At 47.0% G+C, this 143199-nt stretch overlaps 3 protein-coding genes across 24 annotated transcripts; 1 reads left to right on the top strand and 2 right to left on the bottom strand.

Moving 5' to 3' along the window:
* Nucleotides 1-14607: 14607 nt before the first annotated feature.
* STK32C (serine/threonine kinase 32C) lies at nucleotides 14608-26935 on the top strand. Its single transcript, XM_059821219.1, has 10 exons — nucleotides 14608-14741; nucleotides 17989-18162; nucleotides 18708-18745; nucleotides 20177-20266; nucleotides 20761-20864; nucleotides 20965-21081; nucleotides 23570-23695; nucleotides 23869-24000; nucleotides 25907-25974; nucleotides 26797-26935. The coding sequence occupies exons 1-10, from the start codon at nucleotides 14623-14625 to the stop codon at nucleotides 26933-26935; spliced, it is 1107 nt and encodes a 368-aa protein (XP_059677202.1). The 5' UTR covers nucleotides 14608-14622.
* Nucleotides 26936-36297: 9362 nt separating this feature from the next.
* DPYSL4 (dihydropyrimidinase like 4) lies at nucleotides 36298-56107 on the bottom strand. 2 transcript variants are annotated; one of them, XM_059820845.1, is made up of 14 exons: nucleotides 55841-56107; nucleotides 51598-51686; nucleotides 50771-50955; nucleotides 49738-49902; nucleotides 48112-48173; nucleotides 47933-48013; nucleotides 44385-44453; nucleotides 44156-44276; nucleotides 43282-43438; nucleotides 41108-41249; nucleotides 40041-40211; nucleotides 38603-38782; nucleotides 37047-37218; nucleotides 36298-36389 (listed from the first exon to the last, which is right to left on the bottom strand). In XM_059820845.1, the coding sequence occupies exons 1-14, from the start codon at nucleotides 56105-56107 to the stop codon at nucleotides 36298-36300; spliced, it is 1953 nt and encodes a 650-aa protein (XP_059676828.1). The 2 variants fall into 2 exon arrangements, with proteins under 2 accessions (XP_059676828.1, XP_059676829.1); XM_059820846.1 differs by lacking the exon at nucleotides 55841-56107 and adding an exon at nucleotides 54786-54824.
* A 20308-nt stretch (nucleotides 56108-76415) lies between these two features.
* On the bottom strand, nucleotides 76416-115893 carry JAKMIP3 (Janus kinase and microtubule interacting protein 3). 21 transcript variants are annotated; one of them, XM_059820871.1, is made up of 22 exons: nucleotides 115762-115893; nucleotides 111959-112456; nucleotides 100428-100643; nucleotides 98692-98811; nucleotides 98087-98233; nucleotides 97054-97185; nucleotides 96537-96572; nucleotides 95082-95141; nucleotides 93476-93604; nucleotides 91832-91960; nucleotides 89711-89794; nucleotides 87284-87346; nucleotides 86796-86894; nucleotides 85681-85779; nucleotides 85532-85591; nucleotides 82734-82799; nucleotides 82206-82274; nucleotides 82024-82101; nucleotides 78692-78895; nucleotides 78274-78339; nucleotides 77144-77185; nucleotides 76416-76541 (listed from the first exon to the last, which is right to left on the bottom strand). In XM_059820871.1, exons 1-22 carry the CDS (start codon nucleotides 115891-115893, stop codon nucleotides 76416-76418), a joined length of 2655 nt encoding a protein of 884 aa, XP_059676854.1. The 21 variants fall into 21 exon arrangements, with proteins under 21 accessions (XP_059676854.1, XP_059676858.1, XP_059676875.1 ...); XM_059820875.1 differs by lacking the exon at nucleotides 76416-76541 and having other exon boundaries at nucleotides 77166-77216; XM_059820892.1 differs by lacking the exon at nucleotides 76416-76541 and having other exon boundaries at nucleotides 77166-77216; nucleotides 78692-78853.
* Nucleotides 115894-143199: the final 27306 nt, after the last annotated feature.

Here is a 143199-nt window from a genome sequence, read left to right as displayed (position 1 = left end):
ATTCCTCTAAATAAAGGGCAATGCCATATAAAACATGTATCTGTTGGTATTCAGCAAATGGTGCAGTTAAACCAAACCATACTGCAGATTAAATGACAACCATCCCGTTCTTCCCAGCTGCCGTTTTGACAAGCGCCATTTAGCAGGGATGCAGGAGCTTTGTTTGGCCGCCACTCATCTTGTTATGAAATAGTGCCCTACATGTGCTCGTTGCAGAGGGCTGCGTGTCGTGCTGCATCCCGCGGCTCTCAGCTCTGCCCTGCTCTGCCTGATTTCCTCAGTAAGGAAATACATTCAAATGCAAACTTAAAGGAGAACGCTTGCCTAAGATGAGAAAACTAGATTTTAGCCCCCTGCTATTATCTTTTGGCTTACCAGAGAGAATAAGATACCCAGTGTTGTTCCTGGACAGAGTACTCCAATTGGAGACCTTTCTCGGCAGCAGCTCCTCTTCTGGGCGATGCCTCCAGGATCGAGGCGGAATTTAAGCCATGGTCAAGCACTGCTGCTTGGTGGCAGCGATGAGCCCAGGTATTGATGTGCCCCTTCCCGATGCTCCGTGCCATTTATCCAGCGACCACAGTTTGTTATGAATTCCATCTGCTTGCCGTTGGGCACGCAGGGCTGGGTTGGGTAGCTGCTGGCTCCTCTGGGCGGCCAGGCTGAAGTCACGGCGGTGACTCGGCTGGGTCAGTGCTGTCTGATCTTCGGGAGACAGGCATGCCGATGGGCCGCTTGAGGGATGGCGAATAACTCAGCAGCATTAATAAGTGGAAGTGTAAAAGCTCCGTAGATGCCTAATAGGAAAGCTGCAGTAGGAAGATCCTCTTCTCTGCTGTTGAATGCTTGAAGCGTATTTCTTCATTTTGGTAGTACTGCTTGGTAGGTTTGACAGAAAGGCTCATAAAGCAGTGCTGTGGCTCCTTGGGAACAGGGTGGAGGCAGCTCTTTGTCTGCTGGTGACCCGTCTGCTCAGGCTTAGCCAGTGGGGTGGCCGCAGTGACGGAGGAAGGAGACCAGCCAGGAGGAGCGGGGGGTTTGTCCATGTCCAGGCTTGCGCACAGCCCCTGTGCCCCACATCTGGAAGCGACCTCCATCTCCCCAGCCTCTGCAGCTGCCTCTTCCAGGAGACATGGCCCTCTCCAGCCAGCCATGGCAGAAATCGATCGTTGGAAGAATTGCAAGAGATTCCTCGTGGAGAAGGGACGCAGTATATTTTATATATTGAGTTCCTGCATGTGTGGAGGTCGATGCTGGAGTTGGAGGAGAAATCTCCATGAGGAGCTGCTGTAGCATTCACTTTCTTGCTTTTTCTAAAGGAAGGGTCAACAATGGTCACAATGAAATTCATCAGTAGTTAATAGAGTTATGCCAAGCAAGCTAAGTTGGTCTTAACCACAAATTATCATTAATACTCTCCCTTCCAAGATGATATTTTCTCACTGACACTTTTGCTATTTGTATACTGTGATAGTTCCTTAGTGTGGTCTCTGCTGGTGTCCCTCCAAATGCTTTGTGATGAGTATTGGGCATGTAGGACAAAGGGAAAATAAAGTGATGTTTGGTCAGGTCCTACAAGGTCTGGGTTTGAACTACCCTTTTTCCCAAGGGAAGGATACTAGGACTTTTACTGCAATATTAAAAGCAAATGGGAACAGATGGGACTATAATCTGGCCAAACTTCCACCCAGCCAAGTTACTGACTTTCAACCTGGAGAGTGGTGCTGCGGTTGATGGAGAAATTAATGTATGCATCATGCACAGTATGTGCGCAGAGGTATTTGCTGTCAAGTAACAATTGTTTGTAGTTAGTCTGATTTCTGACTGCCAGCTGGCAGACCCAACAGCTGATGTTAAAGTTTGGGAGGTTTTCATAGCTCTGGCATATTAGCTGTTTTTAATGAACTGAAGTGGGCTTTGCTCACCTTTATGCTGGGAGTCACTGCGCAATTTGCTGGCATCTTAGATACAAGCATCTGCGGTGTGATAGCACTTACGGTTACTTTGCAGTGCCTTGGGCCTGGTGCTGAAAAACAAGGTCTTTCAGTCCAGAGGACCTTCACTAGAGGAGATGTCTACCAGGGCAGATCCCTTTGTAGCAACTTGGCGGTAAACACTTCAGCACAATGAAGCAAACTTCTGCCAATGAAAAATGAAGCATTTGGCTGCAAATGGCATTAAATTCTTCCTGAGGGTTTTGCACTGTGAAACACGAGTATCCCCTTCTTTCTTAGTTGAAAAGTTATACCTATATTTATTTACTTCAGCACAGAATGGAAACTTTGGTGCCTGGGAGGCACGTTGCGGCAGCAGCACAAACAAAGCCGTTAGGCCACATCGCTCTCAATGCCATTGCCCGGCAGCGCTGTTTCAAGATGAGTGATGAGGTTTTCAAAATAGCACAGTGAGTGTTCTTGCCTTGGGATCAGGAAAAGCTTCAACATTAAATTACGTCCAGAGATTAAATAAAGCCCTCCATTCTTCATTGGAAATAATTAGATTTCTCTCTGTTCCCAAGTTTTATCAAATTCATAACTAAAAAAATAATTTTGTCTGCCTCTTTGACCAGTGTATAAAACATCACAGAATGTAACCATGGCCATAATAAAAGATGACTCCAAATACAAGACTTAACTCGAAATGTATGTCAACCATAAGAAGACATGCTTTCCACATTTTATTCAGAAAAGACTTGTTAACTGTAGCTTTATACAGGGGTCCAGATGCTCGTGTGAATTTGTGGAGTGCTGCTGAGCTGGAATAAATGGTGGATCCAGGTTTGGATCCATCCAAAAGGCAGAAAGAAGATGGGTCATGGTGTCTTCAGGAATTTCTGCAGGTTGGTCATTTTTCATCATTCTTCTTTAAATAATATTAAAGCCAGAAAAGCCCAGCAGAAATATAAGCATGTGATTAAAGCTACACAAAAAAAAATTTAGATGCCTAACAGCCTTTCTGTAGGAAGCATGACAGCTCCAGAACACATCTCCCTGTTTGTCCTCCTTCCCGCCCTCGGCAGAGCCGTCCGTACAGTGGGAAACACAGTTCTTATCCACTTTGAAACCTCCCCAGTGAGACTGCTTCTCTGTGTCCTTAAGGTCAGCAAATCCAGTCCATGCCACATCGAAGACACGTGCTTGAGACTATGACCAAAGGATGGTCCAAAATGCCTAATTGTTTTAAAATTTAGTAAAGACATCATATTTTGAGATATCTGACTGACTATAATTTCTGTCAAACGATGAAACTATATAGCTGGAGTGCAAGAGGGGAGAGGGTGGAGACCGAGGATAAAGCAGAGAAAAACGTTCCTTTTTCTTCGTTTCTTAGGTTTATATGCTGTCACTTCTTTAGTTTTTCCTTGTTTATTTGGATAAATGTCTCTCAGGAGGTAAAGAAGTCTACACATTTTTTGGAGCTGCAAGTCAAATAATCACCCATATCCAAAACTCGATTATAGAAACATCTGCTTAATGTCTGACGAGACATTATTTTCTCAGCGTGATGTTAAAAGGAAGTGCTTAGTCTGAACCACCTAAAATTGCTTTAAATCATAGGATTCAGAGCATGTAGATAACGTTCTGCATCCCCCTCTCTTGAATTCTTGCAGGAAAACTGGGAAATATTCCAAGATAGGCACCAACTAGAAGAACTGGGCTCCCTGCTTGCTGTGTGCAGGTGCCAATAAGGAGAGCTTTTCCTGACATAGCTTCAGTGTGCTAGTTGTGTGCCATTTTTGTGAACAGCAAGACAGAAATAAGGTTCATTCTGGGGAAAAAAAAATATGGGCAAGCCTAGTTTTGCATGTGTTTTCAGCACACTCCGAGCTCTACCTATGCGATGTGTTTTACTTTGCTGGTACACGGAGCGCTGGCCACCTTCGTGGATGATTGATAGAAATCCGTACGGGTCTGTTGAGCTTCAAGGAGGTCTGCAGATTTGCACGAGATGAGAACATGAACACATTCTTAAGACCACAGAGTTGAAGTTATTGATATATGGCACACTGAGGTGCGATCTTGAACAGCAGGTTTTATTTTGGGTCAGAAGAGGTTTTCGTCTCTAGCATAAGCAACTGAGAAAGGGATTTTTAATGGAAGTGTTGACACAACCTGAAAACACCAACAGGCTTGCTATGAATAACTTGTTACAACTTGGCTGTAGCAAACAGCAGTACTGAATTAAAGAGATTTTAATGATTTATGGTGTTCTCACAAACCAGTCCTTCATCAGTCTTGTGATAAAGCATAACTTTTCAGCAGGGAAAAAGTCAAGTCCTAAGACTCCATGAAAAATATTTTAAGGAGTGAAACGTGGTGATGTGTTTGGAATAGAGAACAAAATCAGCTCTTGTAGATGGGAAGGCAGATTTGTTGAGCTGGTAACCTCAGCATGGCTCCTGAGGATTGCAGTCATTTTCCACTCACTGCAACTTTACACCTTTTAATTTGCTTTATACCTGAGTTCTGGGTTTGACCTTTGCATCTGAAGGGGAGACTGTGTTGTTAAAATACTTGTTATTCTTAAGAGATGTAGCTACGAAGTGGTCCCAACTGGCTGAAACCGTTAATTGCAGGAAAGCTGCTGCAGTACCAGGTGTCTCTGGGGGCCAGGTGCCCGTGCCTGGGTGCAGCCCTGCGGATGTGCACAGCACGGGCTCCTCCATGAAGGCTGGAGATCGGCTGTGCCTGCTGCTGTGCCCATCAGGAGCCCAAAGATGTGTGGGGATTTGCAGAAGACAGCAGAGTAGCAGCAGTAGGTACCTGTTTGGGCCGTGTGTCCCCCAGTCTGTAACCGTCAGCATCTCACCTCGGCCGGTTGTGGAAGCAGGTAAGAGCAGCGATGTGAGCGTTACACCTGGAAGTGCCTGTTGTTTTGAGGACCACAACTGCATAGGTGAGCATCCAAATGCAGGGAGGCTCCGCCGCGCCGGCCTGGCCCCGAGCAGTGCCTTCGGCCCGATCCAATCCAGAGGCACGGCCGAAAGCTCGGGAGACATGGAAAGGCGGATAGCGCTGTCGTCACGGCCAGCAGCCGCCCGCCTGTTCATGTCACTGAGCCTGGTTCATCAACATGGCATAATACGGAAGATTGCTGTGCAGATTGGCGCTGGGACCAGAGCTGCAGATGTCCCATTCTTTTAAATGGGTCTTTGTGTGCTGGAGATAATAGTTGGGAAAAACACTGCCAGAGACACTGCTGTCAAAACTGTTCCCAGAACAAAGTTCTGGTTAAATAAGCTGCATAATCAAGCAATGAAGGTTTTTGATTGTTTCAAAGTATGTTTTTATTCAGGATCAGACAGTATTATAGTAACGTGTCCCTGCTGAGCGTGGGGTTAGCGTCACGGGTAAGTTGTGTGTAACTCTGCAGTCCTGCTCCCAGGACTTTGCCTCCGGCCGCGGTGGCGCAGCCTCCCCGGGGCATCTCTGCTGCTGGGGCTGCGGGGCTCTCACTGCCACCGCGGGCTCACAGCAGCGTGCGCGAGGTCCCTCTGAACTGCCCCAGACTCACTGCCCCCTGGGCCACCAGCATCATCAGGGGAGCTCTTCTAGGGACAGGTCTGAAATTTTCTGTCTTGCCCTGAACGCCCTCCACCAGGACCAGCCCTGAAGGGACGGTGAGGGGCTGCACAGGCTCCTGCGGTGCCGGCTGCCTTTAGCATTTCCAGCCTCTTGCGCTCATTGAGCCAAGCTCTGGGTCAGCAGCTGCGGAGGGGGAACACCTTCAAGGGAACAGCGTCCTTGAGATGTTGGGTGCCTCCTCTGGGCCCGTTCTTGTAGGGGAGCTGCTCCTGGGTGGGGGTACCTGTGGTCTTCAGCCCCAGCCCTTTCCCCTTTAATCAGCTGATGTTACTGTCCTGTGTATCAGGTAATTATCAATTTACTTTTGTTCATCCTGCCCAAGGCACACAGCTTTGTGCTGCCCATAACTCCACTTCCAGCCGTGCTCGAGAGAGCACATCTGTCTGTCTGTCTGTCTGTCCTTCCTCGTTTGCTCATTTCTGGGTGTTGGGAGAGGAGAACGTCTGCAGAGCCGGGCAGTGTTAGATGCCCAGGAGCCAGCTGCCAGGCCATTGCTTTTGCCAGAGTCAACACGGCTGTTGCCTTCTTGAGAACGCTTTTGATTAGATAAAGCTGATTGGATAAATTTGAGGTGATTTTCAATGGAGGTTGTCAGCGTTTCACACCTGATACTACCCGTAACTCACCTGCTTTTGTGGCTTTGTTTTCTGTGGGTTGTTGCAAGGCAGTAGCTGGGAAGCAGCACAGTAATTACGGGGATCAAGGGAGATTCTGACCAAGGGAGTGTCCCCAAGGGAAGACAGGGAATGGTTTTGGCATAGGCCACTTCCAGTGTCTGGTGGCCCTCAGGGGACCATGCCGACTTGGGAGTGGGCCCTTCCTGGTTCCAGGTGGAGCCCATCGTTTGCAGACCGAGCCTGGCCCCCTTCACCGCGCTGACGGCTGGCAGCCGGTACCCGGCAGCAACGGATGAGCAGCTGGGGCAGCCCGAAGCAGGGAGTGCCGGTGGATCGCGGCCACGGCCCTGGGACAGTCGCCATCCCCTACGTGTCCACCCCGAACTGGGCTTGTGTGGAGTGCTGCAGGAGATGATCTCGGTCCTGGGGTCCTTCCCGGTCGGACACAAAAATAATGGGCAGGACCGTGGAAAGCAGGTAGATGCTTCCAGCAGAGCTTCATCCAGCTGCTCACCATGGTTCATGTGCTTAATGAATCCCTGATATTTTAGTTATATCGCTGCAAATACACCTAGGAGGCAGCTTTAAGCTTTGCTATCTTGGCTATGCCTAAAAAAAAATAATAAAAAAAAAATTCGATTAGCTGGTTTTATCCTTAGTGTTTATGAGAACTGTAGAACAAGTTAATATTATCTTTTTAATGACAAGTGTTACACAGATGTTAATTACCAGGCAAAGATTGTATTTCAATTACCATCACTGCCATCATAATGCAAAATAGATACGAAGAATGCTTTTTAAATCACAGGGTAACTGATACTGCGCCCTGTGCAACTGTGATACCGTGGCCGTGTCAAATGCCTTCGGTTTCTCTTTGGAATAGCACAATCCCTGTTTGTTACTTTCCTCATAGCAGCTGAGAATCGATTTTAATTTTTTTTATGTAATTGGCGAGTTTCTGTCTGCAGCTCTCAGTACAGACCCACTCTCAACGGCGGCACCGGCCCCGAGATGCCCGGGGCAGCACTGGGGGGGCCGGGGGGGCGCAGCCTGCCAGCCCCGTCCCTCCCACTACGGGCGCCGCGGCTGTCCCGCTCTCCTCCCGCGCAGGCATCACTCTGCCCATTGCGGTGTTAATTACCTCGTGAAGTCCTCTCCAACTCCAAATGCATAATTTACAGTAAACCCTTTCTTACCTGCTTTACTGTCTCTGTTTGCTCAGCAAACTCACTCTACCTTGCAAGAAACCAGTAATCACAGTCGTCTTGCTCTTCTTTGCAAGAACTGACTGTCGCAGGTTTTGCACTCTGTCCTTGAAGTCTCAAACCCTCACTGAGCGCCTGAGGGTGGTTTCCCGCCGTACTGGAGTGACTGGTATTTAACCTGGACGTTCCCCGTGAGCCCAGCGGTCGGGGTGGTCTCAGTGGAGGTGCAGTAAGCACGTGCTTATGTGGCTCTATCACAAATTACCAGTTCTTTCTCTTTTCTCCCCACTTCTGCTGTAACATTTAGTGATCAAAACTGAACTAAGTTCTCCAAAAAAGCTCATCATGGTAAGTGCCTCCTTATTGCCTCTGGTCCTTCAGAACGAAGAACTTAGCTGTTCCTGCTGCAGAGGCTGCGAATCTCCCATTTCCTCGACAATCTGCATCCTTCCTGAGGCTACTGCCATGCTGTCACCTGTAGCAGAGGCTCTTCTCCCCAGGCAGCCCCAAAGCCTACTGATGCTTTTGAGTTTCATCTTTATGCTTCACATGTCAAGTTTCAACCTTGCAAGTAAAATGGCATCTATATAGATACTGGGGAAAATGGGGAGGGATTTGGCCCCGGCAGCCCGAGAGGGGAGAATGAGCTCTGCCGGTGGTCCAGCCAGGGTCCTCCCCTGCTCCAGCCTGTGTCTCGGTGGGACCCGGCACTGGGACGTCGTGCTGGTGGCCCCGGCAGGCCTGGCGGCTGCGAGGTCTCGCTGAGATTGCACAGCAGAAGCGCTGCAGGCTGGGCCGGGTTTTTGCCCAATGCTTCATGTCTTCTGCGCTGCCGTTCTCGGGCAGAGGCAGTGCCTGGTCCTAGGCCACCGGCGCAGGAGGTGGTTGGTGTCGGAGGTGACTGATATTTCCTTTGCTGGGTAAAAGCTTAGGGCCAAATTCTGGTTGTGCTTTTGCTCATGATAATTCCTCATGACTTCATTGGGGTTGGCTCATTTTTGAGAGCTGAAAACTGCTGCTCCAGGTGATCAATGGTTGGAGAGTGCTGCTGGGATCAAATAAGCTCTGCCAGAAGGATCGGTGCATCATCCCAGAGTCACAGCGTTTCCAGAATGACCACTTACAACTGCAGTGCTTTTCATCTCTGGAGAATGGGAAATAGGGAGACTTTTTTAACCAATTCCATATCTATCTGGAGTTTTGTAGGTTTTCCACATTGGGAGTCCAGGCATAAATACCCAAGGGAAGTCAGCAGAAGCTGGAGGAGAAATCAATATATGTGGGCAAGGTGCAACCAGTCCAAATAAGCATTTTTAGAAGCTAGAGCAGTGTCTGGCTGTGGTTCGCTGTTGTGTGGGATTCAGGTGTTTGATGTTGGTCTGTACTGCTTGCTAATGCTAAGCCTTGATTCTACTCTAAAAACAAAGTAAGTGAAATCCAGCTTTGTACGCTGGAACTTCCTGATGGCTCTCAGCCGAAGTCCATAAAGTGTCTATGTAAGTGTATGTAAGGATTACAGCGCGTTTGTCCCGTCTTTCAAAGGCAGAAGCCACTGAGAGGTTCAAGAAGAAAATCTACCGCTGACAGTTCGGAAGCAAAAGGACGATCTCGTGAACCCAGCTGAGGGTGTTTGCATCCGATGTGACGGTAACATCCTGCAGAGGACAGGATCCCGGGGGCCTTCCTTTAAGATGACATCTGCATTTGCAGAAGGAAAAAAATAATCTTTGTGCAGCTGACATCAAGCAATCTGAAGTATTTATCAGCTCTGCAGATCCTGCCCAGAATGCAAACTACTTGCTTTTGTTTGAGCCCAGACAAATTGTGCTGCACCTTTATAATTAGTTTGAGATAAGTCAGGACATGCTATTAAATGATTAGATGACCTTTCATCTGAGTGGGGATTTCAGCCTGTTGGATTCCTTCAGAATCAGCAGGAAAAAGGTTACTGGATTTCTAAAGGAGAAAAGGCAAAGCCTGCCTGAGAGAGAGCAAGTTGGACTGAAAAATGTACAGAGCAGCAAAAATTTAGATGATTCGGGAAAGTATCCTAAATTAACAAGAACAAAAAAAGCTTCCAAAAGGAGATATTGTCTGAGTCCCCTGGTCACCAGAAAACACCCAAACCCCAGCTCTCTATTTCCATGCCAGCTTACACCACGGCTGGGTGGAGAACAGAAATAACTCCTGTAGGCAACAGCTCAGTGAGTGATGCAAGGGAATAAGAAGCCAAATAATTCCTGACAGGTTATGGACTTTGTTTCTGCTTTTGGTGCTTAGTCCATGGTGTGATGGGGAGTGTTTGAACCTACCGAATAAGGTTTATCCTGAGGCTTTATCCAAAAGTCAGGGTTGTGTGAGAGTGTAAATGGTGCGTATGCTTCCTACCAAAGGTTCATCCCTGCAAATTACAGTGGTGGTCTGGGTGGTAGTAGAAGACGAACTGGTCAAAAGTGTAAGTACCTCAGATATGTCCCACTTACTTAGTCCCAATAATAATTTTTTTTTTGTTGGTTTTGGTTTCTAAACCTTAAATCGTGGTCTGATACTTGAAAATCTTACTGTTTTCCCTGGATCAGTTGGAAGCTGGTGAAAACAGCCGCCACCAAACTGACTCCAGGACAGCGGTTCAGAGCCGTGCCAACTGTTCCCGCTCCGAAGGCTGCTCTTCGTTCATTCTTCTCAAATTAAAGCTGGTCCCTTTGTCCCCCTCTTTGATTTTCAGAAGCTATGGGAAAATCAGTTGAGCTTTGGGTACTGTGCCGTGTTTCCACGCATCCCGTGGGAGCATTGCCGGAGCTCGGCACAGCACGGCATGGCACAGCCTGGAGTCCTCCAGGCGCCTGGCGCTGCGGCGGTGGAGGGATGCAGCTCCGCGGGATGCACAGCTCCTGCTGCAGGCGTTCCTCTTGGCTTCCCATCTCTTGTCTTTTCGGCTGTTCTCGTGCCTCTCTTTCTCGTCGATTATCAGGACAGTTTGAACAGACGGATTTACTGTCAGCTCAACAGAGGGTGAGATGTTTTGGCAATGGGAAGCCGGAGGGACGGCTTTGCAGCAAAGGAGTTTGGGGACATTCTCCGGGCGGTGCTGCGTGACAGCCGGGGTGGCAGGGAGCAGCGCTGCGCGTCTGCCCTCGGGAAAGGCAGCGACAAAAATCTCCTGGGTGCTGCACGGAAGTCAAACGAAGTCAGGCTAACTTTGTGACTGCTTTTGCTGATAAAAACAAACTTTGTGCACAAAGCGGAGAGGCAGCTCTGAACACTTCCGTTCACGTACTGCGTTTTTTAATGATGACTCTTACCTTAAAGAAAGGTATTTCAAAGCCAAGAGTCAGTTTCCCCCACCCGTTACTTTTTTAATATCACCTAGGTCAATGGTCCTCGTTAGTTCCCTCTAAATCAATGAGATAGCTGGGACTGTTGAGTGACGACCGAGATTGTCCCAGATTCAGATGAGAAGGAGCTGCCAGCTATGGTGACAATACAGGCGTTGTCATTGTCTGGGGCCCCGTAAAGTGAGATCGAACTGGGAGATGTTAAATGCACATCTCATGTCCTGAATCGCAAATGCGAGCTCCAAACCCTTTATGCCTTTAATGCAATAAAAGCAAAGGCAGCTGTATATAAACCATTTGGCAGCAGCTGAATGTTCAGGGTATCTGGGACTCTATTAAATCTTTCATGTGCCATGTCTTGAGCAATATACTACCAGCTGATGCCTGCCTTCTGCTTCACAAATCTGGCAGCATTACATACAATTTTTTCTAATGGCTGTATTTAACCACTGAAAATTTCCTTTGTGCGGCGAGGGACCGCATTATGCGGAATGAGGACAGAGTAGCCTCCTCTTTCTGCTTTCTTGCCTTGCTTCACATTGTAGATCTGCTTGAAAATGGATTGAGATTAATTGAAAAAACCACTCTGACTTGTTACCAAGTAGATGTTTATTCCTTCCCCAGGAACAGATGCACAAATGGAGAAGCACAAAAAAGAAAAGATACGTGTTGGGGCACTGATTTGGGGGGGGGGGGGGGGGGGGGAGAGGGCATTTCTGTAACCAGGGGCATGTTAGGAAGGATTCCTGCCTGTGCCAGGGGACCTAAGCAGCCGAGCCTGGCCGGGCAGCACCGACACCAGCCCTGACACTGGTTCGACTTGCGTTAGATCCCTGCCAATAGCTGTATTAACGTGATCATTAACAATTAATGGCTGTAGCAATTATAGCGGTACAGACAGAGCATACCTGGGGCACCGGAGGAGTGACCTCTCGCCCTGGTTGTCTGTCGGTTGCCGGCTGTGCCGCCCCGGGAGCTGTGCCGTCGGGCAGCACCGCAGTGGGAACCGCGCTCCACCTGCGGGCACACACCCCAGGCCACCCGCGCGCTGCCTGCGGGCGCGGGTCAGCCACCTCCCGCTCATCCCACGCGGCCGCCCCTGCCACCCTGGCGTTTTGGGAGGCTTGGCTGGAAGGAGGACATTTCCATCGACGCCCACATTGGTGTTCTTTTCCAGAAAACAGAGAACAAACATTTCCAGAGCGCCTGAAGCTGGCATTGCTTTGTATGTAGGTGATGCTGTTCCATTTCAGAAAACTATTTATTATGATTACAGAGTACAAGAAGTTTCCAACATTTTCTCATTTATTATACTAGGTTTCCATTTTCCCTGCAGAGAAACAAGAAGCAAATGACATAAATATAAAATGCAATACCTGTTATGGTATTGCAAGCCACAGTCTCAAAAAAAAAAAAAAAATTAGAAATTCATGAGCTTCTAGCCATAATGTGAAATAAACTGGAATCAGGAAAGAATGTTGTTCAGCGCCTGGATGGCTGTTATTCAAAGGTTTGTTTTTAGAGAAGTTACACAGCAATGACGATGTTTTAAAGGGATATTGTTAGGTCTTTTCTGCTCGAAGAATTTATAAAATATGAAGTTATTTTTGCCTGGTTTATTAAATGTACGACCAGTTTAGTCCGCTATAGGCAGGGGTTGGATCCTGCTGGTGCTTTGCATTGCGGTAGGTAGTTCATTATTATTAAGTTTGCACAAAGCAGGGGTTTTACCTTACGGTTTTGTGTTATGTACAGTCCCTGGCAGCTGTAGCCGATGGGCTTTTGCACGCCCACAGGCGCCGGAGGGGACCATGCCAGCCAGGGGACGGGGCTGGGGACACCCCTTCTCACCCGATAGCTCAGAGGCGCGCGGGGGCACAGGCTCTCCTGCCTTGGCGTAGCTGCCAGCGCAGGGCACGGCTCTCAGGAGCGAGCACCGTGTGCAGGCGTTGGGCTGGCCGGTGCCATCACATTCAAGGGACGGGCAGCCGGCAGCGGCGGTTCGGTCAGGGACTGAGCTGGGGTCCCGCGACCCAGCGTCCGAGATGCGCCTTGCCGCGGCCGCAGGGCTGGGCTGCCTGCCCACCGCACCGGCCAAGCCTGCTCCCGCGCCAGCTGCAGCTGGGCTCTGCCAGCGGTGCCCGCCTCTGGGCAAAGCGTGAGCTCGACCCAGAGACCATTGCTCAGGTCAAGCTGCCCGAGAATTGAGCCTTAAACGTGAGGTCTGAGGTATGCCTGGAGTTACGTCAAGACACAATTTTCTGTCCTTAATTCCGTAATTCTAATCATGACTGCAAAATAGTCCCCGTAATTTCAGTGTGCATCACTGATTGGGATGTTTTTATCAGGCTAACGATAACCACCTATTATTTTGTCACCTTCTTGCTGTAATGTGTCCTCGGTGATATTATATTGTGTGCCATTAGCACTTGCAAATGGTTATTAATGGCAGTATTCTAGAAGAGTTCGGCGGCTCCTGTCTGCCTGCGATGTTTTCTGCCCTCCACAGAAACCCCCTTTACTGGCTCCCGGGCTGCGTAAATGGGACCTGCTCCCTAACGAGCTGCCTGAAGCCACCCCCGGGTCAGCCTCCCTGTGCTGCGCCAGATGAAGGCTGTACGACCAAAACGCCGAATTACTTACTTTTCAAAGAAAACATATCCAGTGCATTGTAATCATGAGCATGTCTGATAATTAAAAGAGGACAGACATAATTATACCAGATGTAGAAATTTCATTAGTTCATTTAAAAATAGTTACCTTGATAACAAACGAGCTCTTTCAAATATAGTTACCCTGGTAATTAAGGTGTCGTTAGTATCAGAAGAATGGAGGGAGGCAGGCCAAAGGCAATACTGGTTGGAAACCCGTGCCAGCCCAGCGGGCTTCGTGCCGGTCGGCAGAGCGGGCTGCCGGGGCTAGGTGCCGGGTTCTCCCGCCGGTGCCAGGGCCTGACGGCTGCCGGGCGGCCGGGCTCCGCGTGCCGGGAGGGGGACGGCTGCGGTGGGAAGCTGACGTTTCGCCTGAGGACCCACCCTGGCCCCCTGCGTGCCCGGCGTGAGAACAGGCTGGCCGAGCCCGGGCGGTGGGGAGCAGCCGGGGCAGGGGTGGGAGGCGGGAGGGATGCGGCCAGCGGCAGGCAGCTTGGTCCGCAGCGTGGCCAGCACCCGGGGAAGGACACGTCCCGTTCGCCGTGGCGGGGTGGCCCTGGAGGCTGGGGGCCTGGGCTGGGCGCGCAGGGGGGCCTCTGCGGTTACAAAACCCCGTGCGGGGAGGGTCTGTGCCTTGCAAGGACAGAACACTGCTGCGTTCCTGGGGGCACGGTGTTTGTTGTCGTTTTTAACGAATTTACATTTTAATCGCTTTCTGCTAAAACAAATTAGATTATTTTGACCTTTCAGAGCGCAGCTACGTACGCAATAGATTAAAACCAATCTGCTGGAGGTTGGCAGCCAGCGGATGTGAGCAGAATGGAGTCAAGGCTGGGAGAGAACCCCCGCGACTGCCCGAAGCCGGTCTCCGTTCGGAGGCAGTGAGCACAAAGCTCTCTCCCACAGCTCCCAGACACCATTCCCTGCTGGAAAGCTCTCCCGGGGCTAGGCGTCACATCCTAGAGGAAGCTCTAGGGTGGGGTGGTGCAGGGCCCAAAACGGGAGTACCTGGGCACTGCACTTCGAGCAGGGATGCTTGTACCTGTAGATCTCAAGTCACAGCCCAGGGATCAGGAACATTTGATAGCGGGGTAGAAGTGCCGAGCGGCATGGGTCTTAGTCCAGTAAAGCAGCAAATGAGGGTATGGAACATTTTACTAAATCTCTTTTTTCCTTCCCCTTCCACGGTACTTTAGGTGTGTATCGTACAGAAGAGAGACACTGAGAAGATGTATGCCATGAAGTACATGAACAAACAGCAGTGCATCGAAAGAGATGAGGTTCGCAACGTGTTCAGAGAGCTGGAGATCCTGCAGGAGATCGAGCACGTGTTCCTGGTGAATCTCTGGTAAGCGTCTCCTCCCCTCTGCCTTCCGGGCCACCCGCCCTCAGGTGCTCGCCGAGCCACGTTCTCCCCATCCTCCTGGGGTCACGGCCGGCCGTGGGAGAAACCCAGTGAGCTGCTACAGCCGAGAGCCGTGGTAAGGTGAAATGCGTTCAGGAAACATAGCTTGCTTGGCACAGAAGACACCCAAATGTTACGGCATCAAACATTTTGAAACAGCTTACCTTCTCTTTTTCCATCAAAAACCTTTGTGTGTCTGTTGCGTGTTTTTCACAGCCTTCTTGCAAATACCACTCTATCAAGTCCCTCGTAAGGGACCCCCTGCCAATTTAGCTGTAAAATATTTTAGTACCATGGTGTGTTGGTGGGCAGTTTGACTAAGGTGTCTTGGGGCAGTATGATGCTCCCGGTGATTGCCGTTAAAGAAATAGTCCACCTCACATGCATGGAAATACTGAGAACTGTGACAGTCTGTGGTGAATCAGATACTGCGTGGGGCCCATTTTGGTAGCAAATAACAAACAGCTTGACAAATCAAAGAAACTAGCATTTTTAGAGATGATGATTTATAACTTTTATTAATAGAAAAATTGTACAAACTATATAGTAAGTATTTGGTCCCTCTAAAGGACTCGATCTCGCAGAGCTTGTCTAATAGTTTAAATGAAGAGAACTGCTCTCAGCCACAGCCAGTGCGTTCAGCAGAGAGTTGCTGAGAGAGGCCCTAACTCGGGAGGTTTTAGTGGGTGGTTTAAAGCTGTCCTGGCCGCGGTTGGGTCTGCGCAGGCACTGCAGAGGCGGCTCCGTAGATGTACACTGAGGGATGCGGGAGGGGTGGGGGGATTAATATGGTGGTAGGGAAGCCAAGGAGATTCACTGCGTATCATTTCTTACTGTATCTGGACAGGATACGTTTCAAAAGCATTACAGACTGAAGCTATTTGTTAGATTTCAGCCTGATTTGAGGACATTTTTTTTAATTAGACACTAAAACATACCCAGTAGTGAGTCCAATTTTTGCCAGTGCACACACAATCAAGGTAGTATTGAGCAACCTGAAATGTAACTGGCTTTAGCAATCTGTTGCTTAATAAAAATTAGGAGATCTCTTCAAATTATCAGGTGTGTGGCCTTTTCCTGGAGAATGACTAAGGGCAAAAAAGTGCTTTGCAACAGGTTCACTGGCCAAATAAAATATATTCCTTTAGAGCTCAGATATATCATGACGAAATTTTGCACGGCATAAATTCATTTACAAATTTTAGAAAGTGGTGCATTTTATCCTAAGATCATCGGTCAGTTTGGGATGAGTCCTTAGCAGTCAGCCTCGTGACCCTCTCCCGGTTCCTGCTGCTGGGCGGTCCTGGTGATCCGTCCTCTCTCTGCCTTCCCCGCATGGTGAAGGAGCGCCCGACGTGGGGCAGGGATCAGAAAATCCATCACCTTCACCCACGGTTGACCAGCACGCCACGAACTGACCCTGTGCCAGCAAGTATCTCTGATGACTGCTAGAGGGAGCTGGGGCTAGAGCACAAATACAGGAGACATTGCAGGATGATAGAAGTAAGGAGTTCATGGCTTATATTCCCAGACCGCAAGAACAGTGATCTCATTTATGAGAGATGATGGAAAACCTTTGATAATCCCATTGAGTGCCAGATGACAGACTGAGAAGGGAAAAGAAGAGCGGTCCCTTCTCTTACCGTACATGTGACCTGGGTTGCTCAAAATTTTGCCTAGCGTTTATTCCCCAAGTGTGTTGCACACCCTTGGCGTGGTTTAAATGCATCCTTTCAAATGATAGTGTGCTTTTTGTCAAGGCAGGCTTCTGCAGCTGTGGCTTAGAGACTGTCATCGAGGCAGGTAGGCAGTATTTCCAACCCAGCGGTTTTTCAGATTGCCTAAAAGTTTGTGCAGCCACAACCACAGGGAGAAAATAGTACATGTAAAATAAAGGCCATGCTTACTTGGAAAATAACGGGTGAGCAAAAATGATATGTTACGTAAAATATGCAAGGGAGCGCATCTGCAATGCACAGTGCACAGTGATCTCCTCCAGAGAGCGCAGGGGTTACGTTACTGTGGAAATGTGGTTTTAAGGCTAGGCTCGGTGCCTGCTGACGCGCTCCCTGATCCCACAGAGACAGAAGAGGGGCAGAGCGGCAGTTTTTCCCGGGGAAGCTGCAGGCCTCGGGTGGCCGGACAGGCTGAGCCTCGGGCAGCCGGCTGGCGCGGGCCTCCCCCCTCTCCGGCCGCGTCGGGTGCGCGGCAGGCTGGGGGCGGGAGGATTTTCAAAAACTCAGAAGGCTTTATACCCAAAGTGATGAAAGCTGCTAATACTTTACTTTTTTTTTGTTGATCTGTTACTCCAGAATAGCCAAATAAGTTAATAATTATTTTTTCAGCATTTTAGCATTTGCAAATTTTTTTTTCCAACAAGTAATGAAATGCTTAAGAAACCTTGCTCTTAGCAAATTTTTCCCTTTCAGCTCGTACTTTTAGAATAAGCCTACATTTAAGATGCGAGCAGAAGCGTGTGATTCATAAGAATTATACAATCCCACATACTCTTGCCTCAGAAATACCGTCGCCAAATATAACAATTGAACGTTGTTTTGTAGTGTATCCTCGCTGCTGTCAGTCTCCTGCGGGATCCACTGCAGATTTAGAGAGGCGTTTTACTCTACAGTAAATATAAATCTCTTTTTCTGGTTTTCTGGTTAAATTAGCACTGGTGTTTTCCAATTCTTTTTCAGGATAGGCAGAGATATTTTAAGTATAGGTTTATCAGATAGTTCACAATTGAAAAGGCGAAGTTTCTCTGAAGTGACTGGCTAGGAAAGCCCCAAGCTCTGCCTGCAGCTCTACCTGCAGCTCTGCCTGCAGCTCTACCTGCAGCTCTGCCTGCAACTCTGCCCGCAAGTCTGCCCGCAGCTCTGCCTGCTGGTGGGGTTACTGGCCAGCGCTGGGGAGGTGATGGTGGCAGGGCAAGCGGGGGAAGTTAATTGGGATACTTACCTCTTCAAAGGAAGCGTTGCTTAGTGTAGCAATAGGTTAAAAACCAAGACAGCATCTTGAATTGCGCTCGCTCAGTTAGAAAGGTGTAAACACCCAAGCGGGCGTATGTTCGTAGTGGGGACGTTTGCAGTTTTCACAGGAGCTGTGTAATTAGGAGAGGGAAAAAGCCTGACTTGGCTTTGTGACTCCTGTGAGACTCAGCCTGCTCGCTCACGCACCACCGGTCCCGCAGGTACTCCTTCCAGGACGAGGAAGACATGTTCATGGTGGTGGACTTGCTTCTCGGCGGCGACCTGCGCTATCATCTGCAGCAAAACGTTCAGTTTACGGAAGAAACGGTCAAACTCTACATCTGTGAGATGGCGCTGGCTCTCGACTACCTGCGGAGTCAGCATATTATCCACAGGTAACCACGCAATCTCTTCCTTGCCGTCAGCAGCCGGCGGGAGCTGCCCCTGCACCATGCTGCCCATGGCTGGTTTGGGGCGGGTGACGCTGTCTCTGCTGTGGGGAGGCCCTTGTCCCCATTGGTACCCCCAAGTTGGGGAACTGCCGGCATTAAACCGCACCAGCAGTGCCGGTCCTGGGCACCCTCCGGCTGCCGGACCTGCTCCCTGTCGCTCGGAGAAGGCCTCACGCTTCGCCGGGGGCTGAGAGCGCCTTGCAGGGCGGGTTTCAAAGCAATCTCGCAGAAACAGGCCCAGTCTTGTGTTACTCATTTTCCGTAGAAATGATGCCGGAACAAGTCAGATGCTCCCACTTTTTTGAGCAGTTGCCCAGGAAAAGCATATTTCTAGTCCATCGTAAAGGGACTTGTCTCAGATTAGGGTGGTTTTGTTTTATTTGTTTCTAGTTTTTGATAGATAAAAAAGTTGCAGTTTTTTTGTTGTTGAGTTGCATCCTTGATCTGACTGAGATTTCATCGTGCTGTAACCCTGCTTCTTTTCCCAGAGATGTAAAACCAGACAACATCCTCCTCGATGAGCAAGGTAGGCTCTCTCTGCCTTGCTTCGTCTGCCTCCTTCATTCCAGGGCCAGATTCTTTGCAGTCTTGAATACTCTGCATCTTTTTATCTGGGAAAAGTGTGGGAAAGGCGCCACCCCTTCTAACTGGTCGGTGTTTGGTCGGACATACCTGTGCATTGCAATGCCAGGGAAGGTCCACCAAGGGCAGCCCCTCTCCTCGTTGCCCCCGCCGCGCTTCGCCCACACTCTGCCTCCTTCCTCGCTAGCGCCCCAGTGCACAGGTCTCCCACGCCGGGGATGCGGTACCTGGCATCGTGGGAGGGCACGAAGCACAAGAACTGTCTTTGTTGGGTTTTAGAGCGAGTGATCTGCACATACGCTTTTAGGATGGTTTCCATGTCTTCCTGGGGGGATGGACCTGGGCTGAGCCAGGCGGAGTGAGCTCAGGAACCTTTGTGAGAGCATCTATTGGTAGTATTGCCTCAGTGACCTACACGGGAGAAATACCGTGGGAGATCCTCTAATGGCCTCTATCCAGTAGTAGACCATCTAAAATGAAGACATGATCTCTCAGGCTCCAAACCATCTGAGATTTATTGTAAAGCCTCATAAAAACCAAAGCTTGCACTTGCATGGAAGTTCATTAGAAAATAGTGCAGGGTATAAAGCCCTAACACAAATGGGAAAAAGGAGATGTAAGGGAAGGCTTCACAGGACAAGGCAGGCTGTGATTTCCACACCATTTTCATTGCTGCCTTGTAGATAGAGAGCAGAAAGTAGCCTCCAGAAGGGGAGGTGGGTGGGTTTTCTGTATACCAGGCTGGCTTGAAAATAATGACATTTTCTGAATTTTAACTTTCAGTCCTGATGACAGAGAAAGTAGAAACAGAGAGAAGGTGTTCCAGCGCTTTTTGTAATAGCTTAATGATTTCTTCATACAGACTTAGGGTTTGGGAAGTATTGCTATGATTTCATTCAGCTGGCATGTCCAAATTTGCTGTGGTCTCTACGGGGTGGCAGTGGAGTGTTTTAGCTCTGGGACTTTGGGGTAGTCCTGGTTCAGTGGCTTTTATCAAAAACAGTTCTTGGGTTTTAATCAATGCAACCAGGGCAGTATCTTAGTATAGTGTTTCCCTGTTGTCTTCTCGCTGACTGTAGGCTCTGCATAGAGCAATTTGACCAAGCACTGGAGCTGGTGTAGGTTACTAGTTCACTCCAAGTGCGATTGAAAATCAAGACCCAAAGCTAGCCACCACTGAATCACCTAGCCAGACTGAGATCCGGGGAAAGCTGCAGGATCTGCAGTGGCCGTTCGGTGGGGTCTAACCTGACCTGCTTGTGCCCGTGCTATGCTGTCTGAGCGCAGAAGCTTATGAAACAAATGTATTCTGACTCTACATTGCTACTGTTCTGTGCCGCGATTAATTCCTTCTTAAAATGTGTCTTTATTTAAGGTCATGCACATTTAACAGATTTTAATATTGCAACAATAATTAGGGACGGTGAAAGAGCAACTGCACTAGCTGGAACAAAGCCATACATGGGTAAGAAATAATAGCTGTTCCTTACGTCTGTATTTTACGTTTCAAGAGCCCTCACCGCATGCCGCCTGACAGTCCCTGTCTGTGACAAAGGCACTGAATTAATTTAGCACATTAATGCATGTGCCCAAGTCATTCAGCGGAGCCTGATCATTTGAAAAGTGAGACTCCGGAGTGAATGAATTGCTGTCAGCACACCCTCCCCATCCCGCCCTGCCCTCCCCGCTGGCCCCGGGCTGGGACTCGGTGCATCCCGGCGGGCGCCGGGTTTCTGCTGTCCCTCACTCGCTCGGCCGGGAGAGCTCTCCCCGCGTGCGCCCGGTAGCCCAGCTGCCCAGCTGCGGCTGCTGCTGCTCACCCTGACTTCCAAAGCCTCCCCTCGGGCAGTAGTGCATAGACATAACCATAAGGTTTACGTACTAACTTACGTGAAATACTGAAATAGAAACAGACTGAAGTCAGCGAATAACCTGTTGCATTTTGCCCTTTCTGTTCAGCCCCGGAGATTTTCCATTCCTTCCTGAACGGCGGGACGGGCTACTCCTTTGAGGTTGATTGGTGGTCGCTGGGAATCATGGCTTACGAACTGCTGCGGGGCTGGGTAGGGCTCCCGGACGGTCCGAGGACTAAGAACACGCTTTCTGATTGACTGCAGAGAGGAGAGGGAATTTCTTCTCATCTTTCTGCCTTTTTTCCCCCAGAGACCCTATGACATCCACTCCAACAACCCTGTGGAGTCTTTAATTCAGCTCTTCAGTACTGTCAGCGTTCAGTACTCATCTGCGTGGTCAAAAGAAATGGTTGCTCTATTAAGAAAGGTAAATAGTCTTGCTGGCGTGGTTTACGTTGGACCTTAGCTGCAGTGCACGTGGGACTAGCTGGAAATTTTTCAGCATATTAATAAATAATGTAAAATTGAAATAGGACTAATTTTTATGAATTTGTTCAGGCTTAAGCACAGATTAATCTTGTGTTTTGCTTGTTTATTATCTCTGTAATAAGGTGCATTATGTTTGACAGCAAAGGAAGGAAAAAGGCTGATTTTGGTGTGGCAATCAAATTCCTACCTGGGCTAGAACTGTACCCTTCCAGCATCCCCCTCTGTGATTGTCGTAACCTAAAAAGGCAGCGATGGTGGCTGAGACGGCCGCGTGAGATGGAGGAGCGTGTGCCGCCCCGCTGCGTTAGCTGCTCTCCCTCGCCAGTTCTGCTGGGCCGAAGGGTCTGGTGCGGAGTATTGGGTTGTGAGAAGTATCTGGGGGGGTCCATATCTATGGGACGGTCTGCGCTTTCCCTGTGCTGCTACACAAGAAAGGTCGTGATTTGGTGTGGAGGCTGTGGTTTTAGCTTCTGCTTGCTTGAGAACTCAGAAAAGTAGCTGATGGTGTGCTATAAAAAGATATACACGGTGCTGACAGCAAATAAGTGACTCCGATGTAAGTTAATGTTGGGTGGACAATTTACATAATCAGATTTTGTTTTAATGAGAAGCAGCATTGTTAGTGATGACTGCAGCGGCGCATTCGGCAAGTTCGCATTGCCATCTGCTGGGCTGCCGACAGTTGGGCTTCTAGAGACCGGCCGGGAATTAAATGTCTCACCAGGAAAATGCCAGCAGCCCCCTCAGCCGGGAAGGACCCCCGTGTCCCCCCAAGGCGCTGGGGATCCTGTGCTCGGGGCGCCCCAGCCGTAGTCCTGCCCGCTGGGGCAGGCCGGGGGGCTGTGCTGGTGCCCAGGGGCGATGGGCGCTGCGTTGCCCCCTCGCCCGCCGGGACCAGCGCCCACACCCCGCTCCCCGCACCCCGCTCCGGCACTGCAGCTGTCCCGGCATCGACACCCCGCGTCTCCTTCCCGCTGGGCTGGTGCCGTCGCAGCGGCCTGGAATTCAGGAATTGGGAATTTCCGCCTTTGCGTTTTGAAGATGAAGATAATTTTATGCCGTAGGAAAGTGCCTGAAACATTCCCCCAGGCGGCAGTTGCTGGTCGAGGTGGTCTTTTACCCCGCGCCCTTCACAGGCGTCCCATGCTGAGGCGCTTGGCAGGCTGTAAGTACAGCCACTGCCTGGGTCACGGGGACACACGTTACCTGCTTCTTGCACAGTTACCTTTGGCATTGGGAGAATGCTCAATGCTGATTTTATTGCTTGCAAAAAGACTGTAGCCACCTATAATTAGTGTGCCTAGAATTACGCTGCAGTTTTTTGAAGGAAACAGTCCTAGATGGGCATTGTGTAGAGGTCCTACCATAGGTGTCCATCAGTCGGGAGACTGTACGTGCTCAGTTTGCAGATGCCCAAAACCGAGCTGGGGCGGCTGGAGGTCAGGACTCAGAATAAGTGCTCTGGAAAAATGGCAAGAACTGGTTGAGAGGTGGGGTGCGGTTCCGGCATCGGTGGCAGTGGTACAGGCGGGCAGGGGGGCCAGCTCCTGGAGAGGGGCGAGGGTAGGCGCAACTTGCCCACCATGAGCATCCCGCACTTGGGAGAGGAGGGACGCGCACAGGGCTCTGAGGGTGCACTGCAAAGGTGCCATCAACTGAGCTTTGGTGAAGATTTTCACAGGGGGAGACCAGGCACAGAATTTTCTGGAAGCCCTACCGAGATCCCATGTTAGACATACCTCCCCGTTAGACGTAGCTCCCTGTTAGACATCTCTCCATGTTAGACATACCTCCACGTTAGACATATCTCCATGTTAGACATACCTCCCCGTTAGACGTACCTCCAGCAGTCCTGGAAGCTGTAACTCAAGTCAGCTGTGTACAGCGTGGTACACAGTGCTGAATTCTTTGAAAAATCAGGTCTGTCCTCAGACTGGTGTCTCAGTGGATAAAGCGGTCATTTTTTTTTCTCTGTGCTTAGTAATCCATGCGTGTGATAAACGGAGTAGTATCCCCTGGTGTCACAGAAGTGGTGTGAAGATAGGACATGTGGAGGTTGAAACTGAAACAATGAGCCTCTGGGGGAAGCAACGTCTTCACAAGGGAGCAAGGTCTGTCCCTGGCATGGGGAGGAGTGCGCCGGGGCGGCAGCGCCCAGGGGCTGTGATGAAGGGTCGTGCATCGTAGGTAGGCATGGGAGGAGCAAACCTGTGCTGGTCCGAGTGCTCATAGTGCCAAATTTTTGGCCATCTGGTTTCACAGCCTCCAGAACATTTTTCTAATGTGTTTTGTTTCTATAGTCTGTTAGGTATTTCCCATGACAGAAAGGTGGCTGCGTGGCTGAACCATCTGAGTGCATCCGAAAGGCAGAATGATGCTGGGCTCCTTTTCTTTCTCCTCTGACGGGAATGCTTTTCTCTTCCCAGCTGCTGACGGTGAACCCTGAGCATCGCTTTTCCTGCCTGGCTGATGTTCAGGCCTCGGCGTACTTGTCTGGCGTGGTCTGGAGCGATGTCTGCGAGAAGCACGTGGAGCCGGGCTTCGTCCCCAATGTGAGTAGGAGTGATCTGTGTCCCAGCCCCGAGCAGGGTCGGTTCTCGTCCTTAGAGGAACCACTGCGTTCAGCAGAGGCTTTCTGATGGAGAAGTAGTTTCTGAGTGTATTTGTTGCGAGAGGGTCTCTGCTGTGCCTAACATGCGGGGTGTCATGTCATGTGTCCCGGCAGAAGGGCCGCCTGCACTGCGACCCCACCTTCGAGCTGGAGGAGATGATTCTGGAGTCGAGGCCCTTGCACAAGAAGAAGAAGAGGCTTGCAAAGAACAAGTCGAGAGATAACAGCAAAGACAGCTCACAGTCCGTAAGTGCTTTCTGGGGTAACAGCCAGCTGGGAAAAAAGGCTGAGCTGCTGAATTTGGGGATGTATAGCTGCAGTTGCTGAGACAAAGCAGTGACTGCAGATGTATTTTGATAAAAACATTTGCCCAATGGAGTCTTCCCGACAGCCAGATGTTCCCCTTACGTAAGTTTGATAAAACTCTTTCACAGTAATCTGTACTTAGGAAAATGAAATGAGAAGCAGAGGTCTGGGCACACCAGTCAAGAGAAAAACTAAAACAACCCACACGTCCATACGATCTTCACCTTCCGAGAGGTGCTGCCCAGTGTCTGCGACAGCTGTCGGTGGGGTTACACAGTAGTAGTTTATCCAAGCGCTGCCGATGGCCACACAGAAACATCTGGCCAGTCAGTCCCGGTTTTGGGTAACTATCCCGTGTTTTCCCTCGCCGCGTGAGCCATGCAGCTGGGTAAGCCCTGCGGCCCTGCCGGGCTCCTGCGCCGGGGCAAGCTCTGGCTGTGCCGGCGGGGGAGGCCAGTACATGTGCGTGGGAGAAGTGTGCCCACAAGTGCTTTCTGCAGAGAAGGGTCCATTAGCTGGGAAATTAAGCTGGAGATGAGATGCATTTGTTTCTTTTTTTCACTGTGGGAGTTACGGTGCTTTTACATCACTGGGGAGGTAAATACAAGAATCTTGGGTTTACAGAGCAGACACGTCCCAGGACTAAAACCATCTCCTTACGCAGCAGAGCGGGTACTTGGTCCTGCAGAAAACAGATTTCGTAAGGGGTGTTTGCCGGTACGGTGGTGTGTCGGGGGAGGCCTGCGAGAGCAAACGCGCGTCACCCACTGACGCTGCTTCCCCTGTGCAGTGCCTCTGAGCTGTGCAAGTCCCAGACTAAGGGAACAAACCCTGCTCCCCCCAGCGAGGACGGGACCATCCCCTGTCTGAGAGCAGCAGGGAGTGCCAGGTGGGATTTTGCCTGTCTCATTGTCTGCACCAATTAACTGCAATGGATCCCTTCCTCTTCAGCAGGAGTTAATGCTGCGATCAATGAGACTTACCGTAAATGCTGAAGAATAATGGGGAAGCGAGGGAGGAAGAAACAGAATAAGCGAATTTGCAAATACCTCTCCAAGGTTTTGCTGCCAAGAGAGTTAAGGGCACTTTGCTGCCAGGACCCACGGCTGATCACCAGCCGTCCACGCAGGCATCAGGCAGGAGCCCGACCCTCGCCATGGCCACGGCCCGTGGCTGGGGGTACACGGGCGGGCGGCACGAGGGCTGGGTGGGATTTTGCCTGGGCAGGAGACGGGCGTCCCTGCTTCGGTGGGAGGTGGAGTGGAGCGGCAGCGTCTGGCTTCAGAGGAGGTCTCTGCATCTAGACAGAGGTGATGCAGGAGGTAAAATAAAGGCAGAAATCGGGAAGTGTGGGCTGTCTGCACACCCGCATTTCCCTCCTGCCCCGCGGGTGCTGCCAGCTTCCCGGCATGCATGCAGCCAGCGTACCCGCTCAGCCCCTGAGCCGGGCCGACCACGGGGGAGCAGCCGGCTGTGGGACAAGACAGCAGGTTTGTGCCTTGTTCTTGCAAGGACTCACAGGCCCAGGCTTTGTGCTGATCTCTCCCGGGCGCTGGCTTTCCTTCCGATGGGCAGATAGCACTCCCAAAACCAGAATACACAGATAATCGTGTTTATCTGGCAAACTCTGTGCTGTCTGTCTTTTATGGAAAACCGCGTGCTGCGGATGAAACAGGCCACCGGTGAGAGCCATGAAGGCAGTCGGCTGTGCTGTTTCCGTCCTCTGTTTTGGTTGAAGTTTCTGGTGGCTGGGAGGCTGTGCCTACGGCTGGAAGCGCTGTGATGCGGTAGGCAGCAGTGAGATGCAAATGGGACTGCTTATGCATGTATTGTTTTTCTTCAACAGGAAAATGACTATCTCCAAGAATGCCTTGAAGCTATCCAGCAAGACTTTGTCATCTTTAACAGAGAGAAGTGAGTGTGTGGGGGTAATATTTTTGAAAGAAAAAATACCCTTTTTCCTGACTTCCCTTAGGAATCAGAGTGCCAGTGCCTGACGGCCGGGAGCATCTGACTGCAGGCTTAGCCCTGGGTGACTGACGTCAGCCGAGGAGCTCAGGTGCTGCCTCTGTGTGAAAAGCAGTTCTCACCAAAAAGGGAGACAAGGTCAGGGATTATTAATCACTGCCATTAAATAAAATATGCTGCAGAGAGACTGCTGGGATTTAACATATGTATGTGGCACTGTTTCAGTTCCCCCGTAGCATCTTCTCATCCATCCTGCTTTTAGAGGATGATAGTTTGGAAAATGAAGGCAAGGAATGTGCTAAAATCTCTGCAGGGCATGAGCGGGCAGTGAAAGCGCTGGAAGTTAAAAGCAGCTGCTTTCCCCTGTGTTTGAGCATGCTGACATGGGAATGTTTGGTTCGACAGTAAAACAGGAGACAGCCTCCGTGGAGGAGGTGGTGCGTGGCCATGGCTCAGGGCACTTGTGGCCAAGGTCTGGGTGGGCAGCGCTCCTGAAAGCTGAAGCCTTGCAAGTCACTGCGGAGTGTTTCAGAGTGTTTCGGTGTGTTTTGCTGGTATGTCGATCCCTGTCATGACCTTTTTATGTGCTCTGTGTGTGCTCTGGAAGGACTCCTCTCGTTTGCCGTGGGTCTGCTGTAGACACCTCACGAGTGGTGCGTGGGCAGCCCGGGGCGCGCTGGCTGCTGCAGGCCACCTTCACACCACTCCTCTGCGGGGCGTTTGGGCTGGGGATGACTGTGTAACGCCTGGTTCCTCTGCTCCCCACAGGCTAAAGAAGAGCCAAGAGCAGACGAGCGAGTCCGTGTGTGTTCCCGAGACCACTGACGAAGCCGAGACGGAGGCCGAGTCTGAGACCTCCAACTTGAACATGTGCAGCTCCGTCTGCTCCTCCGCAGGCAGCAGCTAGGCTGCAGCCACCGGGCGAGGGTCGCCGGCCCGCGCCGCGCCAATAACCCATTCTCAGGTTGCGCTGAGCACCACAGGCTGTCCTCCGATACCACCGGAGAGCACCGACAACTAGTCTTGCAAAGCTGTAGCAAAAGAGATAGTTCTTACAGAACTGCATTCCTGGATTTAACGGAGCGCCAGATCAGCACACTGGTTGCCTGTCATGGGTAAAGGTACTTGCTATGCAACTTGTCGAAGGAGGTAGATCAACTTCTTTACTTGTTCTTTTTTAATGTCAGATTGCTGTTCTGCACATGTTTTAAATACGGTAAGATGACAAGAAAAGAAGTTACGTCCTCGGGCACAACAAGGGATGACACCGAGCAGGTGTGGCGAGGGAGGAAGGCTGAAGAGGTGGTTTGAATTTTACTTTGGCGTTCCCTGTTCGTAAAGGCTGCTGTAGGGACAAGCAAGCCCCCTGTAAATCGGAGCAGCGCTGGGGCCTCTCCGGGCTGTGCAGGCGGCACCAGCCTCCTGGGAGCCTCGAGCTGTGTGGCTCCTGCAGCGTAAGAACATCCCAGGCACGTCCTTGTCCTCTCGTCACTTGTAAGAGTTCCTTTCCCAACTCGGGGCAAATAATAAATGGTTTTTGTGCACTCCATGAATTCTTCTGGGGCTGGGTAATGATTAAACATGTAATTGAGATGCAGAATGTATTTTAAATATTTGCTTTCTTCACATAGCTGCTGCGAGTGGCGAGGAGCCGTGCGAACGGACCGGAGGGTTTGGTTCTGTTGGTCCGGGTCCGGAGGACGCAGTTTATCACAGGTTCAGATTTTACTGGCGACAAAGTGGGTGGCCTTGCAATGCTGCTCAGTTATGAAAGAGGGGAGTATCTTATTTCACCCTTCGATTTACTTTATTTTCAGTGTAAAGTAAAAGTACTGTATATAATTTACCAATACCTGTTCTAACTTCTTAGTAAGACGGGAGATCTCCTTAACTTGTTGCAGCTGTGGATATTGCCTTTCTTCTTGTTTCAGAAACCTTCACTATATTAGTTGCTTAATCTGCTGTAGAGTGGCTTTTGGTTACTATTGCTAAAAATGAGCCATGGGTTCTGCTGCAACATATGGCTCTTGTGATACACAGGGGGTTCGTTAGGACTGCGTTCACGTTCAAACTATCAACATCTGTTCGCTGCCAGACGTTAGGAGGTTGCAGGGTTTGCATCCTTACTCTATATTCGTAACACAAAAGTGGATAGGAAATATTTTTAACAGATGCAGACTCTTTCAGGACAAATTTTGTTGTGTTTTTTGTTTCTGTGAATAAAATAGAAAGGCGTAACTGGCACGAAACCATTTTATATGAAAAACGACATGAGGTGTTTATTTTCCACAGTTTTATGTGGAAATTAGTACGTGTCTAAAATTGTGCAGAACCAAATTTTCATAGAAGTCTTTAATAGAAGTGTTCAGGTGCGCAGGCACAGCTTGTACGGGGCAGGGGAGGGAAGCCAAAGCTTTGTGCCGGTTGCACAGTTACTTTCAGGACAGAGCCAGGTAAACGCTGTCAGACGCGGCAGCTCTCGCCGGGGTGGTGAGCATCCAGCCCCTTGGCCGTGCCCGGTGAGGGACCAGGGCTGCACCGCGGGGCCCCGGCGTCGGCCACGGGTCCTCGCGCAGGCATGCCCTGTGCCTCCTTAGGAGCTGCGTTAATGACGGGCTGGAGGGGAGCTGCTGCCGTTCAGTGAGCGAGGTCTGAAATAAACGCTTTCCCCTGCGACTTTTCCCCGGCTACAGGAGGGCACCTGCCCCCCCAGCTCTGATCCCGGGCTGCACTGGGGGGACCGGCCCTCTCTGCCCCCAGTAATTTCCAGTCTGATTACAGGGTACCAGGGTAACCTCATTACCCTAATCACCTAATTACATTCTCCCGCACACCAGAGCGTAGCTGTGTGCGTCTGGATGGGCCGCGTGCTCTGGCCCCATTTGCTGCCGGTGAGCAGCCCCTGCTCTCCGGGTGGGCAGCCTGGTCCTTGCCCCCGGGCTCTGCGCACGCCTCCTGTCCCACCCCCCAGCCCGAGCCCCCGGGTCTGTCCCGGCGCGGTGCGGTGCGCCTTGGCTGCCGGCTGCGTGCCTCGGTGGGCTCGGCTCCCACCGCGCGGGAACAGCGCCTGTCGGCACCGGCCATTAGCGATGACCAGGGTACTTTGCAACGTAGTAGTAACGCTTTAATCTCAAGTCACAAAACCACATCAAGATGGGCTCTGATTTGCTTCTGATCGGAGCAGTCTGATAACCCTGCTGCTGCGAGGGGCCAGAAACCCACCGCTTGGCCTGCCAGGACTCGGGTGGGGCAAATGAGGGTCAAAACCAAGTCTTTATTCAGGAATTACAAACTACAGATTATTTGCTCCACCAGTATGGATAGGGTTTTTTTCAGAAAACCCCATTGCACTATTTATCATCTTTCTGTAAATAATGACAAAAGCTTGGACTATCAGAACGACAAGGAGCGTAACTTATTTTTGGACCAAACTGTCCCGTATACGAGAGATGCAGATACATCCAATTCAACCAGAAGCTCTCGGGTCAGGAGAGATGTTGGCAGTTTGGTTGGACATGTCTAATCAGACGTTTTCACCACTTACTTTAGGACAAGTGACAAACGGCCCTTGAGGTCGAGGTTGGTGTGTGTAGGGAGGAGCTGGCTCACTTCTGAAGCAGATGTTCCTCACCCCAAACCCTCTCCATGTCAGTCATGTATGTTCCCTTTTCAGCACTGCTCTTCCTGGGTAAACTGTGCACAATATCCTCAGCAGCACTCGGCAGAAAGTGGGAAGGCTTCTGGAGAGACACCAGGTAATTGCTCCTCCCCAGGTGAAATAATTCGGGGCAGATTCTGGCTGCCCGGGAAGCACCGCTGAAATCCAGCAGCGCATTTCCCAGGGACGTGCCAGGGGAAACTGCTCTCTGCCTCAGCCTATTTCTAAACTTTAATCACTGGGAGAAGTGACAGGACACAGACCTCTAGGATCATTGTGCTGAGTAGTAGAGACGCTGTGAGTACAATATAACTGAAGTACTCATTGTCGATCTTAAATAATGCATGGGTGTAACTTCACTAGTGCCCATTGGGGACCAGGTTTTATTGATGCCTGTTTATGCCTAGTCCCCAAAGAAGAAATTACAAGAAAAGAGTAACTGGAAAACGGAAAAATTACAGGAAACAGGTACATGTTTGCTTCATTGTCAAAATCCCCATGATGGGTTTCAGTACACCGGGCCCTTCCGGCCCTGCTCTGCCGCTGCTCTCTGGGCCCCTTTTGTGTCGTGTACCCGTCTCTGTGTCCCGTAACGAGCCTGCGCTGAGTTAGCCGGCCAAGCCCGGCTCCGTCAGCACCGCACATCCCCGTGGCTCCTTCCAGGGATGTCCCGTGTAAAGCTGACCCCATCCGCGCTGAACTCCTGCGGGGCGATTTCCTCCCCACGCCGTTCCATCAGTGATGGCTGGCACAGAGCGGGGTGGGGATGGGGAGTTCACGTCTGGGGGTGCGCAGGGTTACCCACCGATGCCGCCCCCCAGAGCCGGTGTCATTTGTAGCCGTCGGTTGGTATTGAATGGTCCCGTGCCGCTGCCGTCCGTCTGACCGCGTGGAGGGTCATCGGCCCGCGTCCTTGCGCGGCGGCGTACGCAGTGCTGGGCGGGCAGCTCGCCGGGGCTGGCAGATGAACCGGCGGCTGCCAGTCCTGCCGCCTGCCTCCTGCAACGAGAGCGGAGCTGGCAGCGCTCGACACGATGCGTGCACTGAGGACACGGGGCTGGCGCGAAGGGTTATTCCCTGTGAAAGGGCTGGTTCCTGTGAAAAACGTGTGGCTGCTTTGAAATTCGCTGAACCGCCCCTCTCCTGTTACTCTCTGTGTTGTGTTAGAGCCTGATGCAGCTCCAGGTGTGAGCAAAACTCACGGTGAAGTCGTGAAATACTCCTGGTACCAAACCCCATCATGCAGAGCTTGAAAGGAGTCAATAGCAGCTCTGGTTTACATCTCCACTACAGCCAGAATACAATAATTTTCTGTAGATAAATATTTAAATACATGTATTTTTTGTATGACAGATTTATACAGGGTGTGCCATTATTTGCTGTGAAAAGTCTACATCGCCTATAAATTATCCTCCTTAAATTCCATACCATAAGATTGTTTTCTTACCTCTGTTGTATTATGAAGTTTTGCAAAGTTGCATATATTTAAGTGTTTCCATTGAATTCCACAGACTTCACTGGGAATTTTGCGTAGACAGCAAATGCCAGGACAGGTCCTGATGTTTCTTCTGTTGCCAATTCTTTATTACTCTATACCTTGCCAAAAAGAGAATAAGAGTAATAAAATAATAGCAAAAAGGCCAATAATATAAACTTGACATTGGACAGTGCTGAAATCCTGATGCCTTGGTAGGGTATTTTTTTAAATTATTTTAGTGGAAACATATGTAAAGTATATCTTTGTATTTTATGTTAATACCTTTCTGTAATTTTATTGCATGAAAATTCTACCATGTCACAGAATATTTAAGTTATGACAAGTTTGTGTTTTTGCAGATACTGCGAGAAGCCATTGCATATATGTAGTAATAAATGTGTATTTTTAACATTGCCAAGTATTTGCTGTCATTTCTAGGTTATTGATCTGTAGAAAAAAAACATCGAATCTTGCAAAAAGTGGATGTTACAATTACATTTCTGGTTTACACACGGCAGCCTGGAGCTGCTCAGCATCTCCATTACGCCAGTTGGTGTAACAGCCGGATCATCCCACCCGCCCGCTGCCTGTGCACGGCCGGCTGCCGACGGCAGCGCCCTGGCCCGCAGCAGCAGGACCGTACGGCCGCGTAGCGAGCGGGTCAATACGCCGACTATTTTCTGATCTGCTGCAAATGGCGTGGCATGGCGTGGCACGGCGTGGCACGGCGCAGTGCCCGGCAAAGCCGGGCAGTTCCAGCTGATGGTTTTGAGGCTGAGTGAAGGCGTGAACTGGGAAAATGGCAAAGTGCCGAAAGGTTTCTGAAGGCCAGCCGGACCCGCAGAGCCGGTGGGACGCTCCCCGCTAGCGCAGAGCCAGGGGTGGGACGAGAGCTGCAGGAACATGGCCGCGAGACTCCCTAAAAACTGCAAAACAGGCCTTAAAAGGGGAAGAGCTGAATCCAGGCGTTTTACAGCATCCCACTTCCCAGCGTCAGTTAGAAGGGATTTGTAATTCCCTAGGGAGGGTTTATCTTTACAGTGGTGGGGCTGAGGGCCCTTTTGGTGGTGGGTCTGGGGTCTCGGCGAGGAGGAGCAGTGCCCTGGGCACGGCCGCCGGCCTGGGTCCCCTCTGCCCACACCGGCCCCTGCCCGGGGGACATGCACTGCGCGGCTCCAAGTCATGCCGGACTGGTGCCGGGCTGGTGCCTGGGGATGAGGCGGGAGAGCGGGGAGGTGTGTGCCGGCTTGCGCCCGCGCAGGGGCCAGGGCACGGTCCCGGTGCCCAGTGCCCACCATTGAGCCACCGACAGCTATGGCTCGCTGCGTTTTAGTGTTTCACTGCACAGCCCTGGATTTTGTATCTTAAACTCGATAAAAACAGCCCCGGAGAACTTCGGGAGCTCTCTGGTTTTTCTCTTTCATCTCTGATCAGTACTGGGAATTATTTATTACGGTTCTCGGCGCAGTGTGCTGGCTTACTTAGTGTAGAAAGCATCTACAAAGGCTCTTCCTCACTTCAAAAGAAGTGGTAAAGGAACGAGACCAATCAGTATCTGAGCTTTATCTTGGCTCTCTGCAGAGCCCTTCGCCGGCGGCTGGCAGCCCTGTGCCCTGGCCTCGGCAGGGCTGTGCCCGGCCGCTGATCTGAGGCCGCTGGCGTGACCCCTCGCAGCATCCCCGGGGGTCCCCGAAGGGCCGGGGGGCACACGGGGCACCCGACGAGCTGGGTCGCTTCCCCCTTGTATAAGGGGGAGAAGGCGAAGGTAACGGGGGGAGGACAGTTCTCCATGCGCTGCCCTTAAATTGCGGGGGGTGAAAAAGCTGATGGACTTAAACCACCGCAGCAGCCACAAATGCAGGCAGCTCTGTAGCTCTGCGCGCCATCGCCGTGCCTAAACCGCTGCCAACAGCCTTTGCGGGGCTCGGCCTCGGGGCGGGACGAGCAGGGAACGGCCATCCCCGAGCTCATCGCCAGACTTTGCTTTTCTTCCCTGCTGAGCTCCGCTGTGCCGCTGTTTCGGCGGCGGGACCTGAAGGACAGGCGGGTGCAGCTGCTGGGGGTGGGCCGGGGAGCAGCCCGGTTACCCTGCGGAGCCGGTCAAGGCAAGGTTTGCCACAAGCTGGGAAAAAAGCAGCAAAGAGCACGGGACCGCAGTGCTAGATTTGTGTCTGTCTGCCAGCTGATGTGCACGCTTCGGGAAGTGTCAGGGCTGTCTCCACACAGCACGCGTGAGCCCTGCGGCATCCCTCTCCCCGCTTTCCTCCGCTGCGGCTGGTGAGACGACGGTGCCGGGGCAGCCGTGTCCCCGCGGCCCTCGGGCACCTTTGCCCGGGCACCTCCCGGCAGCCCTCGGCCGGGCTGCTCTCGATTTTAGCACCACGCCATTTTCTGCTGCCTGTAAACGTGCATGTGTTTAGGACCAATATGCTGCATTCGTACTCTGTTTTCGACTGGGCAATTGTTGCCTTTGAATTTTACTGTTTTTTAAATAGTACTGCCATTCTGCTGGGAAGTGAGAGGTTCATCCCCACGCCAAACACGGGGCGTGGGGGCTCCGGGCTCCTCCAGCGCGGCTGCGGTGCCTCACTGCCGCCACCGCCGAGCCAGGCACGGGCCCTGGGTCACGGCACGACGCATCTCCCCGCTCCCCTCCGCCTGTGCCTGCCTGACCTAGAGCCTGCAGGGAAGCTGTCCGAAGAAATTAGGGCCAAACAGAGATGGTGTTTGTGCCGCGGGTGGTTTTGTTTCCCGGAGGCTCTGTCCGCGTTCGCAGGCGGCTGGCTCTGCCGGGACTCTGCTCAGCATCTCCTGGCACCGGGAGAGCTGCAGAAAGGGTCTCAGCCCCGTTCCCTGCCTTAGGAGGCTGGGGTGGCTGCACGGCAGTGCCAGCTCCGCGCCTCCCGGGGCCCCACCTTTGGGAATCGGCTCCCTGACAGAGGAGACGAATGTAAACCCTCCCCTCCAAGGGGAAGGGGCAGCGGATTTCAGCCCTCAGCTGGGGAGGGGAAGGGGGGGACCAGCCCAAACCACTTCTGCAGGGCGATGCTGGGAGGGGGGACAGTGTCTCCAGCTCCTGCTGGGGTCCCCGCTGTCCCAAGGTGCCTTTCACGAACGAGCCTGCCTGTTGGAAAAGGGATATTTCCAGGGCAGAGATCACAGAACTTCCCTTGCTAAGTGCTACCGAGCTGGGGGTATCCCTGTCACCCCACGGATGTCTGGGCAGCTGGGAGAGGGCACTGCCAGCAGACTCACTTCTACCTTCCCCATTCCTTACGCAGTTTCCACTGCCATCACTTTAAAACTCTAAAACTCAAGAAAGAAAATAAATAGGTGTTCAATAGTCTTGGTGCAATTGCAGGAAAAAACAGAAAACCAACAAATGAAATTAAATAATTTGTTTAAAATTAAATATAAAATACATGAAAAAATGCATTTCCATGTATGTTTGATGCAGGAATTACTACAGGTCATTGCATTAAGCTACGAGATGTAGGTCAGATCAGATCATCAAAAAAGCCCCACCAAAAAAAAAAAAATCCCTTCCTGGTTTAAATTTGTGAATTCAGGTAATAATACATTCATACATATTTAACCTGTGGGTTAGTGTATCCAGAGCTGGCAAACGCTATGTTTTCAGCTTCCACCCATGGAGCAGATGCTTGCTCACGTTTCCACAACTCTTTTGTTCCCTGTCTTGCTCTCTGCTTTCAGGCAGCGCTGGAAACCCCAGTGTGACACATTGCCCGAGGAGAACCTGCATCTCACAGACACGTTACAGCATCTCGTACTGCAGCTGCGTCTCGCAGGCATCGGAAGCGTTGCTGACCTAGTGGGAAAAATCACCCACCCTCACGGCATTCCAGCTTTGTTTGCAAACCGGCCACATGACACCGAATCTGGTCCAGCAGCCCTTGGCAGGCGTGCCAGGTCTAAGCAGAAGGGTGGGATTCTCCATTACTCCTACACAGCTAATAATAAGCCTCTTTTCATTGTCAAAGGGGAGTACAGTAACCTGCAAGTTATGAACGGATGTTACAAACCTTCGTATGTAAAATCCCAAAGGAAGAAAACACAAAAATGGAATAAGCTGGATGAACCGCTTTTATCATTTTATGATTTCCAACAAACTTTATTCAAAGCAAGGAACAGAAAACGAATGGCGGGCCATTCTATTAGAGGTACATGCATAGCTTTGTGGCATAGAGGTTCACCTTTACTTTACATACCTTTAAATATAATAAACGGGCTATAATAACCTTTATAAAAGAGTTTGTCATATGCAACTGGCCTTCAAATGAGCCTTGTTACTGGGTATAAGACTTACACTTGGTTCTTGAAAAACTGTATAAATAATCTTTAAAAAACAAGCCTAACAGAAAGACTACAGCCCACCGCTGCATCCACCACGGCTCGGGGTCCCAGGAGCAGCCAGCACCCGCCCTGGCCCGGGACACGGGGCGCCTGCACCCACCCCGCTGAGGCTGTGAGCACTGCAGGGACAGACGGACGCGCTGCCGTCCCGCACAGCCACGCTGGCTCACGGGCACAGTGATGGTGACTGCTGGAGCACGGCCAGGGCTGTGCAGGGAGATGGTGTAGCGATCGGCTCGGCAATGCTGCAGATGAGATGCAATTCACTGTATTAAAACCATACAGGGTGGGAAGTACTTATCGGTTAAAAGTCCTTCGACTAGAAAGGGCAGTCATTGCTACTAGAAAGGAGCGTATTCCAGACAAAATGCACCTTCATTTTCATCCTGGCCACAAGCCAGCCAGCAGCATGGCTGAGCGTGCTTCCAAGAGTACGTCTAGGTGCCCACATGCACGAGGTAAGGGCTTTCTGAGTAGCTAGTGAAGAAATACAGACTGGGAGAAATCGAGATGGGAGCGCTACCTCTCGGGGGGGTTACTCTATTTTCTACCTATGAGAAGAAGGGGCTGGGGCAGCTGCGAATGCTCGCTTTCCATCCTGAGCTTGAGGGCAACCCACCGTCCCCTTCCCGGCTGGACCCGGCCCCGGCAGGACCCGAGCACGCCCCGCCGGTGGCTGCGGTGGGGATAGCCACGCCGGCACGCCGGTGGCGCGGGGGGAGAGCGCAGCCCCCGGGCTGCCCCGCCGGCACGGGGGCCGTCAGGACAGCGAGGTGATGTTGGACCGTCCACCCGGCGGGGCGATGATTTTCTGAGCCGTGCGTCTGGCGACGTGGTCGTCTGCCTGCGACCCTAGGGAAGAGGACAGGCATGGGGTGTGCTGTTGGCACGGTGTGGGAATCCCGCTGCTTTAAATGCACAAAGCATAAAACATTTCCTTTGTGGGAAATACTCATAGTTTCGTTATATATCATTTTGGACACTATATTATCATAGTATAGTTTGGAACGGCTTTATTTGCCTGAACATCTTTATTTTTTATTGCTTCTTTCTGGAAAACATTATAAATGTCTTTCCTGTAATAAACAGTTTCTATATAATAAAAGGCGGGACCTTGTACACTTATTAAACAATCTGCGATCTGTCTGATTTCAACCAGCTAGGAAACAACATTACAAAAGTCATTTATGGCAGAGCATTGGCTTTCCACGGTCCCTAAAGCTGCTGGGCAGATTTCTGCAGAACGCTGAGCTGAGCGATGCCGAATCGCTGCCTGCTTACCCAGAAAGACCAAAGGAATTGTCTTTCTCTTCCTGAAAATGGAATCATTCGGCGAGTCTCTACAAACCCAACCCCTCCCAGCAGAATTAAGTTCCTGTGAGCAAAAATTAAGTTTCTATTCCTCAGCTTTGCCCTGCCGCTCACACAAGCCCGTGACTTCGTGATACCCACGCAAACCAGCCCCCCGCCGCCTGCAGCCCCCCCAACTTTCGGGGCCCCCCGCCCTACCGGACAAGCTGAACCCCGACTGGTGGAGGTTGCGCACGGGAGGAGCCTGGGCTTTGCCGGCGCAGGGCGCGATCCTGGACGCCGGGGTGGGGGCCACGGCTTTGGCGCTCGCGAGGACGTCGTGGACTGGTCCGTCGTACAGCCCTCTGGGGACGCCGTGGACTTCGGCCAGCTAGGAGGTGGGGAGCAAGCAGAGGTGTAGGGCACGTATTTCAGCTAAGGTGAAGGAGAACCAGACCAACATACAGGTAATGACTTGTTGTCCTTCTGTCTGTGCTTAACCTCCTACTGAGGGATTCTGGGGAGACCGCACCCCCAGACAGACCCGACCAGACGCCTCCCCGGGGAGAGGGCAGCCCGGGCAGGACGGGGCAGCCCGCGGCTCTTCCCACCCTCAAAGCCAAGCGGAGGATGCTGCCTGGCCCCACAGGAACATAGCATTGCACCCCCCGCAAAGGCCGTGTCCCCCTGGGAAAAGGGGCTCTGAGAGGTGGCCGGGGGGGTGCCGGCCACGCTCCCCTGAGGGCAATGTCCCACGGACGCGTGCCCCAGCCGGTGTCACCTGCTGTGACCGTCACGTCCTCCCGCAGGGAGGGTGAGCTCAGCCCTGGGCGCTCACGGCTGCCAGGGGAGCCAAAGCCGTAGCGACTTCGTTACCAGCGTTTCATCAGGGATTTGCTTAAGGCTGTTTCTCCTCCCAGGCGAAGCAGGGACAGCCCTTTGACCAGCACAGGGTCAGAAGGGACTTGTTTTGAAGATGAAACTGCTGGGTTTCAAATTAAGAAGACAGGGACTGATAGGTTATCAAGGCGTATGTAACATTTTCTGTAGAAATTTTTGTCTTACATGACCTTTGTCTTCATCGTGCTGCATATCTCGTGAAGAAAATACCCTGCTCAATGTTTTCCAATGCTCTTTCTGAGCGTAGCTTTTGTCAAAAGCTACGGTTAAATCAAGGATGGAGAGCTGGCACGGGCAGGCTGCCGGCTTGCTTGCAAAGTCCCGAACACGCCTGCCCGAACGCATTAACTGAACAAACCAACCCCTCACTGCCTGGGCTGACGCCCGGTTATCACCCCGCCAGAGCAGGGACCTCAGCTCGCTGCGCGTCAAGGCTTGTGTTTAGCAAACTCCAGCCTTTATGATAAAAACACGGCACGGGCTGTCTGCTTCCGCAACAGACAGAACATAACACAAACTTTCCTAATACAGGTAGAGAGGAATTCCTCCCTTCTACCTCAATACAAACCAAACAAAACCAGATTTGGTAGAACTCATGTTTTTGCTTTATAACTTTATAACAGGCAAATAATACTAATAAACTAGTATTATTAGTTGTAATACTAAAATAGGCATTATTGATTAATGTGCCAAGCCACACGCCAAAGCAGTGTCATGACAACATTACAAATTTCCAAGGCCTAATAATATTAATAATATTCTTGTTTCTGTTGCCTACGCCATCAGGAAGCTTACTATAACAGCAACTGCCAATACAATAACACAGAGAGATCGCAACAAAAATACGTGATTACTGCAAACAGAATTCTCCTTACCCTGTTTCTTGCCTTTATCCTTTTATAAACAAAATCAGGGAACGTCTTTCTAGGAATGAAGCGACCTGACCCCTGGGTGACAAACAGGTTTCCATCTTCAAGAACAATTCTTCCTTGACTTATGACCACGGTCGGAACACCGTGGCACTCGGTGCCTTCAAATATGTTGTACTCCACGTTCTGGAAAGAACAAACCAAGTTATTCAATATATTGAAGAAGAGAAGGTGACAGTCTAGCCAACTATACACGCCCCCATTTCTGTACCTTGGTCCTCGTGCACAATCAGTTGTACTTAACTAACCCTTCACATTTCAAATAATAAGGTTCTTCTAACTGGATGAACTAAAGCAAACTGGAATGGAGAAAGGAAATCCTCAGAACACTCAGCACTTGCCCAGAAGAACGCAGCAACGCAGCACTCCTGGCGCAAACTAGGCTGTTACTGCACCCGAACAATTCATTCTCTCTAAGCCCCAGAGGAGCTCTGCTTAAGTTCTCCGCTTGGGGACAGAAGTTCTTGTCATTTCTTCCAAGTCACTGCAAGTCTGCTACCAAAACAGGTACGGAAATGTTTTGCGGGAAATGCAAAATCCTGTCACTTTCATCAAATGCTCCCATTACTACCACTAGCAAACTATCAAAAAAATAAACCTTACAGTGAAAAAATGTGGCATTATAAAAAAGCGGAAGATAATTTTCTGGACCAAAAAAACCCGTTTCTCTTTTTTAAAGGCAAGACCTGAATATTTCAGTCATAATGGTAATTTTCTACAATAAAAAGCATTTTGGTGAAAAAAACAACACGAGACAAAATGTTTCTACATTAACTAATGCTCTGCCGCCAGCACTCCTCACAACACCTCACCCCCCTCTCTCTTTCAGCTGCAGCTTTCTGTCTGAGGCTCACGTTGGAAATGAGTTTGAGGACGTCCATGGCCTGGAAAACCACGGCTAAAACGCCATTAAGGTGCACCCGAATCTCTCCCGAATGAGTCACCCCTACGGACAGGCAGCGCCCGCGGAGGACGGGCGCCCGCACAGGAACGGGTCTGGCTCTTCGGGAGGGATGCCGAAATATTGAACTATATTAGCAGTTTAATACTTAAAACACGTTCGGCACTTACATTTCTCTAGTCCACTGCGAGTACACCGATGGTAAAATTTGTGTCCCAGAGACAGACTGCCTCAGAGCAGTCACTCTGCGACTCAGTTACAGTCCTACCCCCTCCCCATTCCCCAGCTTTACAGCAAGCAAAGGGCATTTTCATTTGCTGGTATTTTAAAAAGGAAATGCAAGGTCCTTCATCACTTTATCCACATAAACAGCTCCTCCCTTGCTGAATGATCTGATCTTTCTCATCTGAAGACATAATTGCTTTACTGCTCTCTTCTGCCTCTGAAACCAGTTCAAGAAAATAATTTAAAAAAATATTTTACCAGATTGTGGGTTTTTGCTGAGATGATTTTAGTAGCCTTGGGGTTCCACAAAACCAAGTCTGCGTCAGCGCCCACAGCGACGCGCCCCTTCCTGGGGTAGCAGTTGAAGATCTTGGCAGCATTGGTACTGGTCACCGCTACAAAATCGTTCTCATCCATCTTCCCGGAGACCTGGGAAAGAGAAGGGAAGAAGGACCATCACCGGAGACGTGCCCCACTCCCAGCAGCGGGCAGCAGCCCCGTCCCCGTGGCCGGGGGAAAACAAGACCTTCACTGGTAGCTCCAACTCCCTGTACAGTCGTCTCCCATTCACCAAAGACGGTTAAGGGTATTTCAATGAAGAAAGACTGGAAGTGAACCTAAACAGCGCTATTTATCATCTTTATTTATTATCTTAAGATAAATTCTATTCATCTGTGAAGAAAGCCTACCTAAGACGGAGACTTCAGGGTGGCTTGGTTCCCAAGCTCCTGGAAGTCTGCCCAGAGATGTCTGCTCCGTGGGATGCAGGCTAGAGCCTCCCAGGGATGCTCCTCGGGAGGGCAGGGTGCACCGCCGTGCAGGGACACGGGACTCGCTCCCACCGGCCAGACGCGTGTGTAGCGCAGCTCTCCCTCAGCAGCAGAGCAACCCTGCCCGGCAGGCTCGGAGGTGCTGCGGGAACGCGTCCCCACCGGTGGGGCCTGGGGCGACCGGGCAGCTGGCAGGCATGGCCACGGCCACGGCCACCGAGGGAGAGATGCTCTGTCCCCGTCCGCCTCCCCAGGCCTCCTGCAAGCACCGGGGAAGAGGAACGTCGTGTCTTACCCGTAGGAAAATTTGCTGGAGGGACTTTCTCTTGTGACTGCAAGTGGGGATGATCCCCATACCAAAGCCTCTGAAGGCACTTTGAAGGCATTCGGGTGTCACATTTTCTCTCGTTAGCAAGCGCCTCCGAAGCAGCAGTCTAGACAATGTCACACCTCCTCGCTCGTCTGAATTAACAAGGACGCTGACATCACCTCGCACTAGCACTGCTCACGTGCACTCGCAGCGTCGCAAAGAATCAGCGTTATTTGAGTACCTACCACACACTTTTCCCAAATTATCGACATCCGCTCTTCGATGCCGTTGGTTCCCTCGGGGATGAGGGTGAAGTTGTCCTTCCCCACTGCCTTCTGCGCGGTGGTGAAGGTGCAGTGAGCGCTGCCCGCAACCTGCAGGTCCCCGCTAGGCAAAGCACAGCAGAGGCGGTCAGAGGAGGCACCCGACGGCGCAGACGGCCTTCTCGGCACCACGACCACCTCCCCTCCCTGTGACACCGCTCCTCTCGGCGGGCGACAGCCACCCTCGCCTGGAAGACCGCCCGGGGCACTCACGGCTCGTGGGGGTCGTGCTCGGTCTGTTTGGTACGGATGGGTTTCACCAACGCCGGCTGGAAAGGCAGGCGACTTACGATCCGCAGAGCCCAGGGGAAGTCAAGTTAAAAGGCAACTTTTACAGATACACAGAGGCATCTCACCCTACTAATTTATACAGGAATTAAGCACAGGAATCATCTAAAAGATGTGAACAGCAGCCTCATAAGCACTATTTATATTCTTTCCAAAACCAGCTATTATTTTTACTACTGCAGCCAACATTTTAATCTTTGTACCTCCCCTTTGAACCTCAGATTATTTTAGGAAATGGTTGTCCAAGCAAGGTTCTTTTAAAGCAAGGATATGGTTAAATGAAACAAGATCCTGGATAAACCCAAATGTTATGTACTGTCACACACTACAGTGGGAGGAACTGGGTCGATGCTGGCAGGCAGGGCAAGAAGAGAACCGAGCATGTGTGGCTTGATGAGCCGGGGAGCATGCCTCCGCATTTATGTCAAAGCTCTGCTAGATTGAACTAAGCTTGTACTCTATTGCCTCTTTTAAGAGCACATTAAAGGTTTTGAGGTATCTTCATAGACTTTGTTAAGATGTACTAAAGTGAAACACTTTTCTCTTGTTAACAACTGTTTATCCTTCTGGGAAAAAAAAAATCCCATTTCAGGGAATTCTAAGAAATGTTCGTTTCTCCTTTAGAATATATATTGAATGCAATTCTTTTACAATTACATCCCTCATCCCATCTGGAAAATCCTTCACACATACTTCTGGACCTGATTTTTCCGACTCCGCCCCCACCGAACCGCAGTGAAGGCAGGGAGCTTTGCTGCCTGCTGCCGCTCAGCCCGCTGAGAAGGTGTAGGGCCGAGCTGCAGGCGCCGGAATGCAACCCCTCCGCTGCGAACTGCTTTCTGCAAGGCAGCAGTGACAAATTTGGTGTGTATTTGCTGCGAAATGTGAAACCCTGGCCCGTGGCAAAGCTCCAACCGTGATTAACAGCTTGGCGGCTGCGTCCCTGGATACAGCCCCAGCACACGGGGGTTGGCATTTCCCTGCCTGTTTTTATTTCCCTGCCCATTTTTATTTCCCTGCCCAGTCTGGGCTGCCAGCACCGCTTGGTCCCTGCACGGCTCCAGGGATGCTCCTGCCGGCCCCCGGGGCTTTGCTGCCTAACTTAACACACCGAAACAACCCTGCACGGTGATGTGCCCTAAAAGCTTATGTTTCACACATTTTAAAATCTTGCAAATGCCCGACACCGCTTCCGATAAAATCCTTTTTGCTTTAATGCCAAAGCAGCGCAGGAGGCTTTCCCTGGGACACAGCGAGGCAGAGCGGCAGTGACTGCTGTCCCTCCTGTGCTGGGATGTCCTGCCCATCCCACGGGATGCTGCGCATTCCTCCGCTCCAGTTCTGGAGGATGAAAAGGGCAGCGTGAGCCTGATTTTTACAGGAAAAACCTGGCAACTATTACCTGGCTTCATCAAAGCATAATTTAGACTCTTTTTGAAAGAGCCGCCTGGCTCCTTGCCCGAAGATTTATTCTTTTGATATGGAAAAGTGCAACAATTGATAGATGATTCTTCCCACGCTGATTATAACATCAAGGGGAAGGCTGAATTGCGTGCTAGCCTTCGCTGTGCTGCTGCACCCCACAGTGCCCCGGTACGGGAGAAGACTGGGGGTGCCCCCAGGAACAGGGAGGCTGTTACCCACCGGCGAAAGGCGGGGGGGCCAAGCCAGGGAGGTCAGGGGCTGCGACCCCCGGCCAGCCCCTGCTCTGCAGGCGATGCTGTTACGGTAAACGGCGTTCCAACAAATGCAGGTGGGATGCAAACACGACAGATGCGCTCAGGCATCCGTGCCGAGACGGAACTCACCAGGACAAGAGGGAGGTGAGATGATCCGGCGTGGTGGGGTCCGGGCTGATGGGGGGAGACGTGACGAAGGCTGCGGCTTTGGCCCAGTTTTTACTCCAGTAGTGCGACCCGTCGGTGCCCAGGCTGGCGGTAATGGGCTCTCCATACACGACCGTGCCTACGGAGCAATCAATTAATGAGTGCAAACGTGCCACGTGTCCTGCAGCCTCTTTTCACACGGCGCAGACAAATACCGCCGTTAACGATACAAGATGGTTTCACTTATCTTCAGTGTTCTCAGTATTTCAGCTTTTTACATTCACGTTAATCCCTCAGATTATCTCATGCGACTGGGAAATGCTGCCAAAACAAGTTTTGAACCCATTTATTTTCTCCTTAGACCGAACACACATTCGTATCTACAAGCCATCACGCCTTCCTCTAAATCAAAGGAGAGTCTCTGGCAGAGGCTCCTGGTTGGGGGCAGAGGTGGCCATGGACCCCCGTCTGTCCCTGGGCATGGCCTTCTGTCTCGCTCCCAGCAGGACTGCTTCCAGCTCTTCCCACTCTACACCCAGTTTGAATTCGGACCTTGCTCCAGATGCATTTTCCATTTAGTTCAAGACAAATGATTGCAAGTGAATTACTCCCTTTTTTTTCAGCTGCGTCTACTGAGATTCAGGTGTCAAAGTTTCAAGCACATCTCAAATGGTTCCAGCTCAGAGCAATTAGCTCTGGCACACTCTGCGAAGAAAAGCCAACACCAAGTTTTAGCACCCTTCAAAGGTGAGAGAACTTGGGTGGTAACGAGTTCTTAAACCTTGCAGCTAGAATGATATTCCTGGACATACTTAAACAGGCTCAATTAGTGTGCAAACATGAAACAACGCTTTACCTTTTCTCTTTGCTTGAGCTAAGACATCTGCTGCACCTCTGCTCATTATTTTGGTGATGTACAAGGGGCAGTTGGCTTGTTTCGCGATGGTAATTGCACGGTACACTGCCTCCGCTTCCACCTGCGGACACCAGAACACAGGCAGAAAATGTCTCAGGGCGCCGCTGCTACAGCCGCAGCGGCTGTTCTAAACCCCTGGGTAGCTCCGCTGAAGGACTGGAGACGTTACCTCCTCGGGGCGGCTGAGGACGTGCCCTTCCGGCCCGCTAATGCCGAGTTCCAGCAGCCTCTTTTGCTCCTAGGTGGACAGAGATGAACGGAAGAGCAGTCAGTGACATGAGCAACCTGTCCGAAGCAACGTGGGACACGGAACACCTTTTCAGAAGTACCTGAAGGGTGATGGAAATTCATGAACACGACTCAGCAATACCATTTATAGCTGTGACACTCCACAAAACTACTTCCTAGTAGACCCACCTCATGCTGTGGAAGCATTTCTGGACTGGGAACTGCTGTGTCCCTTGGACCTTCCCCACTCTTCAAACCCAGCCACATTTCTGGAGGACGTGGGATTTTAAGGCCGTCACTGCTTACTCTACTGTTGGAGTGGGAGACGGACCCGGAGTAACGATGGAATCTCAATATGAGTATAGTCGTTCTCCCCTTTATTCAAGCTTACAGAGTACATATAGACAGATGCCAAGAACACGCGTCCGCAACAGTTGTATAATTGGCTTACAGCCTCTGTTCACGCACCAAGGCGGCGAGTGAGAATGGTACAGTGCTCTTGTGCACGCACAAGAGCACTTCTCCTCTTCGCGAATGTAGCTCCTTCTTCTTGTTTACCATTCCACTGTCTCTTATCACATCAGGCTTTCAAGGACAGTTAGCGGTTTCCTCTGAGCCTTCCCCCTCATCAGAGACGGGGTTGCTCATGGGAATCAGATCGTCTCCCTTGTTACTAAGCCATTCCTCCACACTCTACGGCAGCACTAGGTGTGGCGCGCGGCTACCGGGAAGGAACAGATGTTTCCCCCGGACCCGAGGCTGCCTGAGGCTGCTCCGAGAATCCCTCGGAGGAAGCGGAGATGGGTGCGAGGCACTTGAGGCTGGCAGCGGGCACAGCAGGTGCCAGAGCTTCGCCCAGTAAGTCACACAGCCACGGCCACACGCAGTCCCTGTCCCTGGTGCACTTCGCCACGCAGCAGCGGGGATGTGGCTCAGACAAAAGGCTGCTGCTGCTGCTTGCCCTCCCGCAGTCTGGGGGGGAGGCGGCGGCGGGAGGGGAGGTTTAGCAGAGCCACCGCACGGCCACGTGCCCCAGCACCTGGGCTGGAGCCCAGCATCCCCGCCTGGCTGTGCCCACGTCCTCTCCCACCCAGCCCCGCTGCTCCGGCAGCACCAGCTCCCCCAGAGCAACACACTCAGTCCCCGCTGCCACAGCCTCACCTCACGCCGGGCACGAACCAAGTCCCTGCAGGGACCCCAGGGTGACAGAAGCTGGAACGAACACCGGGTTGCACCCAGGTTACTCACAGTGCCTTTGAAAGCAGATGTCTAGCACACACCTCCTCCCGTTTCCCTTCTGTGATGTTCTGTATCATGTAGTGCTCCCACTTAGCTGGCATTAGATGCAAGGACATTATTCAACACTACGGACTGCTCTTAGAGAATGGTTATTTCTCCGTTTTCCTGTTGCAGATATCCTCTGAGTTTGTCCCCAGGGCTCGAGTGTCATTGCGCTGGCAGCTTAAAGAAATACTTCTAAAGATACTGAACTGCTTGGGATCACATGATGTTTCACAGCCCGCCGAAGAAAAGGCTTCCCAGATAAAACCCCGGGGAGGTGGGAATTAGCTTTTATCCTGTTTGTTCAAATAAGCCCATCTGAAGGATTGGGATCCTGCTTTCATTTTAAACTCTCCTCCCACACCAGACTGAACACTTGTGTGACCTTAAGCCACAAGGAAGTACAAGTCTAGTTCTACCTTGTGTCATCTCATTGCAGTATGTATCTAAGATGTTCTTTTCTAAAGGTAAAAAGGAAAAATAACCAACATGAGCCAAGTCGGCAATACCAAGGAAGTTCCTGAGTACCGTTTTTGCAGATAAAATACTGCCAAGTGTAATGTACGTTACTTCAAAAGATCCAAATCTCTTTATTTTCTCAAGTACTCAGGACTTCTTAGCAAGGTAGATAATGTGACAAAGTGTCACTTAAGGCAGTCAGACATCCTTTAAGAAGCTCCAAAACATACTTGCTGGGAAGCACTAACAGTCTTTGTAAAGATTTCTGTGACAACACCCAAGCGGGTGCAAGGAATTGGGAGGATGCTGCTGATTTTAGCAGGCGCCCCCGATCCTCCTGCAGGTTCTTCTGCCCGCAGACGCTGCTACCGCAGGGTCTCCTGTCAGCCCTTCCCCTCCAAGCCTGGGTATTCAGCTTATACCAGGGACCAGATCCCCTGCGCAGGGGCAGGACGCAGGAGCACGGTTTCTCCGTTCCCCTGGCTGCTGCAAGGCTCGGTGCCCACACGCACGGGCACACCGAGCCTGCTCTGCTGCAAGACCACGAGCTCAACTCGGCTTGCCTTTTGCCAGAGATCTCGGAGGTGAGCGACCAGGGTGACGCCCTGCCGACAGCAGACACTGAGAAATGCTCACTGGTCCTCCTCCCCAGGGGGCTGCTCCTCCTTCTCTCATCTGGACCGATCCCTACTGAATCTGCAGCACCAACAGAAGGCTAAAAGCGTGCTGGCACTGCTCCACCTTCCACTAGACACTACAGCCCATCTCTTAAAGTCAGCAGAATCACAGAATCACTAAGGTTGGAAAAGACCCATAAGATCATCAAGTCCAACCACCAACCCAACCCCACCATGCCCACTAAACCATGTCCCGCAGTGCCACATCCACACGTTCCTTGAACACCTCCAGGGATGGTGACTCCACCACCTCCCCGGGCAGCCTCTTCCAATGCTTCACCACTCTCTCAGGAAAGAGATTTTTCCTAATATCCAGCCTAAACCTCCCCTGGCGCAACTTGAGGCCATTTCCTCTTGTCCTGTCACTTGTCACTTGGGAGAAGGGACCAACACCCACCTCCCCACAACCCCCTTTCAGGTAGTTGTAGAGAGTGATGAGGTCTCCCCTCAGCCTCCTCTTCTCCAGACTGAACACCCCCAGCTCCCTCAGCCGCTCCTCATCAGACTTGTGCTCCATACCCCTCACCAGCTCCGTCGCCCTTCTCTGGACACACTCCAGCACCTCAATGTCCTTCTTGGAGTGAGGGGCCCAAAACTGAACACAGCATTCGAGGTGCGGCCTCACCAGCGCCGAGTACAGGGGCACGATCCCCTCCCTACTCCCGCTGCCCACACCATTTCTGATACAGGCCAGGATGCCGTTGGCCTTCTTGGCCACCTGGGCACACTGCCGGCTCACATTCAGCCGGCTGTCGACCAACACCCCCAGGTCCTTTTCCGCCGGGCAGCTTTCCAGCCACTCGTCCCCACGCCTGGAGCGTTGCACGGGGTTGTTGTGACCCAAGTGCAGGACCCGGCACTTGGCCTTGTTGAACCTCACACAATTGGCCTGGGCCCATGGATCCAGCCTGTCCAGATCCCTCTGCAGAGCCCTCCTGCCCTCCAGCAGATCAACACTCCCACCCAACTTGGTGTTGTCTGCAAACTTACTGAGGGTGCACTCAATAAGCACTTCACCTTAAATCGAAACACTCTGGTCAACCTTTAATTTAAATGAATATAAAAACTGTACCTCATCGATGATGTCTCCGTTTTCAGCATGCACTTGGGCAATGGCCCCCAGGTCTCGAATAATGCAGAATATTTCGTACATCTGCCAAGAGACAGCGGGTTGCCCAACGTCAGACAAATCACAGTCCACACTGAAAGCGCGGGTGCTGACGCGCCCTGGACGCTGGCTGGCTCTGTTACCTGGGCATCGGTGCACTGAAGTTTGTCTTTGTAGGCCATAAAAACCAGGAAGGAGTTCACACCTTGAGAAAAGAAGATGACACGTGTATTTGTTGTCATGGTTGAGAACTCAGTGACCTGCTACAGGCTGAGCAAGGGGCGTTGGAACCGGGGGGGTTGTGCCGGCTGGGGTTAGACTGAAAGCAAAGCAAGGTGAAGGGCTGAAACGGGAACTGTCCCCAGAAGAACGGAACCCTGGAGCTCGGGAGCTGCAAAAGACCCCTGTCTTTGGATGCACCTGAACCCAAAAAAACCCCAGCCCATAGCCCACTGCTGATTTTAGGTTCTTTGTAACCTGGGCCGAATGGAGAGAATCAAACGCATTGCTCCCAGTCTGAGTTTTCCCTCCAGTGGCGGTTTCAATGTATGGTTTATCCCCAACTTCCTTCAGTTAGTGTATTAGCGCCAAGACTAAATTACAGCGAAAGATGAGACTCTCTAAAATTAGAGCACCGTCATTTAGAGCAGTGCACTGCTCTTTAGCTAGACAAATAGATGGGCAGTACTTTGCACACAGCATTGCACGCAATCCTAATGGCTATCGTTTCTATTGAACGTAAAGGACGATTCACGAAGCACTGAGTCAAAGCCGGAGAATTGCCACTGCATTTTATATGGTAGAGGCAACAACTAATCCCAAACTACGATCAAATTACAAATAAACTGTCTTTCATGTGAACATACATATGAAAAATACCCGGTATAAGCTTGGAACAGCCACATTACTTCGGTCGCTCTGCATTTTAATAGGAAATTCACTGCAAATTTCTATGTTAATTGACCAATTAAGGCCTTGCTTGCAAGACTGCAAATTACACTGAAGTCATTTAGCTCTACATTAGCATATCTGAAAGCAAAATGTAGTTCCAACATGGAAATAAGTATTAATGAAATGCATGAATTCCTGCCCCATGGCCCACTTTCCAGTAAGGCATGTCCAGCAGATACTTCAGGATGTGCAGGAATTACAGGCATAAACAAAATCTCTGTGGAAAGCCTAAAGCTTTGTTTTATTCCATAAGCCCCGTCTTGAACGTTTTTATTTAAATACTTTCCTGCACATCAGGCAGCCTGACTCAGGGTGCCCGATACCGTTCCTTTAGTTTCCAAAATGGATTTTCATGACTGGGCTGTACATTGCCCAAGGTGAGGGCGCATGAACCAGCTGTTACGGTACGAATCCGGTGTCAACACCCCTGTCCCCACCTCTCTCCCCGACGGCAAAGGATGGGTAGCTCAGACCTCCACAGCGAAGGAGCACGGTCACAGAATGACAGAGTCACAGAAGGACAGGGGTTGGAAGGGACCTCTGGAGATCGGCTGGTCCGACCCCCCCCAGAGCAGGGTCACTAGCGCAGGTTGCACAGGAATGCGTCCAGGAGAGTTTGGAATATCTCCGGAGGAGAAGACTCCGCAGCCTCTCTGGGCAGCTCCACGTACCCCATCTGTCACTGGTAAGAGGAGCGCGGCAGAGCAGCCGTAACTATCATAGCTTATGGTGACTTGCTTGCGTGCCTGGACCGCAAGGACTACGATGCGGGGTTTTTTTGCAGGGTTATTGCCAGAATACCCCCTTTCTGTCCTTACCCTTGTCCTTCACCAGGGCTTCCAGCTCCTCCTTCAGGCTTTCGTGCCAGCGAGGGATGTCGACGTGCAGCGAGTAATCGCAGCAGGCCTGGCTGTCGGCGCTCCCGCGCCACTGCTCGTAGGCAGCCAGGAGGCTGGTCCCAGCGTCCGGGCAGACGTGGTCAACTGAGGAAACACTGCACAGCGTTAGCACACGTGCCAGGGAAAGGGCTAGAGAAATACCTGGGGAGGGCAGCAGCCACCAGTATTCCTGGCAAGACTTTACTGCTGTGAAAAGGAGACGTTTTAATACTAACTCATTTTTATAGCATTGATTAAAGATGAAGGATAATAAATTTCCCGGATAAAGTGAAACAAATGGAACAAACGAACTCGAAGTTACAGCTACTATTATCCCTTCTTTTCAGGCAGCCCACCTAGCACAGCATCTGAGAGAGGCCGGTGAGCAAAGTGTGTCCTTGCACACTTTTGCACAGCCCCCTTGGGCAGCTTCCGCGGGCAGTCCCCCACAGCCCATCAGTTCTGCACTTCTCTGATCTTTGTTCCTATTCCCCACAGTACCGGCTATGAGATCGGTAAGGAGCTACGCCAGCATTTGTTGGGACTGGTCCTTCCGTCACATACTGCCGTGGGCCTTGGGACCAGAACAAGAACCAAACAGAAATCAAAATTATTTTACATTAACACAAAAATGGAACCCATGCTCACAGAGCTGAAAAACTCTTATAAAAATGCACTTGCAAAGCTATTAAAAACGTATTAAAAAGTGTTTAAAGGTCGCTTCTATTTTATTCTCTTATGAGGTGAAGCAGAAGCAACTACATATTTTTAATATAAGTGTGTAGCAACAGAAGGAGGTTCTGAAAGGCACGTAATGCCTTTCAATTAGTTTTGTAACGCTTTGATTTCTACAGCAAAAATTGACATTTCTCTGCTATGAGGGTAAATAATCCCTGCAATGATAAAAGGGCCCAATGTATTTTGCTAAACAATGTTCTAGTTAGCAGGCCGTTGGAATGCTGCTCCATCTTACTGATCATTGTGGTGCCTCCTGCCAGGGCTGCTTTGGTGCCTTGGTAGAAGTCATCGGCAGAGGTCATCCCCATGACGGGCATCTGCAGTCTGGTATGGACGTCGATCCCCCCTGGCATCACGATCTGGCCGTAGGCATCGACTGTCTTCACACCCCCAGGAACAACCAGGTTTTCTCCAATTTGTCTGAAAACAATATTAAGACCTCCTGTTAACCGGCAACGACTTTTAAGTGAAGATGCAAAACCAACTTCTCAGTGCTGCTCGTGGCACGCACGCCTGCACTGCCCAGGCCCCCGCACACCGCGGGGCCGCGTTCTCCCCCGGCAGGAGAAGCTGCACGTAGGGAGCGCCTCGTGCTCGGCCGGCACCGGGAGCGGAGCCGGGGTCCGCTGGAGAACCCCGCGGGTCCCACCCTGCCGGCCCAGCGGCACCCATCCCACCGCTCCGGCACTTGTTAGCAGCGCTGGGACATGCCAGGCCACCCACCACCTGAGGGACCCTGCTCAGAGAGAGGAGCTGCTGAGGTCTCGGTGCCGGACTCCGTACGCTGCTTCTGACGCGCCCCTTGGCAGAGCTTAACCCGGCGCAACTCCGTCCCCTGCACAACTTAAACAGAGCACGAACTGCCAGCACTCTATACGGCGTCCCAGCCACAAAAGTACACTAACGTCATTATTTCTTGACACTATTCTGAAAAGCTGTCCTCGTTTTTCAAAAAGGGAACGTATTACCAAGAGAAAAATGACAGAAAGGAACCTTGTTCAAATTCCACGGCACCGAGTCATGCTTGGAAATTACATTATAAAATATAAATTTTTAACTTACTTTACTAAACCATCTTCCACATAAATGTCCGCATAGAATGACTGATCATCGTTGACAATTTTTCCTCCTTTGATTAGAAGCCGGTCGCTCTAATGGAAAAAAACCACACTTTTTTTAGGGATTACTGTATTTAGATGTTACTTTACTCATTCTGAGCTTTCATCAAGTCTAGGACTTAATATTTTGCCCTTCAATCATAGAAGTTTAGTTGAGTATCCAAACTATTCGACACCGAAGCCCAACTGCATTTTGCAAAGGAAACCACGTAAAGTTGTCACGTGAGAGGAACACAGACCGCCTATGAAGCGCGGTACCAGCCTGGGGTGTACCGGCAGCACAGCCGAGCCCGACAGCTCCGGGTACCAGAACACCCCCATTTCGGATCGGAGCTGCCCGTCTCCGAGCGGAGCCGGCCGAAGGGAGCGTGCTCCAGCCTTCGCTGCTCCTGACCCGCCTGGCAGAAGGCACCCCACCAGCCGAAGGCCCCCCGAGAGCTGCTTCAGAGCAGGTTCAGAGGCTGACCGAAGTTCTCAGCAGTTTTAAAACATTCGCTAGATAACATCCCCCAGCTCAGCCATGCGCCTGCCCCCTCCGTCACCTCTGGTTACAGAGGCTTTTAAGTGCATCTTATTAACCTGGTAATTTACTGACATTCATTAGTTTTCACAGTCTTGTTGGAGGCAGATAATGCCTCAAGGACTTTCCTCGCTTCAAAGCAAGACAGTGGCACAGTTGTCAGATTTGCAGACTCTTTAATCAGAAAAATTAGAAAGCAGAGGCATTTATGTAAATGTGGAACTGCAGCCGAATTTAAGAGGATCCCTTTCCTGCTCTCTGGTGTTGCTGAAAAATTATTACCAAGGCTAAAATGCGCAACACAAAGAGAGCATGGCCCGAGCACAGAAACAACGGAGGGACGCAAGAGCACGTGGCTATGACTTACAACACAGCAATGTGCGCTGATGCTACACATTCTGGAAAACATTCTGGGGTTTTAATGAGCATCACTGGCATACGAAAAAACCTACTAAAGAATTGCATTGTGTTTTTAAAAGGAGCGAGGCTTTTGTTGCATCTTTGTTGTTTTCCCTTGTCCCATAAAATCAATGAAAAGAAGCCTCAGTGTTGGCTGCCCCACGGGAGAGCCGTACAGCCCCTCCCCTTGCAGGGCCCATCCTCACCCCATCCCCATCCCCATCCCCATCCCCATCCTCATCCTCAACCCATCCTCATCCTCATCCCATCCCTATCCTCATTCTCATCCCATCCCCATCCTCATCCTCACCCCATCCCCATCCTCATCCTCACCCCATCCCCATCCTCATCCCATCCCCATCCTCATCCTCATCCCATCCCCATCCTCATCCTCACCCCATCCCCATCCTCATCCTCACCCTCACCCCATCCCCATCCTCATCCTCACCCTCATCCCATCCCCATCCTCATCCTTGCCCCATCCCCAACCTCACCCCATCCCTGTCCTCACCCCAACCCCATCTTCATCCTCACTCCATCCTCATGCCATCCCCAGCCTCATCCCATCCTCACCCCATCCCCATCCCCATCCTCATCCTCATTCCATCCCCATCCTCATCCTCAACCCATCCTCATCCTCACCCCCACCCCATCCCCATCCTCATCCTTGCCCCATCCCCATCCTCACCCCATCCCTGTCCTCACCCCAACCCCATCTTCATCCTCACTCCATCCTCACCCCATCCCCATCCTCATCCTCACCCTCACCCCATCCCCATCCTCATCCCATCCCCATCCTCATCCTCATCCCATCCCCATCCTCATCCTCACCCCATCCCCATCCTCATCCTTACCCTCACCCCATCCCCATCCTCACCCCATCCCCATCCTCATCCTCACCCTCATCCCATCCCCATCCTCATCCTTGCCCCATCCCCAACCTCACCCCATCCCTGTCCTCACCCCAACCCCATCTTCATCCTCACTCCATCCTCATGCCATCCCCAGCCTCATCCCATCCTCACCCCATCCCCATCCCCATCCTCATCCTCATTCCATCCCCATCCTCATCCTCAACCCATCCTCATCCTCACCCCCACCCCATCCTCATCCTCACCCCCACCCCCATCCTCACCCCATCCCTGTCCTCACCCCAACCCCATCTTCATCCTCACTCCATCCTCACCCCATCCCCATCCTCATCCTCACCCTCACCCCATCCCCATCCTCATCCCATCCTCATCCTCATCCTCACCCCATCCCGACCCCACCGCCCCCCCCCCAGCTGTGCCCCCCCCAGCTCCAGCCCCGCACGCCCAGAGATCTGCTCCCGCAGCGGAGTCCCGCAGCCCGTCGCCGGCTCCCGCAGCGCCCCGCAGCCACCGGGGGGTTTCCAGGGAGCTCCGCCGCGGGGAGCGGAGCGGGGGAAGACCCGGCCCCGCCACCTGGAGAGTCTCCCCGCCGCTGCCGGCAGCCGCGGCGCCGGGAGGAGGGACTCCCCTCCCGCGCAGCCCGGCGCGGCAGCGCACGCTGCCCCCGCCACCGGCCGGGCCGGGGCCCGGGAGCCGCCGCCGCCCGCTCCGCCGGCGACACCCGGCGCGGAGGCGGCCCCGGGCGGGCGCTCTGCCGCGGCCGGCGCCCGGCGGCGGGCCGGGGGCGAGGCGGCAGCCGCCCCCCCGCCCGGCCCAGTCCGCGGAGAGAGCGTTTCCCACACACGCTGCCGGCCCGGCGCCCCGCGGGCAGCTGGGGAGGCGGCGGGGCGGCCCCGCGGCCGCGGTGAGGGTCGCGCCTGCCTTTGTCCGCCGCAGCCGGGCGGGCTTTGCCGGCGGGACCCCGGCTGCGGCCCAGACAAAGCGCCGGGGCCGCCGGGCTCAGGCCGGGCCGCGGCCGACAAAGGGAGCGGCGGAGCCGGCGGGGCGGGGAGGGGGCGAGGGGGGGCGCCGCGCCCGCACCCCGTGGCTCGGGGGGGGGGGGAACGGCCGCTCCGGCAGCGCCGGGCCCGGGCCCCCTTAGCGGGGGAAGCCCCAGCAGCGCGCCCCGGGTGTCCGGCCCCACGGGCGGCGGGGACCGCCCCGCCCCACCCCCGCCGGCTGGGAGGGACCCACGGGTCCCGGCACCACCGGCCCGGCAGCGGGTCGGGTCGGGTCGGGTCGGGCCGGTCCCGCAGCCCCCGGGGGTCCCGCCCGCCCGCGCCGCGCAGGGGAGCCCCTCACCGTGATGCGGGGGATGCTCTTCTTGCCCTGGTGCGACATCCTCCCGCCGCGCTCCGCCTGTGCGCGCGTGTGCGCGTTTGTCTGTGCGTGTGTTGTGTGTGCGTGTGTTGTGTGTGCGTGTGTTGTTTGTGTGTGCGCGTGTTGTGTGTGTGTGCGTGTGTTGTGTGTGTGTGCGTGTGTTGTGTGTGCGTGTGTTGTTTGTGTGTGCGCGTGTTGTGTGTGTGTGCGTGTGTTGTGTGTGCGTGTGTTTGTGTATGCGTGTGTTGTGTGTGCCTGTGTTGTGTGTGCCTGTGTCGTTCCCCTGTGCCTGTGTTGTCTGTGCCTCTGCCCGTGTGTGCACGTCCCTGCGTGCGTGCGCGCGCGCCCCCCGCCGCTGCCCCCGGCTCCCCCCGCCCGCCGCCGGCCCGGGGCCGCGCTCCCGGCGCTGCAGACAAAGCCGGCCCGGCGGGGAGAGCAGCGGAGCGGAGCGGGTCGGTCCCGCAGCCACAACCGCCCCGCGGGCCCGGCGGCGGGACGGGGCGCGCAGCCCCCGCCCGGTCCCGCCGCCGCGCGGAGCGGCCCCGCAGCCGCGGACCAGGGGCCGGGGGTCGTGGGGGCCGGTGAAAGTCGCGTCCCCCGAAGGAGGAGTGGCCGCTCACCGCCCACTCGGCCCGTCCCTGCAAGCAGCCGGTCCGCCCGACTGTTCTCGGCCCCGGGCCCCCTTACCGGGCGCCGGGCTCTGCCCGACGGGGCTCTGCCCGACGGGGCTGCGACGGCGCCCGCCCAGCGGCACCGCGACGGGGCGGGAGGGACGGGAGGGGACGGGAGGGGATGCGACGGAACGGGCCGCCCCCCCCCCCCCCCCCCCGCTCTCCCGGAGGAGTCTCGGCCCGGGCGGCTCCGCCACCCGCGGGCGGAGAAGCGGCGACGGCCGCTGCTACCCCCGGGCGGGGGCTGAGGGCGTCGGGCGCGGTTGGCGGCTCCCCCCGCCTGCCCGCCGGCTCCCTGCCTCCCCCGGGCCGGGCCGGCGGGAGGTGGAGGGCGGGGAGGGCACGGGGGGAGGCGGCCCCCCTTACCTGCCGGCAGCCGTCGGGCGGCTCTCCCGCGGCGGCGGCCCCCGGGGACGGCGCGGGCGCGGCGGGGCCGGGGTCGCGGGCGCGGCGGTGCCCGCCGGAGGGGGTCCCGGGGCCGGGGGCGCCGAGCGAGGCGAAGTCCAGCGTCTTGTTGTCGAAGGCGTCCTCCACGCTGCAGAACATGCCGCCGCGCTTCTGCCGCGGCCGCGGGCTGCCCGCGCCCAGCCCCGCGAAGCAGGCGGGCAGCGCCTCCTCCCGCCGCCCCGACATGGGCTCCGGGCCGGGGGCCCGCGGGCCCCTTCCGCCACGGCGGCCCCGCCGCTCCCCCCGGGGCCGGCGCCGCTGCCGCTGCCGCTGCGCGGCCGCTGCGCTCCTGCGGCCGGCTCGCCCTGGGGAGAGGAGCAAAGCGCGTTAAGAGCAGCCCGGCGCCCCCCGCCGCCCCCCCGCCCGCCCCGCCCGGCTGCCCGCGGCCATCCACGCGTGGCACGGCCCCGCTCACGGCGGGCGCGCTTCCCGGGCGGGCGGCGGCCCGCGGCGGGGGGGGTTACACCTCCCGAGCCCGCGCAGCCGGCGGCGGGGCCAGGAGGGTCCCCCCGGCCCGCGGCGGGCGGTGCGCCGAGCGCCGCCGCGTCCCGCCCCGCCCGGGACGGCCCCTGCCCCGCGGTCGGGCGGTGGCCGCGTCCCGCCGGCGGTGCGGCGATGAGGAGGGTCCCGTTCGGCTGAGGGCGGGGCGGCGGCCTTGCCGGGGGTTCGCCAGGGCGTCTTCCAGCCCCGGTTTAGCCAGCGTTTCAGGGGGAGGTTAAGAAGCGGCTGAAGAGTTCTTGCACTGCGGAAGAAAACCCGGCGAAGGTACTGTACCTAATCGAAGGCTTCCTTTGTGCCACCCAGGCAAGGGACCAAACCAGCTTCTCTCATTTGAAGGTTTAAACCAGCTCTTTTTATTAAAAGTTTACAATACTTTATGTATTTTACAAATGAATAGAAAGTCTCTTGATAGATATCATATGAATCACAATACAAAAATATGTGTAAAATTCTGTAATTGATCAACCCAGCCCTGTCTTAGGCCTGCCAATCACTGCTTCAGCACTGAACCAAACAGCACGTGTTTAGGATATGGTTATTAGGAGATTATATCAGAGAACACAAGTCACGGCACACGGGCCATTGGAAAAAAACCATTTTCTCTGGTTTACATTTTGCGTAAATTTACAAGACTTCCTTTTTATAAAATGTACAATCCTAAGTACAGGGTTTAATACACATATTCACAATACGATTTCCTGAGTCTAAACTAAATCCATTCCCGTGCTAACGCACGCTGGCCGTCGCGAGGAGGTGGCGGTGGCATTGGGGACGCAGAGGGAGCTGGCGTCGGCCCCCCCCAAGGGACTCGCGGCTGCATTTTCTCGTCACAGTCGGGAGTTTTGTTCACAAGCTGCGTAAGGCACTCAGGGATACACTGAAGGCTACAGGTATTACTAGAGCGGAACACTTTAAGTAACAGCCACAGTCCTCCAACAGCTTGAACAAGAAGTCCAGGCCTGAAATACACAACGCACGGCTGCTGACAAAGTAAGCTGCAATTCCAATGGATTTCAGTTTAGACGTGTTGCTCTGCGGACGCGGCGGCCGGCCCGTACCACGGCGGCGGGACCCGGGCAGGGAGCGACCCGACCGCTTCGGTGCTCCTTCAGAGACTCCGCGTGTCTGAGCGAGCGCATCTACGCGACCGCTCAGGTTCTCGTGGGCAAAACGTAGCGATCGTGCTGTTTCGGTAACGCACCTAGTGACGCACGTGGTTTACCTGGCCCCATCTTGTGATCTGAAGGGCAGCTGGGGAGTTTATAAGGTGCCTACGGGTGAGAAAGTGGGGTGGCCGGCAGCCCCCGAGGGGCAGGCGCTCGCCAGCCTGAGCATGGCTGGGGGTCCCTGCCCGGGCTGCGAGCCCCAGCTTTCCTCTGCTGCTTTACACCCGCGCCGAGGGACGGAGGGACAGAGGGACTGCAGGAAAAAGCCTTATGACAGAGACCCAGTTTAGGGTAATGCCCCCCCACCCTGGCCCTGTGGCTTTGAGACCGTGTTTCTTCAAGACGCGCAAGACCCAGAGGTGAGAAGACAGCAAACGAGATCTGACAGAGCTCATCGCACTGATGAAGGGTGGCACCGTCTCCAGAATGGCTCCGTGCCACGGTCAAGGACTCATCGTACAAACTCGTCATACAAAACCCCAGCGGGATCAAGCGCAAAGTGACTGAAAACTGAGCGAAACCCCTCATGTTGAAATTAAGGAGCACAATTATGCAAATTTCCTGTCTGTGCATTTGTAAGAAAGAAACAGTTTTGAAAACATTCTTTGAGCCATTTTTTTCTTTCCTATGTACATTTCTTTTTACATGTAAATATTAACATATACATAAGCATAATCCCTTATTTACACATGTACCTGTCCCGTACAGTTAGCTTTTTGATTAAAAAACCCCCATGGTTAAGACAGTCTAATTAACGGGAAAACGGAACTGAAGTTCTAGACGTGTACACACAACGTGCAAAAGCACGGCCTGAGTGAACAGCGACGAAACGGATGCGAGCCACTGCCGAACGCCCTCGTCGCCGCCGCTGCCAGCCCCAGCGGTGCAGTGGGCATCGCGCACCTCCGCGCCCCAGCAGCTCCCCCGCTGCCGTGCTCCCCGGGGCGGCGGGGCTGCGTCTCCAGGCCGTTCAGGTAAGGCATTTCCAGCGATGCCAGCACGGCACACTCCCCCAGATTTCCAGCGGGAGTTCGGCAGGGCCTTAGACTGCAGGCAGCTACCTCAGCTATTGCTCGCAGCTCCTCCAAGTAAAGAGAGCATTTTAAGACATGAAGTATTTAAGTAGAACTCAAAGTGGACACACATTTTAAGCATGATATGCAGAAGCACAAATGTAGCGCATCAATGTAATCCCAGTATTGGTATTTGTATCTGATAGCATTGGAATTTCTTAAATTACATTTATAATATAATCATATGCTGATATCAAAATCCATAACCTTTGACTTAAAATGTCATATGACTTCAGTACAAATATAACACTCTTCTGAACAATTAATTTTTTTACATTTTTGTAGTTTAGCCCCCTTTGCTGTTTACGCTGTCCGGTTTAAAACAGACGATTGATGTACAAGGATCTGGAGAGCTTGTAGAATTTCAGTATCAAGGGATGTTCTTCGTCGCTTTATAAACTCAACAGACGTTTTGGAAGCGGTGCAGCTACCTACAGAATAAAATAAGGATTAACTACAGCTGGGCCTCTCTCTCCAACACACGCTTTTTAGTGCCAAGCACTACAACGTGTCCGTTTCATGGGGTTTGCAAGATTGTCTTAAGTAGCTCTCAGTTAAGTCTACAGCTGGAGTCTACTTAGCCAATTGCTAGTTTTTCCCTGGAAAAAAAAAAGATCATTTACTAAATGTTAAATGTACTGTTTTCTATAGGCTGTACCATACACTGTATTGTTCATTTTTGTTAAGCAATACCCCCCTAACAGTTTTCAGGTAACACTCAGAATGTGATGCTGATAATGATGAATGACGAATTTAAAATTTGCCCTGTCTAGCTTCATGCAACCTTCGAGGCCGCCTTTCCTGAACACCACCTCCTGCAGCACCCACGTCCCTCCCCTTTGGAGCATCCCACTGGGGCAAGTGAATGCCTGGGACGTGGGAAGTGCTGCGGATCGGGACCCCGAAAGAGGGTGAGTGCATGAGCGGCGACCTGCAACATGCTGAGACACTGCCACTTCTGCATTACAGTCAGTAAACAGCAATCAGATGATTTGTTTGATAATTACTATTTACAAGAAGGGGTGCAGATTATCCTCTGATCAGAAAATAAAGGGAAAAAGGCTAAGACAAATCTAGCTACACTTCTGAGCTGACAAAGAGCTGGTAAAGGCTGCCTAACTCGGTAGCAGAACATGCCCTCCAAGCAGAAACGAATCTCCCCCGTCCATTTCCAAACCCAGGATTCAACAGCCATCCTGTACCGATATACATCCCTGTATGTTGCCAGGACAGCCATAGATGCTAAATTCTACTGCCAGGCACGGGGGACGTCAAAGAGACAACGCAGCAGTGTGAGCTACTTCAGAGATAGTTGAGCCCTACCGACAGTTTTACGTCAGTGTAATGGACAGAGGAAGGAGTTGTGTCATGGAGAGGACAAGTTAATAACCCACGGAGCCGACTTCAACCTCCTCAAGTGAGGAGAGATGGCACAAAAGGACATCATGCCCTTCGGTGGAAAGGGTGGCTGCCTCCGAGGCACTCCATCCCTCCGTCTGCTCCATTCCTGGACTGTTCTTCATCCCTTTCTATTTTACACTTGGCTACGAGACTGACGTCAGACAGAGGGGAATTTCTAGGGCAAACACATGGAAAGCAGAATAGTTCAGCCAACGACTAGAAAGGAAGGGAAAGCGCCATTCCCCATCCCATCTCCCCCCAAACCTCACTGACCTCCCCTCCCCAGCACGGCCCTCTTGCACCCCGCGGGGGAATGAATTAACCCTTCCCAGCCTGCCCGGCTCTTCCTTCCCTCCGCAGCGAGCCCTTCCCTGGCAGCCTCGAGACAGGGGCTGCACTGCTCACACGTGGAAAATAAAGCCTCAAGAATTTTAATAAGCAATTCCTAAGAAGACACGGAACTTCAAGAAATCAAGAGTAAGTAACACTGAATTTTAAAGATGCCACTTTGGTTTATGCGTGAGTATGTCACTCCGAACAGCAACCAGGTAGGCAGGGTAAGGGAGTCACGCCGAGTTTAGGTGAAGGCAAACGACGGTGCTGTGCGCTTACTGATGATCACATCCGCTGCCATTTCAAATGTCACTGAAATGCTGTCTGGGGCACTGTCTGGAGGGCTGATGTTTGCTTATATTAAAAGGAACAGTTATCATTCCCTCACCATGTACTCTTCCACCAAAGAGGCTTTTTTTTTTTTTTTTTCAGAAAGCTGTAAAAATGGGACAAAAGAAGCATTTAAAAAATGGTAATGGATAGAGCTCTAATATCTGTGCACCTGAGCATTCACTGCTTGTGACAAACCACAGCTTCACTGAAATAGAGCAATCCAGAAAGGCAATTCATCAAAGATTACGGATAAAATTTAATATGGAAAAGGAATGATTGCCTTCATTAGCCTGTTATTATTATGCACAGCCTCCTACCAAGACTGCAATGGAAGGAGAGAGATATACTTACATTTCTTTATTTATCAACGGTACTAAGGGGATTTGCTGGGAGTTTGTTTAAACACACCACCCTGAGCTGTAAATCCCATTTTGCGTGCTCTTGCCTGTCGTATGCCGCCGGTAGGAAGCGAGAAGGCTGGCGGTTATGGATGAGGCCATCCCCATGACGCTCAGCAGATGGGCCATCTGCCCTCGCAGCCAACGCTGACCCGTGCATTAGCAGCACGAGCGACCATATGGCTGAGAGAGGCAGACGGCGTTAGCATCGGACGTGCATCTCTCACAATTGCTGGGGAAAACATGAGAAATGTTCAGGGAATAACAAGTGAGGCCCCTCACTCCAAGAAGGACATGGAGGTGCTGGAGCGTGTCCAGAGAAGGGCGACGGAGCTGGTGAGGGGTCTGGAGCACAAGTCTGATGAGGAGCAGCTGAGGGAGCTGGGGGTGTTCAGTCTGGAGAAGAGGAGGCTGAGGGGAGACCTCATCGCTCTCTGCAACTGCCTGAAAGGGGGTTGTGGTGAGGTGGGTGTTGGTCTCTTCTCCCAAGTGACAAGTGACAGGGCAAGAGGGAATGGCCTCAAGTTGTGTCAGGGGAGGTTTAGGCGAGATATTAGGAAAAATTCTTTCACCAAAAGGGTTGTCAGACACTGGAAGAGGCTGCCCAGGGAGGTGGTGGAGTCACCCTCACTGGAGGTGTTCAAGGAATGTGTGGACGTGGCACTGCGGGACATGGTTTAGTGGGCATGGTGGGGTTGGGTTGATGGTTGGACTTGATGATCTTACAGGTCTTCTCCAACCTTAGTGATTCTGTGAAAAAGGCAACTAAAACACATAGGCAGTAATTCAACTCACTAACTTAATACTTTACGATATCTTACTCTGCTTACGTTAAGCAGAGTTGATAATCAGTTGGAACATGGGTGCAAGTTTAAATTGGCTGAAAATGTGAAATAATATTTGCTTGAGCACCCTAACAATGTGCAGTGAATGTCACCAGGAGGTGTGCTTCATGGTGTGCCCACTGTCACAGCTGGTAACCGTGGTAGCTGGCTTGCTGAAAAGGCCAAAGACACAGTGAATTTGGGGACTAAAATAGTCATTTCTAGCCTGGAGGCATTCTGCTTAGGGCCGAACTGCCAGGAATTAGAAGGATGAACCTGAGTTGGTGGCTTCAGTCCCCAGCAGCCGTCAGCTGAACGCCTTCGGTGAGCCTGGGCTCCTACCAGTGCTCGTCCCAGCCTGGTGCCGTGTGGTGACATTGCCGGCCAGTCCTTCGGGCACCCTGGGCACTGCAGGGAGGGCAAGAGGTGCTGGAGGTGTTTCTAAAGCAGATCACCCCTCTCTCCCGACAGAGAGCCCGCAGGTATGAGCCTGAGGCTCTTTATCATCTGCAAAACTTGAACACGCCTGGAACCCAGCTGTCCTCTGCGAGATGTATGTGGGCCAATAAATCAGTTTCCTGGGACCCTCTTCATACGCAATGGGAAACCACGGCTTCAGAGAGCCCTCGCACAAACACTGCGGGCCTTGGGGCTGGATCCCAGCCTCACCTGGGAACCCACAAGCTTTGTCACTCGTGCATGTGAATGCAAATTCGCTCCTGTCTTCCCATTTATCATCCGTCCTGAGAATAAAAAGGTGGAATTTCCTTTTCATCTTAAGAAAAATGGGCTAGGCTTGGCTTCCTCTTTATTTTCCCCTTCCTCTCCCACTAGATCCACATGCATGAGTAAATTTGCGGCATATTCAACCCCTCTTCTTATAAATGCAGATAACCCGTTGGTATCTACTGCATGGGAGGGAGGAGGTTGTAGAAAACAGGAAGATGAGAAATCATGAGCAGAATGAAATATTGAGGGGGTTTATTTAACCATTTCAAATAGCAAAAAAAAAAGTAGCCATTTAGTTCAAATAGGTTCCACCGAATGGCGACCGTTTTACGCCAGGGAAGATGATGGGGCAGGTCCCTGGTGAGGAAGAAGGGACAACCTCTCTTTTTTCTTTCCCCGCCTTTTTTTTTTTCCTGGTGAGAAATAGGAAACTCTCTGCTAGTTGCAATGAAGTTACGGTGATTTACAGTAGCTAACAATCAGGCTAATAATAGTTATGGATCTTTCAATACTCACAAATTACAGCTGCAACCACAGCTTGGAAAAAATGCACCTTATTTTTCACGACAGTATTTTTTGCTAAAACCTGACTGTGTGAGCCAGATGAGTGGTCGAAGACCACACATGCAATTTCCCTAGTTTAATTCTCTGCTGAGAATTCTCTGCCTTTTGCCCACAGCGTTCACCCGTGAGCGCAGCAGCTCCCACAAGCAACCAGCGCTCGCAGTCAACTTCCACGATGTCCCTTTACGTGAAACCTTGATCTGACGCTGCCCGATTCCTGCGGTGCAAGAGCGAGCCCGATCCTCACCTGCTGCAACCTGCCCCGCTCGGCCGCCGCTGCGCCCTGGGAGCCCCGGCTTCCCGCAGTCCCCGCACCGCCTTTCCCGGCCCTTTGCTCACCCTGCCAGCTGCAGCCCAGCAGTGAATACCAGGCAGCAGGACTGACTGCAGGTAAGGCCACATTTAAACGGCTTTTGTGGCGTGAGTATCAGTTACTAGCTCCAAGAATCTCAGCTATCAGCAGTCTTTACTGTCCACTTAATTTGTTACTAAATTCTTAATTTTTACTTTGATTTCGGCATTTAAGACTTAAGAGCACTTTTTTGCAAGACATCCCAGTGAATATATGGTGTATTTTGATCCTGACCATACTGATTTGGAAAATTCTGGGTTTTTTCCCCCTTAAAATAGTCAAATATACCAACTGAAGGAAAATCACCCGACATTATCCATTTATGTTGCTAAACCTTGTGAACATTGCTACGCAAAAGGACTATTCATGAGCATAAAAGCACTTCAATTCATAAATATTTATAGGACTGCAATCTGAAATGCTGTTCTTGGGGCCCTGGGCCCCCCTAAAGCTTTTCAGCATCTTCACGGGATTGGGGCGAGCCTGGAGCCGGGGCTGTGTCAGGGCGGGTTGGGGATGTCAGGCATCGCCTCTCTAATGAGAGCTGCCTGCACCAGGGCCTGACCTAGATCGGAGCGGGGAGCCTCCGCCCTTCACCTCCCATCACTGGAGCTCTGCTGAGATTGCGACTAACGAGGGTCACAACCACTACGTCTGGTTTTTAACCATTCCTGTTCACTTTTCTTCACAATTTCATGGCATAAACAGACCCACGTGCAGGGCAAAGCTGGGTTTCTGGCATCAGCATCACAGTCACGAAGTGTTAGTGCAGAATGCCAGGGGCCCTTGCAGCACAATTAGGGTTACCCGTCTTTCTTTAATGGAGATAGGAGGAAATCCGACACAGATACGCTATAAACTACCTCTGCTACCGGACAAAATAGTGTTGGTCCTTTGACGCTTAATAGCAGAGTTTTAAAAAGCTGTTTCCTTCCATTACAAATGATTTATTTGTGATAAAATATTTTGGAAACAAACTGGGTACTATTAATTTTACACACGCACATATACATATATATATGAGCATACAAGAAGTCTATAGCATTTTCTTTTCATGTTGGATTTTGAAGCAGTGTGTAACAGAGAATGAGAAGAAGTTTTATAATTAAAACTATTTGATGACTCCTATAGCATCCAAAAAGCAGCACAGGACAGCCTGGCTTTGGTTCTCGTACTCCCACCAGAACCGGTTACATTACATTTATCTATTTTAGTCATGCATTGTTTTTAGAATAACAGTTGATTCTGCACTGAAAACTATTTGTTTTGCCCTTTAGAAACCTGGTTTACGTTAATTGCTGGTATCATCCCCTAATTATTGGGGGTATTTCATTTGGGTAAACGTAGACCGCCGCCTCTGCCCGTATGACAGTTGTGCGGGTGTTGGCCCCCAGCCCTGGGTAGCAACCGCAAAACGTGATTACGGTGAGGGGGAGCTCGTATGGGTGTGGACCTGAACAGCCAGCCGCCGTGCCGCTCACCTCTCCTGTGTGCGGTGCCTGCGGGAGCGCAGGCTGGCGTCCAGCCCGATGTCTTGGGCCAACAACGGTCTCGGAGGGAGGATACCTGATCACCGCCGGGTCCTCCTCCAGGTGCCATCCCCTCGCCCCTTACCCGTGGCTGATGGCCACAGCTCTTCAGCTTTTGCTTCTCCAAAATACTGGCTGAGTGCTTTCAGTTAATTCATAGTTTAGACATTGCAGGTACCACAAACCCCATATCACTATGAAATTAATTATCAGTGTTTGGAAGCTGTCTCACAATCTTCCCGTTTCTGGGTGCAAGTGATTGACTATGGGCAGACTGCTGCATCAGATCTCGGCTCCAGTTTGGGAGAAACCTGCCACTCCAAATAACTCTACGCACATATAAGCTCTCAATGCACGCGTAAATCTAGTGGTGAGTGTGGATTATCTAGGTAGCATGTAAAGGCATACATTTGAGGTTAAGAAAATGGTGTTGTAGTGGGTGTATTAGGCAGTCATACAGATTGGTTACTCAAAAATTCTAAGTCAGTCAGTCAGATAGACTGAAACAAACTACTTTGAGACTACAGAACTGATGTTAACAGCAAAATTCAGAATCAACAAATGAAATTTTTTTAAATTTTGTAGCATATGGTGCTTATGAGTGAATTTGTAATACGTTCAACATCTACTTTTCATGGAATTGGTAAATGATGTTAGAATGCTTTTTAAAAAGACAAATCTATTAGAAGACAGTCATTATGGTATTGGAAAATACGGTACGATAGCTATAAAATATATTTACATGTTGTGTTATATATAAAATACTAGATAATATCGCTATTTGTTACCTACCCAGAAAATAGAAATAGCATCAATTTGTTTTCCAACTAAAGAAAAGAATTTAAAATATTTGTCTTCTATATTTGCAATAATGTGGATTTTAAAAACTTTCTTAACACTTAACCCTTACAGAAATCTCTATTTGTGATGTATAAGCAGTAAGTTTATGGCTGGAATCCCTTACGTAGCATATGCATCCATCTGCTGCCACGGCTGGAAGGGCTGAAGAGGCCCATGAGGAAATGAAGCCTTTAGCTGGGAGTGCCTCCACGGGCAGCTGGAGATCGGGAATTTCGTATTTGGGGGACTCCTGTGAAAACTGCAGACAAAGAAGCCATTCAGCTCCACTCCGCCTAGTCAAATAGTAATTTTTTGTACTTTCAAAACTAATCTGCGGAAAACGGAGCCTTTTGTTGGCAGCACCAGGCAATGCCAGAGCGAAGCCGCCCGCCTTCGCAGCTGGGGGAGGCAGGTTGGCACCTGCCACTGCCCCGGCCTGGGCCTGAGCTCCAGCATCCATCCCTGTCCAGATCTGCTCACAAGCAGGTACTGCAACAGTCCCTTCCGCTGCGTTAGGAGAACACGTGCTCTGCTGCTAAATTCACGGCCACGTCTTCCGTACTGTTTGAAAATCATAGTTACACAATATAACAGGGAATAAAAACATCCCCCTGGTTCACCTATTCTGTACTACATCAGCTCTGAAGGGCAATGGCAACAAATAATTGAAACAGCTCTGAAAGATAGAAAAATAATGAAAACATGACAATCTGTCAAGAACCTGGTTGCTCACAAGCATTACTTCTTATTATAGATCACCAGGTCACAGATATGAGATCAGCTGCAGCATTAATACATGACATTCAAAAAGGAAGGGTTTCAAAGCGGCGGGGAACCTAGTCAAGCTGTAAATGCGGAGCTAATGCAGAAAATGCAGGTTGACACCCCGACCGTAACTCAGGCTGCTCCTGGAGGAAAGGCAGCCCAAGGGCGAGAGCTCAGGGCAAGACGTCAGCCCCGATCTCAGCCCTGATGAGGAACCCCTGGGTCCTCTGGGTTGAAGGCAGCTGCTTAACCTTACTGAAACATCGTTCTCTTTCCTAGATGACCTCTTCACAACAGTTTTTAGGAAACATAACTATGATTAACACTCTCAGAAGTCTGTTAAATTATAAATTTACAGCTTTTAGGATTCTATAGTCACTCTCTTGGTACAATTAGCATAGGTTCAAAAGGTTGCTTTGATTTGATGATGTGTGAATATTTTACAGTCCTCTTACCTTCATGACCATCACAGCATTGCTAACGCATGCTGCTATCTTCTTGACAGCCGTTCTGACACTCATTTCATCAATTTGTTGTATCCCTAGGGTGTGTTCTTGTTTATAACAAGAAGAAAACTGGCCATTGGGGCAATCCGTCTTTAGAAAAAGCCATTGACAGAATAAAATTTCCTGCATCTGCCTCTACAGATCTGCGTAAAGCTGCTACAGGTCTTAGTTACTTGGACATGTTCTCCTTTCCTGGGGGAGGTTTATCTGGGATTTCTAATGACCTAGCAGTGCAGACACATCCGCTGTGCATACCAGCCCTGCTGCATACATGCGCTGAAGACCATCTGCATACATGCAGCAAATGTGGTGGGCTTGGGACGTGCAGGACCGGAGGCACGCTCGCAGGTACTCTGCGTGGGGATTAGGGGCTGACCTCGCGAGCTGGACACAAAACGCATATGAAGGAAGCCCTCACATTTGTGCCACTGTGGAGCAGGTAAGAGGTGCAAGGAGACATCCTGCTCCCTGGATTCAGCAGAAAAATTCTCTTTGATTTTAGTGGAGCACAGCAACACCCAAACCCTACAAACAGCAGAGGTCTGTGGAAGATACAGAGCACCATCCCACATACAGGCAGCCACCCTTACGTTAACCTCTCCAGCACAGTCAGTCTGGAGCCGTCCTGTGCCCAATCTACCCCCCGGCCGGGCTGTCCCCTCTCTGCCGTCAGGCCAGCACCCTGAGAACCCCAAATCTGCACGCAGCGGGATTAGCTGCTGCAAAGTTTTCCACCCAGGAGTCAATCTGACCTACGAAATTTGTCTTACACTTGTATGACATTTGGACAGTGTCTCCAATAGAACAAGTAAGTACCTGCAGCTCAGTTAATGAAGCCAGGTTGTCCATTACACTTTTCCATGCGTGTTCTCTTGTGCCTGCTAGCACCTCCGACCTCCTGCTGCACCCTGTCCAGCACCGGTGAACCTCTGCCTCTCTCAGCCACCTCCCTCTTCTCATACCATCTCCAGGAATTCGTAACTTAATGGCAATTACTTGACACAATTACTTGGTTCGGGGCTGGGCAGGCAGACACACCCTGTGTCTTTATGAAATCAGACTAAAACCAGAAAACTAGAAGTTTAAGGCTTGCTAACACAACATCCTAATAGCTAATAATGCTAAATAGTAAGTCAGATAGATAGGCATTATTCTCACCTAATTATCTAAACAAAAATCTTCAGAATTGTGACTCTTCCCAATACATCTCAAAACAAAATCCTCACAATATGCTTCTATATATGGGTATGACAATAGCACTGGAAAGGATACATAATGTCCATGATATCATAAAATCACAGAGTATCTCAAGTTGGAGGGGACTCATCATTGGAGTCTGTGATGATACATCTGTTGTGCCACTTCTTCAGGCCTATTACATGAAATCTTTACGAATAAAGAGTATGAATTCACAAAAAGTTGTGCCTATCAGCACTATGAACTCGTGATAAAAAATTAAGTTTAATCTAGCTAACTTGCATTTATGCTCAAAATTGATTCTCCAGATAATATTTAAGTGTTTTGTTGTGCTTCTTGGCTCTCTATCAGAAGTGAAAGGATGAGGTCCCTGACAGGAACCAAGAAAAGGTTTCTGCTAATTTATGCTAGAGTATGCTCAAAAATATATTTCTTTTCTTCCTTTGCTATTATGTATTAGTATAACAATTTCCCCAAAGGTTTTGACTGCTACAAGCCTTGTAAATTAATGCTATGCATATAAAAATCTGTATATGTATGTAGGGGGTGTGTACACAAACCTATTAATTTACAAATATAATGCATTTTTTTAAAAAAGTTCACTTTTTGATAGATTTTCCATCTAATTAATTCTTCAGGCTAACACTGAGTTTGGTACTTTATAAAAACACATGTCCTTATTATTTACAAGAACTCAGCAAGAATAAAATTAAGGGGAAGAACACTTCAGACTTAATGACAACTGAATCTGCTATAGCCGGGAGTACTTCAGAAAATGAATGATTAAATGAACAATTATCTTTCTCTAAAAACAGCTCCGTGGACCAGGCTTTTACAATGCCAGTCTCAGTTCTGTACTGAGTTATGCTGAATGTGTATTTTGATTATAATTACTGATTTGTTGTTTTTCCCTAACAAAACCCTACGTTGCTGATACGATACAGATGTGAAACAGTCACTGCGGAGCGTGTCTAGTCCGTGAGGCACGCTGGGAAATGCTCGGTTTACGTAGAAAGGTCTCGGTGGGGATTTGTTCCGAACTCCGGGCTCTGCCGGGAGCGTGCCTGCAGTTTTCCTTCTGGGAGAAAGATACGGGATGGAAGCTCCTGAGGCCTTGAGGGGGAAGCAGACACGACACAGAATTGCTGCTGCTGCTGGGCACAAATTTACAGAATGTTTATACCCCAAGAAAGCTCTTCACTACTTCTCACAGAACACCTGTATTAATCATGCTGTATATCAGATACCCCTAAAACAAAATAGGAACACGGGCTTCTTGATCGTAGAGAGGATATCGTAAAGAATTGTCCCAGGTACTGCCCTTTCTCAATCTGTCCAGGAAGCACAATGAAAAGTTACTGCCATAATATAAGAGATTCTCTACTTAGAAGGAAAATCTCAGCAGGTCTGCTTCAAGTTGTTTTCCTGTGGGAGTTAGCAAAATGGTAAATAGCAGCCTCTTTATAAACGGAGACCTCTCCGTGATGAAAGAGCTTTCCCAGATGTGCCTCAAATCTACACTGTGCTGAAGCTATCCTTAAGCACCAGCGATGTCGTTATTCCTGCCCGAGGACCTCCATCTCATCTCATCTCATCTCATCTCATCTATAAATTCACACTGACATTGTCATTTCTACGCATTTCAGATTGTAACAACCCCTGAAACATTAAAGCAGAAATACTGTGCAATGAGACACCCTACACTTTTATGTAAATCGATGATTATTAATCTGCCAGAAATCACTTTATTATTACTGAGCCAAATTCTGCTCTTTACTGAGATGAAGAAAGTTACACAAGATTTACAGTGCAGTAAAAGTGAGCAGCCTTTTGAGTCATTTCCTCTATATCTTCCCAGAAATGCCGTTTGCTCAGTTGGAGTCTTCTTCATGGCTTGAATTTCCCCTACACAGTTCACTTTAAACAAAGATGTTTTTGGGTCATCCTGCACAGCAAAGACTTGCCAATTAGTATTCTAATAATGTAGCCTTATCTCCGTACCCCCGTAAAGAAAGCCATTTCCAACGCCTTTCAAAATGCATGAATTTATATATACAGAAGGCAGCGGATAGAACCTTACAGGAAAATTTAAGCTCCAGTAGCTCATCATCTCCCCTGCGGATCATTTCTGGAAAAATGTGCTGCCGACCTTAAAAAAACCCAACCTCTTCTGACAACTAAAGCACACCAATAAAAAAGAACAATTTGATTATGGAATCAATATACAAAGTAATTTGAAGAAAAGTAATTATCTACAAAACAAACTGGTTCGCATGGACAGATCCAGCACTGGTGTCGAAGAAGGTGACCCAGCAGGAGCTCTGTAGGCGTTTGCTGGGATAAATGCCACCCACCCTACTGCAGTGCACACTCGCACGTACTGTCCACAGTTAAATAAAAAGATCAGATTCTGAACATTTGATATTGGTATTTCTAATTGCTGCCTACAGTAGGAAATACATTGTATATTCTTAATTAAAAATGTTAAGGTCACTTCTAAAAGGAATTTATACTGATGTAAGAAACACAAAGGCTAGAGGATCTGAAAACAGATGGGTTGCTGTCTGAGCTCGTTGTCCACAATGAGCCTAAAGCTGGTTTACTGCTGGGTCATCATCACTGACAGATTTGGGGGGAGAGGCATCGTGCTGCTCCACAGGCGCCAATTAAACCTGGCAACCCTCTTTTAGACAGAGGTCTTCTCTCCACTCTTCTATCACTGAAAAAATGTAAATATTCTTCTCTTAATATTAGTATTTTCAATGTTTTAATTAAGATTGAAGTAATTAAGATTGTAATGACAGTACTGTCTTCTTTACAGTCATGAATCAAACTGGATTACCACCCAGATGTGATCCTTCTTCATGGAGGGAATATTTCTTTGTAAGGGTGAGCGCAGGACCTATTTTGGTCATTCCAATTTTATCTGTGTCAGTCTTCAGTCCCAGTTAACACGAGGTAACACCTTGTGTGTATTTATCAGAAGGAATTTAATTACAAAAGATATTGTGTGGTAGTGATGGACAACTACTCCTTTTCCTCAGACGCACATGTTTACGGACTCCTTCTCGGACCAATCTCAGAGCTCTCCATTTTACGTATGTGTACACACACACACGAAGTGTATCATCTTTGGTAAAAATTTTTAGCTATAAAGGGAATAATTTCACCCATACACTGGAAACCACAACCTAACAGCCTACTCCATGTTTGGGACAATTTTTCTTACTTGAACAGCTATTGCCAGCAAGAGCAGAGGGATTATTGCCCATAATGTACAAACCCCTGTAAGTTCGGCCCACCCCGACCACAGAGAAATTTGGTCTGTGACCACCCCCTGCTCGGCAGAGCTGGCTGTGGGCAATGGCGTCGCGCTGGAGCTCTTCCTTTGTGTTTATTTAAGCCCCAGGCAGGGCCTGGGGGAGAACCTGACTTTGGGTCTGTTTGCCTCTCCGCCCCCCCGAAGCAAAGGCAACATGGGAGGGGTAGGGAAGGACCGAAACTCCCTCTTCCAGGGACATGGCTCCCTGCTGGGTTGGGGAAGCGGGACGCATCCCCATTGACCTCCCATGCTGTTTGGGTCCTTGGGGTCCCCCCCTTCCTGCTGCACCGGTGGCCCCAGAAGCCTTTGGGACCATAGCGGGTTCCCCCGAGAGATTGGGAGAATGGCATGGTCAGTAGCCACCTCCTGTGGGGTGGTGGATGGGATGGGGCCACAGACCGGAGGGGTGTACACGCCTTGTGAGGGCGAGAGGAGCAGGACAGGAAGCTTGTAGACAGCAGAAAAATAGGGATCAGGGGAAATTATCTTCTGAAACCCAACAGCATCATGTCCTGAGCAATTCCAGCCTGAGGGACAGGTTTCCTTCTGATGACATGCAGGGGCTTAGGGGTTTGCACCTGAAGCCAGAAAGCCTTTTGGCCAGATACATGAAAGTGAGTCTAATGCTGGGATTTAGCTCCCAACGTTCATTTAGGATTTGACTGAATATACGCTTAGACACATGCCGCTGAATTCCTAAAGTACATGCATTCAACTACAAGCTTCTGCATCAAGTACAGATCTTCCTTACGCAAACCTGGCCTTCAGCATGTTTCAGATGTTATTTCTTTTGAATAAATATCAAAGAGAGTTATAATAAAAGTTGGGTTTTTTAATTAAACTAAGATAATTGGGAAAAAAAAAATTGGGATGCTCAAGCCCTTCTATCAAGAAAAATTTCTCTTAGCTTAACTGACAACTTCTTTATTGGAAATATGCGAGTGCTACCTAGCCCTGGGAGTCTGCAATCTCCAGTATGACTTTAACATACACTGAAAAATAACTAAGATAACTGCCTAAAGCGACTGTCTAAACCAACAAAGTAGCTGATAAAGCAGCAGTTTACCGCCCTACAGTAGACGTAATTTTCCAGGTTCCTTTTGCCTGCAGCACCCGCCAGCAGCTGATCCGCTGGGGGCTTGCTCTGCCAGCCGGCAGCCCCGGGCTCCCCCCGCCGCCTGGGCCGGCTGGGCACGGGTGAGCCGTGCTCCGGCTGCCGTTACCTTCAACAGGAGGGCTTAATCTTGTAGTGAAATATAAATTTGGTGCATTATTAATGCATATATTTGGTGCATAATTAATGCATACATTTGGTGCATAAATAATACTTTTATAAAATACTGGAAACTGCAACTCTCTCTGTGCCTGCACATATATGTGTATTTGTACAAACACACATATTTATATCAAAATGTTACTAAAAGTATGCTGAGAATGAACTAAGAAAAGCCAGAAAAGGGCACTTGTTGGACCTTGAGTGGCCTGCTGTGCTGGTGCCAACACCACTGTCCTACCTTGCCCCCAGCACCCCGCGTCGCTCGCAGCCCGTGATCCCTAATCCATACTTCTCCCTTCCTTTCCCATTTCTCCAGAGCACGTTCTAGCACATCCCAGGCTGCACTGAGCACCCCGCTGGGAAAGGCTGGGGCACAGGCCCCGCAGCCTGCTCTGCACCAGCTCCCACCCACCGCATCGGCCCTTTGCCAGAGCCAGGACACTGTGCCGCGGTGCGATTCCTGCTGCACATGAGTGCTGCTGAAACACGGATGTGTAGGTGTGTTGAGGGTATAAGAACAGCATTGTCCTGAAAGCCTCCAATAATAAGCACACATTAAGATATATCAGCTCGGCGTCTATAGGTTTGCCAACCCCACGTGTGAGCACTTCATTTTTGCTTTAGCAAGTGCCTGAAATGCCTCCACGAGCAAGGCGGAGCAGTATGAGACCCGGAGGTTAACCACCCTCCTGCCAACACTCCCGGGAAGGCTCACGCCACATCTCACACGAAAGAAAGACTTGGGTAAGTCTTTCTTTTTGGTTTCAGTCTGCCATCTTTGTAAATCTGTTCTTGTTTTTAAAAAGCCCTCCCGTTGTCATACACTCATCTCAACCATTTCCTGATCTAAATTATTTCCCTCCTTTGACTGCATGAAGGTTCTTTTTCGGCTTACTAAACGCATAGATCTATCTCATTGATCTTACTGCCCAGGAAACACCAGCCCCTCAGAGACTGGAGTGACACTGCCAGACACGAAGGATTTGGACCCCTTTCTAAAAACTAGCAGGGCTGAGATGTACAACTGCAAGTTTTGAAGGAGAGCAGGCATCGTTGAATCTAACCCTGAGCACAGATTACCTCAGCGAGCACCATGTAAGACAAATAATTTCTAAGACTCCCTGTATGCATCCCTCTGCATGTAGACATCCTACGTCTGACTGATTTAAAAGCAGCAATCCGATCTAGAGCAGCAAATCAATAACCAGCAGCAGTCAAACACCTTAAGATCTGAGAGATGTTCAAACTCAAGATTTGATAGACATTCTGTTTAGAAACACTATTTGAGGGGAAAAAAAAGGAAGAAAACTGATGGGATGAAGTGCAGAGAGACAATTCCTCCTTTAAAGCAGAAACAAGTCCTGTGAGAAGTACTAGATGTAAGAAATATAACGATAACAAGTACTGGGACAGCCCCAACAAAACTGAAAAAAGAAACGGCCCCCAAACACTACCATAAGTGCTCCGATTTGCCTGTTGGTTTGCCTGTCGACTGACTTATCCTGAGCATTATCCACAGGAGTGACTGGAAAACAAAAGTTCTATTCCATGTTGTTATTTTTTGGAGATCTGAGTATTTTCCCTCATGTGGGGAGAGGGATAACAGAGTCCAGCGAGCACTAGTCTTTCTGGGCATGACAAGCTGCCCCAGGCTGTGGTAGCAGCAATTTCTTGTCAACTGTCTAGCTGGGTTCTGGTCCCCCGTTTAACATCCCTGTATTCTTAAATAGTCTTGAAAAAAGACAGCTTCAGGCAGTGCTAGGGTGACCGCTGCTACTGTCCCCATCATGTTTATCAGCCAAGTAACTCATTACCAGCGTAAATTAGAAAAAAAGTAAGTGAAATTGGGAATTAAAATACTTTTCTGAATACTATTTGTCTTTTCAATCCAAAATGAAAATTATTTTCATCTACTGCATTTAAAATACACATTTTTAAAGTAGCATGACTGCTTGCTGTTCATACAAATTTCACAGTGCTACCTAGTAGTTTTTTGTTAAGAGTGACCACTGATCTAAAGAAATAAAGTTAGCATTTGTGATTATATTGTACTGAAATTCAATACCTAAGTTACTAAAGTAAAGGAGAGATACACAAATAAATAATGTTCATATAAAGTCTTTGGTCATTTCAAAATTTTCTCCGCATTATCATCAGAAACTTTAACTTGAGCAAGAGGGACTACAGCCACGTAAAGGAAGTTAAATAGTATCTATAATTGTGTAATAAATCAGTTTCCAGTAAGTCAGTCTTACCTGTCAGGAGCTCCAGTTTTGCTTCCTGCCTCGTGCTTCCAAGGGACAGGCGGTTGCCACCCGCACCCTGTGCCTCAGGGACCTTCGTGACACTGCAGCCATGGAAAGCTGCGGACGGGAGCTTGTTCTTGCCCTTCCTTGACAGCCCCAGGTTTGTGAACTCGGCTGCAGTTCCCATTTGGTGACTCACACGGGTGGGATTTCTTCCAGATTTTCCCTCCTTCACCTGTTTTTCTAGAGGATCCATTTTTCCTTTCTGGCTCCTGTGCCAGCCTCCTGGGCTCAGGCTCTGTGGTAGTACTTGTGGTCCCTTGCCTCAAGGTGATAAAATCTTCTGTTCCCTTTTGCCACCTCCCCCAGTCCAGAGTGTGCAGATCAGGGATAACGGGTTTTCCATTCACTCTTCTCCAGGTTGAACTTTTTGCTGGGACAATGTCTTTTGTCATCATTTAGGGACAGCAAATTATAAATTATTGTGCCATTTTTCTCATTGTGCTGTGGGCCACGATCTATTGAAAACTCCCCCCAAAATTACAACTTGATTTCTTGAAGGGTTCAAACATAGCTTCACCTTTTTCCCTAAAACTGGGCTTGTGGGATATTCAACCAACCATTGGACATACCCCAAGAAATACCTTGGAACAAACCACTTCATTTTCATTCACATTTATCTTTTCACGAGTTACTCCTCTGGAACTCTTCCTAAAATCCTCTTTCAAGACAGATTTTTAAATAACTATGAATAACAAATATAAATGCATGACATATAAAACAGGACACGGTCACTTCTACAGAGAAGCAATTTACTACCTGCTTAGCAGGGAACCAAAATATATTCAGTTTATCTGAATTAGTATACTGCTCCTTACGTAAAGCTGAGAGCTGTTTCAAGCAGCAGAGCCAGGACTTCCACTGAAAGTTAGTTCAAGCAGCAGAGCCAGGACTCCGGGCAGGAGCCTGTGGCTGTAGGAGAGGAAGGGGGTTTTTGGCTTTCTTCTTTGTCGGCTTAGTTCTAGCTTTTTAAAATGCTCAGCCAGAGGTTTCAGTGGTGCAGACGCCACCTGTGCAGGAATTTCCACATACCCTAGTTCAGCTTCAGTCTGAAAGGGTCAGAAAGATTGCATCTTCCATCACCAGTAGCAAAATATGAGAGATATTTGGGGGTTTTGAAATGGCAATGTCTCTTTTTCTGTCTTGCTAATCAGTGCTGTCTTCCTGTTAATGACAGTAGAAGCAATTCTAGTTTCCTCAGTAGGCTGAAACAAGAAAAAGATATAACAACATGGATAAAAAAAGTGTATCTGGGCAAAAATAACATGCATGAAATTTCTGTAAGGTTTATATTTATAACTGTCTCTTTGAATTGTACAGCTGATAAAAAAGGATTTGTGTTGTATTCTATCGACTTTGATGACTAATAGGGAAATGTTCCCCTCAGTGCCATCCATGATGTGGTATTTTCTACCATCTCTGGATGGTAGCACAAACAGACTGGCATTTTATCTCCTATTTACATGGGAAAAAAAGGCAGGGTTGGGCAATATCTAAGGTCCTAAGGCATACTGCTGGGAGAAAAACACATTTACAAATGACATGTCCCTCCAAACCATTCTGGTTTTTCAGCCTGGAGACAGGACAAGCTAATACAAGGGGTTTAATCCAGCTGTGAGCATGTCAGACAGTCCAGCCGCGTGGGGAGAAGGAGCAGTGGCTTTAGAGATTTCCATTTTGGGGTTATCCAGGGCACCCAGGAGACACCCCACCCCCCCGCAATACTGCTGAAGCCTGAGCAGCAGGGAAAAGGCTCTGAAGCTTTACAAGAAGAAGAGGGGAGACCAGAGGTGACCCATGGGCTTACCTTTTGTGTGTGGCCTGAAGGACTATGACCAAAGAATGAAAGCTAAAGAGAAAAATAAAAACAAAAATAAAAACTGAAAAGGGGAGGGAGGAGAGGAAAAAATGGAAGAGAAGAAAGAGAATAAGAGTTTATGGTGTGTTTAGCTGAGAAATAAGCCGTGGTTACAGACAGAGTGCAACAAAACTCTCAGTTGAAAAGAAATATAAAGTGTGAAGTAAGGTCTGTGGGCTCGGGGCTCAGTTCAGCTCAGCCAGAGCGCAGCAACCCTCGGGCTGATGAGAGTTGTCTCCTGCCCCAGCAGAGCCAAGCCCAGTCGCAGCCAAGGGCTGAGTCAAAATGCAGAAGTTGAATTCTTCTGATACCTCAAAAAAACCCCAAAACCCACACTGCTAAGGATTGGGTTTAGTTTCAGGTGAAAGTCCAGCTCAGTTCCTGTTGTAGCTGAACAAGTTCTCCCATGGCAATTTCACTAGAAATAGATGGTTTCAGATGAGGGTAATTTTAGGGTAAAATTCAACAGTTATGGCTTGACTGGAGAAAGCTTGATGGCATTAACCACGGTGATAGTGACTGCTGTGGCAAGGAGAGGGAGAGGGAGAAGGAGAAGGAGAAGGAGAAGGAGAAGGAGAAGGAGAAGGAGAAGGAGAAGGAGAAGGAGAAGGAGAAGGAGAAGGAGAAGGAGAAGGAGAAGGAGAAGGAGAAGGAGAGAAGGAGCCTCCTCATTCCTTCTGGGAGAGGCAGGTCAGTGCAGCTGCATGTGCAAATGCTGGAGACAGGAGGGAGAAAAGATCCCTGGCTCCTTCCCTGGACCATGTGTGAGACCTCATCCCTCTGCCATCCAGCAGCTCTCCATCACTCCCTTCCCCGGGCAGATGGACCCCTCCATCCTTGCCAAGTCCTGTGTTTTGGACTTTACTGAAGGATAACAGAAGGAAAGACTCAATTTAAGCTGGTAACCTTTCCTTCTCAGAGGGACTAATGCAAATGCAAAATGGTTTCCTGGAGTGCTCTCACATTAGCTCACTGCACTAACACACACAAACTTTTTATAAGATTGCTTTCTTAGCCAAGGTGAAATGAATATATGGTCATGAGCACATACAGTGACTGTTTCATCTGCATTACCTTACCTTTTCCTCTAACTCTTTTATTTGTCTTTTTTGGCCTTCAATTCTTTCTTCTAGCTCTTTAATTCTCTGTCAGATTTCAAATAAAAAAATATTTATTAACCAACCAAATACAGATGTACCCAGAAGATGCATTATTTTTGGGGATATAAATTTTATGTACTGTGCTTCTAAAAAAAAAAAAAGTTGGGTTTTAAGCTGTAGATGAGTCCTCCATGAATGTCACTATGTGTGACAAATTCATGAAAATCAAAATGCCCTTTTTGCAGAGATTACCCAAGGCAAATCAAAATATGGTGCCAGGACCAGCCATTTCTGGTACAGCTCTATGAGGAGAGGCTGGTGCTCAAAAGTTCATTATGTTTCTGTCTGAGGGACTGTCCCACCCCAAATCTTGTCATGCCCGTGCACCGGTGCCTACCTGCTGTGCGTGCTGAATGAGCTCCATCCTTTCTCGCAGGATTTGGGCGTCCCTCTCCCGGAGCTCGCTCATCACCTGCCGCTTCCATTGCTCTACGGCGCTCTTCAGTTTCTCTTTCTCCTCTTCTGAAAGAAGTTCGGAAATTTTGGCTCCAGCTTCTTGCTGCAGGGCATCATAGAGCATGGCTTCTAATTCCAGAATTTGCTAATCAAAAACAATATAAGGCTGTCAGCTTCACCTTGTCTCTGGTTGGATGAGGATTTTGTGAGGAACTGAAAATCCTACCCCAATAAGGCAACGGGAGTGGTAGAGGGGTTGTGTGCTGAGCCTTCTGCACAGGACAGTGCAGAAAACTCAATCCAGGGGGAAAATACTTTAGGCCGCTTTTATCCGGTGGGGCTCTAGGCAGCGCTGGAACTGGGACAGCCCCTGAGCCCAGCCTAGTCTGCCTCTCAAAAAATAGACGGGTGTCAACTTCTCCTTTCTGGAGATGGGGAGATGGCCGTGGGGAGAAAAGGCAAAAAGAAAAAAAAAAAGAAAGGGAAAGGGAAAAGGGAAAAGTGAAAACGGAAAGAAGTTTATGAGAGACTCATTTTGTGAGTTACAGATATGTTTTAAAAGTAATGTTCAGCCTCTCAGTTCACCTTTCCCAGCTATTCTGTTCGCAGCGGCAGAGGATATGGCAGCACCAGTTCATACTCCTGCCAGAAAGGAATGACCCCCTGTTGTGTGCTTGCAGCATTTTGTACCAACTAGCTTAAACTGCTCCGTGTGAAGGCGTTTCCAGCACTTTCTCTGGCAGAGCTGTCAGCTCCAAGAGGCTTTATGCTCAAGAAAAGTATATGTGGTAGTTGGGCTCTGTTCCTGCAGTCTCAGGCTGCAGAGCCTTTACTTCCCTGTATCAGAAAATGTCTCTTGCACAAAGACGGATGTACCCTCCAGATTTATTGAGATATAGAAGTGTGTAGGATATGGACTGGCAACGTTTCCCCAGGGTGACCAAGCCTGGTACCCTCCTAGGGCAGGTGACCTTGCCAAACAATGTCTTCTGTTTCAAAGTCCAAGATGAATACTATTTCTTCACGCAAGCCAAAAACAAGACAAAATCTTTTTCAGCAAGTTTGATATAGAGCAAGAGACAAAGCAGCAAATGATGGCACCTCTGCACACCCTCTCCAAAGCTGGTGGCGTCTTCCAGAGCTCTCCGTGGCTTCAGGAGAACAGGACTGCTGCAACAGTGCAGCTTGAACCTCTAGACAGGCCATCTGAAAATGCCGTAGATGTCTGTCGTGATAATTCAGCTCAACTAAAAATCAAGACGTTTTTCCACCTGAGGCTGCTGGTGGTGTTTCCTTACTATGTCTTAGCAGAGTCAGGACAGAAGAATACAAGCATTTACAAGAATAATAACATCACGGAAGGAATTACAGATACTGATGATAACTGAAAAACAGCAACCATGGTATCTCTGTGGGGAAGATCAGATCAGATCTCAGGAGAAGATTCTGCTTTCACTTTTAGAAAGAGCACCAACACCCTTGCTAACCGTGACTGTCGGAACAAAATGCCGTTATTTGAAACATGGATTTCTGTTAGGCCCCAAACCTTGATGATACAACCGTTATTCCTCTTTGATTATATTGACTTGTGAAGAAAGAAGAGCATGGGGAAATTCACGGTCTCCAGAGCACCTGCAGTGTCAGGAGTCTCTGTGCAAGCCAAGTGCTTTTCGGAGCAAACCCCCCCACCAGCAACCAAAGGGAGTGAAAGACATGCAAAAAGCTTAGCAGTTACGGCTGGTAATCTTGTTGGCTGCAGCTAGCGGGGGAAGATTAGCAGCTCCTCATCTCACGGGGCACAAAGGAAACATGGAAGTGAAACAAATCCTAGAAATCAAAAGAGCTTTAGCCACTCGAATTTCAGGGCAGAACAAAGCTTTCTCACTGCTTTCAGGCTGCATTCGTGCCCAGGAGTAAAGCCCATCCCTTTGCCTGGGGACACTCGCGTGATGCATTCAAAGAATACAGGAAAATGCAAATGACTCTTAGCTACTTCTGCATGGGCTGCAACACGTTCATTACACTCGCTCCTTCTCCACAGGTGGCACAGCCAAAGAGCAGGTAGTTGGTTTTGGACCCTTTGGTAAATTTGGGATTCTGGAACTGGAGATCCATCTCATGGATGGAGAGCGAGCGGCTGGCCATGAGCTGCAGGGGTGCCGAGTAACGCCCCAATCGACAGCCACAGCTCTGCGTTTCAGCTCTCCTGCAGACTCCGTGATGTTACCAGGAGTTTCAAGTGATGCCATATGATTTTTCCCACTCTGCTGCTGTTGCAAGTTTCCACATACTCAGATTTATGGATCAGTTTCAGAACTTGCCCAAGACCCAGAGGATCACCTCTCTCAGGGCTTATCTTTGAAGATGAATTCTACAGGCTCAGCCTTCAGCTGCACCAAACTGCTTCGCAGAACAGCTCAAGGTTGCAGGAGATAATCTGGTGTTAGGGCTGAGACTGCAGGTAAAAGGGGCTTGTGTACTTTCCAGGGTTACCACTGTGCATAGACATTGGTTCCAGATATAGCTCAGTATTTGGCAAAATCAGTCTTAAAAATAATCCTTACAGGCACAGAAAGTGTACCGAGTAAAAGTTCCCCCAAATGGTTTGAGATACAAATAGATAATAGGTATCCAGAAAAGAGGCATAAATACTCATTGCTTCTCAGAAACTGTAACTGTGCTCAAGATTTGAATGGAACCGAAAGAATGAGATAAATCACTATGAAAATCTATGCATTTATGTCTTTCATGAGTATATATTGAACCTTTCTCTAACTGAAGGAAACAAGACAGCTGATGACAGAAGAGATGGTTGAAATGGGTTAGGATCAGCTAACGATGTACCTGACCTAAAAGCAGTTTCATTTAAAATTTACAGAGTCACATAATGCCTCCAGCTGTTTTGGTTACAAGGCCATAAGCTAAGATCTACGGAAATGTCTAGGTCAAAATCTAGTTTGGAAGGAAAAGAGAAATTACTGAACATACCATTTTCTTATCAGTTATTTACCAAAACCTCTGCTAAATTACAATTCGTGTTTAATAAATCAGTATTTAGGTCCTAATCCTGCTAGGACCATGCAAACACAAGGAACTTGGTCATAAGGAACTCACTGTTAGCTCAGGGTATAGACAGTTTGCTTCAAATTCAGCCTATTTAGTCCTCGAGTCACTCCATGAGCAGTGAGTTTTTCTATAGAGAACAGACTACGCATATTATACTAGGTAAGTTAATGAAGACTGCGTAATTCAGTCAAGACTGGTTTTCCTCACCTTGTGAGCTTGGTCCAAGGACTGTTTCCTGAAGTCAAGCTCATCATCCAGGTAGCCCTTTTGCTTGCTGAACAGCTCCTGGGGACACAAGGAAGAGGCAGTCAGTGCAACAGCTGCCGCCCTAACGCGACGGCTCTTCCTGCTGCCTCTCCTGCCGGTTTGCTCCCCTTGACTCTCGGTACCTTTTCGTTCTCAAGATCCAGCATCTTCTGCTGCAGCGCAGACTCCGTCACTTCTATCTGCTGTAGCCACTGTACACAAAAACAGAGATCAGGTGCTTAAGGCTAGAGAGCAGAGGCAGCATGCCTGTGTATTCAGCTTTCACTGCAACTTCATGGTGTGTCAGCACACTGCAAGTACTTATTTAAATTCACAAACTAAAAGAGGAAAAATTAACTTTATTATTACATGTTTTCTATATGTATATTGGTGATGGGAAAAAACTCCTTATCTCAAAGCCTAGCCATTTACCTTCTAACATCATTTTGCTAATTAAGTAACATTTTAAAATAAGCAATGTCTGTCTATATTGCCTGAATGTTACCTTTATTTTGACAAAAACTAGTGTAAGTGTAATTCCACATAAAGAATCAGGGCATTTTGTGATGAAACTATCATTTACACCACCAGTGGCTTCAAGTGAGCTATTCTGAGAGGGTCAGGTGCTTCCATGACATGTGTTCACTGATGAGTGATGCAGTTGTTATTACCTTTTCAGCCAATGTGAGAACTGTCCTTGCTTGTATGACAACTACTTGCTCTTCGTTCGTCAGATTCTGCACCAAAAGCAGAATATAATTACAACAAATTCCAGTGTCTTGTTTTTAATCCACTACTTGGGCTACTGCTGTGTTAAATAAATATGAAATTAAATATGTTCGAGGAACAACAAACTAAGGCAAAGAAAATTAGTACTGTAATGCAACAGTGTTGTAAAAATGATTGTAACTATTCATGCTGAATTGTTATCATACATATAGTCAATTCTTCTAAAATTCCCACATTTACAAAAAAAAAATGTTGACACTGGATCTGTTTTTCCCCAACAGGGAGTAAACACACAGTTACACAAGACAAAATCAAGCTTAGCACAATGTGCCATTAAGAAAAGAGATGCAATCTTAAGTCCTCTGTGTTCCATTACATACATGTTAGGTTAATACACAATCCTGATTCTGCACAGCCAAAAGTCATGATTTTGGAAAGCACTTGATAAGACGTTAGTTTTTCAATTCATGTTTTGGGGGTTTTTGGTGTTTTTTAAAAAAAAAAAAAAAAAAAAAACGAAAATACTGAAACTATGTTTTGCATTTCATCCCAAACCTCGGTCTTACTCTGGCCACATCTACAGTAGCAGAAGTGAACCCTTCTAGTTTGGGACCCGTATTTGCTCAGGTCCAGAGAGCCGAGTCTGACCCACTGCTGTCAGGTACAGGAGAATGGGCCAGCCTCCGTGTGTTATCATTCCCACAGGGTAATCAGGAATTTGGTAAGAAGGGTGACTACAGTGAACTTCAATTTAATGCACAAAGCTGGGGACAGTGAAAGTGCTATCCGGCAGCATGGGGGGAGACCTTTCCTGAGGACCCCTGAAAATCGTCTTTTCCATAAATGTAACTAATATTTTTAAAAACAACTTATGTTACGTTAAAAATGAAACCGTCCACACAGAATATTAACAGTGTGCTTTCCTGTTCTGTGAGTTATCCCCGACCTGACTCCCCTGTCTGTGGGGAAGAGGAGGGCATCTCCGTTCCTCAGCCCCCCTTCGCTGTGCCTGTCCCCAGGGACCCCGTAGGCTGCAGGGGATGTACTGCACCCCTCTGACCTTTGCTTCTGCTCTACTCCTAGAGGTACTCTTTCAAGGGTTTGCCTTACTCAACACAATATTTAACTCACGGCAGTTCAGCAGGAAGCAGCTAGAAGCTGCCAGGGGGCTTTACAGAAATGCAAGTGAGAAAATGTGCAGAAAAGGATGGAAGTGCTTGCAGACAGGCAGGACACGGGTTCGCTTTCCCAGGCCCCCCTAACAGCCAGACATGACAACATGTGCCCACGGGGCAGAGTCTGCCATCGGTGGCTGAGTCTGTGATGTTAAACATGTGAAAACAAGAAGAAAACAAGTGATAGCAACAGTCTACAGTTATCTTAAAGCTATCTGAGGTGAGAACTGTGAACTCCCCCTTGTGTCACATCTGGAATTAACTCATATGTAATAGGAAAAAAAATCAGGAGGAAATAACATTACAGACTAGAGATCACTAATATAAGTAAAGAAGCCAAGAGAAAAAGAAAGGGAATAGAAAACGTGAGAAAAGCTATTGCATTTTCTGTTCCTGTTTGTCTCCAAGTTGCCTGTTTGGGACGCTGTCCCAAAACACTCTGCATGGGACTAACCTGACATTAATAATGCCATTGAAGAAAACATTAGCACAGGCATTAACAGATTAATGGGTATTACCTTTCTACACATTAGTAGGGTCAGTCTTAGCTCATTGGTGATTAAGCTTATATTTATCTTTTTTCTATTCTTTGCACACAAAAGATTTTAGGATTCCTCCTGTTTCTGCCAGTGTGAATACCATTAACTGCAGCAGTGGTAAAGATTATTAATTGCTTCAACGTGTTTCAGCTCCTCCACTAACTCCTGGCTTGATTTTGTGGGGCAGAGCGTGTAGCTATCAGAGACTGGGGATGGTGGAGGTATGATGACCCAACCACTCTCACCGGAGAGGCAGAGGAGAGGTACTTCCAGGCTGCTCCCACGGCCCTGGGGACGGCGTTTTTGCTGGTATCCAAACTGTACGGAGGCAGGGGGGAGAGCTGGGGCAGCTCAGGTGGGGAGCTGTGAGAATGGTGGGGACCTTTGTGCAGACCCGATGTCTGCAGCGGGGTTCTCCCAGGGAGGAGACCCTCTGCTTTCCTCTGCCCCTCACAGCCATGGGGGCTGTGGCTCTGCTGATAGATTAGAGTACAGGAAAAAATATACAAGGGCATATATATCTTCTATATACATAACTATAGGTATAATTAATCACTTCCATTTGCTAAAGGAGAAACGCTTTCAAATTTCTTATTATTTGTTTCTTCTTTTCATGCTGCTGTTGTAACTTTTTGTTTAATATCCTGGTTACTATCAAAGGTTTATGGGTTATTAGACAAAATTAAAATACACAGCTGCTAAAATGCAAAACCAAAGCAAATGCAGAGTAAGCAAATGAACAAACCATGTGTGAACAGTGACCAGAAAAAAAAACCCACGGAAGTTTCCAAATATTTTCCAAATCATTGCAAATTTAAAAGCAGTATTGTCACACCAAGATCCCACATGGCAATGGTCAGGCAGCTATTAACAAAATCCTAAAAAGCCAGAAAACACTTAGCTCATAGCCCAGTACTTTGACCGCAGGAAGGACAAGTTGTGCAGTAGCAAACCAAGAAGGCTTTGCTAACTTAACATGAGGACAAATATTTACCAAAGCATGCACAATTTATTAAAGGAACATACACTTACGGCGTTATCCCCTAAAATGTCCAATTTTTTCATCAGCTCTGCTACTACTATGTCCTAACAAGAGAGAAATGGAAAACCAGGAGTCAGAACAGAGCGTCTGGTTTTATTTAGGGAAAGGAAAGTACGAAATGAGAATCCCTTACTGTTACACCTTCTGCCTCGCAGTAGACTTGGAGAGGGCTTTTCCCCTCTGTAAAAGGACCGTGATGGAAGTTGATGGCAGGCGATCGTCTTTCTCTTTCCTGAAATGACAGTAATTGCTTGTTACCCACTACGGTACGTCACAAATGGCCACTTCACCAAGAATTTATATATATGGTTTGAAAAAGGCTCATTCGAACTGAACACATTGCAAAGCAATGCTGTCACAGAGGGGCCTTATTTTGGGTGCACAGAGCATGCAAACCCTTCCTCCTGCCCCCTGTAGCTATTGACACTAAGAACCAGGAGCAAGAGCCATTTCTCTGGCCAGACCACGTGCTTTTGTGAGGGTACTCAGGGCTGACAGGGAAGACTTCTGCCTCACTGCAAAGCAGGGTAGACATACATATTAACAGTGCTAATATTTTCCCACCATGCTTCTTCATTGGGCACCGATCATGACCACTTACCTATTATTCTGACTACATAATATATTTGAACAAAACCATACACTTATACCTAGTATAATATAAATAGCATTTAAATTTTTCTTCTAAGTGGCTGCTTTGTTAATCTCTCTTTGGAGAATTTGGAAAACAGTTTGCAAGAACTTATGGATTCTGTTTATACAGGTAATGACATAGAAAACAGGAGGCTCAGTGGAGCGAACAGAGCTGTCTAGGCCATGTGATTCCTTCTCTGCAGGTTTAGCAAGAGGTGAAACCCAGCAATGATTTTTGGCAATGAAAAGAAGTTCCTTTTTCTTTTTCTTTCCCATGTATGATCTGTTCCGGTTTTCTCTCTTTGCATTTTCAGAACAGATGGAGTATAGTAAAACGTGTATCTACATCATGAGCCAATCTTCTGGATTTTAAAATTACTTAAGTAGTAAGGCTGCCAGAACAACCTATCAAGAATACCAGTATTGACTCCTGTGTGTTTGTTTGGGTTTTTCTTCTCTTTTATTAGCACTTTGTACCAGACCCTTTAGTCTCGTTCAGTGCAATGCAGCTCTTTAGAGTAAACATGGGCGAGTTCGCAAAGCCGCGGTGCCCCCAGCTATGGCTCGTGCAGCCCAGGGCAGGCAGGCAGGGCCGTGGCTGCAACACATGCTCACTTCAAGCTCCAAGATCCTGAATTCCAGGAGCTCGTTTTGATCCTTTACGTCCTGGACATCATGTTTTAAGCGAGCTTCCTCAGCTTCCATTTGTTTTATCTGCAAAATAAAGCAACCCGTTACTACCGTTTGCAGTCTTCTCACTCGAGATCCACCGTGCTTTGACCGTGCTGGGGAAACGCCGGGGAAAGCGCAAGCACGGGGTTCCGAGCCCACCCCCTGGGGTCAGCACGAGTCAGGACCACAGCGCCGGGGGAACGCGGGGCTTTTCCCCACAGACCCATCCTCACATGACCTCACACCAGCACATTTTATGGGGCGATAGGGAACGTCAGAAAACCACTTTTTCTGACAGGTTTATAAGGGTCTTGTTATTATATATTAATTATTTCCAGGAGAGCTGTGTGATACAGATTAAAGTATTGCACCTTCTGCACTCCTTAAGCTACAAATATTATTTGAATAATACAAAGAGAAACATTGAACACCTTTTCTACCAGTTCTTGATTTCTTCTATACAGTGCTTGCTTCTCCTCAATCCACTTCATGTCCTTGAAAAAGAAATTACCAATATTGTAGGTGAAGCTGGCAATGTTTAGCACAAACACAGCAGCAAGTATTTCATTAAATCACACATCTATTTCAATAGATATTCCAATTTAAGGTGCTTTTTTTTTTTAACATTTTTCTGTGTTATGCTACTTTATGCACATCTCTGGACTGTGTAACCTCAGTGCCAGGATTGGCTAGTTCACCCAAGCCGTGAGCAGGAGGGTGTTGCATGGTGGAATAGAGGTGCTTGGCTTGAGTTGCCACCCCGCTGCCAGGATGCTCCCCGATTTTTGTGGTATGACATGGGCGCAGGATCCTCCTGCATCTGAGGGCCTGCACAGCTGCACTGTGAGCATTCAGAGCCACTCGCCTCTGCAGGCGGGGAAGCAGAAACTCCCAACACCATGATGCCTTTTCTGTTTCGGGAACATTACAAGGGAGAATTTTCTAACACTAGCTAGGCAAGGACATACACGAATGGCAAATATTTGGACCTCAGCACTGCAGTCCAAAGGGATCCAAACAGCATGCAACAGCCAAGAGTATAATGCAGTTTGTGCCAGGGGCTGAATGTCACCCACCGAAAGCTGCGGTGGCACCCAAACCTGCCACGACCTTGAGTGGGGCTGGCTTTGCAGAGTGAAATCTCAAGGTCAGACCAAGGTGACAGACTGCCAAGCCATCCTTGAATGAGCCAGTCATGCAAAAGCAGACACCTTGCAGTGAATTCAAAAATTAAAATTACCAAGTGTAAGCCTTAACACATCAAAGCAAAAATAAGACATCTTAATAATGCCTGATGGGATGAAAAAGGCACAGCCCAATAGATGTTTGGCTGAAGGTAGTGTGCTCGTGTTAATAATTTAGACTAAATTTCCTAGAGTGCAGTTTCGTAGATTATTCAATTGTATTTCAAATTAATCCTTTTTGAAAGAATGACTGAGATGATTTGATAAGCTATTGCATGAACAGGCTGCACGGTGAACTACACAAAGAGCTGAATTGGACACTTCAAATAGCCCTAATACACAAATTTACTCTGAATTTAAAGAAAGCAGAATTCACAGCAAAGTTCTGCACATGATGAGAACCACTTTGTTTTTGCTGAAAATACACAGCCTGTGCTGTGCGCTTCCTCCTTCCCTTGAAATGTTTAACCACTTTCTAATTTGACCCCTGCTTTTTTCCTTTTAGGAAAGTAAAATCTTGTGGAGCTACAGGGAAAACTGCTGGCAAGGAAAGCTTACTTTTACATTCACTAAATAAACATTTCATTAGAAAATAAATAGTCTTCCTTTATTTTACCTTCCCAATTTTCTCCTAGGTATCAGAAATACTGGTGAGATTTTAAAAGTAGACTAACTTCTTGCCAAACACAATTGTTCCCTCTCTTTACCATAATATTTTCTCAGTATTTATAGACATCTTCAAATTGATAAGGGAACTGACCCGTTATTCACTGACTTAATTTTCAGGACGTGCATAATAAACAACCGAGAGCTATTTTAAGCTAGGGACAGTAAAGGGATGGAGGAGGACTAATGGGCACGGCTGTCACCTGGACGCCAAACAGACCCTGTGCTTCGGGACTTCAGGCAGTGACAATGAGCATGGGAATTCATTTCCTCTCCGGCTATGCAAAGAAATTCTCAGTGTCCTATAGCTCTATTGCACCCATTTTGACTTCAGAGCTGTACACGTACCGAATTCAGGCACTCCTTTACCAGCTGACTTTTGCTTTCCCTTACTGTAACATCTGCGCATCACAGATCCTTTCGCGCAGGCATCGTCCACTGTTCTCTCCATTACCCTGGAGCGAGTGAGGCATTAAGGCTGAGATCAGCAGAGGTATATGGGGCTTTAATGGGTGTTGATTTCAGGAGTTAGCCTGTAAGCACTGACAGGGACTCAGGGCTTTGGGGACTGATGTTTCAGATACTAATGCATGTCAATGCGGAGAGTGGAGCATTCAAAAGCCCTTGCATGCCTGACCCTCCTTGAAACCAACTGCACCACATGTATTAAGTGCTTTCTTTTCAATTAATTGACATGTTTATTGAAATCGTACTTGGCAGGTTACATTAATGTCTCCTAAATCAGGGGTGTAGTGGTGATGAGGATTGTGCGGGGTAGGTCACTGCAGCGCACATTGACAGGGATGGTAATTGCTTCCCTAGTATATCTGCTTTGTATGAAATGAAACAGCTATTGAAAAGCTGCATCAGGATTGATCTATACATACATAAACACTCACTAGCATCTGCCGTATTATACGGCAACATGAACAGGCACACTTCTAGAACCCCATCCCGCCCCCAGCACGAAGGCTGGAGAAAGGGCCGGTGCTTGGCCGCATGCATTACCTGGCCCTGCTCAGCAAGAGCCTTCTCCAGGTCTTCTATCTGAGCCTGAGATCGGTGTATTTCTGCTTGGAGCTGCTCACGTGTCTGTAGGATACGAGGGAAAAAGAAAAAATAATAACTCAACCTTTCTCTAAAAGACAAAAGCTGACACAGGTACAGAAAATACTTAGAAGATCAAATACTTTTAACAAATAATTTTTAAAGTTCTTTGGCAGAATAAATTTGCAGCTAAGCACATAACATGAGTCATTAATCATAAAAAGAAGTCTGTACGATAGGATAATAATTTTGAGACATAAGTCAAGATTAACATAAACAGCATCCCATTAGGTAGACAGTAGGACAGCAAAATATAAATGGCTTCTTACAGCCGCTTATGACAGTCTGCAGCGAGCAGCCTTCCCTGTTCTAGAACCAGGTGTTTAAAAAAGGCAGTGTAATGCAAAGATGCATTTCTCCATGAAGACAAATGAAAATTATTATGCCACAATTCTGGGCACACCTGATTCCTTTAAATTTTTGATGAGTTAAAAAGTTCAGAACAGACCCTGCACATGTAACGTTCCTCCTTATGTATGCATTTAGTACCCTATCTTATGGCCTTACTGTATTGCGTGTAATTTTTTACTATACTTGCAGCTTCATGCTCATTTAAATATACAGCACCTTCCTACACATTTTCTGGAGAATAAATGTAATTATTATTAGCTGGTTTATTCGTTAAATACTGTTTTATAGAACATTTTCTTTCCTCAAACCATTTATCTGCTATTTATCTTGTTATTTACAATGAAATGACCATATTTGTTTGCATTCCCTGCACTGTTCTCTCTTTGTCTCACTATGGAAAAAGTAAAACCAAGTCAGTTTTCAAGTTGGGCATGTCTTGTTTCATTACCATTTTCTTTACATGTGCAATCCCTTACACTTCAGAGCAGAGCACGTGCTTCTGGGAACATTAGTTTTAATACAGTTTAAGCATTCAGAGAGAGTGAGATGATCCATGATTGCCAAACAGGGAGGTCGCTGGGAGACAAAGGATGCTGCTAAACCTGGGTGGCTGAGAGTTACTCAACAGCGAAGGCAGTGATGAAATTAGAAGTTAATTCTTTGAATTATTCAGTGGAAGAAAACCAGACTATGTATATAGCTAGGAAAGCCAAAATACTATTGTAATGATGGAGTTCAGTTAGAGGAATTTGGCCGTTTGTTTTATGGCTAAGTGTGGCCAGGGAACTGCCTGCGGTTGGGCCAGTCACAACTCGGTGGTACGCGGTGCTGTGCCGCAGCTGCCGGAGGTGTCCCCACCAGAGGCACCAGGTTGGATGCTATGGGTATCTCCCAGCATTGTCATCCTTACCTTGAACTACCGTAAGCGTTCCTGGATAACACATTCCCACAATAGACACAGAGCCAAAGTAAGACTTCGCAGTTACATTTCTCCTGTTAAACTTCAAACTGTTATCTCAGAACAGAATTTGTCCCTTTATTTACTGTATTCACCCTTGCATTCTGCGCATGATAAGTCCTGCCAACTCCTTGTAATATACAACATACTCATAATAAATGTAACATTTTATGCCAGATGTTTGAAGCCACATGGGCTGTGTGAGGCAGACAGACAGGCAGAATAGCATAGGACACTTCGCAATTTAGTTAAGAAAAAGAATCTCAGCTATAAGCCTTCTAAACATTTTATAAGGAATCATGTAATCTCACAGAATCCAGAAGGAATTAAATACCAAGCATTATATATTTAAGGCTATCTGTCCTAGATTTTTATAACAAAAAAGAGCTTAATTTTAAGGATTTCCCATAAAAATTCTCTCTAAATGTCTCTTAAACTGATCAGAGGTGAAAAGACTAAACCGTAGTAACGGTGGTTCCTCCAGCCGACCAGCACTTCATGGGGGATGCCAGACAAGCTGGCTGGAGTTAGAGACCCCAGAGCTCACCTTGGCAGCCAGGCCAGCCGAGTTCCCTGCCCTGCACTCCCAGCTGGCAGCGTGCTGGAGGGGCTGGCTGACCCCAGTTTAACTGGAAAACAACCTGAGGAAGTACAACTGGAAACCCCCATACAATTACAATCCTTTATTTTCATGTAATATAAGCCATTTAGACCTTAACTTCTCGTTCTGCATCCAATGTTCCTCCGACCTGTTCTTGCAATAGGGCGTATGCTCGTTGCAGAGCCTGGTATTCCATTGTCAGCTGCCGAAACCGCAGTTCTGTCTCTTCCTTGGCCATGCCCTGGAATTAAAAACAAATATGCATTGCACCAGTTGCTTTTTTTCTGCAATAAAAGCAAAAAATATTATAAGAGTGGATTACGTTTGCTTTCTCCGAGAAGTGCCAAAATTATTACTTTCAAAATGTAATTTGGGAAGCACAGTACTAAGGATCTTGTTTATATGCCCTCAGACTGTTTCTCTTTTGTCCCTTAAACATCTCTTTCATAAAATTACTTCCAAAAATGCAATATAGAAAAAAAAAAGATAATTCCTCCCACCTTGGAAGGATAAAAACTTGCCATCCATACAACATACTAACAACTGAATCGCCCTTTATTACTGTGACAGGCAAAGTCATCACGTTTAAAGGTGAAAATACAACTTTCTTGAAACAACAAAAGGTTTCCAATCTGGAGAATAAGCCAAGCCTGACATTCTCACTCAATTATTAAAACACTAATCTAGAGTTAATACTTGTAGAAATGGTGACATCAACATGAAAAGAGCCCTTCATCTTCTTTGCTCTCCTTACAATATCCAGTATTGAACACTTTCATGTCAGGTTGACCAGAATATTTAATTTGACATGAAATGAAATTATACTGCTGGTTGCATGCATAAACTTTGTACTATCTGAACAGGGAAAAAGATGTCAATATAGGAATGAAAAATAAATAGGCTCATACATATAAAACCACATTCAGATTCCCTGCAGTGCAGCACACACCTGGTAAGCAGTCGTGTATCTTTTATGATGGAGATAGGAATTCTTTAGGTTCCTTTTTAACAGATCTAATTACAACCCATGAAACAGGTGAAATGGCAGATGAAAACTTGCAGCCAGCGTTCTATAAAAAGGCTGCAAGTCATTATTAGCAATTTTTTGTTTATCACCAGGTTCTTGTTCAACCCAGAAACATGTAATGGTACAGTGATCTGACACACACTCGGGAATGCATTTGTAGGGAAGACCTGCAAAACACCAGGAATAATCACTTTTATTTGTATTACCAGCGACCTTTGTGTACTCTGTGTTCAGAGCCTCCAGAAAAGTCACGACCTCAATATACTGGCGAGGGGACAGCCTTTCCTCTGGAGACTGGTGCTTTGTGTGACTGCTTACTTCTCCTTCCAGAAATACAGACCTTATTGCTTAAGGCTGCACTCTGTGCCAAGGTCAAAATGACAACTAGAAGGATCTGAACCAAACTACACGTGCACAAACCTGCAGTAAATCTCAGTGTGAACAGATCTTCCGAGGGTTGTCCAACTTCTCAGTCTTTTTAGACCTCTAACCTATAAACACATTATAAATCTAATACTCTTAGGAGATATTATTTCCAGCTTGGCTGAAAGTTGTGAAATTACTGAAGACTTGAGATCCAGAGATACTAACCAACATGCACAGTATTAAATTTAGCACACATTTTTAATTTTCTGGTCAGAGGTGATGAATGGTGTAACAAACCAGGAATTTCATTAAAAATTACTAGTGAGGTTTCAAAACCATGTAACACATATTTTTGATGAATACCTCTTCCAAGTCATCTTCAGGAGTGCAAGGAGTTTGATCTGTCCGGTCAGTTTGATACGAGATAGAGGAACCATCAGACTCCAAGGAACCTTCTTCATCGTAGCCAAAAAACGTCTCCACAACCGGCTTCTGACAGAGACAAGGCGTCAACGAGCGCAGCCGTGCTGCATGGCAGCGGTGCCACCGGCTGCGCCAGCCCAACAGCATCAGGGGGAAAGCACAACTTTGGACACATGGCTAAACCCTGCGCCTTTGTAGGATTTGAACATATACACCTTTGGAGGAACCTGAATTCCAGATTATTGGCAATTTTCACTCTATTGGTTTTTGAAAAACCTGCCCAGTTCTTTACATGTACTCGGTAAGCCTTTTTCACCCCAATGGTAGTGCTCTAACGGTAGCTAAAACTATTCAAATCACGGAATTGTCATATTTGTTATTAGGCATGATTGTGTGCAACCTCAAAGCCACTGCCTTTTTTAATGTATTTTCCTCCCGATTTCTCTAGCTAAGGTGGATCACCCTTCTTACTTCTTCATGTGTTCATCTCAGCGTGAGGTGGGAGCTGTGCATTGAAATGTCTTTGTTAATCCATTGTCACCACCACGATGTCCCTCCTGTCATTACCACAACTGTCACATGAAAAGTTGGATTTTCAAGAAATATTCTACTTGAAAATTTGAAGTTAATCACCACAGAAATGTTTTTACAGTTTGAAGAAATCAATTTTTCCACTCAAATCTGCTTTCTGTGTAAAAGAATGAGGATAGTGCTGGTAAAAAGATTTACTGTTAAATGCTTGAAAGTCAAAACGACATTTCAAACACAGTTTTAAAGATATTTTTAATTGTTGATTTACAGAAAACATTTCTAGATTCTGGCTTTTTTTTTTTTTTATTTGCAGTGGATCACTTTTGAAGACAACAAAACCTAACTCTCCTTCAAAGGCCTGGTTGCCATTTGCAGGATGACAGGAGTTAAGGAGTTATCTCACATTGACCGCAATTCATTATTTATAGATTCATTAGCTCCACCACCGCCTTATTTCTTCATATGTAGAGCACAGCTTTCTCTCAGGTCCCTGACATTATACCTTACAATGTCGTTACAGTGTTAATATTTATATCAACATCCTGCCAAGTATTCATTAACTAACATTTTCCTTTTCCCTGAGCTCCAAATGTTGCTCCTTGTAACCAGCAATTTTTGCATGTTACTAAACTCCATAATGAATTATTTACAACCTACATATGTTTTCAGGCAGTGCCATTAAAAGATCATTTTGAGATGTGTTAATTCATAAGATCTGTCTCATCTTAAGGCAATCACATACCACGGAAGTCCTGCAGGATTGCTCAGGGTAAATGCAGCGCATGCATAGGTTTGTAATGTGTAATGCAAACGGTTCCCCTACACCTACCAGATCTTTTCTGAACATGCCAATACAGTCTATGAATGCCCTTGAACTACATGACCCAAATTTAAGATTAGGACCCGTTTGCAGACCCTTGAGGAGAAGGTCCCCCCATGTGGCTCCGAGGCGCTTGGAGACCCCGGGAAGCCAGCATGCCCATCAGCACATCAAGATACAAGCTTTTTTTTTTACCTTAGGAATCCTTGTCATCTTTTTCCTTTGCTTCCTATACCTTAACAGCTTATCACGTTCCTGAAAGAATCAGATACCCACGTTAGCTGTTTTCAGAGAGCTGTTATTTAAATTAACTATGTCAGTACTAGTAGCCATTGGGCAATCAAGAAATAGTAATGTCAATGCTGGCCACTGCCTCAAAATGCAATAACCATGTTTTCATCAGTCAAACACTAGTTTTACTCCAACATCTTCCAAGTTTGCCGTATACAAGTAGCAATTGCTCTTTATATTCATGAAAATCAAAATAGTAAAAGAAAGCTGCTTATAACCAACACAACACACTGACAGCTTAGGCGTCATCTCAGAGCTGCTCGGCAAGCAAGCATGCTCATTCAAGCCTGTGCTATGGCTCTTCTCTGGCAGACGGGCTCTTTGTCCAGGTGTGAGAAGCAAAGACCGACTCTGGCCCTTGGCTGTCGGTGCTGCAGCTGTTCGTGCCCTCTGGAAGGTGCACACATGTAACACCCCAACTACACAAAATTCAGAGACTGTTTGAACTCATCACTTTCAGTCTCAGCTGACTTCTCTAAGGATCTGCAGGTTCCCAGTGCCTCCGAAAAAAGGTCTGAGCATTTATTAGTGCCAGCAAATTTTTCTGTTCAATGGGAAGTATGACACGCTTCACAGAGTCATATCAATTTTTTATAGTACTGAAGAAAAATTCTTTATTCTGGATTGCAAATACAGGCAAACTCCAGGATTGCAGAGAATAAAGTTCTAAAGGGAAAACCCCTGTAAGCTTTCATTTTAACCATTTGGTAAAAGGATGTGATGGCACTGGGGAACATGGACAATGTGCCACTGTCATCAGTCCAATGGCAAATCCTAACATCACAGCAGTGATAGAAGAAAATTGAATACTTGTTTTGCTTGGCAACACAAGCTTTGCTGCACACTTGGCAATGAAGAACCAAACACTACACATTTTATCAATACATATTAGTGGCTTAACTTCACAAAATCTTTACTGATAATAACAAAGGGGTGAGTCGGGCAAGGGCAGTGACTGAGAACATGCCAATATGGGTGAGATGAAGCTAGTGGTAATCAGACTCTAAAAAAAAATGCAATTTCAATGTGGCAGAGCTGTCCCGGAGATGGGAGGTGCTGGCTATCGGCTACCGGGACAGGGTGACCACACTGACCTTTGCCTCTGAGGTCATCCTAGTGGTGGAAAAAAGCTTTCCTCTCTCACCAGAGCTTTCCTCTCCACTATCACTACATTTTTCTCTGGTGAACAACTTCTGCTGATACAGTCTTTGATAACATCTACACTGAGAAAAACACTGAGTTAGCTTGTTGTCTGAACAGAGATGTAAGTGATAATAAATATTACTATACCCTGCGTGCTTTACATGAACAGCAATTTAAAGCTTACAAAGATGAGGATGAAGTTAACTTCATTCTTACCATGACACTCTTCACATAGCCAGCAGTTTCCAGGGTCTAACAAAAAAGAATGAAATAATGTCAGTAACTGTACAGACATTAAAAAAAAAAAAAGTTATTTTCTTGAGGAGTATTACGCTTTCAGTATTTGCTCTTTCCACAGACTGAGAACACAACATTGCAGAACACCCCCCTTGTACACAGCAATCTTTAGCCCTGATCTTGTCTCCAGCTAAAGGAGCTCTGACATTTTCTCTCGTGGGTGCAGGATCCAGCCCTCAGCATATCTACGGGACATGCTGCAATGGTTCTGTCATGCAAGTACAACGTAGATTGAAAGGATTTTTCCAAATACTATACCACAGATAACTTCTTATATTCAGTTCAATCACTACTAATCATAGAAATGCCTACCGTGTTTCCGCTGATGCAAGCTGTGCCCATTAGCTCACAGAACCACAAGCACCTCTTGATTAGGCTTCCTGTTCTTCTGCTATGGCCTTAGACCTCACATGAGAGCAGCAGTATTACATCTTACCTTGGAGAGTTCGTCAATGATATTTTGCTGTTCAATGACTTGTAGTCTCAGGAAATCAACTTCTCTTTCTTCCTGGCTGTGGTCAAGGTCATTTAAAGAGCTCGGTCTCCTTATAGTTCCAGCTCTTTGCCTCTAAAAGAAACCCACATGGCAGAAGAGGAAATGATCAGAAGGCTTTGCCAGAGGACAGTACGCAACACTTCCCTTTACACCTAGTGATGCATCTAACATAATGGCTGCTCTGGCAGCTATCCTGCTTCCCTTTTGCTAAGCATTACGTCTAGACTGCAAACACGCCGGGTGTTCCTGCTCCTCAGACTGCCGTGTGAAGCTTGCAGTCACCGGAGAGGACAGCGGGCACGCAGGGTCATCGCACCCTGCCTGTTAGCCTGCCAAAGACGGGGGCTAGCAGCAGCTCAGCGCCCCTGCTCTCTAGTTCTGCCAAGAGAAGTGTGGCTTTCTCCTGCAGGAGCAGGAATTCAGAGAGCTGGGACCAACGTCGCTTCTCTCTGGGCTGCTCTCATTCATTTCGATCTGCAGCAGTCCTAGAGCTGCAGCACCCACGGGGATGACCTCAGCCCTCCTACATTCACGCAATGCCACAGCTACTTGCTACCAGCTCTTACCCACTAAAAATATTCAGTTGAAAAAAAAGGGAAGAGTCATCCCAAGTGCTGATTTCCTAAGGATTATGAGATGATTCCAGTACAAAAGTCCAAGGTGAAGTGGGGTGATTTGTGCTCATGTCAAAGCTGAGCAGCCAGTGACTGAGCAGCCACCTGACCAAAATGTGCAAAGCTCATACCATCTCTTTTCTTCAGAACTATTTCTTTTAAAGCCAAAATAAAACGTTTTATGTAAAACAAAACATGTTTAAGCCACAAACCACTCAGTAATGCGCCACAGAACATCTCCGTAAGCACCAGAAAGGGGGAAGTTTCCTATCAAACTTGCATGTTTGGGATGATGCCTGACTTCATCAGCCCTATGAGCACTAAATTACATGTTCACCCTGGAACATACAGAGACTTACCATTGCTATATTTTCTTGCGTTACAAATTTTAATTTATTTTCCATTCGACGTAAGGCATGTGACAATTCTTCATTCTTCCTACTAAGGCGTTTATTTTTGTCCAAAATGGGCTTATACTGACTTTCAGCTTCTCTGAGACGTTTTAACTGAAAGATTAAGAGAGAATGACCACCTCTGGAGCTGTTATTTTTCAAAGATATTAATAATTTTCTTGAACTATCACACTAGCAGTATTTTCTCCAAACACAAAGCAGAATTGATCAAAAACTCTTGGTATTTTCCACTGGGAAGCAGATCATTCCTCCTTCATGAGGTATTCAAACTGTGCAACAAATGTACCATGTGGGGAATGTACTTATTTTTTAAAATAAATAAAAATAATTCCAGCTAATACCATCTTAAAAATTCATTGTTATATAAGCAAAGATGAGTTTGATGTGGCATACCACCAAATACAGAGCGTAAGGAGGAGCCAGCCAGCCAGCCAGTCCTGCAATGATTTCCAAATAGCACAGGAGAAAATATCTCAATATTTTGGAGGTGAGGCATGGCCACGGCAGTGTGTTCACAAGCAGTCATCGCTGCACTTCACCGCTGCACTCACCAGCTCATTTCTCTCCTCCGACAGCAGTGCATTCCGGTCCTCCAGCTTCCTGATGATGGCACTCAGCTCAGCGATTTTAAGTTGGAAACGCCGGGCATCCTTTTCATCCAACTGCTGTTCCTAAAACAAAGATCAACTGCAAATAACTGTTCATAAGAGTAGACCCAATATCAGCATTTTTCAAAGCTCAAACTTTTTGTTATCCCAAATCCAAACATTTCAAGACATTATATGGCAGAGTGCAACCTATGTAACCTAACTGACCACTGAAAGGTGCAGGATGAGACCAACAGAAAGTTAGGAGTGAAAATGTAACAAAGTATGCAAATGCAGAAGTATGTATATGCAAATACGAAGTCACAAATGGTAAACTTGGAAACAGAAAAGAAAATATCAAAAATTAAGGCAATGTTTCCAATGTATGCCACTGTTGAACTGAGAGCTTCAGACACGTCACCCACTCTGAGGACTTAGTTATAAGAAAATTATATTAAAAATACTAAAGTACAAATGGGGAAAATCCATGCAATTATACCATTGCATAAGCTCTTCTTCTGTAAAGCTGTGGCCCTTATCGTGTTCTAAAGGGTCACTCATAAAGCCAAAGGGGTAGCACTTTATCTGAGTGAAAATGCTTAAATCAAATTATAAATGAATAGAAATATAGGTAGACATGTTCTCATTCAGAATCAGAGAGAAGTTACAGCTATTTACAAATGTGACAGACTTTTTCCCCTTCTCTAGGACTTGTTCTGATGTTTGGCAGAAGTTGAGTACAAATCGAAACAAGCAAATTAGTGTCCCTAGTGCTGGTGGCACTTTTGGGAGGTCTACGGTTCCTCATTCAACAGGTGCAGGAGAGGCTTGGGACAAAGAATAAAATAGATTGGTTCGCTCACGTACAAGTATTTACACTTCTACTGAGAAAATTAAGGCTGTTGCAAAAGAAATCTTGATGAGAATCAGCAATGAAGAAAATTTGCATATGTCAGATACATGAGGTCAGTTAACTGAGGGGTTTTTAATATTAGCAAATTAAGGCAAAAGCAGAAAGGTGCCATAGTTATATTAAAAAAGCCGTTGTGAAAGGGTGACTAAAATTTAATGTTCTGGATATTGCATTGCAGAAAAGAAATAGGAGAGAATAGGTTAGCAGGTATTTAATTCACTTTCTGGTCCACTGAAAGCGAGAGCACTCAGCAGCATGAAAACCCGAGCTAGCAGCAGTGTTCCGGGAGGACTGCGGGATTTCCCGCGCTTTCATGCACCGATTACCTTCCCCCATTTCCCTTTGTAAACTGGCCTTGTACATATGCTCACAAAATCCATTGTTAGCAGTTCCAAAAGCTAGCACACATACATTACTTGGTTAGAAATGCATTTGCATCATTTGTTGGCAAAAGTGTGTCAAACTGTCAAATTAAGGCAGGTGGCAGAAGTATGGTACAGTGAGGAAAAGGAAAAGAACAGAAAAATTTAACCCTGCTAACAAAACCAAACCAAACACACCAGAAAACAAAACAATAAAAAGGCAAAAGCTCTCCCATAACAAGGTTTGATTTTAAATCTTAAAGGTTTGGCTAACAAACGAGAGCAAGAAATGGGTGCCTCAGGGTTTCCCCTGCACGGCTATGGGAAACTTGTTGCTCGAGGGTGCGCTCATCAAGATTCTGTCACTTTGTGCCATTTTGTCACTCTGCTCGTTCGTGTAGGTGAAACCACGTGAAAGTGCTTACGGGGCTTCCCGAATGATCTGAAGCGTCTCCTGCACCACTTGCATAAGGAACTTCCCGCTTGGGGCTGCTCAGATGCCGATCAGACTCTTTGATCTGGGAAAGTTGTTCATCTAAAGCCTCCTTTTGGAGCTGCAGTCTCTGAGCATGCCCGGCTTGAACCCCTAACTCTCTCTCCAGCACGTAGACTGCTCTGTCTTTAAATTTAATCTCCTCCATCTACAAGGAGAACAGAACACAATCACACAGGCAGGCAGCAGCTTGACAACAACAGAGCATCTTATGACCCCAAACGTGGCCAGAGAACAGTTGCACAGAGCCAACACCCCTCAACATGGAAAATACAACAACGCTCTCTTGGAAATAGAACAGCAACAAATATTTGACAGTGAACAGATGAACTGAATCGCTTAACCAACTCATTAATATTACTCTTCTTTTGCAGGCCACCCAGAATAAAATCTCTCTTTTCAGTAGGAATTTTTTCATTAAAATGATTGGGAAAAACCCATATGATTAGTACCATCTCAGAATATATTAAAAAAAATTAAAATCTAATATTCATATCACAATTTTGATTAGTTCACTCAAACATTTCAATGATTTTGCAGCATTTTGCTTGGACATCACCTTTTGAAAATTTGGATTCATAATTTTAAAAGAAAAATATTAAAACCTGAATATCCTTTCAATTTTCAAAATATAGAAGGAATGTGAATTTTTAAAATTCTTTTTCCAAAAGTCTCCCATGTGAGCATTTTGTTTAGTTATACCCCTTTGCATGAAAGGTTTTGCTTACGCATAATAAACATTATGCAAAATCATCAAGTGCTTAAATGACAAACGTCCAGCTATCTCTAATTCTCTTCTTTCCTGTTTGCCTGCACTGTTCTCACTGAGTTCAGAGAGCTGTGCTCATCCCTGTTGCATCGGGCACGTTGAATTTGCAGGTGCTCCAGGAATATTTTCTGGATATTTTTCCCGAATGCTAATGTGGAATTAAAGCCTCCCTCTCTACGGAGCTGAGCCACGTTCACCCATGTGGAGTGCTGCGCTCGGAGGTGTGCTGGGGCCAGAGGGGTGGCTCGCGCTGCGGGCTGGGTGCACGTGCCATGGCTTACGCCAGGATCAGACCCTTCGAGTCTCTTCAGAGTGTTCAGACAAGGATGGCCTGTGCCCTGCCTAATAACGAAAAATTACTGAGCACAGCCCAAAATCTTCTTCTGTGTCTGCAATGATGTACAACACTGCAACAGAATCCCAGGCTCTTCCCAGCTGGATTGCATACATATACATTATACATGAATATAAAGTATTAATCGCACTCACACACCACGGGGTTGCCAAATATGCTCACAGATAATGATTCTAGGGAAAGAAAGAAATCATATACATCCCCTAAAATGTCTGTCGGTCTGGTTTCAAGCACCATACATGCCTAAGATTTTTGGCGTACGTTTTTGAGACTTTACACATTTAATTTAAATGACCAGCTTTTACAATGTGGCCTGCTTGCAATAAGAAGATTTTTGCCTTGTGAAAACTGCATTTGATACTTTAACGTTGATAACTTTGTCTGCAAACCTGGAAAAAAATGACATTGTGAATTAACAGATCACTCAAAGTACTTTGTTTCCAATAACTGCAAAAATGGCCCACCCAGGGAAAATGCATGTGATGGCAGTTTACACACACCCAGCAATGGTATCGGGCAATTACTTCCATTAGGTGTGTTTGGGTGGAGGGCTTGATTACAGGTTACAGCTGTGAAGTAAATTACAGGGGAGAGGACACAGTGGGTTGGGGCATGATGTCCTTCCATTGCACAGTGTGGAGGCTGCGTCCGGACCCACCGTCACCCCATCGCCCTCACGCACTGGGGAAGCTCCATGTTCCAGCTCCAGCCGTAGGCGAGAGCCAAGGTGCTCCCCGAGGGGCCACACTGCCCGGGGCAGCACCTCCCTTCCCTAGCTGCAGGAAGGAAGAACTGAGCTACAAGCCGAGAGAGATCCTGCATCGTCCCCGGGGGAAGAGCCAGCCTTTAACAAAAGACAACATAGGACAACTCATAAATACCTGCGTGGAATCAGTGTTTCAAGGTTATGCAAAATTTAGATTCTTTTAGTAAAATGGAGCAAGTCAAATGTACTTTGGGTGCCATTTTATTAAAGGTGCTTTCAACAATTTCCATTAAGGCAATGGTCTACTAACTTTGAATGAAACAAAGAGATGCCCCCTGAGGTACTTCTGCTAAATACCTAATCAGGTAGAAATCTAAATGGATGTATAGATGAAAAGGTAACACATAATCAAATGATTATTTGTTTAAAATAAGCAGAATATTGGGTAGTTGGTCCCAATTTATATGAAAACAAAGACATGGTACAACATAGAAAACACTTTAAGTTAGCAGGAACAAAGAAACTGAAGAAAATACAAAATATTTCACAGTATTTCACTAATGGTTTGTTTTCCAGAAAAACCCCTAAACATAACCTTCATAAACAACAAAGGAAAGATCAGTATTCACATTTCCCCTCATAGGATTAAATTCACGTTCATGAAATATGCGTAACAGTCTGATGTTTGCAGCCCATTATTAAACAGAAATGTTGTAGAAATGGTACAAATTGAAGGAAGCTTTTCACTGAAAAATATCATTTAGCACATTTCTTTCTAGTGTTAGGAACATTAAGAAAACGTAAAGACAAGAAACAACTTGCAACTCACTGGAAGAGGTGCCGGTCCCCAAGCGCGCACCCCACCAGGCTGTCACACACGCCGGCCTCATTCTGCGGTGGGTGCGGGACCGGCGGGTGCGGGACTGGCGGGACTCCTCCTCCCACCCCGTGTCTGATGGCTTCAGACACCAGCAGCGCTTGTGAAAGGGCGTCAGCACGCAGGAGCACAGCATCCAACCACCTGAGAGGATGCCCTGCGCCGTGCTGCGGATATTCCCACTTCAGCTCTAGCAGGCTGCCTTGGCTTGGGATGAATATTTATGTGGGAGCACTAATTAATAACCAGCCTGTGAGCACAGCTGATGCCAATTATGCAAACATAATCCCATGCAAAGTTAAATTTGTTGTTCCCTCCTTGTGCTACCCAGTGCAATGCCTATCACGGTCTGACACGCAGCTGGTTTTAAGCCGTGTGATTCTTTTAAAATGTATTATTTCCATCATGATTGTAAAATCAAGACGTAGGTTCCCTGGTTGGGAAATTTCTCCTTGCGATGTTCCCGGGGCCTCTGCCACTCCACAAAGTCGCAGACGCCATCAGGAGCACGGCCGCACACCCCAGAAATCCGCCTTTGAAGCTCCCAGCGCCTGGTGGATAAAAGCCAGTCATTGGCAGGCAGCGGTTTTAAATGCAAACGAGAAGCCCCTTTCCAGCTGGAGCTGTTGCATGACAAATGCATTTCCCCACGGACACGGTGTCAGAGCCAGCAGTTAGGACACGCGAGGAGACCCGCTCCAGGCCTCGGCCCTCAGGAGCAGGGGGGCTGACCTGCCAGGCCCCCAGCGCCCAGGCAGATGACAGAAGGCCCAGGTGAAAGGAGACGGGGTTGCCCTGTGGCGTGATCACCCCCCGAGAGACGGGGTTCACATACACAGGCTGGCAGAAGGGGATGTCTGCACCCCGTGCAGTGCTGCTCACATTCACCTTCCCTCTCCATTTTCCTGTCGTTTTCCTGAAGGCGCTCAAAGAAATAAATGCAATTGCCCCTTCATCCTGGTGATAGATGTCACTCACCAGCAACAGCCAGCTAGATTAAGTTAACCGGTTTTTGCCAAATACTCTACAAGAGTAACTCAAGCTGGTGTTCCGATACTGCACATTTATATCAACTACTAAGATTTATGTTTGGCAGACAGCTTGAGGGGGGTGGTGGTAGCATATCTGCAGAGTGATACTGCTGACTTGTTAATGTTCCTAACTCAAGGCGTTTAAACTCTGCTAACATACTTCTACATCTAAGTCAGGCTGTCATACAGTGCTGCAGCACCAGATCCGCATTGATTCCCACCACCGCAAATGATGGGAACACAGCCGATACAATACAGGAGCAGCTGAGACTTCTTTTTCTTTGACCAGGGAAAATTCTCCCTATTTCAGTACAGATGAAAAACAAAATGCAAAGTGTACCCACCTCTCACGCTAATGCAACATCTCGTTTCAATATACATTACAATGTATATTGCAATAATAAGCTGCACATTGCGAAGTACATGATTATTTTTAGAAGAGTAAAATGCTCCTTACAGCCCCCTGTGTCATTCCCACACCCACGCTGTGGCTCCCAAGAACACCCCAGCCCATTTTACTGATCCTCTTGGCAGAGTGGGGCCAGAAACTGATGCATCTCCCTTATAGTCAAGGGAGGAGATGAAAACTGAGAGCGTTTCACGCTGACGTTGCTGCTAGAGGCATTGCAATGAGCGGCTCTGCAAGAGGATGATTTCTCATTGCAGTTAAGTGGTGACACAAGAGCAAACCCCCACCCGAAGAGGTGGTCCCACACCCTGCCTCTCCCTCCCAAATCCTACGCCAGAGCTAGGTCATCCGATAGGAGAAGTCGGCTCATCATACCAACCCATGGGAAAACTGTTCTTTTTCACTTCTGTGGTTAATTTTCTGCCAAGGCAGCTCACTGGACTGGCTCACTCGGTGCATCCACGGCCCAGTGCAGGGGAGGTGGGGTGGGCACGATGCTGGGGGGAGCATGGCTGGGGGCTTTGGTTGTCTCGTGTGCCCAGCTTGGCTCAGCTGTAAGGTGAAGATACACTCTCTAGTCTCTGTATTTCCTGAATCTCACAGGTTGCATGGGTTTTTAAGAGTCACCATTAGATGACAGGACAAAAAACCCTGTGGCTGTCCCATTTCTTCTTCTGAAGCCGTTAAGTAACCCTTACACACTGGCAGCCATCACCTACGTCTGGAAGCTGTCGGGCGTAGCCCTGGCACCACTGTCCCGCAGGGCAGCAATAGCTGCGGTTCACCAGCCGTGCAGTGGTACCTCCCAGGATCACCCAGGAAACTTCTCCTCTCACATCTTCTTCCAGAATTAATCCTCATAAAAAGATGATCCCTGTCAGCAGTGCATGACCATTGTTCCAGTAACCTTGCCAAATCGTCAGACATGAGAGGAGATGATACGCCATCTGTTTTCAGTTAAACAAGGACACGTGCAATATATATTACCAAAAACTCCATTCAGCAACGTGATTCTGCTGCAACTTTGGCCAAAGAACGATTCTATTTGAGACTGATTAAATCCCAGTTACACTTAACCAAACAGAAAATGTTTGTAAGACGCCCAGTAAATGTCATATGCCCATTTCCAGAGAACTAACTTTCTACAGGAACTGTTACATACAGTCACATACTACCTGGGACCTGGCGACACAGCAAACTGCTCCTCGAGCAGAGCAGCCCGTGGCATGGGGCTGACAGTGCGGCTCCCCTGGGATCGCACCAGTTCCCAACGCTTCCCTGGGAACAGGCTCTCGGACCCGAGCGCTGTGGCTGCCTCCCCACCAGCTTCACCAGCTCAGACGATTGACGCTGATGGGCAGGGTTCAGACCCTTATTACCATCCTCCAAATCACCATAACTGCACTGAAATCACCAGAATGATGTTGAGAGAGATGCAGTGCTAAGCTGTTAAGCGTAGAAAGGTTGAGTGGTACAGGTGAAATCGTAATTTGCTGCCCCACTCAGCCCATAAATAACGGAAAAATTTCCTTTGCTAGATGACTAAACGTTTGTGTTTCTGAAAAGCAGTTGCTTTGGAGTGTGAGGTGGGAATTGCAGTACACAGAATTGGTAGTGTTATATGTAAAGCTACTCATATCCAATTGCTAGTAAGTTTTGGATTTATCACAGAATCACTAAGGTTGGAAAAGACCTGTAAGATGATCAAGCGCAACCATCAACTCAACCCCACCCATCAACCCAACCCCACCATGCCCACTAAACCATGTCCCGCAATGCCACATCCACACGTTCCTTGAACACCTCCAGGGATGGTGACTCCACCACCTCCCTGGGCAGCCTCTTCCAGTGCTTCACCACTCTCTCAGGAAAGAAATTTTTCCTAATATCCAGCCTGAACCTCCCCTGGCGCAACTTGGGGCCATTTCCTCTTGTCCTGTCGCTTGTCACTTGGGAGAAGAGACCAACACCCACCTCTCTGCAACCCCCTTTCAGGTAATTACAGAGAACGATAAGGTCTCCCCTCAGCCTCCTCTTCTCCAGACTGAACAACCCCAGTTCCCTCAGCCGCTCCTCAAGATATATTAAATATTAAGATATATTAAATATTAAGATATATTATATATTAAGATATATTGAAAAATTACTAATCAGTGTAGATTTTTAAATGAATAATAACTTGCACAGCTTGTAACAAAAATTCTATCAGAATTAAATGTCATAGTATATTTGAAGAGTAAAGTGCATTGGACGGGAGAAATAATTGTGCGTAAAGAAAGATTCAAAGATTTTTCCCACGCTTTTCCTATTTCGCATTCCCCTCTTTTGCTCTACCTTCAAACATACATCATACTTTCCTCACACTCAGGAGATGCTCAGGTCAGTGTAACTGTTCAGTGCCACTGGTAAATGCCATAGGAGGAAGTGTGTGGTGTCTCAGACCTACACCGCTGAAAGCAGAAACCTCACATCCACTGCCAGCCGCTTCAAAGCGCTTCCAGATGTACAGAAGCCCCAAGCCCCATGTTAGGTGTGTTGTAGCACAACAACGCGGTTACAGCATGGAAGAGAGTAGACTTCTTGTTTAGGAGCGTAGAGAAAAATGTTTTTAAAAACTGGACTGTAAGACACAAAAGGAACAACTCAGAACTAGGAGGTTTATTGACCCTCCAAAATGTAGGAGTAATGTTGTATCATTTTTAATGTACAACAAAATCCTTCAGTAGTCCAGGTTTAGTTGGAATAAATACTGTTATAAATGAGGTTCAAACCACAAATGGTGAAAAACAATCCACATTTGCAAGAAAGAATTATTCACCTCGAATAATTTGTCTACCTTTCAGTATAGGATGACTGCTGAGATACCTTTATAATAATGGCAATTTTTCACCATATAAGGGAATAAAAAGAAGATAAAGACTAAATCAATCACCAATGAAATTAATATTTAAAAAGTCAGCTTCCTACATTTTTCATCTGATATCATCCTATAAATCACACATCTTCACTAATTTACCACTGCCTAACAGAGAAGTCTCAGGGAAGTGCCTGTAAACAGAGGTTCAGAGTGATACTGAAAGATTGATCGCCTCTTTGCCTGTGGTGTTAGATTACTGTAAGGAAGCCATGAAGGTCTCTATGTAGCACGGTTGAACATGAGGTATCAGAGCAGGTTATGAAACCTTCTGGTAGTCATCATCAACCGAAGTTTCTTAAACTGAAAACAAACACCTTCCAGTCTCTAACAAATCTCACTTCTTCACTTTTTCTGAATTCTGTTTTAGTCCCCTTATAATCGAGACAGGAGGAAGGGAGGCTGCAGTGGCCATTGCTGTTGAGCACTTCTTTCTGACCAATCTACATTTAAGTAAAATATAAATGCTCTTAACCACATTGAATTTTAGTCCCCATTAAGCAAAATTCGAGGCCAGTTGTTCTCAGGGAATTCTCCTGACTGAGTTTTCCCTGGATGTGCAGGCACTAACACAGGGTGTGCTGTTATTAGTCAGAGACCATACGAATGTAATTAAATACATTTGTGTAGTATTTTAAGCTGTTTTAAAATGCACAAAGTTTAAAAAAAGTTTAATAAAATTAGAAATTCTTTAGAAAGAAGGTCGTTGCCATACTTACTTGTTACCATCTGCAAGGGACTTTCATCTTTTACATTAACATTTCGTAAGCTTCTGAGCCAGGGATAGCTTAACTGGGTTAGTTGTGCTTCTCTGGAGAGCATCACACGCAGACTTTACAGACACAAACAGCACAAGCCATATGTGCAAACAGAAACCACGAGGCCAGAGTAATTTGAACATACACTTTTGCAAAACACGTTATTTCCTTTCCTATGCTGTTCACAGAACTGAAAGACGCTCAGCTCTGCTGTATGGGATTAGTTCAAAGCCATCGGCATCAACAAGTAATAGTTACCCTGGCACCTGAAAATTAAGTAGAATTAATAGCTACAATTTTTATTTTGTAAATACTACGCGGGATCTGTTTCTAAAGAGAGATTACACCTTGTTAGCTCTTAGACTCTGCAAGCCTCTGCATGGCTGTAGTGCAAAACTACCAAAATTACCACCCGCAAATATTGCCCCTCTGCTGTCACAGCCTGTTTGCTGTGTGTGTAGGGTCTGCTGAAAACATGTCCCGGCATGAGAGTGCAAGCTGGGGAGGAGCCAACCTGCACTTGCGTTGGGAAGTCTTTCAACCACAGTTCTATTTTGGATTAGTTTTGTGCTGGAGATGAGTGCAGCACACAGGCAGGCACAGCTGGTTTGACAGGCTGCAGTGCAGCTATGCCTTCTCCCAGATCTCTTCTGGAAGAGGGCAAAACCACAGGGATTCCCCTTAGAAACCTGGCGAGGACAAAGTTCATTCACTGGCACTGGGTTTGGCTTGATGCGACAATTTAACTGCATTCAAAGTTGTAGTAAGTCAACAAAACAGAAAGGTTCATATTAGAGCTGGTTATTTTGAAAGCCTGAGCATATATACCCTGCATCTCCCTTGGCAAAATCTGACAAAAGAGGAGAAGACCAAATTTGCTGAAGACCAAAATAAACTCCAATTTGCTTGAAGTAAATTTGATGGCTGCACAGTTCCTTTTTGCATAATGCTGTTATCTTCCTACCACATCTGTTACTTTAAAGGCCATCCAACATTCTTCCAAAAGTCTAAAGTGAGACATCAACAAATGTATTCCTGTCTGTCCAATAAAGAAAAAAAACTAGTTTTAATTTGAAAGGAGACTAATGGATTAGTACTAACTCACCTTTTTAAAACAATATTTGTCTGACTATATATGAAGTATTTTCCACAAGCTAAGCCTGCATAGATATGCTTGACTTGGAAATGAAAACCTGTACCTATCAGAGACTTTTGTCTTTATGCTAAAGGGCTTCACATCATGGCAAAGCTAAACAAGAGTGCGCACAACTTGTCCTTCTCTATTCTCACTAAACAGAAAAAGCAGTATTTTTATAGGCATGAAATTATAATTTGCTCGAACGTTACTTCGATTAAAATAACCAAATAATGCATTGTATATGAATCACAGAGCTTTTAAAACCCTGATGTAAATCCATTAACAATTCAGGGCTGGATGTCTGCCACAGCCGTTACACGAAGGTGCAATGCTATCGCTGCGCTGGATGAATGGACCCGCTCATGTCGGGCTATTCTGCGTATCTCTCTATCTCATTGCAAACCCTGTGAGGCTCAGTGAGTGTACGTTATTGATGGCCCCTATCTTAAAAAGGAAAAAACCACTGGTTTTCAGTAACAGTTTAAGTGTTTTGAGAATTGCCTCATTTTCATAGAGAGGGGAGCTTTTATCATATGATGTGGCACCAGCCTTTCCCCCAGAAACGTCAGGGCCTTCCCCTGCAAGGTGCCAGGAGCCAACAGCTCCCATTGAAATCAATTATGGTCGAGTCAATGGAGCTGAGAGTACTTAAAGTCATTCAGGAAGCACTCAGGGCTTGGTAAAAGGATGGCATCATGTAATTTAATTAGTACAGTTAGATAACCTGATTCTTTCAAGCGGGAATTAAAAAAAAGTTTGATTTTCAAAGGCAATTTAGAAAACATAACATCAAACCACTCTATTCCTTGTAACTAGGAACATGTTTATTTTATAGCTTCTACATTAGAGGCCATTAGCGTGGACTTTTCATGTAATGCAGCAAGTTTATTTAGGATGTACATTAGCCATCCTTTCATTCTGATGTATTAAATCAATGCATCTAGTAATGTATGTTTAGAGAAGAAAGTAATTACACTGCAGGATATTTGAATGGTATCAACAGATCAGTTGGTTATAAATTATTTTAATATCCTCTTCATAAAAATAAAATAATCTATGAGGGGGAAAAAAACCCTAACAACCTAAAGTCTGAGAGAATGGGTGGCTAAATAAAGGGTACGTAACGTTCCACTGACGAACGGAGGAGTGCGCGGTGTGTCAGTCGCTGTCAGTCACTTTGGCCAGTTAGGACACAGACGATGCTGAGCCAACTCTGGGGCGGGTAGGTTCTGGCATGCTTTGACTTGGGGCCAGTCTGCAAGCTGATTGTGCATTTTTAAATTCTTTTTAGGGCTTGGATAATAGTCAAGGGATAATGACTTAGAAGAGACATGGATGAGTTTATACTGAGACACTGAACGCTGTAAAAAAGCATGGCGAACACAAAAAGATGGTAATGTGAAATAAATACTGAGACAAGACCCAAAATATGCATCACGAGAGTATGGGTGTGACATTTGTTCCTATGTCCTTGGGAATGGCAGCAACAGCTAAGTGATACAGTCCTGCAAATCAGTTGTGCACTCACAAGACTGTGTGAATTGCAAGATAAGTGTCTGAGACGGCGGTGGAGAAGAAATCATCCTAAACCCCAAGAAATGTTGGTGACCTGCCAGGCTCTCATGCAAAGACTTGCCCCTTGTAGGGAGCTCCCTCCCACCGGGAGTTCTCCCCTTTTCCAAGCAACATGATCAAATTTAATCTCTCCAACAAGTTTCCAAACACACTGGAGGAATACTCTGAAGCCATAAGCATGTAACTATTGCCTTTGAGACACAAACTGTTGCACCTGAGGCTCAAATGGTTCGATTAGGTGAGTGAAGGCTGATCAGCACACACAAAGACCCAGGGAGGATCAGATGAAAATGATGGGTGAGGAACCCCAGTAACCTAGTGAGGTGGGGAGCCTGCTGAATTGCTGTTTGCGGGGCCACCGAAGGAGGAGCGCCAGCGCCTGTCCTGGGGTAAGCCTAAGAGGTGGGTCACGGAGAGGAACCCTTTCCTGAACGCACTACAGAGCGAAGGGGGTCATTGCCTACAGGGTATAGGACTCGCTATGGGATACAGAAGAAAGAGCATTTTGGGATTGTGTAAAGCTCATTATGGGATGTTTACAGGAACTAGCAAAGGCAGGGAAAGGGAGGGACCAAGGTGGATCAGCAAGGAACAAATGGTGGAGAAACAGAGGCATGGGCCAAGAAACATAACTGCTTTGTAGAACTCCCCTAACCAGTTAGTAACCCAAGGCCTCTTCATGATAGCTGAAATGTGAACAATATAAATAGGCACTGACATGGATAAAAAAGTTCCTTACAAAACATCCTAATAATTTTTAAAAAATATTTTCACATTGCTACTAGTAAATGTAAAACAGATTTGAAGCAAGCTCCAGAAGTTTGAATGCCCGTCCTTATCCATTCATCTGAGTCCAGCACTGAACTTCCATTTACTTACTATCAATAACATAACTGTTAGTAAAAACATAGATGCAAACAGCAACACGTACCAGTCTACGAATTTCTCTCTCACACTCCCTCTTAATTCTGCTGATTTCCTCTTGATGCAGGTGATACACGCTCCTTATCTCTGCTGCTTTAATTTTGTCAGCTTGGATGACCATAGTTAAAGCCTCTTCCACTTGTTTCTTAGCCCCCTTCAGCTCTGAAATTTCTTGCTGCATTTTTATTTTCTCAACTTCAAACCCCTTCTTGGCCTCCTCCTTCGCCTCTGTGAGCAGCACTGTTTTCACCTTGTCAGGAGCCCCATCACGTACAGCATTGAGAAGGGTCTGTAGTCTCTGGATTTCATTATCTTTAATTTTTATTACTCTAAGTAGTTCAGCTTCATGCTGTCTCAAAAGTGCTTCTCGAACAGCTTGGAGCTCCTTCATTTTTTCTTCATGAAGTTTGACTTTGAGCTCTGTTACCACCACTGTACTTTTATGCTGTTCATGCTCTTTGATCTGCTTAACTTCCTGATTTTTCTCTCTTTCCAACTTGCTGACCTACAAGGAAAATCAAAGAAGGATTTTAGTCAACAGAATGATTAACACAAATTACAATATTATCGAAAAATGATACGGATCACTTCACAATATTAGACCTTAATGTTGTATGTCTGTGCCTTAGAGCAAACGCCCACTCAATTAGTATTACCTTGTGCAGAACTACATATTTGGCATTTTGTTCATTCTTTATGATCAAATACTTTATTACATACTAAATATCGCTTTTTTAAAGAGGTTCCGGGTAAAACTAGGGTCACCAAGCTCTGCCGCACAGCCTTCATGCTGTAGATGTACAAAAGAGAAATTTCCTCTTTTGAAGCATTTCTTGTGAAGAAAATACACATTACAAACCCCTGTAAAATATTTTCACACAGAAAAAGTTTTTTTACAATTTATGGAAAATACTTTCAATGCACTGCCACAGCTGTTGCTGGACTCGAGGTTTGGCAGGTACCTGTGGGGATCTTTAGTGACGCAGCTAATCTAGCAATGCAGTCAGAAGGACTCGGGGTTGTAAAAGTGATTCTAAATCTACCACAAATACTCTGGGCACAACTCTGCCTTAGCCCTGACAGATCCATCCTTTCTCCAGAAGCACTAGCGAGTGTTCCCCTTGTCATTGATGTACCCACCGTAGCTCCACATAATTAAAATCAGCAGCGGCAATGACTAAAACCCTTAAGATACAACCTGTCCTCGGGGTGGCTATGGCTATGAACCACCGCACTTGGTTAGGCACAGCTTACTGTCTACCATTCTGTCCATCGCAGCAGTGACTATACATCCCTTCTTGGGATGTTACGTGTTACGCGTGAGCCAGCACAGTTGGCTCATCAGTGATTTTCCGGGCTACAAATGAGAATCGTGTGTCTCAGGGGAAAATATGACCCAGCTCAGCTTTTTATTGAAGTGGTTGCCACATAACGGCAGGTATTGCACTAGAAGATATTCCCAGCATGTATTTGCAGTAGCATTTGCAGTGTTTGCATAGCTGACCCTCTCCTTTGGGCAAATTTATTCAGAGACAGGGAGTGCATGTCTATCTGCTCTGTCTTTTCTGCCCCATAATGTTTATTAGAACAGCCTGAGAACATATTTAAATGCTAAAATTAAGAAGTAGATATTCACTACATTGTAATTAATTACTGAAGTGTTTATTGGGAAAAATGTTCAAGTCAATTCTGTTCAGTAAACGTGCATTTTTCTTCCTCAGTTGACACAATAAGGTTTCCTTGCTAAGAATATGCCTAAGCCTGCCTCACAAATGAGAACACTGCAGAACCAAACCGTGCAGGTGTAAAGAAAAAACTGTGACATTATGGAGAACTTTGAGAATTCTTCTAAGGAAAAAGTAATTTGTGAAAATACGAGAACGAACCCTGGCAAATTCGTAGAAAAGACCTTTCTTTCTCTGGAAACCAGGATAAGCAGAAATATATGCATATTTAGAAAAAGAGAAACAAAAACGTATCATTATGATTTTGAAAATTATTGATATTGAGGATGAAAATCTAGGCACCAATGCTGATTTTAGCATCATACTCTATTTTTATAATTAAATAATAATCACTTGCAATCTTATGGACTCTTTAATTTGCCCAATTCAGTGCCCTAAAAAGCATGAGTTAACACAATATAAATAAGTATCGTAACTTTATGCAAGAAACACAAAACCCAGGTGAACTAACCATCCGTATCCAAACACTACAGGAAGTGTATGCTCAGAAACTAGGCTAACGTGGGTGTAACAGGTGCTAGAAACAGACTAATGTTTAAGATAATTCACATTTAGGAATTAGCTGGTATCTTGTGGGGTAAGTCTGAGCTGTTGCTTTATTTTTCAGCTGAATATCTGCAGAAGCTCTCACAAAACACACCCAAAAGAGTGCGTGAGAAACGAGATGCTAAGTCATTATTTTGGCACACGCAGGCGCACAGATCCAAACTGTGCTGTGCGCACATCCATACGCAAGACATAAAAAGCTCTCTGCAAGCTACTGTGAAGCCCCAAACAATTGCATTTTATCAGATGCTTTTTAAGCAATGAATTATTCAGTACAAATAACTAACTGTATCTGACCACAGAAGGGTCAAATGACATCTCAATTTAAAACCGTACCATGAATTCAAAAGAAGCCATGATGAGAAGTGGCTGGGGAGGACAGGAAGAAGGAAAACAGGGTTCCCAGTCTTAAAACTGCAAATGCTGCTTCACAACAAAAGGATTAATAGATGTTTTATTTTTTTATATATATACACACACCCCCCACCCCCTTAGAAGCTTCCTTAAAAATTGGATTCATAGTCTACAATGCCTAATAATGATGCAAATTAATGGAAAAAATGCAGAATATCATTCTGTCCCTGCACGGTAATGCATGTCTCTATTAATATTCTGGAACCAAAAAACCCCCAAAGTTTATCAGTAGAAACTAATGTGGGGGATTAGGGAAAAGCAAATAAATTTTTCATGCCCTCACTGAGAAGTGGTCTGAAGGCTATGGCTGAAAGCTCTTAAAGCTGAGGCTCAGGCTACATCAGCCGCCGCTCTCTCAAAGGCTCAGGGTGAAACCGTGGCTTCTTAAACTTTGGCGATCAGAGCATGAGGCAGAGCTGAGGCCTATTACCGTACAGCTGGAAATTGTAAGCAGCCAGTTTGAAGGATTTTGAGCACAAAACCCAAATGAAATTAGTGTAAATGTGAAAGAGAATAATCAGCAAAGAGAATTTCTAAGTAACACAAAATTGCATTCAAAACCCTCAATATAGCCATCCTCATAAATAGGTAAATATTTACTAGAAAAAGTTGTAGTGAGAGAAACAAAGGACGTGGACAGCTTTCAGCCCACCACTATGATTACGCCATCTGTTTTGAGCAGATGTTTTCTTTTTCCAGATCTTTTGCTGGCATTTAGCTATGCGATTTTTCAACGTCATTTCCTCCTGGGCAGCGGGAGCAAGCGAGCTGCCTGCGGCTGAGCCCTGCCTGCCCAGGGACTGGCTATCCTCACTGCTTGGCTTTCCCACCGAGAGCCGTACCACTGAAGCACCCTTTTTACTCGCAGAGATGTGGAAATTTTGTCCCATATGCATGGTTTAAATACAAGGAGAAAATTTAAAAATCTGCAATAAAGGGGTTGCCTCGTTTTCCCCCAGAGGCGAGCTCCAGGTGCATGCGCTCTGATTTATTGTCAAAGTCGTGTACAAGCCAGCTATGAGTGGGGCAAAGAGTGGTTAGCAGTCAGAAACAACAGACTATCTTTATTTTAACTAGTGGGGGAAGGAAAGGAAAAGATGCACACCTTACTCTTTTCTTGCTGGAGCTCTATCTGGATGTCAGTGAGCTTGGCCCTGAGCTCTTCATTGGCAGCCTGCAAGGCGGCCAAGGCATCTGGCTTCTCCCCCCTGGCTCGGCTGCTGGCCTTCTTGGACATGGTGAGGCCGCGCGGCAGGGAGGGGAGTCCCGCCCGGAGGCCCTTGTCCCAGCGCTTGCTCGGGGCTTCTCGTCCTTGCCTCCGTCCCACTACATTTTCTTACTTGCCTGGAAGGAGAGAAATCACATAAGCACTGTCAGAGTGCTGGAGGTGGGTAGGTGATGCGATACCCACCAAACGCACGGTGAGACAGATGATGTTTCTAGAAAGCATGAGGTACATGTCAGCCAGCTAAAGTGGCTCTTCCCTGGATTATGTAAGGGCTAGACACGTTGTCAGGTGTAGTAATATTTTGTATTATACCTGTATAGAGCAAAACATTTAAATCACAAACTATAAAGGTTTTCTGTCGCTTCATTTGCACTGGAATTCACACAGTGCAGAGGGTGGGATGTTCGGGAACGACGTCCAAGCACCATCCCCTGGCACCATGATGGCTTGGAGACAGCAACAGCTGGGAAAGCTATTTTCAGTACAGGAAGAATACTTTTGTGTTCTTTAAAAACAAAAGTGTTAAGAAAAACAATGTTTTGTTTCCTACAAATACTTTTCAGATATTCACGATGTAAATAACAACAGTAAAAAAAAAAAAGTAAGAAGCTACAGAAGCAAGCAGAGATTACCCAAAGGCAACAGAAGCTTTCTCTACAGGAGTCTGAGGTGTATCATCAAAACAGCAATTAAGATCTATGTAGGTTTATCTAAGTCTGGTTACAGTGTAGGAGTTCACACTAAGAGATTTTGAGTCAAATCTAAGCAAACAAAACTGAGACAAGCAAATTCATTCTATTAAACAGGGGAGAACGAGGCAAAAGTGGACCCAACTTCACAGAATTCATACATTAATATAGTTTGCACTCTACGTCTACCCATTAATCATAAATTCATAAACTATACAACATACAAAATTTATAGTGATAATTTCAGATTTGTCAACAAAACATATAATATTAAGTACAGTGCTAAAAGCTACATGCATTTGTTAATTTTTATTTGAAAATTCTCCAACAGAGACTTTGCCCAAGAATAAACAGCAGCATTCTGGAATGGGTAAGCATTATTAAAGTCTATAGAGACTGTGCCAAATTTAGAACATCATACTATCAACCAAACTCAAAGGTCCTTTATAATCAACACTATTAAGGAAAGAGTATAAGAGTTCTTGAAAACTCATATCCTTGCAAAAAACATACTCTAGCTTAGTATAACTGTCAGGCATAGGGAGCCTAAGAGCAAGACACAAACTCATTCCAAAGAATTTGCAATCTGAGACGAAGTACAGATAAAAGTAGGGAGAAAGATAGTATTTTTTATCTGTTAATGCCATTTTTATGCTGCATCCATCCCATGGTTCAGAAAACTCTATCAGAGTTCTATGTAAATATAAATAATTAACCTAGTCACCAAATCAAATTAAATCCCCACGATCTGTGAGTTGTCTGCACAGAGGTGAACTTGACTGAAGGTGTCACAGTTTGTCCTTACTTTATTTGATTCATTTCTTAGAGCTGTTAATGCAGACAGGGAGTCCATTAATATCATGCACTTGATCACTCTGTGCTGAACAGGTCAGAAGGAGGGCATTCAGGTTGCTATCAGTATTTAACTCAGTGCTCATCAATAGCATGAACAGATGTAATTTAGTAGAGACCTGAGGATAGCAAGAAATTCTGGGCAAAATGCTGTGTCCTGGAGGCTTCGTTTAGCTCCAGAGCAGTGGAACATACTGTCTGCTCTATCCCAAAATATGGATGTTTCCCCAATGTTTCTTTCACACTTTGTACATTTTCTGAAGGATCTTCTCTTATAACAACATTACTTTGTTGAAGCACTATGGAAGGAGAATCCCCATGCTGCTGCACAAGCTCCTTGATAATTATCCTGTGCAATTTTTCAACCTGTGGATATAGGCTATGGCTGTGAAAACCCAGTTCATTCCTATTTAAACAGTAAACAGCAACACACACAAAGAAACAGTTGCCTCTGCTTCTCTAGACGAAGCTGACTCCACTATCAAAGTTTATTTTTAAATTGTCAATGAAAAAAAGTAATGGGAGCAAAATTGTGAATGAAATGCCTGGAGGACCAGCTAAGAAGCTCACACAAAAGATACACGCCCATGGTAATGCAAAATGGGGAAACGCCATTAGTAAGGAGAAGGATCGAAATAATATTCAGAGAACTGGATGATCCTAAAGACTGTAGTAACAGAGGCAGTATGAAATCCAGTGCTATAAAGGCTCTGACTTTCAACAAAGTTCTCAGATAAGACTTGGGCCAACTTCTGAGCCAAGTACGAGGACAACATGGTTTCATTGTTTTGGAGCAAACAGCAGAACAGATCAGGAATTTTACAGCAACATGTAAAGTTACAGAAGAATGTAAAATCTAATGAAAAAATGTTTCACTGGAAAACTTTGACTTGCTTAGATAAAACTATATCCTGAACAGACTGCATATATTTCTCAGTTCAAAAACTCATTGGGATTCATTTTTAACTGTCACTACAATTCCAGTTTGAAGCAAACCTTTGTTTTAAAGATCTGTTTAATTTATACTACAAAAAATACACAAAAAGTTCAAATTTGGAAAAATATTTCCAACTTTGTTAATACTAACCTTATTAATGTCGATAACAATCTTTTTGGACAATGACCTTCAATGCACTGGTTTATTCATCCTGACTCATAGTCGAACCCACAACAGAGCAGCACTATTCCCTGTCCAAGCATGAGTAAAGAAGCTTAATGGTACAGGGCAGCTGTAATAATCAAATAACAATAAATAATAACAGTAAAATAACAATATTTAATAATAATAATAGAACAGCCTGATTTGAATTCTAAGAGCAAAAACCTGCATCCATTAGGGAGAGAAGAGCAGGAGGAGGCAGCCACCTCGGGGGATATATAGATGGGATATGAAGCTGGGAGAGGGCTCAGAGCATGTGGGAGACGTGGCTGGAGTTTGGGAGTAACCGGGCAAAGCTGCTGAGAGCCGGGAAATCAAGTAGGACAAGCAGTCACTACAGAGCTACACTGGGTCAGAATAAGAGTGGGGAGGCTGAGACTTAGAGAAAAAAGTGGGGAAAAAAATAAAATTCCTGATATTACTTGACCAAACCAAAGTAGTGCAAACAGTCTTAATTCTGTTGTTTCTCAGTCTGATGCTTGACTTTGTAGTCTTGAAGCTTCTATTAAAAAAATGTGTTTGGTTGCTCAAAGAAATATAAATAAATAAAATTTTACACCTATTGCCTGAAAATTTTATAAACAGGAGTAGATGTTCTTAGCATTTAAGATTCTTGCTTCTTTATGTAAGAAGATGCAATACATCAGTGATTGTTCTACAACGGAGGTCTTAAAAAACCCCTTTCTTTACAGATAAAAAAACAGGACAGTCTATAGCCACAGGCACTGCATTCTACTTATTGTGATGAATGAAGTATTTGTGCATATTACAATTATTTTCTTAAATGATACGTTATAATGATAGATGCAGTAGGTGGAGTCAGGTTATTTCAGAACCTGAGGAAATGAGAAGCAGCATAATACAAGCTTTTAACTGCTTGCATTTGAATGTCAGACAAATAATAATTTGAACGATACAGGGTTTTGTGAAAATAATTTAAATCAGAAGGATTATTTTTGACACGCAAGGGCTACAAGAATTTTTGTTCGTTTGCTTACAGAAACTACAACTAAGGAATTGATACAAGTAAACTGAAAGGCAAAAATGTTATTAGAGGCATGCTAGTAGGAACACGAGCCCAGCAGCTGATTTTCTGGGAGACAGCACGTGGTAATAGTGCCGAGCAGTCAGATACCCTGTGCACACACTCCCCAGGCATCCGTGTGAATCCAAGTAGCAGAAGATCAACCATTTCGCTACCATGTGCTGGTATGGTCTCAGAGAGCCCCTCAGGAGCATCATGCTGAGAAGCGCACCATCCTGCACCTCCCCTGCAGAGCTGGGGACCTCATGGTTTCTAAGCACAGTTCGTTTGGTGGGAATTCTGTCTGAGGTTGATTTGTAGCGCTATGTGTCCTCACACTTTCAGTGTTCAAGCTTTTAAATCTTGTTTAACATGTTACCAAGGTTTAACTGTATGAGTTGACGCATTTCATGCCAGATTTTCTCAACTAAAACATAAAAGTTAAAATTTATTAGCTTATTTCAAAAAGAGAGGCTTGTATTGCAACGTTTGCTCTGAGCAGGTCTACAAAACCTTTGAAGAAGATCTGAAATATTATCAGCAAGATGTTCTCTGTTGTTCCATAAAAGCAGCCCAAGTGCGGCAAGCTGAAAGCCTGCCAGAGGCTGCAGTTGCCCACCCTCAGCCAAGCTTTGCTAAGGCTTCACTAGCCTGTGTCTGGCATCCATCCCCGCAGACATCAATGCCAGACTTTCTCCTCTGCAAGCTCAGTGGTGGCTCGTGTCTACATGTCCCATGGTGAGTTTGAGGTGACAAAGGAAAGGGGACAGCACTGACTTTCAGATCCTACAGGCTCCCACAGGTGGGAAGGGGCTGACATCGGAAATGTCTTCCGGACTGGAATGCTGAAGCCTTAATGAGATTTTCCCGGAGAAAAATCAGCTCCCTTGCCAGTACTTAGAGTAATAAGCCTGCTTCAAAAAGAACTACACAGAAATTAGATGAGGACTCTTTCAATTAAATTTTTAGGGATGATAAAGGAAATAATGATAAAACTTGAATGTAGCCCAGAATAACATCCAAGGATTAAGAGATCCAGACAATAGGAATTTGATCAGCCTTGGTAACGGTCTGTCTGCACAAACGTACTAACAGCAACCAGACCACAGAACAATGGAAAACTGCTCTGCATGCCATGCTTCCAAAAACCTGTGGGGCAGGCAGGGAAGGTTTCTCAGAGGAAGACCTGCAAGAAGGGAGCACATTTCCCCTTTCTCAAGGCAAACCTGGGCTATGTTAGTTGTAGATTTGCTCATATGGAGAGGGAAGGAGCCTGCAGAGGTGGCGGCTGTGGTAGCCTTTCCACATGCATTTAGAAACCAGTGGAGATGGAAGCACTGGTCAAGAAGCGGCAGTGCCCGTCAGTGATGCTACAGCTGTGTTTGCTTCTGGATACATCAAAGCTCAGTCACTGCTAGCTGGCAGCTGCCCCAGCTAGCAGAGATGCCCTGCATGTCCCTCCTGAAGCGGAAAAGGCACACGCTCGAGAATGGCAGAAAGGGAGGTGCCCCCGCCCTCGCTGGGGTCCCGGCTGAGGCCCAGGAGGCTCCCGCTTCCCCTCCCAGCAAGACAGGCACCAAATGCCTCTGTGCTTACGGACCCAAGCCTGTCCTTCCTCAGGGATGAAGTGGAAGGAAAGTCAGCCTAGGACTGAGGAGCTTCAGTGTTACCAAATCCTCGCTTTAGTGGTTTACCTCTAATTTTACTTTATTCTATACAAATTAATGAATGATTAGTAAAGGTACAAAGACCTTTAGATAATCAACATTCATGAAACTCCATTGGTTTCAAAGACATTATGAAAACTTAAACTAATGAAGCCTACAGGCTCTTGAACTTCTAAGTATGAAAAGATTAAAAATGCAGTGTGAGCAGTATATATTATTATTGACCAGGCTGATTTATATCTGGTAAACCAAGAAATATAATCAGACTTGCTGTTCACCTGCAAGGACATTGATTTGAAGGCAAAACCAGCAGAAAGCAACCATTATTGGTATTTACAACAGACACCTCATGTCAGAGGATAAAAGCATCAATAAACACTTTACATGCACCATTCACTTATCACTGTTTTTTTCACACTGAAGGAAGCTGCAGGAAGAATAAACAGAAGAAAAGCCAGTAGCAAGCACGTACTCACTTACGTGCGGTCTGACATACGACCTGTGATTTAGTCCCCGGGAGCAGAGAATCCCAGCTCCCTTCTCCCACCCACAGAGGCACGCCTGGCTGCAGGTATCCATTGCACGGACATGGGCTGCAGCAGACCGCAGGGGGAACTAGCTGCAGAATCGTTTTGGGCCAGGGCTCCTGACCAAAATTTCTCAAACGGCCAGGTCGCTATACAGATTGAAGGGAAAAACCCAAAAGCAATGGTTCTATTTTCAAGAACTGGTGATACACACAGAGGGCCCCTCCTGTACTCACTGTCCTGCAGACCATAAAGGGATTTACGCCGTTTGGAGTCATTGGTACGTTTGGTGTATGCTGGGTTGTTATTCCCAGGGATAATAATGGGAAATCAGACTGGACAGAGTAAGGCAGCTTTCTAGTGACAACCATGAGCTTCTGTGTATGCAATGGGACAAGCATCATTGTTGGGAACTATGAAAGTAGTTACTTGTATTAATAAAAGTGCCAGTCTTGTAATACAGAGACAGCAGTGTCTGCTGGTGCATGCCTGTGCACCGAAAAGCCATCTGGGGACTGGTGGACAAATGCCAGTCTTAAAAGAATATTTCTCCCAAATACTAGGAGAAAAACTTCCACAAAAAATGTTTCCAAGCCAACACCATTGTGCTGATACAGAATGCAGCAAAGAGGTGGTTTGTCATGCTGGCGAGAGAATGCAACCTGCCACGCCCAGGTTGCTCAGTGCTCTGCTCTGACAGCTAGCTAACGTGTGGGCAAGCCCAGGAGGCTAATGCTGAGGTGCCAAAACTGAGCATAGACCCTTAAAAAGTCCAGTCCCTACAGCTAACAGACCAGCTCAGTGGGACACCACCACCGTAGCGCTAGGCAGTAGTGGGCAGAGAAGCCATTTCCTATAAAACCAGTTATGTTGCCTTTGTATGTTTACTTTTTTTTTCCCCCAATGAGTTATGTAGAGGGGGACGTCTGTATGACATGTCATCTTAATAGAACAGAAAGGTCTTCATATTTTTTGATTCTGGGAGAATATATTATGCATATGATTCCTGGCATGTTTGATATTGAAAACAGCATTAATAATGCATCATAAGCTGCCTTTAGCAGGGCTCATCATTCTTTTTGCCTCCTGACTTGTAATTCAGACATCAAGGCTAATTGGAATATGTGTTTTCTAGACAGTAGTTTCTGAAACCAATGTTTCACTGCACTTAAAAATAACTTAATAAATCCCTACCCAGAGTACCAATATTTTAGGCAAAACATAGCTTAAGCAAAACAGTATTCTTACAAAATACTGAAAGTTTCAAAGGTATGACACAGCCTTGTGAGCTGTTGTTTTCTATTTTTGAGAAATGTTTACAATTAATTAGTTTAGACAAACCTTTTTGAGTCTCTGGTGCATCTCAAAATATTATAATAGAAAGAAAATGTCATATTGTCTATGGCTGAGCTCGCCCTTCCTCATATGGGGAAGCTCTTTGAGTAATCTCAATTTTTCATTTAGGATTTCAACTGTCTATAGATCTGAACACAAGAAAATGAGTTCTCCTCTGAAAAGGTATTTCATGCTAAGCCAAAGTGCTCTGCCAATGTAATCTCCTCACATGCTGGTTTTGTGGTTTGTTTTTTTTCTGTACAGACATTTGTCACAAATAGCACATTATTCACTCAGCTGCAATGTGAGGAGAAGAAAATCTGTTGGAAATTACATGGAAAAATACAGTAAGCAGGTAGTAAGTCTTGAAAGCACTGGGATCAAGAAATAATTGCTAAGACATGTATTGTCATGTACATACGGTTATGTTGCATATTTCCTGTACACATCCCATGCGGATTTTTTCTCTGTGCTGTTTAGGTAACGATTAAATTGAGAATAGTTTGATAAAACACTGTTTTTTGGGTTTTTTTTTTTTAAATATAACCAAACACGGGTAACTCAACCCCAACTTTCAAAGGAGCATACCTGTCTTGACCACGCTTTTGCTAAGAAAGTTTCAGGTCCAGAACAAAACTTCTCATCAAAACTAGCAGAAGACACCAGCGTAAGCGAAGCCCAGGTACACAGGACACTCGTTCAGAATGCGAGAGACGTGCGTTCAGGGCCCTGCTTTTAATCCAGTGCCATGCTTACTGGGAAACAGTGTCTTGTCGTGAAGGCTTCCACTCTAAACAGAACTACCATGCACTACTATATGCTAGCAAATCCCTCGTGGGCTACCCGTATTGCAAAGTTAATGTATGCCTTTGCCAACAGTTGGCTGGTTTAGAGCAAATCTCAGTTTCCATAAGGAGAAAAAAACCCCAACCAACCAAGCAATGTTTCCCAGTGTGAAATAAGTTCTGAAACTTACCTTTGATGAAATAATATCTGATTTAAACTAAAAATAACAAACACCCCCTCCTCCCAGACCCCACCACACAGTAATGAGTCTCTGCAGATGGAAGTCTAGCCAAAGTTTTGCTTAGGATTAGATCAATTCCAACAACAGCTTTAACAGACACATGTCAAATCCTGACTGACCTGAATTTTTCCTCAAAGATTAATCCTTCAACCATAGTTAGCTTTAACTCATTGATGGGTGGACCATGTTTACAAAACCCAAGCAAAATCCTGCACCTTGTAAGCTATAGATACACATAGTTTACATGGATTCCTATATGCAGATTTACCGTGTGTGTGTAGTTACCTGTTTGCATCCATACATACCTAAATCACATCCACTGATTTTTCATCATAAGTTTTACACATTTTGTTGGGTTTTTTAAAATGCAAAACATAGCTGGGTGTCAATTATGTGAATAGTTAATGGTTTATTGTAGAACAGAAGAAATTAATAGAGTTTCAGTACTGGAAGATGTAACTGCTACTAAATCTCAATATGTATATTTTAACACCACAAGTTTAACATCACCTAAGCACGCCACCTGTTTAACATTTACATCTTTTATGGCTAAATTGCAGAAAGTGAAATAATTAATTAGAAACAGTGGCTATTATGTAGGAAGCTAATTTTTCTTTTTTTCTCAGATACTCCACAACACTTAAGGTACAAAAATATATTTGAGTTATTGCAATAATATTACAATAGTACACCCATCCAAATTCTCAGTTAAATTGGAGCAACTCAGAATAATTCCACTGATCTGTGGAGGATTATTAGTGAGGAATGCATTTCAGACTTAATTCCGTCAGTTTAATATTGTGTCATTCCATTATCTTGATCACAAACAAACTGTTTGAGTAATGCCATCCGTTTTCCCAAGGAATTCATGCCTGTATAATTAACTACAATCAACTGTAACACAGATGGCATCATATGATCCAAAAGCACTTCATGGAAACATTTTAAGCATGTTATTAACATCCCTAAATAACTATTTAACACTACCTCTCCAACCCTCTTATGCATGAACACAAAACACAGCTGGATTTGAGAGTGGAAAAGGCAGTATTTAACTGCAACACTGTTATAAAAGATTTTCAGTTCTTGGATTTATTCAATTTATAAATGAGCTTGAAAATAACAGACTCTACTGTGGCAACAAAAACATTGTGGTTTAGATTTCAGAATTAAGACTAATTTCCAGAATGACTCATCCTCATCAAACTCAGCTTTGGGGAACTGGGCAGCATGGAAGAACACTGATGGGAGGAGGAGCCTTTCTTTAGGCTGACCATGGTTATCCAAAAAAGATATTTCTATTTGACAGTTTGTTTTATTTCTCAGTAGATGTGTGCACAGTTCTAAACTAAGATAAAAATTTAACAGCAACAGACAAGAATTTGAATGGAAAGTTGATTAATCTCCCAAATGAAAACAGTTACAAGTTGTTAGATGCCCATCAAGCTCTAATGAAAAGCTGCTCCAGCCTGAAAAAAATGAGGATCAGATTATTTCAAATCTGATTTTTCATTACTAAATATCCTAGTTTAAATAACCTTTTCCTGACAGTTGCTGAGACTCCCCTCCCTATTTTCAGTCCATATCTTCCCATTTATTTACTAGTGTCCCTTGGCCCATAAACTGAGTTACAAAGAAAGCAAAAATATGATCAAGCCAACAGACTTGGAGATTTACTGTGACGATGCTGTAGGGGGACAGGCTGCAGTACCTACCGAAGGTGACAGCACTGGGGATTAACACCATTCCTCTCCCACAAACATCTGCTTGATGAGGGCAGTCCTGATGAGGGCTGGAGGTCCAAAATCTCATGGAATCAAGTGTGAGCCCTCCAGCATGATCTGAGATGGGAAGATGGTCCCTAGGAAAGACCAAGAGAGCTCTAGGTAAATTCTGGTGAAAGGGAGACCTTTTGCGTTATAGTAACCGAAGAAACAATGTGCTGCTTTTCACACTGGGCAAGCTTCTAGCAAGAACATTGCTAGAGAAGATAAAGCCGAGAGAGATACCAAATTTAGAAATGACAAACGAGCTCAGAAAAGAGAAGCTGTTCCAATATCTCATTACCATCACTTAAGATTTGGTGCTCAATATCACACAATGGGGCTCCTTAACATTTGATGTGGGCAGCACTAAATGAATACTCACTGTGAGAACTGGAAGTAGGGTGGGAAAACCATAATGAACACAACAGTCATTTATATGTATTGTCACAAAATTAGCTGGAATTATTTTAGGTACATGGATTTCTATCGCATGATAACATCATAGCATGTGGAAGGGAAATAAAAAACAGTTCTGAAAATTATTATGTGCTCTTGGGGCTTATTAACTCAGCCTTATATTCCTTCCTGAAGGAAGCTGGCAATTCAATATATCAGAGCTCTGCAGGATTCAGCGAGAGCAGTGCTTTTTAATTACTGGTGTTCATCCATGTACTTGTACAATCTCTCATAACAAATTGGGAGACAAGACATCAGCATACGATTTTTGTCCTCGTAAAGGAAAAAGCTGCAGAGACACACACGTAAGAGGTCTAAGTTATACACAGATACAAAAGACAAAACAAGAGTGTTACTACTGTCAGTTTTAGTTAAAAAGGCAAGGTTTTCACAAGTCAAAACAGCAGTTCTGAGCTGGAGTAGCACTAACTTCAGCAACAGCAAGTCATCACTGTTCTGTAGAACTGGGGCTTCCCGCTGCCCTGTGGCAGCTACAGCAGGCAAATTTACTGAGTGTAAAGTTACACGAATAGCTTGGGTCCCACTGAAAATAATCTTCGGCATGAGGTGGGCCAGGTGTCACACCTGAAGTCAGGCAGAGGTTTGATGACAGCTAGAAACACCTCCTGAGTATCCCAGCTATAGGTCAGCAGCCCAACCAGACAAGGCTTCCCTCCGCAGCACCTCTGTGTCTCACCCCGTGTTCTGGGCAAATTCTCTCTTAGAAATTACTGACAGAGACACTAAGAAAAAGAAACAAACCAAACCTTCACTTATTTGTAAATCTTGCTTAGGAGATCAGAACTGCCGTATTTAGCTTTGTATAAGTGTATCTTGGCTACAATATAACAGAAATAGGTTGTTTTTAAAAAAAAAAAAAAAAATCAGAAAAGCCATTGAATTTACCACTACCACCCTTAGGGACACCAGATCACTGTTTAATATGAACTGCTGCATATCTAATTATTTTGTAAGTTTTCACAGATTTCACGATGCACCCAATAATTGGCACATGAGCAGTGTCTTTTCACAGTTAATAAACATTATGAAGAAACAAGAAATCAAAATATCTAGCTCAATGATACTGCACATTTTAAGTTATGCACTGAATAGAATACATGTTAAGAGACAGGACTAGAGGAAATGGCCTCAAGTTGCGCCAGGGGAGGTTCAGGCTAGATATTAGGAAAAAGTTCTTTACTGAGAGAGTGGTGAAACATTGGAATAGGCTGCCCAGGGAGGTGGTAGAGTCACCCTCCCTGGAGGTATTCAAGGAGCATGTGGATGTGGCATTGTGGGATGTAGCTTGATGGACATGGTGCTGTGTGGTGTTGGGTGGGTTGTGGCTTGTTGTTGTTGTTGTGTGGCGTGGGTTTTGTGGGGGTTTTTTTTGTGGTTTTTTTTTTGTTTTGTTTTGTTGGCTTTTTTGGTTTTTTTTTTTTTTTTCAGGTTGGACTCGATGATCTTACAGGTCTTTTCCAACCGTACTGATTCTGTGATTCTGTGATTCTGAGAAAATATGGAAATATTTAGCAAGCAGAAAAGGATTTGAAAAAAAGGAAAAAATATTGTTAGCCAACTTCATACAAGAGCTCCAATAGATCTTTAGAGAGAATGCATCTCTGCAAGGAATAAGGATGGTAGAGAAGAACGATGCGGTCGGGAACAGCCGTATCCCCTTGCAGTCTCACCCACGGCCCGTTGAAACCAGGCTCTTTCCATCTGTTCCGCTGGGTTATGAATGAGGCACTTGAGCCAAGTTCCACTTAAGTCAGCAGGAAACTTTCCATCCACTGTAATGATCCAGTCATTATTATACTCGGAAGTCAAAAATAAATGCCTAAAAGCTGCTTCTCCTGAGCTTCAATTTAAAAGTGAAAGATTCTCTCTTCAGAGATGGACCAAACCCTCGATGGTGTAAAACGCTGGAGAGGAGGTGCCAGAGAGGCACAGGAGCAGGGGAGATGATGCACTGCTGTGCTGACCCCAGCGCAGGAGCAGGACCATCCCCGGCAGCTCTCCTCCAGGCAGGGAAGGGCAGCAGCAGAGCCGTGGCCAGGCAAGGCGAGAAGTGGTCTTGCCTGGAGGGTGGGCAGCCTGTCCCGCTGACGGCGCATGGCCGGCTCCCGGGAACACTTGCTGGTTCTCCTTCGTACCTGTGCCCTCCTTGTGCCACAGAGAGGGAAAGGAACGAGAGACAGCTGTGTCAGGATAAATGCTAGAAAATAAACAAGTTATTATTTATCCTCAGGGCTAGAAACAGGATGATTCACTGGAGCCAGCCATCCTGAGGGCGCTGCTCTTTTCCTAGGAATCTCTTCCAGTTTCTAGGGGCAGAGGGATGACACCCCTGAGCCGCACACGGACACAAGTCAGAGAGGCCTCCCCTTGCCCGCTCATCTCCAGGTCAAGTGCAGCTGAAATGTTAGGAAAAACCAGAAAAGTAGTCAAGGGCAACGAGGACAGCAGAGTTGGTTGAGTGCTTTGAAGAAAAGCACTATATAAAGTATAATATTTAGTCCTTATAATATCAAGGTTATTTTTTTCCCAGATGACTGTGAAAAATACTGCTTTGAAAGAATTGTACATGTGAAAGAAAATTCATATTTAGTCATGGCTGTACCATGTACTTAAATACAAGTAATTTAACCTCCCTTTGATAATTCTTTTGGTTTTGTGTTCGCTTCTGGTACATATAGGGCCCATTCTGATTAACCACTTTTTGGCAAATAAGCTGTCAGCTTGGAGAGCAGAACTCAGATGTGCTCCTGTAAATCACAGCCTGATCCAGGCACTGAGGTCCGTAGAGAAGAACCCTATTGACACTTGTGCATGAAGTGAAATCATGAACCAACACATACTATAATCCATAATAAGTATTGAAGTACTCAGTATTTACACAGAAAGGAAGAAGTACTCCAGTTTTATCTGGTTAAGTACATATTTCCAGCTATAAAGATCCACTTTTAAAAAAAGTTTAAAAACAAAACAAACAGACAAAAAAACCGACCCAGCCCATGGAAGATGACTGAATAAAATCCTAAGGGCAAAATGCCCTCCCAGATAACAAAACAGAAATACTAAAAACCTTGCAGTAACAAAGCTCATGTCTCTCAAAGGAGAGGCAAAGCAACAAGTAGGAAGGAAAATGCTGAAGGCACATAGGAAAGCACACACTTAAGAGCAAGAAACGCTGGTGAGATGAAACAAAGCACTGGAACAGACTGCCCGGGGAGGTGGTGGAGTCACCATCCCTGGAGGTGTTCAAGGAACGTGTGGACATGGCACTGCGGGACATGGTTTAGTGGGCATGGTGGGGTTGGGTTGATGGTTGGACTTGATGATCTTACAGGTCTTTTCCAACCTTAGTGATTCTGTGATTCTGTCTGTGAGGCTGGTAACCGAGTCACTGCCATGCTGAGGATCTGCAGATGCGGTGGTGTTTCACTGCTGCTGACCTTGTCAAGGTGATTTCTGTTAGTAGGTGCCTGTGCATTAACCAGATGTACATGGCTGAGAATTTTTAAGCTATAATCTGATTTTTTAAAGCTGATTTGATTTGAGATGCTGCATCAACCTTTCTAGTCAATTTGCTTGGCATGCAGATATCCCTTTCTCTGTAGTTTCACAGAACAGATCAGTAAGGGGCTTCAAGACTTCCCCACAGCATGGCAAAACCAGACCCATTCTGAAATATTTCAGGCTTTTAAGGGGGATAAAAGGGTAAGGGCTGTTTCAACCTAACTTTAACATTTGAAGTCAAAGGATCCATTCCTCTGGGAAAATCTTATTTTCAACACAAGAGCTCTATAATTTTTTTTAACCAAGACTAACAACCAGAAGACAGGCTGACTTCCGTGGAAAACCACAGTTTGTCTACGTTATCATACGCAAGATATAACTTCAGTTAGTAACAAGCACAACATAAACTGATCCCTCTAACGCTACACTAAATGTAATAAGCATTACATTGAATATAAACATAATGGGCATTTTTTTTTTAAATGTAAAAAATAATTGGAATAAGCAACTCGGAAGGTGGACCATCCAAACCAAGTGTGTGTGCATGCGATGAGAAAGGTAACAGAAGTTATACCATGTTATAGACCCTCCTGCTACCTGGACCAAGAACGACAAACGTACACAAAGGATTAAATCTCCAATAGCACCATGTGCCTCATGTGGCCTCTACCTGCCTAGAAAAGACATCCAGGGACCAACCTGCTCACCAGCTGTGAGATTATAAAGGACAAGGCACTCCGGGGCAGCACACTGGCACCAATATCAGCTGGCACCTGCAGAGCTGAAGTTCGGGTCAGTTTGGTGGTTCTACTAAGGGACAAAACTGGGGAAATCTCAGGATACATACGTGTATGGAAAAGAAGTCTCTCCTTTCTCTATGAGAGGGGGTGGAGAAAAAAAAAATAAAGGGAAAAAGGGGAACCTCAGCAGCTGCTTCTGCTCGTGCTCTTTATTGGGTCACTAAAATTTACTTGCTGGAGTTCACTCCTGTGGCCAAGTCACTCATTCCCGAGTGGCATCTTCTGGCAGCAGTGCCTGCTGATGTCTTATCTCAGGAGAACTTCCTCCCGTGCAGATATCTCCCTCTCAGACTTGTTCAGATGATTAGGAAAAGTGCTGTATAAAAGAACTGGGAAAACATTCGCACAAACATCTCCATTTACGGACAGGAAACAGCTACAGAGGAGCTCTCCCCTAGCTATCTGTTTAGTGTGGCATCTGGGTAATCTGGGATTTAAATTCAGGATTTTCCAATCTTTTAGCCTTCTGTACTTCCTCCTTCAGAGAAAGTTGCTTCTTGCATGGGTTGCACTACACTGATCTTTAGCTAAGAGGATGCATCCATCCAGCTTCTGACTTTCTAGCTGATCATTGCTCTTAAAAGTAGGGAGCAGCCGACACTGGGAGCAGAGGCACCAGATTCTGCCTGCAAGAAGCCAGTTGGGGTGCCCGAGGGCACAAGAAATGCTGCCTGCTGGGGTCTGTGTCCCTACCAACTGCTGGCATCGCAGCTGGGCAAGTTCTCCAGCAGCGGCAGAGGGTGGAACTACACATCTGCAAAGCTCCAGGAGACTGGAGATATGCAACATAATGTGCAGCAATAGCTGTGGTGGCTCTGCTCCAGGGTAACCTGAGTTTCCTAAAGTTTTGATAAAAAAATATGTAAGAAAGAACTGTGCAAATATGCATAGAACATTAAAGCCGTAAGAGAAGTCCATGCCCAGGCAGACATGCTGATGTTCCTGTGACCACCTGCACAGATAGCTACTTGCCAGCAGGCAAAAATGTTTCACAGCCTGAAATGTGAACTGCATTTGGGCTAGCAGACGTGACCTCAGTGAAACCTTGCACGTAAATGTGTAAAGGATGCGAGAACGTAAATCTGAATCTCAGTTTCACAGCGTACACTTAAGGGTTGGACGCTTATGTAATTACCTGCTTAAGAAGATTCAGTAACGTGATGTGTAAGAAAGTCTAGTCACGGATTGGGGATAGAAACAAAAGAGGAATTACTACTAAAATGGGGAGATTCACAGCTGCGAGCTCCAAGGACCAGAGCTAGGGCTGGTAGTGTTTGATATTCTGCTAGCAACCTGTAAAAAAAGAGTAAAGGGTAGGATATCAAAATCTGCTGATAATAGAGGATTATTTAGGTCAATCAAAACGAGAGAGGAATATAAAACAAGGAAGAAAAATAAAACAATAACCTCAAACTAGAAAATTAGGTAACTAAGCAACATGAAATTCAATATAGGAAAGTACAAGATAATCTATATTTAAAAATACAATTTGACATATCCTGCACACAGATACTTAGAAGGAAAGATCAAGTCATCACTGAGGACATCTGTTGTGTACACAGCTAGGTAAATAAGATATTAGATTGTAATAGCAGGAGATGAGAAAGAAGATGAAAAGCATTATAATGTTGCAGAAAGATAAGCGGTAGGTACTCATTATTACACTCATATTCATCTAGAAGAAACATAATAAGTACAACCAGGTAATAAAAGAATCAGGATCTGCGCTTTTTTTTGAAGAGACATTAAACAGGCAGTTATAAAATGATTGATATTGTGTAGGCGAGAAGGATGTTTCATTTACTTTTTCACACTAATGCAAGAACAAGAAGCCACCCTACGGGGCATTGGCAGGAGGTAGTTACACGATTTTCCCAGTGGAAAGATGAACCTTCCATTTTGTATTGCACTCCACAAACCCTGGCAGCAGTTCTCCATCGTTCTGCTGCTCTTGGGGTCAAACCACCACAAGTCAAATACAATGGGGGAGAAAAATGCTGCTGCCCCGAGTCACAAGTGCAGGGCGACAGCGGCAGAGCTGGCAGCATCCAGCCCCAACGAGACCAGTAACAGCCTTTATAAAAGGTACAACGGCAACTCTACTAGTAGTCTCCTTGGGTTCAGTTTCAGTAACTAAGGCAGGAACGCAACAGGTTTTGCTGCAAATGCCTCCCAAGTATTGTCAAGAGCAGAACTGTATTGCTCCGAAACCCTGGCTTTGAACATATATTGCACAAATCCTTTACCAATGAGGAACCAGAGCATTCCCTGGGCTGGCGTGGGGTTAGCAACGGAGCCTCTGATGCACTGATCACAAAACATCCTGAAATACAAACTCTCCAAGGTGACCTGCTGGAAACAGTAAAGCAGAATATGGAAGAGACAACTATCTTAATTTGCAGGTATAGCACCTACATCAGCCCTAAAAGGCACAGCTTTAGGAGATCCTTGCTGCCCCAATCTGTTCCAGCTTTTACATATTCTGACTACAGAAGGATGCTAAAAGAAATAAAAGAAGTATCATTTAAATTAGACAGCCTGTCTTTGTAGTGCACAGGGTTTGTTGCTGGTGGGCGGGGGGGTTTAAGAGGTCTATAGTAAAAGTGAGTGCAGTTTCACTTTATTTTCAGACACATATAATTAGTAAAATCCAGCTTCGTTTCTCCTAGTTAGCTATCATTTCTGCACAGTTCTGGACACACAAATAAACTTCCACATTGCTTCACCTCTTTAAAGCATTCTCCCTACAAAATCAAAAGTTCTCCAGAAAACAACTCTGAAGGCAAAGCTCATCAAGGTGCTCCGTCTGCAGCCTGCCTCGTTGTTTCAATCAGGATTATCATTTTGCTCTAAATTCTACTTCTCACCCACCATGGATGAAGCATGACTACCACACCCTCCGATGTGCGTGGATGGACGATGGGCCCTCTGACCCAAGCTGACTCTCAGGCTATGGAGCTTGTGCAGGGTAATATTCTGCTTTATTACAGCCTATAAATAGGACTGCGGAGCCTCACAGCCTAACCACAGCACCATGAGGAGTACAGTGAGATTGTCCTCATTTCTGGTAATGCCTCACCTTAATCCCAGCTCGCATCAAGTTCACATTACAGAGCCAACGCGTCTCTACATCTGTTTTTAAACTTGTATTCAATTAACTCACCCAACAGAAAAAACATTACATCTTCTTTGTGTTGTCCACCAGCATAGGAGCAGTTCGCTTGGACTGGTTGCTTTTCTGGCCTCCGACTAGCACCGACATCACCTCAGAATTCCCCGTCCAGATTCAAACAAGTGTCGACACTCAGCATAGCATTTAAAAATGTTTGTACTAAAATCTCAAGTGCTGGACCCAAGTATAGGCTGCATGCACCTTTCACTTCTGGGCTGTGGAGCTCCACAACGGAGGGGAGAATGTGAATATGAACACAGTTTACATGTATTTTAAGCCCATTTTGTTTTGACAGGCTGACAGAAAGGAGCACCGTGTGCACAGAACCAGGCTCAGAAGTTTACCTCAACATTGCCCTGAATCAGGCTATAATTAGGAAAGAGTTAAAATGTTTACATGGCCAAGACCATATTTTTTCCTTGACAACTGTCTGCTACTGCAGTATAATTAAAATTATGATCCTACTTCAGTAGGAACAAAATCCGCCCCCCTCAGTGGGCACAATAAATGTTGTATTACAAACTAACAGCCCCACAGAATGGGAAGGGGAGTGCACCCCCGTGACACAGACACTGTCAGGCTGTGCAGACCCCTCCACTCCGAGCTCCACGTGCCCTTTCCAAGACACTGTTCTCAGCTGCTCCGGCGGTGTGCAGCTTCAGGTCATTCCCTACGCACGGCTCTGCCATTGCTTTTGCTAAAACTGATCAGCTGTTTAAAAAAAAAAAAAACTAGGAAATTCATTTTAGCAGCAAAATATACCAAAAAATCTTTCTTCAGTGATCTTTCAGAGAAGATTGTGGTTCCCAGCACAAAGCAGCATGTGCCCTCTGCCCCACGCAGCAGCACCATATTCCCCATTTAGATTTGGACTTCCCTTGCACAAACTTCATCGGGCAGGGTGAGGCCAGGCGTTAGGACTGAAACAACAAGGTGTCTTGGCCCTTCCATTTAATGAGAGTATTTGCCCTTCTGGTTTACTTTTTCTAAAAAAAATTTCTGTATTGAAACCACCAGTTTCTTCTTTTATCTTGCTTTGTGTAAAAGCCAGCGGGACAAGAGAGATATCCTGGTGAGACAGCCTGGGAGTGGACCCACCTGGGCGAGGAGGAGTGCAAAAAGAGCCCAGGGGCTCAGGGGTGAGGGAGAGGGGGCCAGGGGAGAAGGGGCCAGGGGAGAGGGGGCCAGGGGAGAGGGGGCCAGGGGAGAGGCATCCGCAGCGGGGCAGCGCCAGCTCGGCAGAGGGGAGCAGGCGCAGGCCAGGCGAAGGAGCCGCGCGACGCTGCTGGGCAGGCGCAGGAGATGCACTGCATCCCACAAGACTGATTTCGGAGGCCAGCCAGAGATCTGGCTGGGGAATACAAGTGCAGATGGTGGGCCAGAACTGCAGATTATATGGAAGAAAGAGTAGAGACGCAGGTTTCCATGGTGCAGCAGCCACAGCAAAGTTTGTTTGCTTTTCCAAACACTCACTCTGGGCCTGGACGGGTGACAGCCCCGCTGCCTCGCTGCTCTTCTGCCTCCAAAATGCAAGAGCCCAACACTGTCTCTGCCACCTCTGTGCAGGACGGCAACTTCTGCTCCTGCCCCTGGGGGATGCCAGCTCATGCTACAGCGTCCTGCGCAGCGGATAGGGAGTTTGAGCTGGGCTGATTACCTGTGTAGCAGCAAAATCACAGCCCCTAAAGATATTGCTGAGCTTTTTGTTTACTTTTCAAAAACCTATAATCTTAAGTTTAATATTTGTTTTTGAAATGTTCTTTTTCTTAAAACACAAACCTGCAATTTACAAGTAAAGTGACCACAAATTAAATGTCCACATATATATTTGAAATAATAGCCAAAGAGTATTTTTCTGTCTAGATAATACATATCCTAGCAGCATTTCAACAAAACCAGAATTACTTTCAAATGTCAAATGCTACATTTTAATTGTGATCAGTGAATACTCCTGTGTCCCTGTACTTCTCTGTTGTAAGGAAACCTAGCTGGCTTTCCTTCAACAATCGTAACTCCTTCCTCTCCATATAAATTTGTTCTCTGGATTTGACACCCAGTGCTGCATACTTAAGAAGAAAAAGGTTCAGAAAGCAAACAATCTTTGATTGTGCATCTGAACCACTGAAACATGGTATAGAAGCAAGTATAAATAAAGCTGTTACAACTCTGGCAAATAAACAACAGTGCAAAGCCTGGAAAAGTACCAGGCCTTAAGCTACCAAGAGATTTATAAACACAAAGAAAGCAGAATAGACTGAGGACACTAAGAGAGGCCGCTCAAACAGAAAATCATTAGCTGCTTTACTGCAAGGTATATATAAGCAGCGGAGGAAGCAATGCACCTGCCTACCCACCACCTTACCATTCAATCTGTGAGAGGAAAACAAACAGAATTTCCCTTTCCATTGAGATGAAAGCTTTCCAGACATGCTGGCCACCTCCTTCCCAGCAGACCTACTCCACATGCTGCTGCCCCTCCTGTTCCCCACCCTGGCAGGTACCGGCTTCCCTGACCTGCGGTGCTAACGCCCGTGCAAGGGGATAAAGGAAGATGCAGTGCTGCATCCAGAACAAGTGCAAGAGCAGTGACAGCCACAGCCCGTTTCCTGACGCAGGACTGCACTCTGCCTTCAGAGAGGGAAGGGGCTACCACCATGATTTGCCCAGCATTTGCCTTAGAAGAGCCATGCAGCCCCAAGCCCTGCAAGACGGGAATGTAACCGTACGCTTCTACAGACTGAATTAAACATACAGTATACTTTAATGAGATTTTAAAATAATTTCAGAGAAGAAACGCATTTGAGAAGGATTCTGGACAGCCTTTCCTCACCTTTGCTTCAACTCCAGCAGCGCAGCGTCTCCTGGCTGTCACAGCTCCAGCTCCGAGGGGGCTGTGACTCAGCAAAGGGAGCAGCTTTTTATTTTTCAGATGGAACTTACCAAACCGTGCCAATATTACGGGGAGGATCTGCTTCCTGGATCCACTTCTCTGCCGGTCTCTCCTGAGATATTTCCACTGAACCCTCCCCATCTAGTTACGTTATGACAACAGGAAACAGTTTCTTCGGGGAAAAATCAAATGCAAGCCTGCATGGGAATCAGGCTGAGCAAGAAGGAAAAAATTCCCAACCTCTATCTACACTGTATTTAAAAGAAAAGGTGGCATCTTATTATTAGCCTAGGAGTTATGCTGCTCCTAGTCAGACATCCTGAGATCTGCGAGCATCTGCGATGCAGCTGAAGCTCGGTGGGAGAACAGCCTCCCGCGCGAGCAGCCCCCAGGCAGGCTGGCGGAGGTGGGAAGAGCCCCAGGAGCGAGGCAGCTGCCTCGTTCCTGCCCTGTCGTCTCTGCCCACTGAAAGCATCCCTCTGGCCCTTCCACAGTCACAGATCAGCCAGAGGGTCTGTGGTCACCTCGTACCCTGCGGCTGCTCGGCACATGGCACAGCAATGGGGTGTGCAGGGAAAGGGCTCTTTACCCCAAGCACCGCCCCTGCTCACGGGCCAGGCCCCGCTGCCTCCCTCTGCTCTGCACTGCCAGAAATCACAGAGAAACTGCAGGTGGAAATCTCTGCCTAGGATTTCGGGTGAGTTGTGCAGATGAGATCGCTCTCTGTTAGCCTGAGCCTATGAAAGGCGGCAGTACCTATGAAAGGCGGCAGTACCTCGGCGGTGCGGCAGGTACAGGGTGTACTGCCCTGGCTGTGCAACCTGCAGCTCTCACTGTTAAGAAACTGTGAACTCCAACAGCTCAGGAACAAAAAAGCTAATAATTTTAAAATCCCAACCCTGTTCCAATGTAAAATCCCATCTCTCACACTAACCTAAGTAAGCCTAGCTTGTCACCAGGCAACAAATGGTAACACATATTCAGGTATGATGAACGTCTCCAGAAATGCTGAACATCCACAGCTCCAGGCCAGCTCCAGTGCCAGCCGTTCATCAGGTCTGAGACACAAACCCAATAACCACCCATCTCACATTTGTTTTCCCCTCCCTCTATGGTCCCTGCCAAGAGGATGCTGCTGTATGGGATGCATAGGGCTCCCCTGAGCCCCATGAGCGCACAGCAGCTCCTGGGCAGGATCTGGGGTGCTCCCAGCACCACTGTATTGATCCTACAAGATTATTTTCCTTATCCAAGATGTCCCATTACACTGATAATAGAGAACGGACTCACTTTTTTTTTCCCCAGGGTTATTTCCCAATTATTTTTTTCTTTTTTACTATCTCACTTTAAAACAAAGGTAAGAAAGATGTTGTCACTGCCACTATAAACTCTATTTGCTAATAATTTGCAAAAGCAAGCACAAGAGAGCAAGCAAAGGCTTCAGGTCCAGCCCCATTCAGCTCTGGGTGCTGCAGGCTAGGGGTTTCGTGGACGACGCTCAGCGCAGGGAGATGGGGAAGTGCCCGTGGGGCAGGGGCGCCCACAGCCCCAGCTCTGCTTCCACCACTACCTGGGGGAGCCTCATCTCTGTCCACTCCCTGAGACCTGGTCCTTGGAATTTAAAACCATGAGTAACCGTAATTGTTCAGATGAATGATTAGCCTGTTACCATGGAGAATGAAAGCAGAAAGTTTACTTCCAGAAGCTTTTAACTAAGACGTGCTTGAGAGTTCAGCCTGTGACAAATTAGCAAACATGTACTTTAATTACAAAGCCTTCCAATTTTTTAATTAGGAGCAAGAATGTGGATGTCATTTACATACAAGGATTTTCTTGTTTTTCTTCCACTGCTAGTACAACTGAATCCCGACCATAATCTGCAAATCTCCATGGATTTAATAAAGTTCTCAGGGTTACAAATCTTCTGACCATCAGGGTTGTGAGATATGGGGTATTCCAGCAGCAGCCAAGAATTGGTGCAGAAAAGTACACAATTTCTACGTCTCTCTGCAGCCATTAATATTTTAATGATTTAAACATATTTGAGATCATCAGCTATAGTTGGGCAGGTGTTTACCAGTGAGACCTTCAAGTATTTCTTCTAATAAAGGGCCTTTACTCTGTACACACCATGGGATAGCCCATGGTTGAGGGATGTAGGGTAAAAAGCAGCGACAAGGAAAACTTCACAACTGCTCCGAGACCCGTGGATTTCCAGAAGCCTTCTGCTGCTGCCCTGGAGTGAGTATTTCCAAAGCTGGCACTTTCTGCCTGTGACCCACATCCAGCACTGTGTCAGAGATGACCACACCAGTGCCACAAGGCACGAAGACAGACAAGATGGGTAGCAGGAATCCTTTGAAGAGCATCTACCCACGCCAGCACACTATCACAGAGAACACCAAAAGCCATGTACAGCTGCACCGCCACCGGTCTTGTACTTACGAGTCTCATTTTACAATGAGAAAAACAAGAAGTGCCTGTTGGTGATGACAGGACCTTACTGGGAGGGGAAGTGCTGGCTGGGAGCCTGTGCCACGCACCCAGTGCCGCATGGGGCAGGCTCCAAGCGTGGGCAGTGTCACCCGCTGTCTGCAGTGGATGTAACACCTGCCTATAGCCACAATAAATCTACTGCTTCTGTCACCAACATCCATAGGTCTAAATAACTGTGCAGACAGAAACACTGGTCCAGAGTGGATGCAGTCACTGGTATAAAATGAGAAATAAAGGGTATAGCTGAGAGCTTTAGAATGGATTAAATGTATGAATGAGTAAGAAAACAGACAAATAAAATTTTCATGGCATGCAGGAGACCATAAGGTGAATAAGTGAATAAAAAATTAAAAAAAAAAAAAATCAATATTAGCCTGAAGTGCTACGGAATCACAATTTAAAATAGCAAGACTTGAAACCCCCAAGGAGACCGCACGAGTTCTCTGGGCAGCCTGTTCTGCCCTGCTTGGCTGTCCTCCCACTGCAAAAGTTTGTGCTCACAACTGGTCAATACACCAGCCTTCCTTCAAAGTGGTGGGAGGCGCAAATCTGAATCCTCCGAAAAGGACGGGATCCCACCAGATTCACCCTAATTATACAGTAACCACAGTACTGTCCTGAAAGGGAAGGAGAAAGGTGGGAGGAAAGGCTGTAACATCTCTATTTCTTCCTCATCGATTCTGTATGCAGTCTGGCTCCTGATTATCACTGCTTTGTTTTTCACAGAATCACAGAATCACTAAGGTTGGAAAAGACCTGTAAGATCATCAAGTCCAACCATCAACCCAACCCCACCATGCCCACTAAACCATGTCCCGCAGTGCCTCATCCACATGTTCCTTGAACACCTCCAGGGATGGTGACTCCACCACCTCCCTGGGCAGCCTGTTCCAATGCTTCACCACTCTCTCAGTAAAGAAATTTTTCCTAATCTCCAGCCTAAACCTCCCCTGGTGCAACCTGAGGCCATTTCCTCTTGTCCTGTCACTTGGGAGATTTTGTTGTAATAGCCTTAAAATGAAAATAAAGTATCTTGTTTTGAGCTAAAAAGGCATTTTCTGTGATTGAAGTTTGCCCTTCTTCCCTTCCTGCTTCTCTTCATAGCACAGGTTAAGGCAAAAAAAAAAAACAAACTATTTTGGTTTAACCCACACTTTGACAGCTTTTTAGCATACAGCCATATGAAAGGAAAAAGAAAACAAGTCTTATCACGGGCCTTTGAAAACACAAGTGTTTGTACCTTACTGCCAGTTGGGAATTTCTATTTCTTCTTTTCCCACCTCATACTTCAGATCCCAAGATGCAAATAGACCCCATCCTTCCCTGCCAGACGAGAAGCCGCCACGCGTGCCATGTTCCTCCCCAGTGGAATTATTTGGAAGACACAGCCCAGGCAATGTGATCTGCGAGGGCCAAGCAAGACCCGCTCAATCCATTTGCGGTGATATCATCACTCATGCTAACTGGATTTAAAGAAAAGATTACTTTCTTTGCTGGCAAACGGGTTGGTAGCCAACAAGATTTTGAAAACAAATACATACTCAGGAACAACTTACCCACACAGCAGCTTTAAAAAAACTCCAAACCCAGCAGAACACTCAAATCCCTCCTGATGGGAGCAGCTGCAGTTGCTATGGAGCCCGGGCTGCCCGTGACGTGCTTTGCTTTATTTCAGACCGTCTTCTGCCTGTCTTGTAGCAGGCTACAACTGCATCCCTGCCCTGTGTTTTCTCTCATCATATTCTCTCTTTTTTTATTTATTTTTTAAAACAGAAGGGCAGTAACTCTGCTGCAGATCAGTAAATTATACGTACAGTAAGATCTCAAAGGGCCATAGACAAAAGGCAATATCTGAAGCATACAGCTATTGCAATGAACTGTGCTGACTGAAGAATTTTTATGATGGATTTGTTTCTCAATAATTTTAATCAAAATATAAAGATAAAAAATTGCAATGATGATGTCAAAAATGAAACTAAGATGTTTTAGAATGACATTTGATTTTTTAGAATTGCTGACATTTGATTAAAAACAAGAGTTTAAAAGCCCTATTTTAAAACATTTTCTTCCATGAAGAACACATTTGTGTCAAGTGATAAGTTTTTATTCTACCTGGGAGGGGCTTAAAGGGAGAAAGAAGTTTCGCAATAAGGAAAAACATTTCTGAGATGTTTCAGTTGTGCTAGTGCATGAACTAAGCTAATAGTTTTCACTGTCATGTGTTAGTATAGGCTATCCCTTTATGGCAAACCAAAATCTCAAAGGTATCTAGACAAAAATCCAACCTGACCCCAGCAAGTCTGCAAGACCAGCTGCATCCTGGGGCCCCAGCTGACACAGAGCAGCAGAGGCCAGGAACACCACCACATGAACAATCCCAACTGCTACTGCCTGGCAGGAGCTTGCATCAGAGGAGCTCAAGGCTGGGAGCAAACCCACAAAGCACAGAACAGTCTACATGCAGTTTGCACTTTATTTCTTTTTTAAAGAAACACAAAAAACCCAACAGTTGCCTAAAGCCCAGGCAGGACAAGGAATGGATCTCTTCCTGCTCTAACCTAGTCAGCTCCAGCAAACCGATTCACGAGAGGTTTGGAGACAAAAGCTTCTTACTCAACCAGGAAGCAGGGTGGGTTTTTTTCCTGCTATTGCCAAAGAGAAGGGACCTGTAAATTTTGTTCTTCTTTGTCCTTTATCATCTCTGATGATTTAGCAGCAAATGCTAAAAATAAATTTTCATGCTTCATCTTCAAAGTAGATGTGGTACAATGTTTAAAAAAAAAAAACCCAAAACCTGTATCCCAGAAAGAATATTACAAATATTTCGGAATCCAAATTAAACTTTATGAAGAGGTACTGTAAGCCTGCCAAATGTGATATTTCATATGCAGCTTTGGCTCTATAAGCTCCTTTCTAGTCCTCTTCTCATGAATGAGACAGCAATTAAGATAGTCAGACATTTCTGAAAAGCAGTTAACATAAAGTGCTTATGATTTACTGCACAAAGGCATTTCTGGAAAACAATGACCTGAAAGATTGGGCCATTCAGGTTTTCACTTCATATTTCTGATGTTTAATACAGACTTTTATAGACAGGCAGTAGGCAGGGCACAATCCAAATCCAGAAACTAGTTTGAACTGCTGTATGAAAACACAACAGTAATGAAATAACTACCTCTTTGTAACAAATATCTGCTACTAATCCCACCTGCATGACTGACGGCCTAAATTTAGATGTAATAAAACTGATTTTGGCTGTAAATAACATGAAATAATGTCTCAAAATTTTGACTCAAAGTGAGACAAGCTAGTGCTTGGAATCCAAAACTCCAAGGAAACTTGAGGGACCTAAGCTTGCACTTCTGTTACTTTAAATAGATGAGTCACATTAATATGAAATAAGAATGCATAAAATTATGTTCATAATCACAACCTTGAACTAGTGAACCAAAGCTAAGTTTTATAAAAAGTTACCAATAAACAAAAGTTGCCTTTTTTTAAGATAGCATCCAAGGTTCTGCATGCTATCACCTGTTGCACCTGAAGCTCTCACCTGGGGAAAGGGGTCTGTTACCTATTTCCCATGTGAGGAAACGTCTCCATTTACATTAGTGAATGTAGCTGATGTGTATGTCTAGGCCCTTTGGGCAAAATAGTAATTATTGCTTTTAATAAGATAAAACATTTCAGGTCCTTAGTGTTGATCATAGTGGGGAAAGAAATCTTTGTGAGAAAAAAGTAGTTTCTCTTTTGTACAGTTTGACTTACCTTTTCCTAAAGGGTTTATACTCTTTATAGAGTGTATGCCTACATATATTAAAATAATTGTTTATTGGTATGGCATTACTTAATAAATTGATCACAGCAATCTGAAACATACAGGTCACACCCAGTACTAAACACCTTAGCATATTATTCAAGCACTAAAGATTC

The sequence above is a fragment of the Gavia stellata genome, chromosome 9 (genome assembly GCF_030936135.1).
Source record: "Gavia stellata isolate bGavSte3 chromosome 9, bGavSte3.hap2, whole genome shotgun sequence".
Classification (NCBI taxonomy): domain Eukaryota; kingdom Metazoa; phylum Chordata; class Aves; order Gaviiformes; family Gaviidae; genus Gavia; species Gavia stellata.
This window is presented reverse-complemented; position numbering and strand designations above follow the sequence as displayed.

Coding starts and splice junctions, on each gene's coding strand:
- JAKMIP3 (XM_059820871.1), bottom strand. CDS start 115,893: ATGTCCAAGAAGGCCAGCAGCCGAGCCAGGGGGGAGAAGCCAGATGCC. Junction 87,347..89,710: donor CTCTTGCTGAGCAGGGCCAG/GTAATGCATGCG, acceptor TTCTTTTTCAAG/GACATGAAGTGGATTGAGGA. Junction 82,102..82,205: donor TGGATCTTGAGAACGAAAAG/GTACCGAGAGTC, acceptor TTGTGTCCCCAG/GAGCTGTTCAGCAAGCAAAA.
- STK32C (XM_059821219.1), top strand. CDS start 14,623: ATGTATGCCATGAAGTACATGAACAAACAGCAGTGCATCGAAAGAGAT. Junction 18,746..20,176: donor CATCCTCCTCGATGAGCAAG/GTAGGCTCTCTC, acceptor TCTTTATTTAAG/GTCATGCACATTTAACAGAT. Junction 25,975..26,796: donor GTCATCTTTAACAGAGAGAA/GTGAGTGTGTGG, acceptor TGCTCCCCACAG/GCTAAAGAAGAGCCAAGAGC.
- DPYSL4 (XM_059820845.1), bottom strand. CDS start 56,107: ATGTCGGGGCGGCGGGAGGAGGCGCTGCCCGCCTGCTTCGCGGGGCTG. Junction 48,174..49,737: donor AGCCCTGGTGAAGGACAAGG/GTAAGGACAGAA, acceptor TCTTTTCTCAAG/GTGTGAACTCCTTCCTGGTT. Junction 44,454..47,932: donor ACGGAGACATCATCGATGAG/GTACAGTTTTTA, acceptor CTGTCCACCTAG/GAGCAAAAGAGGCTGCTGGA.